The 116910-nt window shown below is 30.2% G+C and overlaps 7 protein-coding genes and 1 pseudogene across 8 annotated transcripts; 6 read left to right on the forward strand and 2 right to left on the reverse strand.

The window, feature by feature from the left end:
* Window positions 1–14614: 14614 nt before the first annotated feature.
* Window positions 14615–27184, forward strand: LOC132799313 (probable RNA-dependent RNA polymerase 3; annotated as a pseudogene).
* A 6795-nt stretch (window positions 27185–33979) lies between these two features.
* LOC132799813 (probable RNA-dependent RNA polymerase 3) lies at window positions 33980–46657 on the forward strand. Its single transcript, XM_060812511.1, has 19 exons — window positions 33980–34439; window positions 34538–34676; window positions 34775–34904; window positions 35836–35910; window positions 36633–36813; window positions 37137–37335; window positions 37423–37510; window positions 37651–37791; window positions 37945–38019; window positions 38136–38207; window positions 39123–39229; window positions 39954–40102; window positions 40342–40567; window positions 42360–42585; window positions 43661–43806; window positions 44290–44452; window positions 45483–45621; window positions 45858–46024; window positions 46141–46657. The coding sequence occupies exons 1-19, from the start codon at window positions 34070–34072 to the stop codon at window positions 46372–46374; spliced, it is 3027 nt and encodes a 1008-aa protein (XP_060668494.1). The 5' UTR covers window positions 33980–34069; the 3' UTR covers window positions 46375–46657.
* A 3986-nt stretch (window positions 46658–50643) lies between these two features.
* On the forward strand, window positions 50644–52057 carry LOC125419533 (desmethylxanthohumol 6'-O-methyltransferase-like). Its single transcript, XM_048465735.2, has 2 exons — window positions 50644–51402; window positions 51469–52057. The coding sequence occupies exons 1-2, from the start codon at window positions 50644–50646 to the stop codon at window positions 51763–51765; spliced, it is 1056 nt and encodes a 351-aa protein (XP_048321692.2). The 3' UTR covers window positions 51766–52057.
* A 6214-nt stretch (window positions 52058–58271) lies between these two features.
* Window positions 58272–70986, forward strand: LOC125419682 (probable RNA-dependent RNA polymerase 3). The gene is made up of 19 exons (XM_048466125.2): window positions 58272–58720; window positions 58820–58958; window positions 59057–59186; window positions 60108–60182; window positions 60905–61085; window positions 61405–61603; window positions 61691–61778; window positions 61898–62038; window positions 62192–62266; window positions 62383–62454; window positions 63417–63523; window positions 64247–64395; window positions 64635–64860; window positions 66660–66885; window positions 67961–68106; window positions 68590–68752; window positions 69775–69913; window positions 70150–70316; window positions 70433–70986. The coding sequence occupies exons 1-19, from the start codon at window positions 58351–58353 to the stop codon at window positions 70664–70666; spliced, it is 3027 nt and encodes a 1008-aa protein (XP_048322082.2). The 5' UTR covers window positions 58272–58350; the 3' UTR covers window positions 70667–70986.
* Window positions 70987–75104: 4118 nt separating this feature from the next.
* Window positions 75105–76500, forward strand: LOC125419630 (desmethylxanthohumol 6'-O-methyltransferase-like). Its single transcript, XM_048465952.2, has 2 exons — window positions 75105–75912; window positions 75979–76500. Exons 1-2 carry the CDS (start codon window positions 75154–75156, stop codon window positions 76273–76275), a joined length of 1056 nt encoding a protein of 351 aa, XP_048321909.2. The 5' UTR covers window positions 75105–75153; the 3' UTR covers window positions 76276–76500.
* Window positions 76501–79274: 2774 nt separating this feature from the next.
* LOC107432838 (NADP-dependent malic enzyme) lies at window positions 79275–84400 on the forward strand. The gene is made up of 19 exons (XM_048465513.2): window positions 79275–79808; window positions 80378–80498; window positions 80637–80711; window positions 80838–80989; window positions 81075–81180; window positions 81309–81374; window positions 81456–81551; window positions 81655–81726; window positions 81825–81908; window positions 82086–82184; window positions 82466–82513; window positions 82633–82686; window positions 82760–82858; window positions 82946–83035; window positions 83183–83260; window positions 83376–83450; window positions 83543–83633; window positions 83901–84029; window positions 84122–84400. Exons 1-19 carry the CDS (start codon window positions 79657–79659, stop codon window positions 84208–84210), a joined length of 1776 nt encoding a protein of 591 aa, XP_048321470.2. The 5' UTR covers window positions 79275–79656; the 3' UTR covers window positions 84211–84400.
* A 1384-nt stretch (window positions 84401–85784) lies between these two features.
* Window positions 85785–90728, reverse strand: LOC107432837 (2-oxoglutarate-Fe(II) type oxidoreductase hxnY). 2 transcript variants are annotated; one of them, XM_016044040.4, is made up of 11 exons: window positions 90465–90728; window positions 90205–90400; window positions 89990–90088; window positions 89778–89829; window positions 89530–89651; window positions 89345–89457; window positions 89193–89251; window positions 88581–88637; window positions 88046–88091; window positions 87116–87195; window positions 85785–86205 (listed from the first exon to the last, which is right to left on the reverse strand). In XM_016044040.4, the coding sequence occupies exons 1-11, from the start codon at window positions 90570–90572 to the stop codon at window positions 86121–86123; spliced, it is 1017 nt and encodes a 338-aa protein (XP_015899526.3). In that variant the 5' UTR covers window positions 90573–90728; the 3' UTR covers window positions 85785–86120. The 2 variants fall into 2 exon arrangements, with proteins under 2 accessions (XP_015899526.3, XP_015899527.3); XM_016044041.4 differs by having other exon boundaries at window positions 89345–89445; window positions 90465–90727.
* A 9433-nt stretch (window positions 90729–100161) lies between these two features.
* LOC107432836 (NEP1-interacting protein 2) lies at window positions 100162–100800 on the reverse strand. Its single transcript, XM_016044039.3, has one exon. It carries the CDS (start codon window positions 100680–100682, stop codon window positions 100323–100325), a length of 360 nt encoding a protein of 119 aa, XP_015899525.3. The 5' UTR covers window positions 100683–100800; the 3' UTR covers window positions 100162–100322.
* Between the last annotated feature and the right edge of the window lie 16110 nt (window positions 100801–116910).

Consider the following 116910-nt stretch of genomic DNA (forward strand, 5'->3'; position numbering starts at 1 on the left):
TGTATTATTTTTCACACGACAAGAAAGAGCACAGAGGTGCAATGGAAGAAGAAGAAGGTTTTTTCTCGTTACAAAATCATCCAACTTCCAACTAAAGAATGAATTATTGAGGCATATCATGTATGATAACATTTGTTATCAAAATATGAAGCCGCTTCTAAATTACTGGTCATGCAGCTTCTATTTTATTGGTCTATGCATGTACACAGGGTATGCCCCCGGCTACTATTGTCTTTGAGTTTATATGTGAGAAACTTAGCAGTTAAAGAGGAAGAAACTTAAGTGCATAATGTCAAGACAGTTGCCCGTTCTGCCTCAGCACAACGGGAACCTCCCTTCCCAGATGCAAAATTTAGGTGGGTCCTCCTCCTAATACATTCAACATGAACCCTGATTTTTCTCAAAGCTGGCACATTTATGCAGGCTAAGATGTAAGATAATGCTTTTGCTCTTTCAATTAAAATTTCCATTTTCCATGGATTTTTGTATGCATGTGCCACTGCAGGCACTAGTTGTTGGTTATTTTCTCTCCAGGCCTAAGGACTTTGTTTAGTGAAAATTCAGTCTATGTTGTGAAGGAATTTTAGAATCTTTTGAATTGATATACCCAAATTGTAACTTGACTACGCAATTAAATAAAACTGTATGCTGGAAGAATGCCAATAAGAGTGAATGGTGGAATGGCATGTTGATGTATAGGTACCCACTTTATTTCTTGGCTATACAGACCAAAACATTACGAGAAAGAAGAACCATTAAAACATGATGATAAGATTAAGATGTGAGGAACCAAGTTGTCTAGCTTTCTCATTTGCGAGCTACAGCTTGCACTAAAACATCAAAGTAGACTAGTTTGAAGAAAGCACATAACCTGTACTTTAAAATATTAATAGAGAAGTATACCCGACTAAGATATGCATGCAACAAATCCAATGTTTAAGTGTACGAGGTTGCTGATATATTGACCACTGTCAAACCCTGTTGAAAGAAGACCAAATAATAATTAAGTTCTCCACCGAATTTAAGCTCCCAAAATACATGAAGATAATAATACTGAGCTAAACTAATACTTACTATTGCCAAACACTAAAATTCTTTAATCATTGCTACAAATGCTAGATAATGGAAACCCTGACTGCGACCCACCAAACAAGATGAAACGAACAAAAAGATGCACCTGCGAATTTTTAAGGACTAATAAAGGAGCAATACCTTTATTCTGTGAAACACTTCCAGCTAAATCAACAACTTATAAACAATATGAGGCTTTGTTAACCTTATTGACTAATATTTCTCCTTCTAAAATGACACGCTTTGTGACGATCAGTATGGATTGGTACAAAAGGTGTTGACAGACTATCCAATGTTCAATCTCACATTATTCAGATGTGGAATAACGGATGGTTAAAATTTAATGATAGTCATTCTAATAACACCAAAGCTTTTTCAAAGTAATTGCTTTTAGGGTTCATAAAAACTTCAAAATTAAATGTGCTCGTGCAAGAATAGTCAAAGGATAGATGATCTTTTGGAAAGCTCGAAACAAAAAATCTTAAATTAGGGACAACATTGGCAAAGAATGACATCTTCATCAGTGGAGGCGAAGTGTTACAAAATTTTATCAAAGTTTGTACTTAGCTAGAAGTGTGCGGGTGAAAATATTAGGCACTAAGAGGTGGATTGTGACGACCAATATGATGCAAAAGGCATTGCAGTGACAATATAGGTAAAGAGTGACACCTTTATCGGTGGAGGCAATGTGTTACAAAATGGTATCAAAGGCTTACTTAGTCGGAAGTATGATAGCAAGAACGTTTAGCCTCAAGAGGTGGATTATGATGACCAATATGGTGCAAGAGGCACAACAAAAAAAAAGGGCAACACTTACGCCGCATTTTTGTCACTGTATGCCCCTTTTTTGTCACAGTTTCATATATAGTAACAAAGATCCGATGTCACATCATTGTCACAAAAAAATGTGATGCTAATGTTTAGCCGTGTAACTAATGTGGTTGTCACTGAAAGTATATGTATTTGTGACAAAAAATACATTGTCAGTGTTTTATATTGCATTAGCTAGATTAAAAAGGTTACTATATGGGCCTTAAGAATTGTCACAGTAAATGGTATGCTGTCACTAATTGCAATTTATGATCTTGTCAAACCTAATAATTTAGTTACATAGTATCGTCACTATTGTTTTTGTGATCATTTTGATATTCGACACAACAAATTTTTCTGTGACAACTAGTGTCTCGACACAATTTATTCCTGTTACATATTGAAATTGACACTGTTGAATTTGTGACATTTTACATGATATGCCACAATTTTCACATTGTTACTTTTATGATTGGCACTGTAAGATTTTCTTTTAAAAATCTGAAATGATGCAATTTACATACAACAAATAATCTATTATTACCACCAAATATGTTTTATATTAAAATTGCACCACTAAGTACACCAAACAAAATGCCTAAGTACAATAAGCTTAAACTAAAATGACCAAAAGAAAAAAAAAAAAAAAAAGGAGATGGTGCTTGGTTAGCCTCTAAACCTTCTTGATGTTGTAATGCTGCAGCATTCTCCTTGAATGCCTTCTATTCTCTGAAAGTACCACATGAGCTTCTTTAAACACACAAAGAGCCCTACATTCCCAAATATGCAGTAGATAAATGCCTAAACGATTAAAATGAATAATTATAATAAACATAAAAGACAATGCGAAATGGTTATGTGAAATTGGGCAACTATCATAAAGTGATATCTTATAGATTTCCAATGGATAGAAAAGGAAATGAGAGTATACATCATAGTCTCAGCCAAAAAGTTTAATCTGAAGTAAGGAAAAAAAAAATGAAAAATGTGCTCCAATAATATTATGTCCTAGAACTCATAAAAGTTGTAGTATTAGTATCACAACAAGCTAAGCTTCACTCTGTTAAGGCTTGCAGGCACCACATAAATATAGTGCTCATGAACGGTGTAGTGTGTCATCTTTAGTGGTTGGACTAGTAGCAAAACTGTCAAGATAACAAAGATACATAAGGACCCCAATAAAGCAATCACTGTAAAGTAAAAGTCATCTAGCAAGTATCAATGAAGTTAGAGACTGACAAGAATAAACAAATATAGAAAATGTTTTATCGTGCTGAAAAGTTATATCACATGTTAAGTGCACATGACCAGCAATCCTTAAAATATCCCCATCAATATAGTAATAGAGTTCCAGATTGTGGTCCACAAAAGGGCATATAGATTTCCATGGAAAGAAGTATTAGAAAGCAAAGTAGTATAGGACCCATTAATCATCAGATGAAGCAAAATAAAAATTTAATTACAATTACATCACAAATGCAAAACTGAAAACTTTCTCATCTCTAATGACTATCATGTCAGGAATGATCTGCAGATTTGCATCACAAATGAGAATGTAAAACATGGAAAGGATGAATATGCAAACAAGAAGTCTTCAAAATAATAGAAAACAGAAAGGAGACAAGTGTTCCCGAATTTATTCTTACCTAACAATATCTATGTTCACCTCTGCAAAGCATGCTGTTAGATAAATCTGCATCATAGAATGATCTAGCATCCACATATGCATACAACGTGTGGTACTTTGAATATTAAAAGTGAAATAAGATAGAAGATAGCAGCATGGTGGGTTGGCCAGCAGCACCACTACTGCCTTGTGTCTTTCATCCTTTGGCCTTCAATGCTCATGCAGTTAACCTCATCACATCCACACCTCACCTACATTATTATATATTTTATGCCTATATACCTTGCCCAATACCACACTTCAATTTCAATTTCCTATTTATATATACATATTGTCAAATAAAACTGCTTCTGCAGCTAGACTATATATATAGATAGATAAATAAAATATATTAAATCAATTCAATCTTGGCTTACTCCCATTATTTCAGGAAGACCAAATGAATAAAAGTTTGAAAAGTGCAAGCTTGACAATGTTCTCCATACGTACACTCACATATATATATGTACATATTTTCCTTGCCAACAATGAAACAGTTCCACAATTCATACAAAAATGAATAAATAACAGAGCAATGCAAATTATATATTTGAAGATTTTGATCCCGCTAGGATGACAAGTAGACTTTTCTTATACTTGAGGTAGGAACTCTATATGAATAAATGCACATCAAACCCAGTAGAAGAGTCCGTCCTCCCCCCCCCAAAAAAAAAAAAAAAAAAACAAAACAAAATCCTCTCTATAGAAGAGAAGAGGAATATAAATCAATTTCATTAATCTAATAAAGCTTATAAGATTTCAGAAACCCAGAAATGGCAACAATATGCAAATCCATTAACAGGTGGAATTTCAATTAGAAAATTTTCATCTACGCGCAATATGCAAACCAGAAAAAATTTGTATAACACACAGAAAATTGCAACTCCATTCAGAGAATAGTAAAAACGTGTGGAATTTCAATCACCCAATACCTCCCAGGTATGGTTAGGCAATTCATCAACTTTCTCGCCCCCGTACATCTTGTGAATTCGCACTACTAGTCAAAGAAACGATTCCATTGACGGGTTCCATCGAAAACCCATTAAAGTCTACTTTTCTATCCTTATTCTCCCCTGAAGAAGGCCCTATCCCAGATCAACGAATTTTTCCTCCACTCCCAATCAAGCAAGCTTCGGGAAGCATTACCCTTCTCTTTTGGTGTTTCACCGAGCTAGCTGGGTACCGAATTCGTATCAGTAAGGTTAGGGTTAGGGTTTGTACTCGCGGTGGTTGTAAAGGCTGAAGAAGAGAAGGAGCGGATACGCGAAAGGGCTCTGGAATGGCGACTTTGAAATCCTTCAGAGAGCTTCGAGGGTTTGGCATAAGCCATCGATGAGGAACGTCTGGCACTCCTCCGTATAGGCCGTGAGAGACCCGATTGAGGGCAGGGGCAAAGTTTTTGAGAGACTTAAAGGAAAAAGATATTCCCTAGTTAGATTGACATTCGATGTCGAAGTGGTAATGCTTAAGAGTTTGGAGATCTTCTTCAAGGTTCTAGGCCTCCAATGTAGTTGCGAAGACGATTCCGCCATTGTTTCTTTTTTGCACATTGGACTGAGGGGGTTAGCTACTTGAGTTGGTGAGTGATTTTGTGGAAGCTGATTTTGATCTCTGGGGTTTCGTACGGAGGCTTTGGGGGAGGGAAATCAGAGAAGGTTTATGTTTGTGTGGGTGGGTGTGTATAAGTGAAGAGGGCAAAAAATTCTTGGATCCTACATTACTCAAAAACACACTATTTTGGACTCAAATGATGTTATGGATGTGAAAATGCTGCGTTTTGGCGTTAATACACATACTGACAATTTTTTTCTTGTAACTAAAGTTGGTTGGACGGTCAACTTTAGCATTTTAAGTGACAAAGTCAAAAATAAAGGAGGGAAACTTGGCACCATAATTTTTTAGGCCTACAGTGACAAAATTATGCGACAAGACTTGGCACCATAAAAAAATAATATTTAAATAAATTTTCAACAAAAATTATAAGTATTTTTAAAAATGTATTAGATATTTATAAAATTTATTTGCAATTATTAATACAATTATATTTAAGTATAAAATATATATATAAAATAAAAATATAAAATATATTTTATTAATAATATATATATATATATTAACGGGCGGGGAATAAAATCTCCATCTCCATTTTGACCCGATTCCGACCTAGATATAAGGTTTTTGTCTCATCCCCATTCTGATTCCCCATTTGCTAGGGATTCCCTACTGGTTAAGGGTGAATCTCCATAAGGATTGGAGAATACAAGGCAAACTACCGTCTCTAACAGAATTTGCCTATTGATTTTTTTTTCACGGTAAATGTTCACTTATGATTCTCATCATCCATTATATATATATATATATATTTGAATCCAAATGTATTCCCTTGTTATTAAATCATCAAAAGGAATGATGGACATCAACCAACCTAAGAGCAAGATGCATTATGGGCACAAAACATTGTCACTATGAATGATTTAAGATAGTAAATCACAAGTATAATCAAATGTTACATAGCTGTTAGTAAGAGCAAGATGCATTATGGCCTCTACCATTGCATCATCGTCATATGGCTGGGGCAAATATCCAGGTATCTCTTTTTCTCATATCTTTTACTGTCTTGACCTCCCTTTTCTTCAGCTTTGACTTTATGCTTCACCTTGCCTAGTGCAGCTGCAGAAGGCAGCAAAACTATTAGACACAGGAGCTGTTAGGGCCCACGAGGTTTCTTTGGCGGTATCCAATAGCTCGGGTTATCTTGCTTTTCTGTCTGGTAAAAAAGAGTTTGAATTGCAAATACCTACTAGCAGAATGATTTAAGCTTAATTAATAACCAAAAGAAATCTTCAACAAGTATTTGTACAATGATTTAAGCTTAATTAATAACCAAAAGAAATCTTCAACAGGTACTTGTACATCTCTTCTTGATGTATCTGTTGCATCGTCTTCAGGTATGATCTCCATAATTTTTTTCAATTGCTATGAGTGAGAAACAGATATACTTCATTCAACAAATATAATTAAAAATATGAAGAAGAGAAGTGTACAAACCCTAGATGATGGAACTAAAACCTTCTGTCTGAGAAAATTTGGGCGAGAGTCATTGTCCACATTGATGATGCATTATATTTAAATTTCTCACAATTAAAAGAATTTTTTTTGAAAGTGTAAGAGTGGAAAGAACTTCACAATCACAGCTCAGTTATATGTGTTTTCTATATATAGGAACAAGTGGATAATATTTCTGCTAGAGAAGTTGCAGAGTCTATGGGACTGGCGACCCTAAACTTATCATGATTGGGTACCATCTGTCATTCAAAAGCTATTGTCACACATAATTTTTAAAAGCAGGGTGCTATCTCCATGGATGAGTTACCCAATCAATCTACATAAGCAAGTTCTCTCTTGACCATTATTTGTAAACCGCTACAACTTTTTGTGGAAGTGGTCATTCCTGAAGAATATGGTTTATGTTTTCAAATGGGTTTGTGGTGAAGGTACGTAGTTGGTCACATCTCATTCTTTGTCTAGAATTTCATGCAAAATGTTGATACATTAATTTGATAAATATAGCTATACATTTTTGATATGATAAAGCACACCTGTGAGATCCCACATCGGTTGAAGAGGGGAACGAAGCATGCTTTATAAGGATGTGGATACCTTTCCTTGTGACACATAGAAAATCATAAGGGGAAGCTTTAGGCTCACCACCTTGCTTCTAAGGCGGACAGTATCTTGAATGGGCCTAGAGGCCAGGGCCAGTGGAACTGGCAGGTGAAGGGATGGGACCTCTAACCCTTAAGACGTGTTTTAAACCCATGCGGATGGGACCCAAACACGACAATATCACATGCAAATTCGAGGAAGAATATACATTCTCGTGATTTGTATCCAAGAGTCACTTAGAAATTGAAAAATTGGATTATGAAATTACGAAACATAATTTTTTTTTTAATTGCATTAATCAATATTTCCATTTGAATGACCTTAAATGACCGCTCAGTGATAAAGGAGGTAGGGATGCAAAGACAGCCAGGAGGTTTGCTTAGAAGCAGCCACCCTTGAAAGAGTGCATAATAGCTCACTAATCGAGCGCTCTTGCACTGAAGATGAATGGGGCTAAGCGATCTGCCGAAGCTGTGGGATGTAAAAATGCATCGGTAGGGGGAGTGTTCCGCCTAGAGGGAAGCACCCCCGCGAGCAGTGGTAAACGAAGCGGAAACAAGAATGTTGGTTTTAAACCCATGCGGGCGGGACCCAAAGCGGACAATATCACATGCGAGTGAACTGGGCTGTTACAGTTGGTATCAGAGTCAGTACCCGGATCGATGTGCCAGCGAGGACGTTGAGCCCCATGGGGGGTGTATTATGAGATCCCACATCGGTTGGAGAGGGGAACGGAGCATGCCTTATATAGGTGTGGATACATTTCCCTTGTGACGCGTAGAAAACCGTGAGGGGAAGGTTTAGGCTCACCACTTTGCTTCCAAAGCGGACAGTATCTTAAGTGGGCCTAGAGGTCCGGGGAAGATTTGGTGTCAGGACCCATCCAAAATTCCTCACCAGAACCCTAGACAAGCCCTGATCCCAGGAAAATCCTACCGGACCCTCCTATGGAAAATCCGGCAGAACCTCCCCTAAGGGATGGACTTACCACAAATTCCTGCACTGAAAACACACTTCTATAAACATCCCCTTATTCCTCCCACGATACTACAAGTTGATTCCACAAATTTCAACATTTCAAAATAAATAACAGTAAGCCAGTGCATAATAAATACATAAGTGTCCCATACAGTATACAGAGCTTCATGAAGTACTACTAAGTATAGAATACAACAAGAGTGAAAGAAGTATTACAACTGCAATAAAAGAAGAACAGGGTACTTCACGAACTAAAACAGCGATGAAGATGAAATCCGCTCCGGATGAACACCGACAACCTGGTACCTAGAGGAACGAAAATTAAAAATATGAGATGCTAATCATCTCAGTGAGTGACCCTATCTACTATACAATTATAATACTACGGTAATAAAGTAGATAACTAATAATTAATTGGAAATAATAATTTCTCTCAAAACCCTTACAATGCTCTTGGTTGGAAAAGTTTCCCTTTTAAAACCTTTTCACAAAACCCTTTGTTCGTATTCTCCAAAAATCAAGATATCAAATAAATACCAGAAACAGTAATAATTATATTTTTAATTCCAATACAATTTCAAAATATTTATTTTAAAATCCCAGCTTTGAAAATCACTTGATGCACCCACTATATACCAGTGGCGCCAACAGTACCCAGCGTCCCAAGGTATCACCAGACAGGAGGTTATAGAGAGAAACCGGCATACGGTCGAGTGGCGTCCCACCGCGCCGCTGCTAACTGGTGTCCCGGCCATGGAGGGGCGGCCTACCCTCATCCGATGGCAACCACAAGACAACCTCATAAAATCACCTGCGCGCTACTCACACCCACCTGCACACTAACCATATCATATATAAACAGAACACCAGTACGTGCACGGTGCATCTAAAAATCATAAAATCCACATATTTATTTTATATCTCAAAATCTCAAATTTTCCTTCAATATACCAGGTTTATTCCATCCAATTAAACCCGAAAATTCCCCATAATTTCTTTATAATCAACGTCATAAATTCCATGAAAATTCAACTCCACCAATTCCCAAATCCACCAATTTAAATATACCAATTTTTCCAATAGCATAAATAATTCTTGAAATATAATAATTAAATCACATAATATTCCATGGGCATACTTTATAAAAATTGAAGTCACCAACATAAACAAATATTTTCCTTGAAATATTTGAAAATCAAATCATGCCCAAATTAATGTTAAAACCACAAGAATTTCGCAATCCTCAATACCATAAAATAATTTTCACATTTGCATAAATTTATATAATGCATATTTTCTTTAATCAAAATAAATTCACCAATAATTCCACAATAAATCAATTAAATATTTGGCACATAGAATTTAAATTCCAAATATTCAAATCACACATAATATTCACCAATTTAATTCCCAAAATTAATTTGAAGGTGGGTCACTCACCTTAAGCATGTATCTCAATCAAGATCCTCCATAGGATCGACTCCGCTACTCGCACGTGCACCTAAAACATCCACAATACACCAAACCACAAATATTAATATTTTAATCGGGTAACTCCCAAATGGGTACCCGGAGAGCGAACACCAAACGACATCTAAAATTTACGAGTTATATACCGAATCGAAGCTCGAGTGATGAGGATCACGGATTCGGTCTTACTTTCCGGTGATCGGATCCGAGGTGGTCGGAATCTCACCGGAAAGCTTTCAGGTTTCGACTCCGCAATTCTCCCAAACCATCATGAATTGGCAGAAAAGGATGCCAGATTTGGATTCAAGAGGTCGAAAACAGTCAGGAGGGATCGGCAGTGCAACTGGGTACTCGCCGAAACAGTGATTTCAGGCGAGCCGCTGCGGTCACCGGCAACCGTCCCAGGCGGCGGCGCGTGCGATGGCTGTTGGCTGAGATTTTTGGGGGTTTTGTAGATCAAGGGGAGAGGATTCCAACGGGACCGGCGGTGAGGCAAACGGAGGCCAGACGGCGGAGAAATCGGGGTTTGAAGATTTTCGGCCCCTCGCCGGAAAACGCTCCGATCCCGGTGCGTCGGAGGTCCGGTGGCCGTGAAATTTTGGGGTTTGGCCGGAAATGAGGAGAGGCTTCCGTCTGGCCGGCGCGTGTAACGAGAATCAGCCGAAAAATTGGTCGGAATCCCGCGGCCGGTCGGTTTCTCTCTCTCTCTCTCTCTTCCCCGAGATTTTTGTCAAATAAAAGCCACCGTGATGACACTGTTCATCCACGTGGACCAATCAGGTGATGACACATGGCGTTACTGTGCACTTAAGCCAGATATAATAAAATATTACGGTATCCAGCGAACTTCAAACGTCCATAACTTTTTAACCAAATGTCCGATTTAAGTGTGCCGCTAGTCTATGAACTCGTATTGACGAGTACTTTGCAACTACATAAAAGTCAAAGCAAAATTATACAATGATAAAAAGTCAACTCCTGGCACCTTCTGGACAGTTTATACCTCGAAATTTTTTGTCCATAACTTTCAAACCGTAGCTCCGTTTTCGACGTGCTACTAGTCTACGAACTCAGGGCATCATGCACTTCGCCACGATACCCTGGTCAACTCGAAATTTCAACTGGAACAAAAAGTCAACTTTTGACCCGCTCGGTCAACAGTCAACCTCAGTCAACGTGCACGAATTCCGATGTGATTTGGGACGGGGTGTTACATTTGGGCTCACCAACTTGCTTCCAAAGCAGACAATATCTTGAGTGGGCCTGGAGGCCTAAGCCAGTGAGACTGACATGTGAAAGGATAGGACCTCTAACCCTTAAGATGCATTTTAAACCCGTGCCAACGGGGCCCAAAGCGGACAATATCACATACGGGTGGACTGGACTGTTACAATACTAACATCTGAAATCTATGTTATGATCAAAAGTTGCTGCCATCCTGCAGAAATGGAAATTTCTTTTTTTGTAATTGGGAAATTTCTTATTCTTATATGATATTCTCATTTTAGATTTGTTTAAATGTTACTGTGATTGATTCTTTCACTGAAGAATGTGTTACAATTGTGTAAATTTACCAATGTAAGTGATGAACACGTAATAAAATTCGAACACATGGAGAGAATTGTAAACAACTTTTTGAATAAAACTATGATTTGTGGTTAAGCCAGAATAAGCATTTTTGCCATTTAGCTCAACATATAGCACCATTTGGTGGAGTTATCTATTTGCTCAAAGAGTTTTGATCTGGGAACCTACTTTCAAATTCATGTTGGAAATTTAGTAACTTATCCAATTACATTTTTAGAATCAAATCTGTTTCTTTTTTCTTTTTTTTCTTTTTTTGATAAATTGGGAAAATGGGTTTAGTTTGAATCCTAGTCGATCTAATCTGTTAGCGTTTTTAGTTTTTGTTATAGGTTTGTATTTTTTTTTTATATATTTTTTTACATTAAATGTATTTTGTTTATTTCAATTATTTGTTAACGTTAATATTAGTTAGAAATTAAAAATAAAAAATAAATGCAATTTGAAATTGTGATGATTTTAAATTTAGTTTTTTATCTTTTATTTCTTCCTTTTATATTTGTAGATATAATCTAATAAATTTTAATTATGATTAATTTACACTAACAAATTATTTAAGTAAATAAATTACACATGGTCATGATCATAGGCGGAGCCAATGTGGGACAACGGGGATAGTTTTCCCACAAGGTTTTTATAATTTCCATAATAGTATCAATAGTTTACATACTTTTAGGAAAAGAATTTGTAATTTTATTATTTTGCCCTCAGCATATAATTTGAGTAAAGGATAATGTAGGTAATATGATTGAGTTCTCTTTAATTCTCTGCCTTAGTCATCTCCTATGATAAAGGAAAAGCAAAGGGTAGATTCATTTTAAGATCAATTATGTTCAATTCTGAAATGCAGTGAGGATAAAAACAAAATCCAATATGACTTTATTAAGGAAAACCTAGCACAAAAGCAGAACATAATGTGTACACTTCTTATCAAAAAGAAGAAAAAAGATACAGAAGTTTTTCTTTACCAGTAAAAAATAATAATTTTGATGTACTATTTCTTATCTTTTGCGCGAAAGAGAATAGACTGGAAGCTACTTCTCCACCGTTCCTGGTTGTGGTTGCTTGGCCCTTTTTTTTTTTTTTTCTCTTTTTTTGTGAATGGGTACTTTTACATTTTTTTTCTTTATAATAAAGTAAAATGTAAAATTTTAAAAGCTCCTTTTTAACAGTCTACAATTTTATTTTTTCTTTAAATGTTTAATGTTATATTTATTTCCCTTTCTATTTTTCATCTATATTCCTTTATAGTTATTAATAATTAAAGAAAGGTGTCTATAAATATAAACAATAAAATTTAATAATTAAAATCTGATGGTAGCTAGAAAACTTGTTCAACATTAAATTAATTTTTTTATAATATTTAATATAAAAAATATTTAACTTTTTATATTTGGAAAATCAAATCAATTTTTTATTTTAAATCAAAATAATAAATAAGTTGGAATGTATTTTATGTTTAAGACTTTTGAAAAAAAAAAAAAAAAGAGATAAATAAAAACTCTTTTGAACGTGCTTTTGATGCTAGTTGTATATTTCCGTTCCCCTATAAAAAGTGGATGTAATTTAGTTTTTTTAATTAAATTTAAAATTTATTATGAACCTCATGTTAAAACATTATAATTGTATATTATATATACACAATGTTTTAAATATCGAAATTTACTTTGAAATTTTCTCGAAATTTTCTTTTTGTTAAGCATTCAAAAAGAAATTTAGGTTACAAATAGAAATAGGTAGAGTTTCCATGATATCTATCTAAATTTTTGAAATTTCACCAAAATTTTCCTGAAAATTTCCGTCAAAATATCCAGATTAAATTCTTAACAATTTGGTTAAAAAATCCATAATATTCATCAAACTTTCATAAATTTCTATTTGAATTTTTGAAATTTCTATAGAAATTTTGAAAATATCTATGAAATTTTAATTTTTTTAATCAAAATTCAAAAATATTATCGATGTTTAATAAATTATTTTATCAAATTAACTTGAGTGATACTTTTTTTACCTTTTGATTGTTTTTCAAATATTTAATAATATAAATGAATCAGTGTAAATTGAATTCAATAACTTTGATAGGTTCTATTTATTGATAATATATATATACTTGCTATACATTTTGTATAAGATGGATTTATTAGAATCTCATAATTATATGTTAATAATTGATTATATAGGAAAATGAAAAATAATAACATAAAATAATAAGATGAAAATATAATATTATGTAGAATTGGTGTTGATATCATTTAAATTAATAACATTAAGTAAATAAAAATAAAAAGATGATGGAATATATTATACTAAATATTAAGGACAACTATATTTAATACAAGATTCTTATGATAGACATATTAATAATTACATGAAAATTTTATGGAGATATATTTTTTAATAATTACTTTTCACCTTTCACATTTCAAAATAAGAACAAAAAAAAGACCAATAATTTTCAATTACCTAAAAGTTTTATGAGTATTGAAATGATATTTATGAAATATGATATAATTGTAATGATTGTTTTATCTTAATTTATAAACAATTTTATCAAATATATAATTTTTTTTACATATTTTTATTAACAATAGTTTATTTATAATCGTTACCATTTACTATAAATTAAATTGATTAAGAGAAAATAATATTTATTCAATATTTTTACAGTTTTTATAATCAATTTAATAATTTATTGTTTAAATAAGCTAATACTAAAGTTTCAATAAAAATTTCTACTTTTTAAAATAATTTTTTATCATTTTTTATAAATTTTTATAGATATTCGATACTTTCTGATATTTTCATAAAAAATTTTATATTTTGAATTTTTGATATTTCTACTGATACCAAAATTTTGAACCTTGTATATACATATATTTATTCAAATGAGATTCGTATCACGGAAAACAACCTGAACTTAAAATACATTTATGATTTTGTTTTTGTTTGATTTACTTTATCTAAATAAATAAGATGGTAGGTAATTAAATTAATAAAAGAATTTTGATATTAAATCAAATTATTTTATTTGGAAGAATTATGATATTTTATTATAGCCTTTGATCATTTTATTTTTAGCCATCCAAAAATAAGTATGCTTTTTATTGATGAAGATGATAACTTCGGTAGTTGAGCATTTATATTTATGACAGGATTTAAGATAATTTGTAATTTTCAAAAAAATATATTTTTTATTTTTAATTTTTAAAAAAAATTATTTTGCAATATAAAAAAATAAAGTTAAAAAAATATTATTTATAATTTAATCAACATTTAAATTTAATTAAATAATAAAAAAAATCAAATCATCAAACCTCTATATATATATATATATATATATGAAATACAATTTCCCTTCACGGTCTCACACCGACCCACAAAACAAAACGAGTGGGAAAGAAATTACATCCGGTTTTGCCCGTTAACACCTTCATTCATTTTTTGAACCTCTCTCTCTCTCTCTCTCTCTCTCTCTCTCTCTCTCTCTATATATATATATATATATATATAGATATATCTGTACGGAAGGAAAACCGCCATGGCCGATCCTTCTTCGGAAGTCCCAGTTCCACCATCAGTGGACCAATTGATTCAGAAAATCTGCATTGAACAGAACCAGACGCCGCCACACGCCGGCCTGAGAAGGAAGCTGACCGACAGAGGCGAAGAGGCATCTCTTCGTCTCCTTGATGAAATCGCCCCCAAAAAAATCAGGAAAAGCCTCTCTGCATACATCAACTACTTGCTCAATGATAATCATCAACAACAACAACAATACCCAAATTCTCCTTCTTCTTCCCCTTTGAAGATCGCTCCCTCTTCTTCCCCTTCGAAGCCTCCATTTGTAGCCCGTCTCTATGGAAACCCACAAGGTTACAATATTTACAACTCTATTTTTTTTTTTTTTTAATTTTTGCTATCACTGTTTGTAATCGTTATCTTTGATTTCTTTTTTATTTATTTATTTTTTTTGGGTTGTAAAATTGAGGCAGATTCTATACCGAGCACAAGAGAGGCAGTCCCTGACTCTATGGTTACAGAGCCTCCCAGGGAAAGCGCACGAGCCGTGTTGGAAGCTTTGGGAGAATTGGAATTCAGAAAGCAATTTCTCATCTTAAGTTACAGTGGCGGGTATGAATTTGTTATTTTTTATTTTTTTTGTTTTTTTAACTTGTAGAGTTGTGGGTTGGATCCCATTTAACTGGGATTTTTTTTTTTCTTTTTAATATTTGAAAGCAATGCTTATTTATTCATTTATAATAATGGTTATTAGTATTTCGTTTTATAGAAAAGAGCTGCAGACTGTAATATCAGCTGAGGAAATTAGGAGGTTGAAAGATTTGCCAATGATACTGTTTGAGCAGAGAGTATGGCAAAGCTTGGGCCAAAGTTATGCTCTTAGAGAAGACAGAAGAATGGTGATTATTATTATCTTATTCTTATTACTCGTAACTTAGTCTATCAAAGTACTAACTGGTTAAGTTAGTTTTCCTCAATCCCTTTGTTCATTTGGTGATGTGATTCTGTCCGAAATTGTACAACCGACAACCCACTGGATTGTTGATCCGATACGGATGAAGACCAGGCCGATCACTAGGGTTCAACTAAGAGATTTAAGGTCAAACTTATTGCCTTTATTTAGAAAGTAATTCATTTTCAAGAGGACTTGTCCATACTCGAAGATCCAAGACATGTTCTGAGCATACAAGTGGTAGAAGTCAGTACGGCCCAGGTAGTGGTGTTGGTACATTTTTGGAGTTCGAGAAGTATGAAATGGTTCCAATGTTTCATGGATTCAGTATATATGTCTAAGAGAACATGGAATCAAGTCAAAGTAGCTTCAAAGTCGTCCAAAAAAGGGTTGTACGGACAGTTAGTAAATTTGGCAGGTTTTTGCTGTATTTTGTGCTGATTTTACTGTATTGTGCTGAGTTGGCTTTTTCTTTTTCTTCCAAGCAAAGGCAACGTGTGGGATTTCATAATAAGCTTATTTGGCATCCTACAAAGCATATAGAAGCTGATTTAGAGCTCAAAGTGGTCAAAAATTGGTCAAAATTAACTTAGTCAAAAAAGCTAGTATTTTAGTTTCCTAATTTGATTCTACTTTTTGTTTTAGCAAATTATCATTATTTTTTTGTTTTTATTTATTTATTTGCTGGAGAAATAATTTTAGGAAAGTTATTATTTTATTATTTTCATTGTAAATTAATTAATTTCCAATTCAAAATAAAAGAATTAATTAATTCAAATTAGATTAGGAAATGAGTGAAAATTTCGGCCGCCATAGGAAACCACTTTGTATGACCAGTTTTTCCTTTGTTTTTTTAGGGTTTATTTTGTGACTTTGTAGCCTATTTAAAGGTTTATTTTTCAATAAGAATTAAGTTTGAATTTTATTCAGAAAACTATTTGTGAGATTGAATTTCTCTTTATTCTTTTGAACACCTAAAACACCGTTAGAGAGGAGTGTTTCAGTTTGACTTATCAATAAGACTTCCATCACCTATTATTGTATCTTCGATATACCAAGGTTTCTAATCATAGGTTGGTTAGGGGTTGAGGTGACCACTAAAACTTGAACATAATTAGATTCGAGCTAATATAATACGGGGTTTAGGAGCAGGTCGTCTTAGATTCGTATCATTTGAGATAAAGATTATTTGCACTTCTTTCATTTTAAATTGGTTCCCTTGTCTTTTCCTCTCTCTCTCTCTCTCTCTCTCTCTGTTTAATGGCTTTATTAACTATTGAAGCTTGAGCACATGGCCCTTTTATTTTAGTTGAGCTAGCCACCATACATACATATATATATATATATATAAATAAAAGGTTTAATTGCTATTTATGTTTAGTTTCAAAGATATATGAATCCAATTTAATATTTGAATTTGTTTGAATTGAATTCTGAAATTTTAAAATTTGTTATAATTCAGTTTAATTATTTTTATCGATTGTGATATTGATGTTATCATTTATTTTTTAAAAAAAAATAAATTTTCTATTTTTCTATTTTAAATTTTAAATTTTATATTTAGAAGATTGTGTCTAATCCTTTTTTTTTTTTAAATAAAACCTCAAAAAAGTTAAATATTTTTAGACTTAAAATTACATTAAAAATAAAATTTAAAATAAAATTGGAATTTTGATCTAATAAAAATATTTTTATTAGACCAAAAATTAAATAAAATTATTTTAATAGATCAAATATTAATAATAATTTTTTTTTGTCCAAACCAAAAAATAAAAATAAATTTTAATTTTTACGATATTTTTATTTTGGTTTTAGAAGAAAAAGATGGTAAATCTACATATGCTCATTTTATATAATTAGATTTTATAAAAAAAGAATAACCATAGAAAAATTATAAATAGAACAAATTATTTTTGTTTAAAAAGATAAAGATCAAAAAATAATAAAAATAAATTATTAGACCAAATAAAAATAAAAATAAAAAAATAAAATCAATAATAATGAATTTATTTTTATTTTTTTATGTTAGATCAAATAAGAAAAGCGTAAAAATTAAATTTTATTTTTATTTATAATTTTGTTTAAATTTATATTTTTTTTGGTCTGTTCGTAAAAAAATTATTATAAATATTTTTTCTAAAATTGTTTTATTTAATTTTTGGTCTAATAAAATTAATGTTACTGGAGCAAAATTTTCAATTTTAGTTTTATTTTTATTTTTCTCTAATTTTAAGTCTAATTTTTATTTTTGTAATTTTGGTTTAACTTTTTTTATGGCTTAGTCGTAAAAAAAAATTATTATTAATTTTTGGTCTAGTAAAATTATTTTATTTGATTTTTGGTTTAATAAAAAAAATTTTATTATACCAAAAATTTCAATTTTAATTTTATTTTTTGGTCTAATTATAGGTACAAAAACATTTAATTTCTTTGGAATTTTAAATTAAATAAAATAGGAATATATATAATTTTAAAAACCATAAATATAAAATAATAAAATAAAAAATTTATTTTTAAAATTTTTTTTTTGTTTTTTTGAAAAAAAAAATTATGATATTAGCATGTCGACGTTATCTAACTGTAAAGTTAACATCATTAATTAATTGAACTGATTTTTAATAAATTTTAAACTTCAAAATTCAATTCAAGCAACTTCAAATTTTAAGATTCAATTTGCATAACTTGAAACTTTAAAGTACTAATCAATAATTAACCCTATGTATTTATATATATTATTTTTTTTTCTAAGTTGTTCTTCTATATGTTTGTTATATTACAAAAATCAGTAAAAAAAATATGTATATATATTATCAAGGCACAATGCAATGTGAGTTAAATAAGATTGTGAACGAAATTATTATCGAGTCTAGGTATTGGCTTACATTGAATATTTTATATTGTTGTAGAATAAATCTAAATTTTAGCTACTATGATTAGAAGTTGGAACCATATTATCCATATTACTGTTCACAACTGAGATCCAAAATGTATCAAATATTTATAGAATTTAATGGATTTTTGCATTTATGTGCTTCCATGTGGTGGGTGTGGTTAAAATGTCAGTTAAATAACTTGTTGCAAAGTTTTGTGTGTTTTTAGAGTTTAGAGATGTAATATACTAATGTGTTTACCATCAGCCTTGGTTTATTTATTACAGGACTATCCTGTTTTAGTATGACTTGCAATGTTTTACACTAATTACTTTGAATTTTGGTTGTTGCAGTATCTAGATTGGGATTGTGGAAAAACACATATCTACCATTGTGATGTTTATCTGGATGGGAATATCAGTTTCAAGGTTTGTTTGTCCACCTTCCATTTTATATATGATGACATTGATGCATGCTCACAGCTGACATATATTTATTTACATACGTACATGATATTGACTTCTATCATGAAAAGAAAACTTCCCGTCTCATTTACTGTAGCAGAAAAAGTTGGCAGGGAAACTGAAGGAGGCTGTATAGAGGGTCATTTTAGCTTAAAATCAAATAGTAGGTGTAGTATCAATCATCAACATGTATACATTCTACTGCCCTTGAGCATTGACTCATATGGGTAAACAGCTTGGATGTGAACGACTTAGTTCTTGAGCTGTTTTAAAATTACGTACACCAAAAGTAAAAATAGTGTTCTATTATAGTTTATTCCATAAGAGGACCTTGAACACTTATGGATGACATCAGAAAAGAGATTTTGCTTAGTACAACCTTTTTATCTTAGGTTTCAAGTGAAAATCATTTGATTATGGTTTTTCTGAGAGCTTAAACTTGAAATCTCTTTTTTGTACTCAACATGTTTGTAACTCATTTTTTATTTTTCTTTAAATAAAAGTTGCCTTTTGAAAAATTCTAGACAAAATTAAAAACATCTAATTGATTCTGTGAATTCATTTCTTTTTTGTGGTAATATTTTTATATTGGTGTTACTATAGTTGGTTTGCTGCTCATATGACATTATATCTCTGGTATTTTTAATGATATCATATTGTTTTCACCCTATCTGGACAAAACAAGAACTCACCTGCAAAAGGTTTTAGGAGATGACAATGTTTTAATTGTTAAATTTGCTGAAGAGGACAAAGATTGTCCACTTGATTATTACTATGGTGCATATAGCAAGATTGCGAAAGAAGGGATTCTCGTTGGCTTACGTCGTTATCGTTTTTTTGGTAAGCTATTTTTATTTCTATATGTATGTGGTGAATTTTGAATATTCAAGTATCATTTGTTCTCTTGTATCATGTATCACATCATTATTTGTCCAGTGATGCTACATAAAAATTTTATTTCGGTTTGGATTTTACATGACCACTGTTGCTTTATTTATGTGGTTATTTATTTATTTTTGCTTCTTTTTTGAAAACAAGTTTACCAATCTTTTGACTGTTATGATTACCTTGATCCAACATGACAATCAGGCACCTGGAGCTATTCACTGTTTAGTTTGCATACTTGTCCGCTTTAATGCTATTCATATGCTGTTTTACCCTTTTCACTTTGGAAAACTATTTACCTGCCTGCAGGTTATTGTATTTATATTATTTTAGGCATACTTCCTTTCCCCTCTTGACATTCTTTCTTTCTTGTACTTGAAACATTTCTTTTTTAGACTGGTTTATTGATAATTGTTCTTTGACTCTTAATTTTTTTTTGGGTCTATCTTGATATGGAAATGGACCAGTGTTTTAAGATGGAGGCAAAGAAGAATGGAAGAAAAATCCTACTTCATCACCAGTGACATGTTATTTCGTTCGCATGGAGACAGAGGCATTTATCGACAAAATGGGATCCTATAAATTGTCAAATAGGACAGTTGCAGAAGCAAGATGCTATTTTATGCATGCACATATGGTGTCTAGTGTGCCCACCTACACGGCAAGGTATGCTTGTCATATGCATAATTTTTTATTTGCATCTGAGAAATATCTTAAATAATTATGTACTATCATCCTTCTTGAGAGTTTCAGGTTTTCATTCATTTTGTCAAAAACAATCAGCCTAGAGACTGACTTATCATCTGTAAATGTTGAAAGAATTAGGGATGAATACTGCAAGGTATGATCCTTGGATTGTTCGTTTGATATAATTCCTATCTTTTAAAATATTTGAAGTTCAATACGATTTTTTTTTTTTCCCCCAAATTCTTTTGATTTTCAGGATGAACATGGTAACCCTATCTTTAGAGATGGGAAACCTCTTATACATATCGATGGCACAGGTTTTATATCTGAGGACTTGGCTTTATTGTGCCCAAAGAATTTACAGAAAGGAGAATATCTTAGTAAAGAAGATAATGAGGTTTTTACTAATTGCACTCATCTTCCCCACTGTTCTTTTCATATATTAATAGTTTTCTCATTTTCGATGTGCATGATTATATCTTTTTCATTTTGCTGTTAGAGAATTTTGAATCATGATGAACACAAGGACGAAGTTTTGGAGACAAAGCAGCCAAAATTTAAAACTCGGGAATCGGTATGTCTTGAAGTTCTGTTTGCTTTTCTACGTTTTAGGTACTCTTGTGGTGTATGTTATTACATTTGGTCGTACAAGTCATTCTCATTTTCCTTTTACACCTCTTTCCTCTTCTTTAGCCTTTGTTGATACAGTTCTGTCTCTTTAACAATGGTTATGCTGTGAAGGGAACATTTCTTGTGAATAAGAAGGTACATTGATTTTCCCTTTTCTTTCATAGCTAATGAAATGGCTTTCTTTCATATATATATATATATATATATATTAATTTATTTATCTTTAGCTTTCATTTTATTTTCTTATTTTTAAGAAGATGGGTTCTTTTTTTTTTCAGCTTCCCCCAAGAACAATGCAGATTCGAGATTCAATGGTTAAAGTTGAGAGCGATGAAAAACTTTCAAATAATCAAACTGCAAACTCGATGGAGATTGTTGGAACGAGGTATATTTATCATCTGCATTTACTTATCTGTAGGAAAAAGAGATTAATTTCAGTTGATATGGAACCCGTTTTCCGTATGTCTCATCTTCGTATATGACTTCATATATTTTATCAAATTACATGACAAATTTGTTTCAAACCGATAGCTCTTTCAACTTTCAAATAAAATAGGGGACCCCAACTCTCAATTTATAAATTAATTAAAAAAAAAAAAGCGGAAAATAATCGTCAAAATTATATTTCATTAATTGTTGAACGATAGTTGTAGGAAAATTTTCTTGTGGTTTGGGAGAGCTATGGTCATGGTGGATTGGAAGCAGAAAAACGATTTGAAGCTTATTGGGAACAATATGATAAAGAGTATATCTTTGATAGAAAAAGAAGGTTTACCTAAATTATTTTTAGTTTTCAATTCAAATGGTGAATATAGGGAGAGAGAGCTGCCCTTGAAATAAATTTAGCTGAACTTATACCAGTCTCTGAAGCTATTAAATTACATATGAAGGCCAGGCAAACCAATTAGGCATTCTTTAGCATCGTTTACAGAAAGAGGTGTTAAAAAGTTTTTCACCTCATAAATTGCATGATATTACTCATTGTTAAAAGCGAAATTTAGATACTTATTCTTGAGATGCAATGTAATTTGTGAAATATTCTCCAGCAATCCTCCGAAGAAAACACATTTGTCGAGGAATTTGATTGCTCTTCTAAGCCGTGGAGGGGTTCCTAACGAGTATTTCATGAACATACTTGAAAAAGCTTTGCAAGAAACTCATGGTGCTTTCAGCAATAAGCGTGCAGCACGCAGAGGTTTTTATTTATTAAACTTTCAGTGCTTGAACTTATCAATTGCCTTAACTGTTTTCTTTTCATTTATTTTATGTTGTTCTTGTGATTATTGCCTTTGTATCTTTGAAGTGTTATTGGCATGAACGTCCTCCTTTCTTAATATCTGAACTTTAATTTCTTGTTCACTTTTCACAATATCTAAGTGATCCGAATAACCTGTATCCATTTACTTACTCCCTTGCAACATCATCTATTTCTTGATGGATTTTTTTTCGTATGCTTCGCTTGTTTTTCATTTCTTTGAACTATGGTGAAATTGACGACAATTTACCGTTGCAAGAATGATTTTATCTGGTATTCCTCTTGAAGAATCATGGTTGCAATATCGTCTTTCAATACTAATGAAAGAGGAAAAAAGGAGTATTAGAGAAAGGAGGCTCTATGTCCCTGAATGTTATTATTTGATGGGGACAGCTGATCCAACTGGCAAACTTGAAAGCGATGAAGTTTGCATTGTGCTGTACGTACCATCTCTACCATGCCTACCATTCCTAATCCTTGACTTCATTCTATTGTTTGCTAAAATATTTAAATTCAGTAATACTATGAGAACCAAGCAAGTTTACCAAACTTAGGATACCAACTAATTTGTCACTGTTTTATTGGCTTGCTTTGTGTCCCATTTATATTTGTAAGTGGAGCTCATTAATTTTTTTTGAAGCTGGCCTCCTGCTGCTACAGCATTTGGTATTCAGAGTCTGGTAAATTAATTTGGTATGAATTTTTAGGATGACAGTTGTATTTAGTTACAGATATATATACTTCAATTTAAACTTTCATTCTGGGGCCCCGCACTAAATTTTCAGTTCAAAGCCCTGCTAGCGGAGTAAAAGACATGAGTGGTTTAATGGAAATGTATAACAAATAAATGTGCTTCTAAGATTTAGTATACTTACTATATACAAGCATGTTTTGTTATATATCACTGTCATCAATTTAGATTCAGCTCCTTTGCATTCTATCCCATTGCAAGTAGCAAAAATTAATGTTTATTTATAGTCATCCAACATTAAAACAATTTCTCAAAAAATGTGCCACTAGAGTGGCAAAACATAGACAAGTTCATGAAAACCATCTGATCATGTTTTAAAGGGTCTAACTTGACGATGATTGCCTCTATTCCATTAGCAATGAAAATAATTTTTTGACTTTATTCATTTGGTTAAGAATCTTTATACCTGGATAACGCTTTCTCTATAATATTTTGAAAACACAATAGTCAATGTATTTCTTGATATAATATTTTACGTTATCAACTAGTCTTGTCCAAGATTTGACTTGTGATTTACTTTTTTTAAATATGGTATTTTGTAATATGCATGTAATGAGTTTTATCCTAATGAAATAAGTTCTCTTATTTTTAATATGGTATTTTGTAATCTGCGTGTGATGAGTTTTATCTTAATGAACTAAGTCCTCTTATTCTTACTCTTTGATCTCTTCTTTTTGTTTCATATTTTGGCGTATTGATATATGCAGTGACAATGAACAAGTTTCAGGGAAGGTACTAGTGTACAGGAATCCTGGTCTACACTTCGGAGATATTCATGTTTTAAAAGCTACCTATGGGGAGGAGTTGGAATCTTTTGTCGGAAATTCTAAATATGCTATATTCTTCTCTTGCAAAGGTCCACGGTCAATAGCTGATGAAATTGCTGGAGATGATTTCGATGGTGACATGTACTGGATATCACGGAACCCATAGGTTAGCATTTACCTTCACTTCTGTTATCAAGCATATTAGATAATGGAGGCTAAAGTTGCTTTTCCAAGTTTTGGATTCTGTTCTACTTCACATGCTCTAAAGGATTTGTTTCTATTCCATTTTTCTTTTTTCAGATTTGTTAATGATAAAGAAAAAAGCTCCTAGACTTTTCTACTTTTGGTTCTAATCCTTATCTTGAGAATAGTGGTTTAAAACTGCTGAGTACACCATTCTTTGAATAGATGATTTATATCATAAAGAACAATCCTGTTTTGATTCTCAATTTCTATTTTTTCCCAAAGGTATTCATTCCTCGTATTACTTTCATTGTTCTTTTTTAAAGTCAACCTTCTTTTCCCGTATCCTTGAGGTTATATTTTGCTTACGAATTGTTGTTTCTTGACGTAAGCATTGAATATTGAACTTATGAAGCATGTTGGATGACCAGACGCTTCCCAAGTGCTCTGCTTTTAGTGTACAGTGTCCTGTTGTACCTTCCATAGCCCCCAATTGGAAGGCATGCATAATATTAGAAATAATTATATCTTTTCATATTGCTTGATATTTATTTTTCGTGATTTTGTTATTAATATCCTTTTATAAATTAGTTTTAGATTCTATGAATGTCACGCTTGCTGAGATCTCTTGTAAAGTTGAGCATCGTTGGTGTAGTTTCTTCTGCTATCCACGTAGTTCATAGTTGATGTTGGACCCCCAATGGGTTAAAGGTCCAATAGGCGAAATATTTGTGAGACTGATTTATTTCATATACCTTAATTTTTGGTCATTGATTTATTTCATATATCATTGGTATTATTAATATCCATTTTATGGATTACTTCTTATTGGAATTGCTTCAGCTATTGGAATATTTCAAGCCGAGTGAACCTTGGAATCCTTCTTCCTCAATGCCTAAGGTTGCTAATAAGGAGCCAAATCAATTTTCGAATGAAGAATTGGATGATGAGCTTTTTAAACTATTCTTGAGAGCTAGGTTTCAGCCAAGGTAGGCTTTCTAGACTTGAAGCACTGAACTTCTAATCTTTTTTGTTTATTATAATGTCCAGATTCTGGTTAAACAGCAAGCACGATAGTCTTGTACAATCTGTGGCTTATTCCCAACAGACCAAAAAAAAAAAAAAGAAATAGAATCAAGGATTTTGATACCGTAAACAAGCATGGATGTCTTTGACCATAAAGTGAAAAAACTAACAATTATGAATATTTCTTAGTCAATCTAACTGTTTATATGCTTTGACACGTTAATGCATTAACTGTTCATCCTTTTAGTCAAGCATCACCACTTTTTCAACTTACTGATGTAATTGTTAGAAAACATCTATTGATGTTGTATCAGAGGCAGTAATCTTGGACATGGTTATTGGTTTGTGTTATGATTTGTCTTTCCATATGATGTCTATATTTGAAACGGTTTATGCTATTTTCAGTTTTGCAATGAGTGAGGCAGCTGATAGCTGGTTGGCATTGATGGATCGTTTTTTAACATTGGACAATGATAATGCCGAAGAAAAAATTGTTGTCAAGCAAAAGATGCTTCAGTTGATTGATATATACTATGATGCTTTGGATGCACCCAAAAATGGCGGAAAGGTTAGCTTCAACTTGTGCTTCTTGACTCTTGCCTCATAGGTTGCTGTATTCAGGAACTTGCAATATTTGTTAATGCCTCATTTGCATTTTTCTGTCCCAAAACTTTGGGACTTTACTGCAGCCTCCTGCAGCATGCAACTCACCCTCTTCATGTATATTAATGAGCATTTTTACTTGCATGATCCTCGATTTCCCTGCATCTTCCTATCGTGGTTGACTCTGTGTACTGAAACTTGGTCCTAATTTGTGTTTTTAACAGGTTGAAGTTCCAAATGAATTGAGGGTGAGACAGTTTCCCCATTATATGAAAAAGAATAAATGCTATACTTCTACTTCCATTTTGGGCTTAATTTATGATGCTGTGAGATCGTATCAAGAAGAAGATCATTCAAACAAAGGTTAGCGTTCTCTCAACTAATATTGTAATTTGCTATCTATGCATGGTATGTCCACCTGAATTAAAATTATTCTAAGAGAGGGATTGTGGTGAATGCAAGGCTTTTTTCTATGTGAATGATGATGCTCAGAAATTCTGATTTGGACATCCTATTGTGATAAAATTCACTTATAAATAGTAAAATGTTACTGAGACAATTATTAACATTTTTCCTTTTCATGCCGTTCAGAAATCTCAAAGCTCCCATGCTTTGATGTTGAAGTCCCTGAAGCTTGCTATACAAAATGGAATGAGCATTATGGCCGGTATCTGGCTGAGATGAGCAATGCCGTACAAGACGAGGATAAAGTTCTCAGAAATGAGGCTGCTGACCAGGTCATAAAGAAGTATAAGGAGGTGATATTCTTATGATTAGATCTTGCTAACCATGAAAAAAAATATGCTTACTAAGACTAGATAAACACACTCAAATTTCTTGTTATATATGCTAACTCTGCTTTATACTGAAGATACTGTATGAAGCTGAGGAATTTGAACAAAGTGAAAGAAACATTGAAGATATATGTAATGAGGCTGTTGCTATATATAATTTGGCTTATAATTATGCTAATAAGAGTAACGCATGTGTTCATAAAATGTGGGTTTGCTTGGAAAGTTTCTGGTCCAGCCCTTTTGAAGTTCTACGCCATGAAGCAGAATGAGAAGCCCTTTATGCGTCTCCCATCTGTAATGCGTGAACTCTTTTAGATAATGGAATTGTAATTGTGTTAAAATTCAACAAAAAGGTTGTATATATATTTATATGTATATATATATATGTATATGTAGGTGTGGTGCGGAGAACATTCTCTCCTTAACAATATATAAGCCACAAGAATTCTTAGTCAGAATGGGATTCCGACTAGCATCTTTTCAGATTTTGGTGCTTCTTAGAGAGAGCACATGATGATAGAAGTTGCTGTTGTGTTTGGGGGAGTTATATAGCCAAATTATAGCTCTATGAAAGTTATCTAGCTTATTAGTCTATTCCAGTCCAACTTGGTACATGAATAGCTTTGATTGATCGCGTACTTAAAACTGATTTTGAATCCTTATTTTAAAGGCTGAGAGCAGAATGTTTCAAAACCACAATCTTATCTAGCCGAGTGGTCTTTACCAAATTTGTAAACATGGTTCCAACTTGGTACATATTGACAGCTTTGATTGATCGTGGACTGGAAACTGATTTTATTTTCAAAAAGGTAAAATTGTTTACATACGCATGTCCTAGTATGTTTGACATTTATTTTATTATTTTTTTTAATTTGTAGCCTTTTCAATTTTTGATAGAAAAGACACCATTTATGTGGTATAATAGTTTTGGAACAAACATTTACTTTATGGCCAAAGTAAATTGCAACCACACGATGTAAAATTTTGTCCAACTACTTTGGAAGCCTATGTGTGCCTGTATTTATTTTTTTATTTGTATCATAGTACTACAGCAATTTTATTAGTTTAGCCAAAAAAAACACAAACAAAAAAAACCACCCATCAACATGGAAAAAAAAATCCCTGGCCAAGCAGGAATTTGGCAGCAAATGTGTGCATTTGTAGACTCAATGCATGGTTTTGAAGTGTGCAGTGGAGCGCCGCATGTGTGTAAGATGGTGGACTCGCGTTTGAGAAGGCCAATGGTTGTGAAAATTGCAAGTTTATGTAAAAAAATCGGGAGTAATTTGATCAACAACGTGTTCAATGATGCAATGGCAATCACAGTTGCAATTCTAATGGATGTGGTCTCACCAGCATATAAAGATGAGCTCGGTAAATGGGATCTTTGGTGGACATTGACAGCTTTGATTGATCGAGAACTGGAAACTGATTTTATTTTCAAAAAGGTATAGTTGTTAACATACGTATGTGCTAGTATGTTTGACATTTATTTTATTATTTTTTTAATTTGTGACCTTTTTAATTTTTGATAGAAAAGACACCGTTTATGTGGTATAATAGTTTTGGAACAAATATTTAATTTATGGCCAAAGTAAATTGCAACCACTCGATGCAAAATTTTGTCCAACTACTTCGGAAGCATATGCGTGCCTATCTTTATTTTTTTATTTTTATCATAGTACTACAGCAATTTTATTAGTTTAGCCAAAAAAAAAAAAAAAAAAACCACCCATCAACATGGAAAAAAATAGTAGAGGCCGATGCATGTTGGCCAAGCAGGGATTTGGCAGCAAATGTGTGCATTTCTAGACTCAATGCATGGTTTTGAAGTGTGCAGTGGAGCTCCGCATATGTGAAAGATGGTGGAGTCGCGTTTAAGAACGCCAATGGTTGTGAAAATTGCGAGTTTATGTCAAAAAAATCCAGAGTAGTTTGATCAACAACGTGTTCAAAGATGCAATGGCAATCACAGTTGCAATTCTTATGCATGAGATTATGAAATCTCATCCACACATCAAATGCATCAACTTGATCTTCCACATGTCATTGCCGCAGCTTCCATCCAAGAAGGGTTCTCTCACATTGGAAGCAAAATTTTTGAGGGTGTTCTAGTGGAGATCTTCTTTTTTTTTTTTTTTTTTTTTTGGCTTAAGGTAATAATTATGGTCTATCATTCTTTTTGGTTGAGAAAAATTATTTTTCAGTATTTTACAATAGTTCCTGTTGATTTGGTAGAAAATTATAATTTTTAGAAATTTTTTTGCGGACCATACTACATTAATTATTGGGGTGATGAGCGTTTGAAAATTTTGAAAACTTGTCTAAAAGCAATGCATAACATATTTATTTAAGAAACTGCAAATCATGATACATGTATTACTCATCACACGACAAGAAAGAGCACTCAGAGGTGCAGTGGAAGAAGAAGGATTTTCCTCGTTACAAAATCATCCAACTTCCAACTAAAGAATGAATTACTGAGGCATATCATGTATGATAACATTTGTTATCAAAATATGAAGCCGCTTCTAAATAACAAGTCATGCAGCTTCTATTTTACTGGTCGATGTTAGGCTAGTTGTGTTTGCTGTGTCACCATGTACACAGGGTATGCCCCCGGCTACTATTGTTTTTGAGTTTATATGTGAGGAACTTAGCAGTTAAAGAGGCAGAAACTTGGTGAAGAATAAAGAAGATGAATGTGCAATCGCATAATGTCAAGACAGTTGCCTGTTCTGCTTCAGCACAATTGGAACAAAACAAAAGTCCAAGCAAAATTGCATTCAAGTAAGGAAAACCAACTACAATGAACACACCTAACCAGCTATCCATGCTCATATTCATCTTTGGTGGAGAGTCTCTCAAAATTTTAAGTAACCATTCTAGTTTATGATGAAAAGCAATCATACTAAGAATAATAATTAACCTTTGATTCATGAAGTAAGTTCAGAAACATCTTTTAGATTTCCAATAAATCATCCAATAAATCATCCACGCCCCTGGTGCCAATTTAAATAATCCATATACCTTTAGTAAAATTAAATTATTTTAATGTTTTATTCTTTTTTTTTTTTTCCTTTTTGCACAGTTTAATTTTTTTAACGATTTTGTAAAGATTAATTTAAAGCTTTGAAATTTTTATCTATCTATATCTGTAATTAATTTTATTTAAACTATGTGATAATTTTTCAGTATAAAAAGAAAGGAACTATTTGATGATTTTAATATATTCTTTTTCGACTAAATGTTAATTTATCAAATATGTTTAACTAAATGTATGATAAAAAAAAAAAAACTAAATGTATTATAATTTGTCGCATATATTTAACTAAATAAATTATATTTTTTCAGATATATTTAACTAAATGTATTTGTAAAATATATAGCTTATCCAAAAAAGTTTATGTAATTAAAATTATCATATAGTTTTTTTTTTATATAGAAAAAGGAAAAAAAATTAAATAGTTTAAATAGATTTTAATTAAAAATATAAAAATATTTTGAAGCTTCAAAATGATCATTGCAAAAAGAAAAAAGAAAAAAGAAAAATAAAGCTTTTAAAGGTAATTTTAATTTACCAAGGGTATAAAAAAAATTAATTGCCATTAGTGATTGTAAATGATTTATTTAAAATCTGAGATATGTTTTTGTATTTATCCCAAATAATTTATTTAAAATCTGAAAGATATTTTTGTATTTATTCCAAACTTAAAGGGTATAAATAAAATATTTTATTTTTTATTATTTTCTATTTACTTGTAAATAGTTTGTTTACTTTAAGGGTTAGTTAATAATAATTTAACTTGTTAGATATTTTAAACAATTATAAATTAGAAAAAAAAAATAAACAAAAGCTAACATAATTCAAAATTATATTTAATTTACTGTTAATATTTTTTTAATCCCTTGGCAATCAGTTATCTCAAAAAAAAAAAAAAAAAAACTTTATAGTTGGTTTAAGTGTTTGATAAACTTTAAATACTATTAATTAACAATTGAATTAAGTACATTATATACATTCAAGTAAAAAAAATTAAAAACTAATCACGTTATTAAAGAAATCTTATTTATTTATTTATTTCTGAAGAATGGTGATAACTACATGTGGCAATGCAAATTTTTCTCCAAAGGTGGTCACTTTTCCAAAAGATTTTTGATTGGTCTCTTCAACTTTTATATAGATATATTGTAATATAATATAAAAGTACCGACGAGTAATAATTTATCTGCATTTTGTGAGACTATTCCCACGTAAAGATGGGATAGATTTATTTTAGATCACTTTTATTTTCTCTAATTGTGAAATGCATTGAGGATAAAGTAAAACCCAACAGGACTTATGGTTATGGAGGAAGGAAAACCTAGTATTAAAGTATAACCTAATTTGTAGACTTCTAATCAAAGAAGATAAAGTCTTGAATTTTTCTTTCCCAGCAAAAAGCAATAAACAAAAAATAGAACCTAATTTGTAGATTTTGTAACCGAATAAGATAAGTCCTTAAATTTTTCTTCCCAATCAAAAGTAAATATTTTGATATACTGTTTTTTATCTTTGGCTTTAAAGAGAATCTCGGAATTGGTATTGGAAGGTACCCTCTTCTGGCTTGCAATTGCATGGCCTAGCAAGGATAGGGCCAGATAATATATACATTTATGAGATGTATCAAAGGTAAAAGGAAAATTGATTTTCTAGATTTAGTTTTCTGAGAATTATTTTTTTTTTTTTTTGATCTGTTTGGTAAGTAATGAAAAAGTTGGGATTGATAAGTAATTAAATTTAATATTGTATAATAAATTAAGGGTAAATATATATTTTAAAAAAAATTAAAACTATTTTCTTTGATATTATTAAAATGACACCTATATAAATTGAACAACTCTCCTATATATTTTCCTACATTTATGGGAATCTAATTCATGGGCCCACACTTTTCCACTTTACAATGAGTATCCAAACAAAAAAAAATTATCACTTTTTCAAAAAAAATAGATTCCCACTAACCCACTAACTTTACCTTTATCCAAACATGCCATTAAAGAAGATCCGGTAATATATTGTATTATGTTATGTCATGTTTGTATTGTATCGTTGTACTAAATTTTTTTTTATTTAAATCCAACTTATTAAGTTTTTGTGTTAAAATATATAAATACAAATTCAATTATTAAATTATCATATAGTTTGGTACTCAATTGATTTATAATAAGTATTAATAATAATAAAAATAATATTATTAATAAAAAATGCAAACAAAAATACAAATTTAATGAAATTATTTATTAATTAAGCTATATAAGATAATGATTACAATTACATTATATTTTATAAATATTACGTTAATACTATGAAGAAGCCTTGGATGATTGAGAATTATTTGTATTTTCTTTCTTTTTATTTTAAAATATAAAATATAAAAAATAATTATTAAAAAATATATCTCTTGATAATTTTATCTGTAATTGTTAATATACATCATATAAATATTTGAGAATTAAATTTGCATGTATTAAATACCATTGATATTGAAATTTTGAATCTTAGTTTGCATAAAATATATTTCCTACATATCTTTCAATTTTTATTTATGTTCTAATTTTTATCTATTTTATAATATTTATACAAATATTTGATTTATTATGGAAAAAAATAATAATAAAGAGGTAAACTTGTAATTTATAATATTAATTTTTTTCTAAAAATATAATTAATAGACTTATCTAATACAATTTTGATATTGTTTGATAAATATGAATTTTTTTATTTTTATTTGCTTGAATATTGAAAAACAATTACAAAATTATCAATAATATTAATTTGATAAAGCATTTCATTAAATATTAATAATATTTATAAAAATTTCAGATAAAAAAATTATAAATATTTTTAATATAAAAATTTTATAAAATTTTCAAAAAATTTCATAAAAATTATAAATTTTTAATCAAATTGTGAAATATTCGATACAGATATTATAATAAAAATATTTATAAAAATTATAAAAAATATTAAAATTTTAATAAATATTATAAAAATTATATCAATTTTTATTTGAGAGTTAATTTTTTATTATATTTAAAATTTCAAAATTAAAAATTTTATAGAAATTTGTGGAAATATTTTCCTATTTTAAACAGTGCTTAATATTTTTATCGTTTTACAAAGTAGAGGTATAACACTAAGATTATTTGAAATAAAATATCATTAAGATTATCAATTCCCTACGATACTAGGGAATAGGGCGTTACACAGTTTTCTTTAAGCCTACAAAATTTTATGATTGACACCGAAAAGACCGGGGCTTCAATCAAAGATTCTCTGCCTTAAAGTCATATCAAAAAAAAAAAAAAAAGTCATATTCTTATCGCAAAATTCAAAAGCTTTCAACTTTATCTATTCGGTGCTATTTCTTTGGACTTTTTTAAATATAGTGTTCCAGAATTTAATTTATACTGTTCCAGAGTTTAGTTTATAATATTAAAAATGAAAACCAGGAAAAGTATGTATGGAGTAGCGAGTTATGTTCCTACAATCGATTAACCGGAGATTTAATTTTTCTTCAAGGTGTAAAAAAAAAAAAAAAAAAAAAAAAATAGAGAGTAAATTTTACATTGCATAAAGATCTATTGCTTTTAGACAAAATTTAAGTCGATAGTTTCATACTAGTTGTATATTTTTCTCATGGCTGTAAAAAATGAATATAATTATATAGTTAAAGTACTATCTTTTTTAATTTAAGAACAAAATATGTTATTAATATCATTTTTTTTTAGTTTAAAAAAATTATAAATTATATTGTTGTGATTTTTAAATTTTAATTTTTAATATTCTAGTTTAATACTCAAATTATTATTATTTTTTTTTTATAAACCACGCTAAAATTATTACATTGATATGATATGAATAGATTTATTTTATTATAATTTTAACATTTTATTTTTGAATTTTACCATTAATTAACATCCATATTAATGTTTTATAGTTCATCCAAATATTTTAAAAAAAGTAATTTTTTTAGAGCAGTTAATTAAATTGCTTAACTATACTTTATTGTTAATGGAAAAAATAAAACTATTTGTTTTAAAAAAATTTTAAACATCCAAAAATAAATGCTTTTTATTAATATTTTTATAATTTTTTACTTTATAACTATAAAAATGAAGTTTAAAAAAAATATATATTATTGATTAATTAACATTAATTTAATTATGTAACCAAAAAAAAAAAAAACATTAATCAAATTGACCACCGTTGCAAAATGAAAAGCACATTTCCTTCCTTTACGGTCTCACACCGACACACAGAGCAAAAGGAGCGGGAAAGAAATTACATCCGGTTTTGCCCGTTAACACCTTCATTCTTTTTTTGAATATCTCTCTCTCTCTCTCTCTCTCTCTCTCTCTCTCTCTATATCTGTACGGAAAACAAAAATCAGCCATGGCCGATCCTTGTAGGTTAGTCCCACTTCCACAATCGGTGGACCAATTGATTGAGAAAATCTGCATAGAACAGAACCAGACGCCGCCAGGCGCCGACGTGAGAAGGAGGCTGGCGGCCGTAGGTGAAGAGTCTTCTCTTCAGCTTCTTAATGAAATCGCACCCAGAAGGATCAGGAAAAACCTCAGTGCCTTCATCTACTACTTGCTCAAAGAGCAATACAACCCGAATTCTTATTCTTCTTCTCCTTCTTCGTCGCCTTCGAAGAAGGATATCTCTCCCATTTCTCATTCTCCGACGGAGATTCCCTCTTATTTTTCCCCTCGGACTCCTCCTCCGGTTGAAGCCCGTCTCCATAGAACCCCACCGGGTCACAATGTTTACTAACTCTATTTTTTTTTTTTTTTTTGGGTAATTAATCGTTGTCTTTGAAAGTTGCTTAACTTTTTTGTTTTTCTAATGGGGCAGATTCTATATCAAGCACAAGCGAGACTGTCCCTAACTCTATGGTTACAGAGCTTCCGAGAGGAAGGGGACGAGCCCTGTTGGAAGCTCTGGGAGAGTTGGAATTCAGAAAGCAATTTCTTATTTTAAGTTACAGTGGTGGGTATGTATCTATGTGAAAGTTTTCCTTTGTTTTTCTACTTGTTGAGTTGTGGGTTGGGTTCTATTTAACTGTGATTTTATTGTTATTATTATTTATAGGAAAGAGCTGCAGACTGTAATAGCAGCTGAGGAAATCAGGACGTTGAGAGATTTACCAATGATAAAGTTTGAGCAGAGAGTATGGGAAGACTTAGGACAAAGATATGTTCTCAGAGGAGACAGAAGAATGGTGATTATTTTTCGCTTTTCCTAAAGTCAAAATATTGACTGGTTAAGTTAGTTTTCCTCAATCCCTCTACTCATTTGGGAAAAAGACTATTTGGACTTCTTTCATTTTAAATTGGGTCCCTTGCCTTTTCCTCTCTCTCTGTTTAATGGCTTTAGTAAAGTGTAGAAACTTGAGCTCGTGGCCTTTTTGGTTTGGTTGAGCTAGCTATAATATATATATATATATATATATATATTCAAGTTGGTTTTTTTTTTTTTTTTTTTTTTTTTTGGCTCTGTTATATATATTCAAGTTGTTGTGTTTGTTTGTTTGTAACATTAGACCAGTCAATCTAGGTAACCCAGCCAAGTAAAAATCTGTTAAAAAAAAAAAATTGAAAAATGAAAAAATCAAGGTACAAAACAATGCGAGCTGGCTATATATATATATATATATATATTCAAATTGTTGTGTATGTTTGTTTGTTACATTAGACTAGTCAATCTAGGTAACCCAGCCAAGTAAAAATCTTAAAAAAAGAAAGAAAAAGGTACAAAACAATGTGAGTTATAAAAGATTACGAATGTCTGGATATTTTCTTAAATTACATTGAAGATTCCATTTTGTTGTAGATTAAATAAATCTAAAGTTTAGCTACTGTGATTAGAAGTTGGAATCGTATTATCCCTATTACTATTTACAGTTCAGATCCAAAATGTATCAAATGTTTGTAGAAGTTAATGGGTTGTTGTATTTATCTGCTTACATGTGGTGCGTGTGGTTGAATGTCAGTTAAGTATCTTGTTGCAAAGTTCCGTGTGTTTTTAGAGTTTAGAGATTTAATACACGACTATGTTTACCATCAGTCTCAGTTTATTTATTATAGGAATTATCCCATCGTAGTGTGATTTGCAATGTTTTATGCTAATTATTTGAATTTCGTTTATTGCAGCATCTAGATTGGGATTCTGGAAAAACCCATATCTACCATTGTCACGTTTCTCGGGATGGGAATATCAGTTTCAAGGTTAGTCTCCCCATTATATATATGATGACATTGATGCATACGCACAGCTCACATATATTTATTTACATACATGCATAATATTGACTTCTATCATGAAAAGAACAATTCCTGTCTCATTTACTGTAGTAGAAAAATTTGGGAAGGAGACTGAAGGAAGCTGCGTAGAGGGTCATTTTAGCTTAAAATCAAATCATAGGTTTGGTATCAATTATCAACATGTTACATTCTACTGAGCATGTGGGTAAAACAACTTGGATGCAAATGTGTTAGTTCTTGAGCTGTCTTAAAATTACATACGCCAAAGTAAAAAAAACTTGTACTGTCATAGTTTGTTCCATAAGAGGGCTTTGAACACTTTAGGCTTGATTTCATGGGTGACATTGACAGAAAATCATGCTGAAGCACATCAAAATGAGTTTTTCATTGGTACTCCCTTTTTGTCTTAGGTTTCGAGTGAAAATCATTTGATTATGGTTTTTCTGAGAGCTTGAACTTGAAATCTTTTTTCTGTGCTCAAGATATTTGCAATTTTTTATTTTTAATGAAAGTTGCTTCCTGAAAACTTCTAAACAAAATGAAAAGTATGAATTTGGTTATGTGAATTCATTTGTTTTTAGTGGTAATATTTTCATATTGGTATTACTGCATCCGGTTTGCCGCTCAGATGACGTTGTATCTCTAGCATTATTAATGGTATCAATTTGTTTTAAAATTTAATTCAGGGACCCTATTTGAGCAAAACAACTACTCACCTGCAAAAGGTTTTAGGAGATGACAATGTTTTGATGGTTAAATTTGATGGAGAGATCAAAGAAACGCATCCACTTGATTATTACTATGATGCATATAGCAAGATTGCGAAAGAAGGGATTCTTGTTGGCTTACGTCGGTATCGTTTTTTTGGTATGCCTTTTTTTATTTCTATATGAATGTGGTGAATTTTGAATAGTCAAATATATCTTGTTCTCATGTATCGTATATCACATCATTATTTGTCCAGTGATACTTTATATAATTTTTTACTTCTATTTGGAATTTACATTTCCACTTTTAATTAATTAATTAATTTATTTATATTTGCTTCTTTTTTCAAACTGGTTTACCTCTCTTTGACTATTATGATTTACTTGATCTAACATGACATTCAGGCATCTGGACTGACTTATTGATATTGTACTATGATTCATAATTTTCTTGGATCTTAACTTAATATGGAAATGTATCAGTCTTTAAAGATGGAGGGAAAGAAAAAAGGAAGAAAAATCCAACTTCATCACCGGTAAAATGTTATTTTGTTCGCATGGAGACAGAGGCATTTATTGACAAAATGGGATCATATAAATTGTCAAATATGACAGTTGCAGAAGCAAGATGCTATTTTATGCATGCACATATGGTGTCTAGTGTCCCCACCTATATGGCAAGGTATGCTTGTCATATGCATTATTTTTTATTTGCATCCGAGAAATATCTTGAATAATTATGTACTATCATCCTTCTTGAGAGTTTCAGGCTTTCACTCATTTTGTCAAAAACAATCAGCCTAGAGACTGAATTATCATCTGTAAATGTTCAAAGAATTAGGGATGAATATTGCAAGGTATGATCCTTGGATTGTTCGTTTGACATAATTCCTATCTTTTAAAATATTTGAATGCTATCTTTTAAAATATTTGAAGTTCAATATGATTCCTTTTTTTTTTTTTTTTTTTTTTTGGTGTACATTCTTTTGGTTTGCAGGATGAACATAAAAACCTTATCTTTAGAGATGAGAAGCCTCTTATACATACCGATGGCACAGGGTTTATATCTGAGGACTTGGCTTTATTGTGCCCAAATAATTTACAGACAGGAGGGTGTCTCGGTAAAGAAGATGCTGAGGTTTTTACTAATTGCACTCTCTTCTGCACTGTTCTTTTCATATATTAATGGTTTTCTCATTTTCTGTGTGCATGAATTTGTTGTTCTTTTCATACATTAATAGTTTTCTCATTTTCTGTGTGCACGAATTTATCTTTTTCCTTGTGAGGTTAGAGAATTCTCAATGTTGACGAACACAAGGACAAAGTTTTGGAGACAAAGCAGCCAAAATTCAAAACTCGGGAACCGGTGTGTCTTGAAGTTCTGTTTGCTTTTCAACATTTTAGGTACTGTTGTGGTGTATGTTACATTTGGTCGTACAACTCATTCTCATTTTTCATTTACTCCTCTTCCCTCTTCTCTAGCCTCTGTTGATACAGTTCCGTCTCTTTAACAATGGTTATGCTGTGAAGGGAACATTTCTAGTAAACAAGAAGGTACATTGATTTTCCATTTTCTTTCATAGCTAATGAAATGACTTTCTTCTCTGAAATTGCATAGTGAGCAAGGTCTTTTATTTGCAAGCTTCTAAATATTGCAAAATTGTTTGTGATGCTCTGGATTTATATAACTTAAGAGGATCTAATGTAAAAAAATAAAAATAAAAAAATAAAAAAATTAATAATAATAATAATAATAAATATAAAAAAAAAAGGTCGCAATAAATAATTGTTAAACCCATCATTTTGTAAATAAAAGAATTATAAAGCTTAAAATAGATGGACCTAGAAAAAAGTTTTCTTGATTTGCTTTCTTTTCTCTGTAAAAACATGTTTTTTACGTTATCCTCATAAATTCTTTGGATATTGAATAATGCATCTAGGTTTATAGTGACATATGGGGCAGATGATTCGTTGGATTAGGTTTTGTCCCTATAAAGGAAAGTTTGACCTGGAGAAGGAAAACATCGCAAACAGAAGAATGAGGGAGTTGACCTGGCTAGTTCACTATTTGGTTGCTAAATATCACACTGTACTTTGGTTATGATCAGTTTGATTTTCTGACTTTGTATAATCATAGGATGTCACCTCTAAGTTGGTGTCTCCAAGAGCCTAATTTAATTGGTAGTATCTTTGTATATAATATTATTTGTTCAGATATTCTTTCCTTATTAGTTCGTGTCAAAGTGATAATTCTCACCTGGTAAATGTAGTTTCAGTTTCACCTATGAAGTGTATGAGAGTAATCCAAACTTATTGACACGTTTTAACGTTGATAGTTCTGCAAAATTAACAGAAGGTTCTTAGTTTGATATATAAATATATATATATATATATAGAAATTAATTTATTTATCTTTAGTTTTCATTTTATTTTCTTATTTTTAAGAAGATGGGTTCTTTTTTTTTTCAGCTTCCCCCGAGAACAATGCAGATTCGAGATTCAATGGTTAAAGTTGAGAGGGATGAAAGACTTTCAAATAATCAAACTGCAAACTCAATGGAAATTGTTGGAACGAGGTATATTCAACATGTGCATTTACTTCACTGTAAGAACACATTAATTGCAGTTGATATGGAACTGGTTTTTCATACATCTAATCTCTGTATATGAGTTCATGTGTTCTCTTCAGTAGCTGTTTGTTGCAAATTTGTTTCAAACCAGTAGCTGTATTCAACTTTCAGTAACATTAAAAAAAAAAGATAATAAAATAAAAAATAAAAAAAGAAAGGAAGAAAAAAAAGTAAAAAAAGGAGAGAATAATTGTCTAAATTATATTTCAATTAGTTGTTGAACAATAGTTGTAGGTAATTTTTCTTGTGGTTTGGGAGAGCTATAGTCATGGTGGATTAGATGCGGAAAAACAATATGACGCATATTGGAAACAATATGATAATGAGTATATATTTGATGGAAAAAAGAAGGTTTACCTGCATTATTTTTAGTTTTCAATTCAAATGGTAATATATACCGAGAGAAAGCTGCCCTTGAAATAAATTTAGTTGAACTTATACCAGTCTCTGAAGTAATTAAATAACATATAAAGCCAGAAGAACTAATTGAGCATCCTCTAGCATCTTTTACAAAAAGAATTGTTAAAAATAATAATAAAGAGCTTTTCACCTCATAACATCTTTGAAGAGAAATTACATGATACAATTTATTGTTAAAGGGAAAATTACATACTTTGCAGTGCTCTGTTTTATTCTTGAGGTGAGATGTAACTTGTAAAATTTTCTCCAGCAATCCTCCTAAGAAAACATATTTATCGAGGAATTTGATTGCTCTTCTGAGCCATGGGGGAGTTCCAAACGAGTATTTCTTGAACGTACTTCAAAATGCTCTGCAAGATACTCATGCTGCTTTCAGCAACAAGCGTGTGGCACTCAAAGGTTTTTATTTATTATTTTTTCTGTGCTTGGGACTTATGAATTGGTTTTCCTGCAATTAGTGCCTTTATATGTTTGAAGTGTTATTGGCATTAAGGTTCTCCTTTCTTAATATTTGAATTTTAATTTCTTGTTCACTTTTCACAATTTCTAAGTGATCTGAATAACCTGTATCCATTTACTTCGTTGCAACACTACATATTTCTTGATGGATTTCTTTGAATTCGTTGCTTGTTCTTCAGTTGCAATCAGGTATGGTGATATTGATGACAATTTTACTGTTGCAAGAATGATTTTATCTGGTATTCCTCTTGAAGAATCATGGTTGCAGTATCGTCTTTCAATACTAATGAAAGAGGAAAAGAAGAGTCTTAAAGAAGGGAGGCTCTATGTCCCTGAATGTTATTATTTGATGGGGACAGTTGATCCAACCGGCAAACTTGAAAGTGATGAAGTTTGCATTGTGCTGTATGTACCATCTCTACCATGCTTACCCTTCCTAATTCTTCACTTCATTCTATCATTTGCTAAAACATATAAATTCAGTAACACTATGAGAACCAAATAAGTTTACCAAAATTAGGATATCAACTAATTTGTCATTGTTTTATTGGCTTACTTTGTGTCCCATTTATATTTGCAAGTGGACCTCATTAATTTTTATTTTTTATTTTTCTCAAAGTTGGCCATCTGCTTCATCGTTTGGTAAAATTATTTGGTTTAAATTTTGAGAAGTTCTAGTTGCACTACCAAATGAACTTTATACCGTCCCATTATGAATTTATATTTTTATCTCCATTTAAAATTATTAAGAATATCTATGAATTAAATATATTTGTATTTAGAAGTATAGGATTGAACATTTCAAATGTGTTAAAAGTATGCGGTCTAACTTTTTTAAATATGAATATCTCAGATGTGTTTAGAAGTATATAACTGAACATCTCAATTTCATTTGATTGAATGTTATCAAAGACAAACATCTCAAATACGTTCAGAAATATGTGACTAAATATCTTAAATGTATTCAGAAATATACGAACAAACATTTTTAAAGACGTTCATAATTTTGAAACTGAATACTCTAACGAATACATCTTTCCATTATCCCAAAGTATTTTAATTGAAAATAAAATTTTGTGGAATTTCCATGACCGTTAGTTTCGTCCAACAGTATTGTGACAAGTTTTTATAGAGTGTTGTTTGATTTGTGGGGGGGAAAAAAAAGTGTTTTTCGTCTTAGTTAAGATTCTATAAATTGTGGGATATTTTAGATATTAGAAATATTGTATAAAGTTATTTTATATTTTTTATATATTCAAATGCTAGTGTGTAAAAAGTGATACTGTATAAAGTTTTTTTAGAATTGTAATAAGAACTTCTTTAAATTCTTAGGATGATAGTTGTATTTAGTTAGAGATAGCCTGCTTCAATTTAAAGTTTTCATTCTATGGCCACGTGCTAGATTCAGTTTAAATTCCTGACAATGGAGTAAAAGACATGATTTCTTGAATTAGAAGTGGTATAACAAATAAATGTGCTTACGAGATTGGGTTAGTATACTTACTATTTGCAGGCATGTTTGTTATATATCACTACAATCAATTTAGATTCAGCTCCTCTCTCTTCCATCCCAGTGCTTGTCACAAGGATTAATGTTTATTAACAGCTGTCCAATGTTAAAACAATATTTTGAAAAATATGCCACTGGAAGGGCAAAACATTGACAAGTCCATGAAAACCATCTGATCAAGATTTAGAGGCTCTAACTTATCAATTGATTGCCTCAATTTCATTATTAATGGAAACAATTTTTTGGCTTTATTAATTTGGTTAAGAATCCTTATACCTAGACAACACCTTTTCTATATATATATATATATATATATATAAAATAATAAAAAAAAATATTCCAGTCATTTAGAAGCATCAGCTGTTACAGGTGAAATTTTACTAATTTAAAAAGAGCATGGGAAAAATTTATGATACATGCTATTAATTTGTTAAGTTTGGTAATGAACATGTAAAGTTCTCTATATTGTTTTACATAGAAGTAATTATATTTCTTGATATAATATTTTACGCTATTAACTAGTCTTGTCCAAGATTGAAATGTGCTTTACCTTTTTGTTATTTTATTTTTAATATGGTATTTTGTAATCTGCGTGTGATGAGTTTTATCTTAATGAACTAAGTCCTCTTATTCTTACTTTTTGATCTCTTCTTTTTGTTTCATATTTTGGCCTATTGATATATGCAGTGACAATGGACATGTTTCGGGGAAGGTACTAGTGTACAGGAATCCTGGTTCACACTTTGGAGATATTCATGTTTTAAAAGCTATCTTTGTGGAGGAGTTGGAATCTTTTGTTGGAAATTCCAAATATGCTATATTCTTCTCTCGCAAAGGTCCACGGTCAATAGCTTATGAAATCGCTAGAGGTGATTTTGATGGTGACATGTACTGGATATCACGCAACCCACAGGTTAGCATTTACCTTCACTTCTGTTGTCAAGCAAATTAGATAATGGAGGCTAAAGTTGCTTTTCCAAGTTTTGGATTCTGTTCTATTCACATGCTCTAAAGAATTTGTTTCTATTCCATTTTTTTCTAAGTTGTTAATGAACCCAAAAAAAAAAAAAAAAAAAAAAGGAAGAAGAAAGAAAGAAAAAGGAAAAAAAGAAGACAACACCTCTTGATCTTTTCTACTTCTGGTTCTTCACCCAATCTTGAGAATAGTGGTTTCAACTGCTGAGTACACCATTCTTTGAATAGATGACTTACATCATAAACAGCAATTTTATTTTGGTTTTCAAATGCTTTTTTCTTCCCCCAACAGGTGTTCATTCGACATGTTACTTTCATCGTACTTTTTTTCTTCAACTCCCCTTTCCCTCTCCTTTCCTTTAGGTTACATTTTATTTATGAATTGTTTTTTCTCGATGTAAGCATTGAATATTGAGCTCATGAGGCATGTTGGATGACTAGACTCTCCACAAGTAGTGTTAGTGGACAATGTCCTGTTATACCTTCCATAGTCTCCAATTGTAAGGCATGCATGAATTAAGAAATAACAGATTCAGAATTCAAAAATATTTTTTCATATTGCCTGATCTTTATTTTTTGTGATTTTGGTTTTAAGATTCTATGAATGTCATGCTTACCTAATCTAATAGATTTGAAAGTTTTTCTAGCTTAGAGTAGTCAATAATTTTAGTTCTGTTGACAGGAGCATGGAGTATTTTTGAAATTAATTGAATGGTCTTTGTTGCGTTCAATTGGTGATTTGATGTTGATATGATCATCTTTGGAACAGCCTTAAGTAGATTAGCTTATGCTTAGATCCCTTAAAAAGTTGAGTGTTGTTGGTGTAGTTTTTTCTGCTATTCAAGTAGTTCTAGTTGATGTTTGATCCACAATGGGTTAAAGGTCCAAAAGGCCAAATATTTGTGCGACTGATTTATTTCATATACCTTTTTTTGTTTATTGATTTATTTCATAAATCACTGGTATTATTATGATTTATTTTATTGATTACTTGTTATTGTAATTGCTTTCAGCTATTGGAATACTTCAAACCGAGTGAACCTTGGATTCCTTCTTCCTCAATGCCTAAGGTTGCCAGTAAGAAGCCAAATCTATTTTCAGATGAAGAATTGGATGATGAGTTTTTTAAACTGTTCCTGAAAACTAGATTTCAGCCAAGGTAGGCTTTTTAGACTGATGCACTGAACTTCTAATCTTTTTCGTTTTATAATGTACAGGTTCTGGTTAAACTGCAAGCACCATAATCTTGTACAATCTGTGGCTATTTCTCAGCAGACCAAAAATAATAGAATCAAAGATCTTGATTTCATAAACAAGCATGGATGTCTTTGACCATAAAGGGAAAAAAACTAACAATTATGAATGTTCTTAGTCAAACTAATTGTTAATGAGCTTTGTCATGTTAATACATTAACTGTTCATCCTTTTAGTCATGCATCACCATTTTTTCCACTTAACGATGCTCAAACCTCTCTTGATGTTGGTACCAGAGGCAGTAGTCTTGGACATGGTTTGTGTTATGATTTACCCTTCAAGTTATTATAAGTCATTATTTATTTTGAAATTTACGCACAATATCTCACATCTTATCCACCGTGAGTGTTGTGATGTCTATATCTGAAATGGTTTATGCTATTTTCAGTTTCGCTATAAGTGAGGCTGCTTATAGCTGGTTGGCATTGATGGATCGGTTTTTGACACTAGGCAGCGATGATGTTGAAGAAAAGAATCTTGTCAAGAAGAACATACTTCGATTGATTGATATATACTATGATGCTGTGGATGCACCCAAAAGTGGTGGAGAGGTTAGTTTCAACTTGAGCATCTTGTTGCACAACATTGCTGTATACTTTGTTGCATCAATTTGGGTGTTGTTAACTGTTATTTCTTCCAGTGTGTTTACATTAAATTGGCCTAATTATTCTTTGATTGATATATTTCTATGAGCAAGCTTGGACAACTCAGACAATGAATTGTTTGAACTTAAAATCTTCTGTTTTACTATAGAATGGATTGGGTTCAATCAGTCCTCCATTAGCTATAGAGGACTGGCTTAATTTGTTATTTCTTCACAACAGTCATTGCAAATTTATTAGCATTACAATAGGGCCTTGATCTCACTAAGTAAACAAGTTCTCTCACTGATGTGTATCAATTGTCTGGGTGGGAGACAATCTGGGTAGAGCAACTTGTGAGGAATGGAAGCTTCCTATCTCATTGAGAGAACATTTTTACCAATCAAGTATAATTCTAATCTAGTTTCCCATGCTGGTTGGGTAAATTGACTTTTTTGTTACTTGTGAATTTACCTTGTAGGTCTGTTTATCCATAATTTTTTGTGGCTACCTAGTGGTGAGTTGGATGAAGCTCAATCATGCCTTTATTTTTTGACCCAAACATTCTGTTCATTTAGCTAATCTTTTGAGCAACACTTTGTAGAATCATTTTAGTTTGTCCTCAACGGCTAGAAATTATAGCTAAAGACATAATGGCCCTTTTAATATACTGATATTAACTTTTTATAGAGATTCTTAATATCTACCACCTTGAGTGGAGGGATCTTTCAGGCTCTTTCTTGCACCAAAGGGTAGAGGCTGCTTCCAGTCTGAAGCCCTAGATGCCATGCTCATGCCAGTTTGGTCGAGCATTTGTTGTCCATGCTCAAGTACACGGAATAACATTCCAGAGACCTAACAGCAATATAGCTCATTCCCCAGCTTCATTCAGGAACATGCAATATTTGTTAATGCCTCATTTGCATGATCCCTTTTTCCTTGCATTGTTGCATCGCAGTTGCCTCTATACTGTAACTTGGTCCTAATTTGTGTTTAACAGGTTGAAGTTCCCGATGAACTGAGAGTGAAAATGTTTCCTCATTTTTTGAAAAAGACGAATTCTTACCGGTCTACTTCCATTTTAGGATTAATTTATGATGTTGTGGATTCGTATCAAGCACAAGATCTTTCGAACGAAGGTTAGGATTCTCTCAACTAATGTTGTAATTTTCTATCTGCGCATGGTATGTCCACCCGAATTAAAATCTTCCTGAGAGAGAGACTGTGGTGACTGTAAGGCTCTTTTCTATGTGAATGATGATGCACTATAGACCTTCACAAATTCTGATTTGAACATCCTATTGTTATAAAATCACTTATAAAAGGAAAACTGTTATTGAGACAACTGTTGCATCCTTCCTTTCATGACATTCAGAGATCTCGAAGCTTCCTTGTTTTGATGTTGAAGTACCTGAAGCCTGCTTCACAAAATGGAAGGAACATTATGGCCGGTATAGGGCCGAGATGAGCATTGCCTTGAAAAACAAGGATAGGGATTGCAAAAATGAGGCTGCTGACCTGGTCATAAAGAAGTATAAGAAGGTGATATTCTCAAGTTTTGTTATTGTTTGTCATGAAAAACAATATGCTTACTAAAATTGGGAGATCAACACACTTGAGCTTCTTGTTATATATGCTAACTGTGCTTCATGCTGCAGATACTGTATGAAGCTGAGGAATTCGAAGAAAGTAAAAGAAACACGGAAGATATAAACAATGAGGCTGTTGCTATATATCATTTGGTATATGATTATGCTAAGAGTACAGCATGTATTCCAAATTGTGGGTTTGCTTGGAAAGTTGCTGGTCCAGCCCTTTTCAAGCTCTGCACCATGAAACAGAGTGAAAGGTCCTTTTTGTGTTCACCATTTGTTTTGCGTGAACTTTTTTAGTTGATGGGATTGTAATTGCGTTTGAATTCAACAAAATGCATTTATATGTGTATATATATATATATATGTACGTAGTTTCAGTCATTGTAATATAAAGCGTAGAGAACAATCTCTCCTATATTATATAAACCACAAGAATCCTTAGTTAAAATGGGATTCCAACTCCGCACTTTTTGAAATTTTGTTGCTTTTAAAAGAGCACAATTCAATGAAAGTTGTAAGCTTTGTTGGGGGGAGTTATGTAGCTAAACCGTAGCTTTTTCAAAGTTATCGAGCTTTATCCTATTCCCGTCCAACTTGGTACGAATTAACAGCTTTGATTCATCGTGGACTGACGACTATTTTTAGTTTCATAAGGCAAAATTGTCGACGTATGTGCTTGTATGTTTTGACATTTATGTTATTATGTGCTTGTAATTTAGGACATTTATGTTTTATATAATTTGTTCAATCAACTGCACGAGTTTACTTTGCACAAGATTTACCACCCCAAAAAAAAAAAAAAAAGGACAGAGAGAGAGAGTGAGTTTACTTTGCCCAAGATCTTTTCAGTTCTTGAAAGAACAGACCATTTGTACATTATAACAGTTTGTACAAAAGGTTTCATGGCTCCAAGATTATGTGGTCTTCACTCACAAGATGAATGAATGGGAACTATATGTGGGATTTATAAATTCCATTCATCTTTGTGAGTGAGGACCATTGGATTTCCTCCTTATACCTCTCGAGTTGCTTTAGCAGTAGTTTGGTTATGAGTATTAGTACAAATCTTTTCAGTAATACTGTGGAATGCATAATTAGTTTTCTAGTTTTTTGACAAAAATAATAATAATAATAATAATTAGTTTTCTAGTTTAGGGAAATTATTATTTTTTTTAACTATTCATCACCAAGATTCTCGATAGAAATTGGGTCTCTCCAACTCCTCTCTTTCGGTGGACATTGTCCTCACCTCAAATGGCTTATTTGTGGCTCAACAGCTTATTCTATTCCTAATTCCAACAATTCCAATAGAATAGAATTCCTCGCGAATTATAGTTTTTTTTTTTTTTCCTTTTGATTCGATCCGATCCAGTCAATTTTGTCTTCTTTTGGACGGATTAGCCTATTAGATTAGAGAAAAATAAAAATAAGTTAGAAACCAGAAAGCCCCATTCCCAACCATATAATATATTTTTTTTTTCCTCCAGTCCTTAATGATTATTCATTTTCATCAATCAAGGTAAAAGTAATTTTGCCTAAAAATAAAATTTTTATTACAAAATCAATTTATTTAAAAAAATTAATAAAATACGTAATTAATTAATGGCAATTTTGAACAATAACATCGGAGAACAATTGTTGAATTGAATATCAATAATATATTAGATATTCCAACTACCCTGTTTATTTCCATATCATAAATTGCAATTCACATTTCTATTAAAAATGCTAATATCTTATTAATTTTAGTCCAACTTGGTACATATTAACAGCTTTGATTGAGTGTGGACTGAAACCTGATTTTATTTTCAAATTGGTAAAGTTGTTAATGTATTTGCTTGTATATTTGGCATTTTTGTTATTAGTTTTTAATTTGTTGAATCAACTAACAAGTTTCCTTTGCCCAATTTCTTTTCAATTTTTGAAAGAAAAGACACCATTTATGCGGTATAATAGTTTTGGGACAAATATTCAATTTACGACCAAAATAAATTACAACCACACGGTATAATAAAACTTGTCTGACTAATATGGTACTAACGTGAAAATAAAAAACTGAAAAATATATATATTATTCCTAATATACCCCTTACTTTATTGGCACTCCAGCATCATTTGTGTAACAAAAGCAACAGAAAGAAAAGCCTCAACATGGAAAGAGTAGAAGCTGATGTTAGGCTCCATGATTTTTTTATTTTTTTTCAAGAAAAAAAATAAAAAATAAAAAAATAACTAGACGCCTTCAACCGTGCATTAGTCCACCTGTTAGATTGAAGGAAAATAGAAAATAATAATAATATTACTAATATAACAATGTGAATAAAAATCTATCAAATGATTCTATTTAATTACAGGAAATAAATAATTAAAAGGTTGCTAATACTTTCAAGATTTAAAGGACCTTAATTGGAATTCAAATAAGACAGAATGGTAGAAAATTAAATAACCTTCTAAGAGAGATTAAATAACTGAAACCAAAAGATAATACAGAAACTAAAAAACAACTAACAAAATCTTTGTAAAAGAAAACATCTAGCAATCTCTTTTTTTTTTTTCTTTTTTTTTTCTTTTTTTTTGTCTGTCGATATTACAATTGGAAGAGGGGATTTTATCCAAATTAAAGTTTATACCCTTAATTCAGAAGTCTATTTTTATCACTAGACCAAAGGTTTAAGAGCCAAGAGGCTTCAAAACAGTGGTGCATAGGAAAAAATATATAGGAACATTATTTTAGATTTTGTTAGAAATTAAATAATCGAAATAAATTAAAAACGAGAAAAAAAAATTATATAAATGCACATAGCGAGCTTAGCCTATTTCAGTCAAACTTGACACGTAAAAAGAGTAAATTAAAAAAACTGCTTTTAGTTTCGAAAAGAATAAATTGTTTGGGAAAATTGCATTTAATTCATAATTTAATTTTATAAAAAACAAATATTATAAAAAAAATTAAAAAATACGATTTTTATTTTTCATTTTATATTTATCGTTTTCTATTTGAAAAATTGTATCCATTCCTTTTTTTTTATTTAAATAAGAACACCCATAAATCAGAATTGAATATTTTGGACTAAAATTAGATAAAAAATAAAAATTAAAATAAAATTAAAATTTTTGATCTATTCAAAACAATTTTATTATATTAATAATAAAATAATTTTTTATACCCAAACCAAAAAAAATTATACCAAAACTTAAGAAATAAAAATAAAAATTTTAAAAAATGCATTTTTTAATTTTAATTTATGGTTTTTTATTTGAAAAGTTATATTCATTTGATCAAAAATTAAAAATAATTTTTATACCCAAACCAAATAAAAAAATTATACCAAAATAGTAAAATGAAAATAAGATAAAAAAAAATTTAAAAATAAAAATAGTAATACAGTTGTTATTTTTCATTTTATACCTTATGGTTTTTTGTTTGAAAAATTGTATGCATTTCTTTTTTTAATTTAAATTATAATACTCACAATCAATAATTAAATATTTTTATACCTAAAATTAAATAAAAATAAAAATAAAAATTTAATTTTATTGCAGTTAAAAGTCAAAATAACTAGACCGAAATGCCAAAATAAAAATAGAGACCAAAAATGGAAAAATTAATTAAAATGGACAGAAATGGAAAAATTTTACAAAAAATGGGAAAATGGCCTCCATTTTATTTTTATGGTCTAATTTGTATTTTTCCATTTTTGAATTTCTTTTTTGGTCTAATTTCCATTTTTCCATTTTTGGACTTCAATTTTGTTCATAAAATGGTCTCATTTTTTTTGAATTTTTTTAAAAGCATTTTTTTTTTAAATTTGGTCTAATGATTTTTAATTTTTGGCCTAGTAAAATTATTTTTATTAGATCAAAAATTCTAATTTTATTTTACTTTCTATTTTTTGAATTATTTTAAATTTAAAAATATTTAATTATGATTGTGGGAATTTTAACTTAAATAAAAAAGGGAATGAGTACAATTTTTCAAATAAAAAACCATAATAGTTTTTAATAAATCATATTTATTTTTCAATTTTTGTCTAATTTTTATTTTTTTGGGGCATAAAAAAAGTTATTTTTAATTTTTGGTCTAGTAAAATTATTTTTATAAAATTCAAATTTCATTTCACTTTTATTTTTATCTAATTTTAAGTCGAAAATATTTAAATATAATTGTAGATATTTTAATATAAATAAAAATAGAATGGATATAATTTTCTAAATAAAAAACTATAAATATAAAATGGAAAAATAACAAATATATTTTTTCAAAAATTTTAATTTTTTAAAAAACATTATTATTTTTGAAAATTAAATTATGACATCAGCATGAGTGAATTTATTTGCACATATCTAAGATGATTTTTTTGGTCATATCTAAGATGATTTTTTTGGTCATATCTAAGATGATTGTAAGTAGGATAAAACTAAAATAAGCAAAAGGTTCCTAACACTACCCCTCGTGGAAATTGTATATATATTGTAATTCACAATAAACTTTTTCACATTACTCCCGTGTCTTGAAATCTTAGCCAAAGCAATAATAAATAAAAACAAAAAAGCCAAAAAAAAAAAATGGAAAGAGTAGAAGTTGATCGATCAATAATAGGCCAAGCAGAAATTTGGCAGCAAATGTGTGCCTTCACAAGCTCCATGCTTTTGAAATGTGCAGTAGAGCTTCGCATTGCTGACATTATACACTCCCATGGTAGTCCAATCACTTTGTCACAAATAGCTTCGGGTATTACCGATTCTTCATCTCCAAATATCTTCTACCTCGAACGTATTATGAGATTTCTAGTCTTCAAAAATATTTTCACGGCGAATCGCCCTTCGGACGGTGGTGAAACATTATATGGTCTCACACATCAATCTAGATCGATATTATGGGACTCAAAACCAAGCCTCGTCCCATTCATATTGTTCCAAAATTATCCAATGATGATTCACTCATGGCATTATCTTAGCCAATGTGTGAAAGATGGTGGACTTGCATTTAAGAGGGCCAACGGTTGTGAAATTTGGGAGTTCATGTCCAAAAATCAAGAGTCCAACAACTTGTTCAATAGTGCAATGGCAACCACAGTTCCAATTCTGGTGGATGTGTTTTTGCCAGCATATGAAGATGAGCTTAGTAAGATAGGATCTTTGGTGGACATTGGAGGTGGAACTGGAGGACTTATGCATGAGATTGTGAAATCCCATCCACAAATCAAAGGCATCAACTTCGATCTTCCACATGTCATTGCCACAGCTCCTGTCCATGAAGGTGTCACTCACATTGGAGGCAATATGTTTGAGAGTGTTCCTAGTGCAGATGCTGTTTTGCTTAAGGTAATAATTAATTTCTATTATTGTTTTTTGGTTGAGAAACAAAAATTAATTATATTTTTATTGCAGACCGTACTACATGATTGGGGTGATGAAGAATGTGTGAGAATTTTGAAAAATTGTCGAAATGCAATACCTGAAAATACTGGAAAAGTTATTATTGTGGATATTGTTCTTGACGAGGAAGATGATAATATATTCAAGGAATCGCAAATCATGATAGATATAACGCTGATGATATTTACAACCGGAAAAGAGAGAACAGAGGTGCAATGGAAGAAGCTGTTGGAGGAAGGAGGTTTTCCTCGTTACAAAATTATTAAACTTCCAGCCAGAGAATGCATTATTGAGGCCTATCCAATATGACAACATTTGTTATCAAATTACATAAATTTTATTCTACTGCTGCAATGTTGCCCATCTTATCTTTAAGCGTAGGCAATATTTCACTGATAAAAAATTGATTATTTCCATATGAATTACATCTAATTAAACACATCAATTGAACAGTATAAGATGTTCAATGTTGCCCACTAAAATATTCGTGCAAAAATAATAAACCTCTAGTATTTAAAAACATCATGTACTTTGGAGCTGTTTTCATGTGTCAATGCACATGTATTTGTTAATTTGTTTGTTTGTTTTTTGTTTTTTCAAATAAAAATCTCTAAAACTATCCGAGCGAATTACTGTACCATTTCTTTGATATTGGACTGCAGATTAGCCATGGTATTGCGTTGGCCTTGCGATCAACAGGTAGCTTTCATTAGTCCAATTTTATCAAAGTAATTATATAACATAAATTTTTCATTAATCCGACTTTACCAAAATAATTATGATTTTAATATTTGATCTATTATAATTCATATGATAGTAAGAACACAATATGTAAGTCTAGAAAATAGTAATTAAGAACTCGGTCACGAGGCGTTGAGCGGTCAGGCAAAGACATATTCCGACACCAAGATATGAGAGTGTTTGAACTTGGTGAAATTGCATGGAGTATGCATATAAGAGTGTGTAAAAATAATTGTCCTCATAGACTTTTCTAATAGAGTTTTTATATTTATATATATACATATTTTAATTTGGCCAAGCTTTTCTAATAGAGTTTGAATATAAATAAAATATCTATGTTTAAGTCCAAAAGTCATATTATTATTATTATTATTTTGGGATTGAACCAAGTCCAAAAAAGTTTTTAACTTTTAAAGTTGGATTCTTATCTTTCTTTTTACTATTTTCGCTTTCTTTTTCCTTTTTCTTTTAAGAAAAGACAAAACGAAAAAGTATTTGTTTTTTTATGGATAATGTATATCTTATGTAATCATTTTCATAAGACTTTGGGTGTAGGAAGGGTCCAATAATTAGCCCCCACCTTGCCCAAACTGTCCACATAATTTATAATATACAAAAAAAATTAAAATTTTAAAGCTTTATCGAAAGTTTGTCGTGGAATTGTTTTGAAAAGCATATGAACGGGATGACATTTATAGAGATATTAGGTATGGCCTAGTGAGATCACGTGGTTTGGATTAAAATTTGAATATTTAATAGTTTTTAAATAATATGGAAAAGTTTGAATTAAAAATTTATTAAATTAGTTTTTTTAATTAATATTTTTCAATTTGTTTAGAAGTATTTAATTTTAAATTATTAACAAACATAAAAAAATTAATCATTTTATCCCAAGTTTTTCATAAATTTAATATCCAAATCGCATCATATAATTTTAAAGTAAGAACACTTCCAACTGATACGAACCTAGGACGATCTGCTCCTAAACCTATATTATATTAGCTCGGATCTTAATTAAGTTCAAGTTCTAATGAAATTGACCTCAACCTTTAACCAACCTGTGGTTAGAAACCTTGGTATAATGTAGACGTCACAATAGGGGATGGAAAACCTATTGATAAGTTAAACTAAAACAACCAATTCTCTAATGGTGTTTTAGGTGTTCTCAAAGAACAAATACATAATTAATCTCACAAGTATTTTCTCAATCAAATCAAAGTTAGTTCTTATTGATAACTAAGCCTTTAAATAGGCTTTGAAATAAATAAAATAAACCCTAAAAACTCTAGGTAAAACCGGCCACACACAAAGAATCCTAGTTGGCTGCAACTATACTTCCTTTCCTAATCTAAGTTTGATTAATTAATTCCTTTATATTAAATTAGGAATTAATTAATTTACAATAAAATAAAAACCTTCTTAAAGTTATTTGTCCAGAAAATAAATAAATATAAACCCAAAAAGAAAGAAAATCAATCGCAAATTAGGTAATGAGTTGACTTTGACATTTAGGTGGAATTATTTCTTCAACCGAGCTAACTTATGTCTGCCTGATGTCCGAGCTAACTTATGGCCTATCCGAGCTAACTAATGTCTGTCTGAGCTAACTTGTGTTTGGCCGAGCTAACTGATGTCTGTCCGAACTAAGTTGTGTCTGGCCGAGCTAACTGATGTCTGACCGAGCTAAGTTGTGTCTGGCCGAGCTAACTGATGTCTGGCCGAGCTAAGTTGTCTTTATCCGAGCTAAGTTGTGTCTGGCCGAGCTAACTGATGTCTGTCCGAGCTAAGTTGTGTTTGGCCGAGCTAACTGATGTCTATCCGAGCTAAGTTGTGTCTGGCCGAGCTAATTGATGTCTGGCCGAGCTAACTGATGTCTGTCCGAGCTAAGTTGTGTCTGGCCGAGCTAAGTTGTGTCTAGCCGAACTAACTGATGTCTGTCCGAGCTAAGTTGTGTCTGTCCGAACTAACTGATGTCTGTCCGAGCTAAGTTGTGTCTAGCCTAGCTAACTGATGTCTGGCCGAGCTAAGTTGTGTCTGGCCGAGCTAACTGATGTCTGGCCGAGCTAAGTTATGTCTGGCCGAGCTAAGTTGTGTCTGGCCGAGCTAACTGACGTCTGTCCGAGCTAAGTTGTGTCTGGCCGAGCTAACTGACATCTATCCGAGCTAAGTTGTGTCTGGCCGAGCTAAGTTGTGTCTGGCCGAGCTAACTGACGTCTGTCCGAGCTAAGTTGTGTCTGGCCGAGCTAACTGATGTCTGGCCAAGCTAAGTTGTGTCTGGCCGAGCTAACTAATGTCTGGCCGAGCTAAGTTGTGTCTGGCCGAGCTAACTGATGTCTGGCCGAGCTAAGTTGTGTTTGACCGAGCTAACTGATGTCTGGCCGAGCTAAGTTGTGTCTGGCCGAGCTAACTGATGTCTGTCCGAGCTAAGTTGTGTCTGGCCGAGCTAACTGATCTATGTCCGAGCTAACTTATGTCTGGCCGAGCTAAGTTGTGTCTGGCCGAGCTAACTGATGTCTGGCCGAGCTAAGTTGTGTCTGGCCGAGCTAAGTTCTATCTGGCCGAGCTAACTTATGTGTGGCCGAGCTAAGTTATGTCTGGCCGTTTTTGGCTTGCGACCACTCGATTCGATCGTCTCTTGAAGAGACACAAGCCAAAGTGATGGAATGGCAGAAACGAGGAACACAAGGAATGGGGCGAGCGAGAAAAGAATGCGTAAAACGATCGGAAAACTTTGAAAGGGCATAACTTTTCTCCAAAGGTGGTCACTTTTCCAAAAGATTTTTGATTGATCTCTTCAACTTTTATATAGATATATTGTAATATAATATAAAAGTACCGAAGAGTAATAATTTATCTACATTTTGTGAGACTATTCCCACGTAAAGATGGGATAGATTTATTTTAGATCACTTTTATTTTCTCTAATTGTGAAATGCATTGAGGATAAAGTAAAACCCAACAGGACTTATGGTTATGGAGGAAGGAAAACCTAGTATTAAAGTATAGCCTAATTTGTAGACTTCTAATCAAAGAAGATAAAGTCTTGAATTTTTCTTTCCCAGCAAAAAGCAATAAACAAAAAATAGGACCTAATTTGTAGATTTTGTAACCGAAGAAGATAAGTCCTGAAATTTTTCTTCCCAATCAAAAGTAATTATTTTGATATATTGTTTTTTATCTTTTGCTTTAAAGAGAATCTCGAATTGGTATTGGAAGGTACTCTCTTCTGGGTCGCAATTGCATGGCCTAGCAAGGATAGGGCCAGATAATGTATATATATATATATATATATATATATATGAGGTGTTTGAGAAGTATCAAAGTTGAGAGGGAAATCGATTTTCTGAATTTAGTTTCTTGATAATTATATTTTTTTTATCTGTTTGGTGAGTAACAGGAAAATTGGGATTGATAAGTAATTAAATTTAATATTGTATAATAAATTAAGGGTAAATATCTATTTAAAAAAAATTAAAATTATTTTCTTTGATATTTTCAAAATAACATATATATTGATGCGAACAACTTTTCCATATATTTTTCCTACATTTGTGGAATCTAATTCTTGGGCCCACACATTTCCACTTCACAGTAAGTATCCAAACAAAAAAAAATTATCACTTTTCCAAGAAAATTAGATTCCTACTAACTTTATCTTTATCCAAACATGCCGTTAAAGAAGATCCGGTAATGTATTGTATTATGTTATGTCATGTTCGTATTCTATCGTTGTACTAAAAAAATTTTTATTTAAATCCAACTTATTAAATTTTTGTGTTAAAATATATAAATACAAATTCAATTATTAAATTATCATATAGATTGTTACCCAATCGATTTATAATAAGTATTAATAATAATAAAATAATATTATTAATAAAAAATGCAAACAGAAATTATTTATAATTAAGCGATACAAGATAATTATTACAATTACATTATATTTTATAAATATTATTTTAATACTATGAAAAAGCTTTGGGTGATTGAGAATTATTTGTATTTTTTGCTTTTTATTTTAAACTATAAAATATAAAAAATAATTATTAAAATATATATTTTTTGATAATTTTGTCTGTAATTGTTAATATACCATCCATATAAATATTTGAAAGTTAAACTTGCATGTATTAAATATCATTGATATTGAAATTTTAAACCTTAATTTGCATAAAATATTGATATTGAAATTTTAAACCTTAATTTGCATAAAATACATTTCCTGCATATCTTTCAATTTTTATTTATGTTCTAATTTTTATCTATTTTGTAATATTTATACAAATATTTGATTTATTATTAAAAAAATAATAATAAATAGGTAAACTTGTAATTTATAATATTAATTTTTTTTCTAAAAATATAATTAGTAGACTTGTCTAATACAATTTTGGATATTGTTTGATAAATATGATTTTTTATTTATTTTTATTTGCTTGAGTATTGAAAAACAATTACAAAATTATCAATAACATTAATTTAATAAAAATATTTTTCTAAATATTAATAATATTTATAAAAATTTTGGATAAAAAAAATTTAACAAAACAATCATAAATATTTCTAAAATTTTTATAAAAATTTTATAAAACTTTCAAAAAATTTCATAAAAATTATAAATTTTTAATCAAATTGTGAAATATTTGATACAAATATTATAATAAAAATATTCATAAAAATTACGAAAAAATATTAAAATTTTAATAAATATTATATGAATTATATCTATTTTTATTTGATAGTTAATTTTTTTATTATATTTAAAAATTAAAAATTTTATAGAAATTTGTGGAAATATTTTTCTATTTTAAATAGTGCTTAACACTAAGATTATTTGAAATAAAATATCAGTAAGATTATCAATTCCCTACGATACTAGGGAATAGGGCGTTACACAGTTTTCTTTAAGCCTACAAAATTTTATGATTAACACCGAAAAGACCGGGGATTCAATCAAAGATTCTCTGCCTTAAAGTCATATCAAAAAAAAAAAAGTCATATTCTTATCGCAAAATTCAAAAGCTTTCAACTTTATCTACTCGGTGCTATTTCTTTTGGACTTTTTTAAATATAGTGTTCCAGAATTTAATTTATACTGTTCCAGAGTTTAGTTTATAATATTAAAAATGAAAACCAGGAAAAGTATGTATGGACTAGCGAGTTATGTTCTTACAATCGATTAACCGGAGATTTAATTTTTCTTCAAGGTAAAAATAAAAAAAAAACTAGAGAGTAAATTTTACATTGCATAAAAATCTATTGCTTTTAGACAATATTTAAGTCGATAGTTACATACTAGTTGTATATTTTTCTCATGGCTGTAAAAAATGAATATAATTATATAGTTAAAGTACTATCTTTTTTAATTTAAGAACAAAATATGTTATTAATATCATTTTTTTTTTGTTTAAAAAAAACTATAAATTAAATTGCTGCGATTTTTAAATTTTAATTTTTAATATTATAATTTAATACTAAAATTGTCAATTTTTTTTTTTTTTATAAACCATGCTAAAATTATTACATCCATATGATATGAATAGATTTATTTTATTATAATTTTAACATTTTATTTTTGAATTTTACCATTAATTAACATCCATATTAATAAAATCTATATCAAGATCATAATGCTGTATGAAAATGATAATTGTAAATCGAATATATTTTATTATATATTAATGTTTTATAGTTCATCCAAATATTTTAAAAAAAGTAATTTTTTTTAGAGCAGTTAATTAAATTGCTTAACTATACTTTATTGTTAATGGAAAAAAATAAAACTATTTTTTTAAAAAAAAATTAAACATCCAAAAATAAATGCTTTTTATTAATATTTTTATAATTTTTTACTTTATAACTATAAAAATGAAGTTTAAAAAAAAATATATTATTGATTAATTAACATTAATTTAATTATGTAACCCAAAAAAAAAAAAAAAAAACAAGATTAATCAAATTGACCACCGTTGCAAAATGAAAAGCACATTTCCTTCCTTTACGGTCTCACACCGACACACAGAGCAAAAGGAGCGGGAAAGAAATTACATCCGGTTTTGCCCGTTAACACTTTCATTCTTTTTTTGAATATCTCTTTCTCTCTCTCTCTCTCTCTATATATATATATATCTGTACGGAAAACAAAAATCAGCCATGGCCGATCCTTGTAGGTTAGTCCCACTTCCACAATCGGTGGACCAATTGATTGAGAAAATCTGCATAGAACAGAACCAGACGCCGCCAGGCGCCGACGTGAGAAGGAGGCTGGCGGCTGTAGGTGAAGAGTCTTCTCTTCAGCTTCTTAATGAAATCGCACCCAGAAGGATCAGGAAAAACCTCAGTGCCTTCATCTACTACTTGCTCAAAGAGCAATACAACCCGAATTCTTATTCTTCTTCTCCTTCTTCGTCGCCTTCGAAGAAGGATATCTCTCCCATTTCTCATTCTCCGACGGAGATTCCCTCTTATTTTTCCCCTCGGACTCCTCCTCCGGTTGAAGCCCGTCTCCATAGAACCCCACCGGGTCACAATTTTTACCAACTCTATTTTTTTTTTTTTTTTTGGGGTAATTAATCGTTGTCTTTGAAAGTTGCTTAACTTTTTTGTTTTTCTAATGGGGCAGATTCTATATCAAGCACAAGCGAGACTGTCCCTAACTCTATGGTTACAGAGCTTCCGAGAGAAAGGGGACGAGCCCTGTTGGAAGCTCTGGGAGAGTTGGAATTCAGAAAGCAATTTCTTATTTTAAGTTACAGTGGTGGGTATGTATCTATGTGAAAGTTTTCCTTTGTTTTTCTACTTGTTGAGTTGTGGGTTGGGTTCTATTTAACTGTGATTTTATTGTTATTATTGTTTATAGGAAAGAGCTGCAGACTGTAATAGCAGCTGAGGAAATCAGGAGGTTGAGAGATTTACCAATGATAAAGTTTGAGCAGAGAGTATGGGAAGACTTAGGACAAAGATATGTTCTCAGAGGAGACAGAAGAATGGTGATTATTTTCGCTTTTCCTTAAGTCAAAATATTGACTGGTTAAGTTAGTTTTCCTCAATCCCTCTACTCATTTGGGAAAAAGACTATTTGGACTTCTTTCATTTTAAATTGGGTCCCTTGCCTTTTCCTCTCTCTCTGTTTAATGGCTTTAGTAAACTGTAGAAACTTGAGCTCGTGGCCTTTTTGGTTTGGTTGAGCTAGCTATAATATATATATATATATATATATATATTCAAGTTGTTTTTTTTTTTTTTGGCTCTGTTACATATATTCAAGTTGTTGTGTTTGTTTGTTTGTAACATTAGACCAGTCAATCTAGGTAACCCAGCCAAGTAAAAATCTGTTAAAAAAAAAAAATTGAAAAATGAAAAAAATCAAGGTACAAAACAATGCGAGCTCGCTATATATATATATATATATAGATATTCAAATTGTTGTGCATGTTTGTTTGTTACATTAGACTAGTCAATCTAGGTAACCCAGCCAAGTAAAAATCTTAAAAAAAGAAAGAAAAAGGTACAAAACAATGTGAGTTATAAAAGATTGCGAATGTCTGGATATTTTCTTAAATTACATTGAAGATTCCATTTTGTTATAGATTAAATAAATCTAAAGTTTAGCTACTGTGATTAGAAGTTGGAATCGTATTATCCCTATTACTATTTACAGTTCAGATCCAAAATGTATCAAATGTTTGTAGAAGTTAATGGGTTGTTGTATTTATCTGCTTACATGTGGTGCGTGTGGTTGAATGTCAGTTTAAGTATCTTGTTGCAAAGTTCCGTGTGTTTTTAGAGTTTAGAGATTTAATACACGACTATGTTTACCATCAGTCTCAGTTTATTTATTATAGGAATTATCCCATCGTAGTGTGATTTGCAATGTTTTATGCTAATTATTTGAATTTCGTTTATTGCAGCATCTAGATTGGGATTCTGGAAAAACCCATATCTACCATTGTCACGTTTCTCGGGATGGGAATATCAGTTTCAAGGTTAGTCTCCCCATTATATATATGATGACATTGATGCATACGCACAGCTCACATATATTTATTTATATACATGCATAATATTGACTTCTATCATGAAAAGAGCAATTCCTGTCTCATTTACTGTAGCAGAAAAATTTGGGAAGGAGACTGAAGGAAGCTGCGTAGAGGGTCATTTTAGCTTAAAATCAAATCATAGGTTTGGTATCAATTATCAACATGTTACATTCTACTGAGCATGTGGGTAAAACAACTTGGATGCAAATGGGTTAGTTCTTGAGCTGTCTTAAAATTACATACGCCAAAGTAAAAAAAACTTGTACTGTCATAGTTTGTTCCATAAGAGGACTTTGAACACTTTAGGCTTGATTTCATGGGTGACATTGACAGAAAATCATGCTGAAGCACATCAAAATGAGTTTTTCATTGGTACTTCCTTTTTGTCTTAGGTTTCGAGTGAAAATCATTTGATTATGGTTTTTCTGAGAGCTTGAACTTGAAACCTTTTTTCTGTGCTCAAGATATTTGCAATTTTTTATTTTTAATGAAAGTTGCTTCTTGAAAGCTTCTAAACAAAATGAAAAGTATGAATTTGGTTATGTGAATTCATTTGTTTTTAGTGGTAATATTTTCATATTGGTATTACTGCATCCGGTTTGCCGCTCAGATGACGTTGTATCTCTAGCATTATTAATGGTATCAATTTGTTTTAAAATGTAATTCAGGGACCCTATTTGAGCAAAACAACTACTCACCTGCAAAAGGTTTTAGGAGATGACAATGTTTTGATGGTTAAATTTGATGGAGAGATCAAAGAAACGCATCCGCTTGACTATTACTATGATGCATATAGCAAGATTGCGAAAGAAGGGATTCTTGTTGGCTTACGTCGGTATCGTTTTTTTGGTATGCCTTTTTTTATTTCTATATGAATGTGGTGAATTTTGAATAGTCAAATATATCTTGTTCTCATGTATCGTATATCACATCATTATTTGTCCAGTGATACTTCATATAATTTTTTACTTCTATTTGGAATTTACATTTCCACTTTTAATTTATTTATTTATTTATATTTGCTTCTTTTTTCAAACTGGTTTACCTCTCTTTGACTATTATGATTTACTTGATCTAACATGACATTCAGGCATCTGGACTGACTTGTTGATATTGTACTATGATTCATAATTTTCTTGGATCTTAACTTAATATGGAAATGTATCAGTCTTTAAAGATGGAGGCAAAGAAAAAAGGAAGAAAAATCCAACTTCATCACCGGTAAAATGTTATTTTGTTCGCATGGAGACAGAGGCATTTATTGACAAAATGGGATCATATAAATTGTCAAATATGACAGTTGCAGAAGCAAGATGCTATTTTATGCATGCACATATGGTGTCTAGTGTCCCCACCTATATGGCAAGGTATGCTTGTCATATGCATAATTTTTTATTTGCATCCGAGAAATATCTTGAATAATTATGTACTATCATCCTTCTTGAGAGTTTCAGGCTTTCACTCATTTTGTCAAAAACAATCAGCCTAGAGACTGAATTATCATCTGTAAATGTTCAAAGAATTAGGGATGAATATTGCAAGGTATGATCCTTGGATTGTTCGTTTGACATAATTCCTATCTTTTAAAATATTTGAAGTTCAATATGATTCCTTTTTTTTTTTTTTTTTTTTTTTTGGGTGTACATTCTTTTGGTTTGCAGGATGAACATAAAAACCTTATCTTTAGAGATGAGAAACCTCTTATACATACCGATGGCACAGGGTTTATATCTGAGGACTTGGCTTTATTGTGCCCAAATAATTTACAGACAGGAGAGTGTCTCGGTAAAGAAGATGCTGAGGTTTTTACTAATTGCACTCTCTTCTGCACTGTTCTTTTCATATATTAATGGTTTTCTTATTTTCTGTGTGCATGAATTTATTGTTCTTTTCATACATTAATAGTTTTCTCATTTTCTGTGTGCACGAATTTATCTTTTTCCTTGTGATGTTAGAGAATTCTCAATGTTGATGAACACAAGGACAAAGTTTTGGAGACAAAGCAGCCAAAATTCAAAACTCGGGAACCGGTATGTCTTGAAGTTCTGTTTGCTTTTCAACATTTTAGGTACTGTTGTGGTGTATGTTACATTTGGTCGTACAACTCATTCTCATTTTTCATTTACTCCTCTTCCCTCTTCTCTAGCCTCTGTTGATACAGTTCCGTCTCTTTAACAATGGTTATGCTGTGAAGGGAACATTTCTAGTAAACAAGAAGGTACATTGATTTTCCATTTTCTTTCATAGCTAATGAAATGACTTTCCTCTCTGAAATTGCATCTTTAAGTGAGCAAGGTCTTTTATTTGCAAGCTTCTAAATATTGCAAATTTGTTTGTGATGCTCTGGATTTATATAACTTAAGAGGATCCAATGTTAAAAAAAAAAAATAATAATAATAATAATAGTAATAATAAATATAAAAAAAAAGGTCGCAATAAATAATTATTAAACCCATCATTTTGTAAATAAAAGAATAATAAAGCTTAAAATAGATGGACCTAGAAAAAAGTTTTCTTGATTTGCTTTATTTTCTCTGTAAAAACATGTGTTTTACGTTATCCTCATAAATTCTTTGGATATTGAATAATGCATCTAGGTTTATAGTGACATATGGGGCAGATGTCGACCTCTAAGTTCAGTGTGATCCGAAGACACTGGGAATGGGTAACTTCTTTATTTAGATTCGTTGGTTTAGGTTTTGTCCCTATAAAGGAAAGTTTGACATGGAGAAGGAAAACATCGCAAACAGAAGAATGAGGGAGTTGACCTGGCTTGTTCGCTATTTGGTTGCTAAATATCACACTGTACTTTGGTTATGATCAGTTTGATTTTCTGACTTTGTATAATCATAGGATGTCACCTCTAAGTTGGTGTCTCCAAGAGCCTAATTTAATTGATAGGATCTTTGTATATAATATTATTTGTTCAGATATTCTTTCCTTATTAGTTCATGTTAAAGTGATAATTCTCACCTGGTAAATGTAGTTTCAGTTTCACCTATGAAGTGTATGAGAGTAATCCAGACTTATTGACACGTTTTAATGTTGATAGTTCTGCAAAATTAACAGAAGGTTCTTAGTTTGATATATAAATATATATATATATATATATTAATTTATTTATCTTTAGTTTTCATTTTATTTTCTTATTTTTAAGAAGATGGGTTCTGTTTTTTTCAGCTTCCCCCAAGAACAATGCAGATTCGAGATTTAATGGTTAAAGTTGAGAGGGATGAAAGACTTTCAAATAATCAAACTGCAAACTCAATGGAAATTGTTGGGACGAGGTATATTCAACATGTGCGTTTACTTCACTGTAAGAACACATTAATTGCAGTTGATATGGAACCGGTTTTTCATACATCTAATCTCTGTATATGAGTTCATGTGTTCTCTTCAGTAGCTGTTTGTTGCTAATTTGTTTCAAACCAGTACCTGTATTCAACTTTCAGTAACATTAAAAAAATAATAAAAAAAAAAAATAAAAAAGAAAGAAAGAAAAAAAATTAAAAAAAAAAAAGGAGAGAATAATTGTCTAAATTATATTTCAATTAGTTGTTGAACAATTGTTGTAGGTAATTTTTCTTGTGGTTTGGGAGAGCTATAGTCATGGTGGATTAGATGCGGAAAAACAATATGAAGCATATTGGAAACAATATGATAATGAGTATATATTTGATGGAAAAAAGAAGGTTTACCTGCATTATTTTTAGTTTTCAATTCAAATGGTAAATATACCGAGAGAAACCTGCCCTTGAAATAAATTTAGTTGAACTTATACCAGTCTCTGAAGTAATTAAATAACATATAAAGCCAGAAGAACTAATTGAGCATCCTCTAGCATCTTTTACAAAAAGAATTGTTAAAAATAATAATAAAGAGCTTTTCACCTCATGACATCTTTGAAGAGAAATTACATGATACAATTTATTGTTAAAGAGAAAATTACATACTTTGCGGTGCTCTGTTTTATTCTTGAGGTGAGATGTAACTTGTAAAATTTTCTCCAGCAATCCTCCTAAGAAAACATATTTATCGAGGAACTTGATTGCTCTTCTGAGCCATGGGGGAGTTCCAAACGAGTATTTCTTGAACGTACTTCAAAATGCTCTGCAAGATACTCATGCTGCTTTCAGCAACAAGCGTGTGGCACTCAAAGGTTTTTATTTATTATTTTTTCTGTGCTTGGGACTTATGAATTGGTTTTCCTGCAATTAGTGCCTTTATATGTTTGAAGTGTTATTGGCATTAAGGTTCTCCATTCTTAATATTTGAATTTTAATTTCTTGTTCACTTTTCACAATTTCTAAGTGATCTGAATAACCTGTATCCATTTACTTCGTTGCAACACTACCTATTTCTTGATGGATTTCTTTGAATTCGTTGCTTGTTCTTCAGTTGCAATCAGGTATGGTGATATTGATGACAATTTTACTGTTGCAAGAATGATTTTATCTGGTATTCCTCTTGAAGAATCATGGTTGCAGTATCGTCTTTCAATACTAATGAAAGAGGAAAAGAAGAGTCTTAAAGAAGGGAGGCTCTATGTCCCTGAATGTTATTATTTGATGGGGACAGTTGATCCAACCGGAAAACTTGAAAGCAATGAAGTTTGCATTGTGCTGTATGTACCATCTCTACCATGCTTACCCTTCCTACTTCTTGACTTCATACTATCATTTGCTAAAACATATAAATTCAGTAACACTATGAGAACCAAATAAGTTTACCAAAATTAGGATATCAACTAATTTGTCATTGTTTTATTGGCTTACTTTGTGTCCCATTTATATTTGCAAGTGGACCTCATTAATTTTTATTTTTTATTTTTCTCAAAGTTGGCCATCTGCTTCATCGTTTGGTAAAATTATTTGGTTTAAATTTTGAGAAGTTCTAGTTGCACTACCAAATGAACTTTATACCGTCCCATTATGAATTTATATTTTTATCTCCATTTAAAATTATTAAGAATATCTATGAATTAAATATATTTGTATTTAGAAGTATAGGATTGAACATTTCAAATGTGTTAAAAGTATGCGGTCTAACTTTTTTAAATATGAATATCTCAGTGTGTTTAGAAGTATATAACTGAACATCTCAATTTCATTTGATTGAATGTTTTCAAAGACAAACATCTCAAATACGTTCAGAAGTATGTGATTAAATATCTCAAATGTATTCAGAAATATACGAACGAACATTTTTAAAGATGTTCATAATTTTGAAACTGAATACTCTAACGAATACATCTTTCCATTATCCCAAAGTATTTTAATTGAAAATAAAATTTTGTGGAATTTCCATGACCGTTAGTTTCGTCCAACAGTATTGTGACAAGTTTTTATAGAGTGTTGTTTGATTTGTGGGGGGAAAAAAAAAGTGTTTTTTGTCTTAGTTAAGATTCTATAAATTGTGGGATATTTTAGATATTAGAAATACTGTTAAAGTTATTTTATATTTTTTATATATTCAAATGCTAGTGTGTAAAAAGTGATACTGTATAAAGTTTTTTTAGAATTGTAATAAGAACTTCTTTAAATTCTTAGGATGATAGTTGTATTTAGTTAGAGATAGCCTGCTTCAATTTAAAGTTTTCATTCTATGGCCACGTGCTAGATTCAGTTTAAATTCCTGCCAATGGAGTAAAAGACATGATTTCTTGAATTAGAAGTGGTATAACAAATAAATGTGCTTATGAGATTGGGTTAGTATACTTACTATTTGCAGGCATGTTTGTTATATATCACTACAATCAATTTAGATTCAGCTCCTCTCTCTTCTATCCCAGTGCTTCTCACAAGGATTAATGTTTATTAACAGCTGTCCAATGTTAAAACAATATTTTGAAAAATATGCCACTGGAAGGGCAAAACATTGACAAGTCCATGAAAACCATCTGATCAAGATTTAGAGGCTCTAACTTATCAATTGATTGCCTCAATTTCATTAGTAATGGAAACAATTTTTTGGCTTTATTAATTTGGTTAAGAATCCTTATACCTAGACAACACCTTTTCTATATATATATATATATATATATATAAAATAATAAAAAATAATAAAAAAAAGATTCCAGTCATTTAGAAGCATCAGCTGTTACAGGTGAAATTATACTAATTTAAAAAGAGCATGGGAAAAATTTATGATACATGCTATTAATTTGATAAGTTTGGTAATGAACATGTAAAGTTCTCTATATTGTTTTACATAGAAGTAATTATATTTCTTGATATAATATTTTACGCTATTAACTAGTCTTGTCCAAGATTGAAATGTGCTTTACCTTTTTGTTATTTTATTTTTAATATGGTATTTTGTAATCTGCGTGTGATGAGTTTTATCTTAATGAACTAAGTCCTCTTATTCTTACTCTTTGATCTCTTCTTTTTGTTTCATATTTTGGCCTATTGATATATGCAGTGACAATGGACATGTTTCGGGGAAGGTACTAGTGTACAGGAATCCTGGTTCACACTTTGGAGATATTCATGTTTTAAAAGCTATCTTTGTGGAGGAGTTGGAATCTTTTGTTGGAAATTCCAAATATGCTATATTCTTCTCTCGCAAAGGTCCACGGTCAATAGCTTATGAAATCGCTAGAGGTGATTTTGATGGTGACATGTACTGGATATCACGCAACCCACAGGTTAGCATTTACCTTCACTTCTGTTGTCAAGCAAATTAGATAATGGAGGCTAAAGTTGCTTTTCCAAGTTTTGGATTCTGTTCTATTCACATGCTCTAAAGAATTTGTTTCTATTCCATTTTTTTCTAAGTTGTTAATGAACCAAAAAAAAAAAAAAAAAAAAATGGAAGAAGAAAGAAAGAAAAAGGAAAAAAAGAAGACAAAACCTCTTGATCTTTTCTACTTCTGGTTCTTCACCCAATCTTGAGAATAGTGGTTTCAACTGCTGAGTACACCATTCTTTGAATAGATGACTTACATCATAAACAGCAATTTTATTTTGGTTTTCAAATGCTTTTTTCTTCCCCCCACAGGTGTTCATTCGACATGTTACTTTCATCGTACTGTTTTTTCTTCAACTCCCCTTTCCCTCTCCTTTCCTTTAGGTTACATTTTATTTATGAATTGTTTTTTCTCGATGTAAGCATTGAATATTGAGCTCATGAGGCATGTTGGATGACTAGACTCTCCACAAGTAGTGTTAGTGGACAATGTCCTGTTATACCTTCCATAGTCTCCAATTGTAAGGCATGCATGAAATAAGAAATAACAGATTCAGAATTCAAAAATATTTTTTCATATTGCCTGATCTTTATTTTTTGTGATTTTGGTTTTAAGATTCTATGAATGTCATGCTTACCTAATCTAATAGATTTGAAAGTTTTTCTAGCTTAGAGTAGTCAATAATTTTAGTTCTGTTGACAGGAGCATGGAGTATTTTTGAAATTAATTGAATGGTCTTTGTTGCGTTCAATTGGTGATTTGATGTTGATGTGATCGTCTTTGGAACAGCCTTAAGTAGATTAGCTTATGCTTAGATCCCTTAAAAAGTTGAGTGTTGTTGGTGTAGTTTTTTCTGCTATTCAAGTAGTTCTAGTTGATGTTGGATCCACAATGGGTTAAAGGTCCAAAAGGCCAAATATTTGTGCGACTGATTTATTTCATATACCTTTTTTTGTTTATTGATTTATTTCATAAATCACTGGTATTATTATGATTTATTTTATTGATTACTTGTTATTGTAATTGCTTTCAGCTATTGGAATACTTCAAACCGAGTGAACCTTGGATTCCTTCTTCCTCAATGCCTAAGGTTGCCAGTAAGAAGCCAAATCTATTTTCAGATGAAGAATTGGATGATGAGTTTTTTAAACTGTTCCTCAAAACTAGATTTCAGCCAAGGTAGGCTTTTTAGACTGACGCACTGAACTTCTAATCTTTTTCGTTTTATAATGTACAGGTTCTGGTTAAACTGCAAGCACCATAGTCTTGTACAATCTGTGGCTATTTCTCAGCAGAACAAAAATAATAGAATCAAAGATCTTGATTTCATAAACAAGCATGGATGTCTTTGACCATAAAGGGAAAAAAACTAACAATTATGAATGTTCTTAGTCAATCTAATTGTTAATGAGCTTTGTCATGTTAATACATTAACTGTTCATCCTTTTAGTCATGCATCACCATTTTTTCCACTTAACGATGTTCAAACCTCTCTTGATGTTGGTACTAGAGGCAGTAGTCTTGGACATGGTTTGTGTTATGATTTACCCTTCAAGTTATTATAAGTTATTATTTATTTTGAAATTTACGCACAATATCTCACATCTTATCCACCGTGAGTGTTGTGATGTCTATATCTGAAATGGTTTATGCTATTTTCAGTTTCGCTATAAGTGAGGCTGCTTATAGCTGGTTGGCATTGATGGATCGGTTTTTGACACTAGGCAGTGATGATGTTGAAGAAAAGAATCTTGTCAAGAAGAACATACTTCGATTGATTGATATATACTATGATGCTGTGGATGCACCCAAAAGTGGTGGAGAGGTTAGTTTCAACTTGAGCATCTTGTTGCACAACATTGGTGTATACTTTGTTGCGTCAATTTGGGTGTTGTTAACTGTTATTTCTTCCAGTGTGTTTACATTAAATTGGCCTAATTATTCTTTGATTGATATATTTCTATGAGCAAGCCTGGACAACCCAGACAATGAATTGTTTGAACTTAAAATCTTCTGTTTTACTATAGAATGGATTGGGTTCAATCAGTCCTCCATTAGCTATAGAGGACTGGCTTAATTTGTTATTTCTTCACAACAGTCATTGCAAATTTATTAGCATTACAATAGGGCCTTGATCTCGCTAAGCAAACAAGTTCTCTCACTGATGTGTATCAATTGTCTGGGTGGGAGACAATCTGGGTACAGCAACTTGTGAGAAATGGAAGCTTCCTATCTCATTGAGAGAACATTTTTACCAATCAAGTATAATTCTAATCTAGTTTCCCATGCTAGTTGGGTAAATTAACTTTTTTGTTACTTGTGAATTTAGGTCTGTTTATCCATAATTTTTTGTGGCTACCTAGTGGTGAGTTGGATGAAGCTCAATCATGCCTTTATTTTTTGCCCCACCCATTCTGTTCATTTAGCTAATCTTTTGAGCAACACTTTGTAGAATCATTTTAGTTTGTCCTCAACGGCTAGAAATTATAGCTAAAGACATAATGGCCCTTTTAATATACTGATATTAACTTTTTATAGAGATTCTTAATATCTACCATCTTGACTGGAGGGATCTTTCAGGCTCTTTCTTGCACCAAGGGGTAGAGGCTGCTTCCAGTCTGAAGCCCTAGATGCCATGCTCATGCCAGTTTGGTCGAGCATTTGTTGTCCATGCTCAAGTACATGGAATAACATTCCAGAGACTTAACAGCAATATAGCTCATTCCCCGGCTTCATTCAGGAACATGCAATATTTGTTAATGCCTCATTGCATGATCCCTTTTTCCTTGCATTGTTGCATCGCAGTTGCCTCTATACTGTAACTTGGTCCTAATTTGTGTTTAACAGGTTGAAGTTCCCGATGAACTGAGAGTGAAAATGTTTCCTCATTTTTTGAAAAAGACGAATTCTTACCGGTCTACTTCCATTTTAGGATTAATTTATGATGTTGTGGATTCGTATCAAGCACAAGATCTTTCGAACGAAGGTTAGGATTCTCTCAACTAATGTTGTAATTTTCTATCTGCGCATGGTATGTCCACCCGAATTAAAATCTTCCTGAGAGAGAGATTGTGGTGACTGTAAGGCTCTTTTCTATGTGAATGATGATGCACTATAGACCTTCACAAATTCTGATTTGAACATCCTATTGTTATAAAATCACTTATAAAAGGAAAACTGTTATTGAGACAACTGTTGCATCCTTCCTTTCATGACATTCAGAGATCTCGAAGCTTCCTTGTTTTGATGTTGAAGTACCTGAAGCCTGCTTCACAAAATGGAAGGAACATTATGACCGGTATAGGGCCGAGATGAGCATTGCCTTGAAAAACAAGGATAGGGATTGCAAAAATGAGGCTGCTGACCTGGTCATAAAGAATTATAAGAAGGTGATATTCTCAAGTTTTGTTATTGTTTATCATGAAAAACAATATGCTTACTAAGATTGGGAGATCAACACACTTGAGTTTCTTGTTATATATGCTAACTGTGCTTCATGCTGCAGATACTGTATGAAGCTGAGGAATTCGAAGAAAGTAAAAGAAACACAGAAGATATAAACAATGAGGCTGTTGCTATATATCATTTGGTATATGATTATGCTAAGAGTGAAACATGTATTCCAAATTGTGGGTTTGCTTGGAAAGTTGCTGGTCCAGCCCTTTTCAAGCTCTGCACCATGAAACAGAGTGAGAGGTCCTTTTTGTGTTCACCATTTGTTTTGCGTGAACTTTTTTAGTTGATGGGATTGTAATTGCGTTTGAATTCAACAAAATGCATTTATATGTGTATATATATATATGTACGTAGTTTCAGTCATTGTAATATAAAGCGTAGAGAACAATCTCTCCTATATTATATAAACCACAAGAATCCTTAGTTAAAATGGGATTCCAACTCCGCACTTTTTGAAATTTTGTTGCTTTTAAAAGAGCACAATTCAATGAAAGTTGTAAGCTTTGTTGGGGGGAGTTATGTAGCTAAACCGTAGCTTTTTCAAAGTTATCGAGCTTTATCCTATTCCCGTCCAACTTGGTACGAATTAACAGCTTTGATTCATCGTGGACTGACGACTATTTTTAGTTTCATAAGGCAAAATTGTCGACGTATGTGCTTGTATGTTTTGACATTTATGTTATTATGTGCTTGTAATTTAGGACATTTATGTTTTATATAATTTGTTCAATCAACTGCACGAGTTTACTTTGCACAAGATTTACCCCCAAAAAAAAGACACAGAGAGAAAGAGAGAGAGATAGTGAGTTTACTTTGCCCAAGCTCTTTCCAGTTCTTGAAAGAACAGACCATTTGTACATTATAACAGTTTGTACAAAAGGTTTCATGGCTCCAAGATTATGTGGTCTTCACTCACAAGATGAATGAATGGGGAACTATATGTGGGATTTATAATTTCCATTCATCTTTGTGAGTGAGGACCATTGGATTTCCTCCTTATACCTCTCGAGTTGCTTTAGTAGTGGTTTGGTTATGAGTATTAGTACAAATCTTTTCAGTAATACTGTGGAATGCATAATTAGTTTTCTAGTTTTTTGACAAAAATAATAATAATAATAATAATTAGTTTTCTAGTTTAGGGAAATTATTATTTTTTAACTATTCATCACCAAAATTCTCGATAGAAATTGGGTCTCTCCAACTCCTCTCTTTCGGTGGACATTGTCCTCACCTCAAATGGCTTATTTGTGGCTCAACAGCTTATCCTATTCCTAATTCCAACAATTCCAATTGAATAGAATTCCTCACGAATTATAGTTTTCAACTTCTTCTGTGACAATCCAAAAATGTTATGGTTCCTCATATATGCGTTCCTTTGAGTTGGTGCATACTTTGACCTTCTTTTTTTTTCCTCCTTTTTTTTTTCTTTTGATTCGATCCGATCCAGTCAATTTTGTCTTCTTTTGGACGGATTAGCCTATTAGATTAGAGAAAAATAAAAATAAGTTAGAAACCAGAAAGCCCCATTCCCAACCATATAATATATATTTTTTTTTCCTCCAATCCTTAATGATTATTCATTTTCATCAATCAAGGTAAAAGTAATTTTACCTAAAAATAAAATTTTTATTACAAAATCAATTTATTTAATAAAATTAATAAAATACGTAATTAATTAATGGCAATTTTGAACAATAACATCGGAGAACAATTGTTGAATTGAGTATCAATAATATATTAGATATTCCAACTACCCTGTTTATTTACATATCATAAATTGCAATTCACATTTCTATTAAAAATGCTAATATCTTATTAATTTTAGTCCAACTTGGTACATATTAACAGCTTTGATTGAGTGTGGATTGAAACCTGATTTTATTTTCAAATTGGTAAAGTTGTTAATGTATTTGCTTGTATATTTGGCATTTTTGTTATTAGTTTTTAATTTGTTGAATCAACTAACAAGTTTCCTTTGCACAATGTCTTTTCAATTTTTGAAAGAAAAGACACCATTCATGCGGTATAATAGTTTTGGGACAACAAATATTCAATTTACGACCAAAATAAATTACAACCACACGGTATAATAAAACTTGTCTGACTAATATGGTACTAACGTGAAAATAAAAAACTGAAAAATATATATATTATTCCTAATATAACCCTTACTTTATTGGAACGCCAGCATCATTGGTGTAACAAAAGCAACGGAAAAAAAAGCCTCAACATGGAAAGAGTATAGAAGCCGATGTTAGGCTCCATGATTTTTTTTTTTTAATTCAGAAAAAAAATAAAAAATAAAAAAATAAACTAGACGCCTTTAACCGTGCATTAGTCCACCTGTTAGATTGAAGGAAAATAGAAAATAATAATAATAATAAAACATATGTGAATAAAAATCTATCAAATGATTCTATTTAATTACAGAAAATAAATAATTAAAAGGTTGCTAATACTTTCAAGATTTAAAGGACCTTAATTGGAATTCAAATAAGACAGAATGGTAGAAAATTAAATAACCTTCTAAAAGAGATTAAATAACTAAAACCAAAAGATATTACAGAAACTAAAAAACAACTAACAAAATCTTTGTAAAAGAAAACATCTAGCAATCTCTTTTTTTTTTTTTTTTTTTGTCTGTGGATGTTACAATTGGAAGAGGGGATTTTATCCAAATTAAAGTTTATACCCTTAATCCAGAAGTCTATTTTTATCACTAGACCAAAGGTTTAAGAGCCAAGAGGCTTCAAAACAGTGGTGCATAGGAAAAAATATATAGGAACATTATTTTAGATTTTGTTAGAAATTAAATAATCGAAATAAATTAAAAACTAGAAAAAAAAATTATATAAATGCACATAGCGAGCTTAGCCTATTTCAGTCAAACTTGACACGTAAAAGGAGTAAATTAAAAAAACTGCTTTTAGTTTCGAAAAGAATAAATTGTTTGGGAAAATTGCATTTAATTTTGGCCATGAAATTTTAGTTTTAGCAATCTCGACTATGAGATTTCAAAATTAATACAAATAGATCTAATTCTTAACAGTAACGATTAAGTTTAACAGCTAACATTACCATGATATTATGTGAGATCATAATTTAATTTTATAAAAAAAAATATTTTAAAAAAAATTAAAAAATACAATTTTTATTTTTCATTTTATATTTATCGTTTTCTATTTGAAAAATTGTATCCATTCTTTTTTTTTTATTTAAATAAGAACACCCATAAATCAGAATTGAATATTTTGGACTAAAATTAGATAAAAAATAAAAATTTAAATAAAATTAAAATTTTTTATCTATTCAAAACAATTTTATTATATTAATAATAAAATAATTTTTTATACCTAAACCAAAAAAATATTATACCAAAACTTAAGAAATAAAAAAAATGCATTTTTTTAATTTTAATTTATGGTTTTTTATTTGAAAAGTTATATTCATTTGATCAAAAATTAAAAATAATTTTTATACCCAAACCAAATAAAAAAATTATACCAAAATAGTAAAATGAAAATAAGATAAAAAAAATTTAAAAATAAAAATAGTAATACAGTTGTTATTTTTTCATTTTATACCTTATGGTTTTTTGTTTGAAAAATTGTATGCATTTCTTTTATTAATTTAAATTATAATACTCACAATCAATAATTAAATATTTTTATACCTAAAATTAAATAAAAATAAAAATAAAAATTTATTTTTATTGCAGTTAAAAGTCAAAATAACTAGACCGAAATGCCAAAATAAAAATAGAGACCAAAAATGGAAAAATTAATTAAAATGGACAGAAATGGAAAAATTAATTAAAATGGACAGAAATGGAAAAATTTTACAAAAAATGGTAAAATGGCCTCCATTTTATTTTTACGGTCTAATTTGTATTTTTCCATTTTTGAATTTCTTTTTTGGTCTAATTTCCATTTTTCCATTTTTGGACTTCAATTTTGTTCATAAAATGGTCTCATTTTTTTTGAATTTTTTTAAAAGCATTTTTTTAAAAAATTTGGTCTAATGATTTTTAATTTTTGGCCTAGTAAAATTATTTTTATTAGATCAAAAATTCTAATATTATTTTACTTTCTATTTTTTGAATTATTTTAAATCCAAAAATATTTAATTATGATTGTGGGAATTTTAATTTAAATAAAAAAGGGAATGAGTACAATTTTTCAAATAAAAAACCATAATATTTTTTAATAAATCATATTTATTTTTCAATTTTTGTCTAATTTTTATTTTTTGGGGGCATAAAAAAAGTTATTTTTAATTTTTGGTCTAGTAAAATTATTTTTATAAAATTCAAATTTCATTTCACTTTTATTTTTATATAATTTTAAGTCGAAAATATTTAATTATAATTGTAGATATTTTAATTTAAATAAAAATAGAATGGATATAATTTTCTAAATAAAAAACTATAAATATAAAATGGAAAAATAACAAATATATTTTTTCAAAAATTTTAATTTTTTAAAAAACATTATTATTTTTGAAAATTAAATTATGACATCAGCATGAGTGAATTTATTTGCACATATCTAAGATGATTTTTTTGGTCATATCTAAGATGATTTTTTTGGTCATATCTAAGATGATTGTAAGTAGGATAAAACTAAAATAAGCAAAAGGTTCCTAACACTACCCCTCGTGGAAATTGTATATATACTGTAATTCACAATAAACTTTTTCACATTACTCCCGTGTCTTGAAATCTTAGCCAAAGCAATAATAAATAAAAACAAAAAAGCCAAAAAAAAAAAAATGGAAAGAGTAGAAGTTGATCGATCAATAATAGGCCAAGCAGAAATTTGGCAGCAAATGTGTGCCTTCACAAGCTCCATGCTTTTGAAATGTGCAGTAGAGCTTCGCATTGCTGACATTATACACTCCCATGGTAGTCCAATCACTTTGTCACAAATAGCTTCGGGTATTACCGATTCTTCATCTCCAAATATCTTCTACCTCGAACGTATTATGAGATTTCTAGTCTTCAAAAATATTTTCACGGCGAATCGCCCTTCGGACGGTGGTGAAACATTATATGGTCTCACACATCAATCTAGATCGATATTATGGGACTCAAAACCAAGCCTCGTCCCATTCATATTGTTCCAAAATTATCCAATGATGATTCACTCATGGCATTATCTTAGCCAATGTGTGAAAGATGGTGGACTTGCATTTAAGAGGGCCAACGGTTGTGAAATTTGGGAGTTCATGTCCAAAAATCAAGAGTTCAACAACTTGTTCAATAGTGCAATGGCAGCCACAGTTCCAATTCTGGTGGATGTGTTTTTGCCAGCATATGAAGATGAGCTTAGTAAGATAGGATCTTTGGTGGACATTGGAGGTGGAACTGGAGGACTTATGCATGAGATTGTGAAATCCCATCCACAAATCAAAGGCATCAACTTCGATCTTCCACATGTCATTGCCACAGCTCCTGTCCATGAAGGTGTCACTCACATTGGAGGCAATATGTTTGAGATTGTTCCTAGTGCAGATGCTGTTTTGCTTAAGGTAATAATTAATTTCTATTATTGTTTTTTGGTTGAGAAACAAAAATTAATTATATTTTTATTGCAGACCGTACTACATGATTGGGGTGATGAAGAATGTGTGAGAATTTTGAAAAATTGTCGAAATGCAATACCTGAAAATACTGGAAAAGTTATTATTGTGGATATTGTTCTTGACGAGGAAGATGATAATATATTCAAGGAATCGCAAATCATGATAGATATAACGCTGATGATATTTACAACCGGAAAAGAGAGAACAGAGGTGCAATGGAAGAAGCTGTTGGAGGAAGGAGGTTTTCCTCGTTACAAAATTATTAAACTTCCAGCCAGAGAATGCATTATTGAGGCCTATCCAATATGACAACATTTGTTATCAAATTACATAAATTTTATTCTACTGCTGCAATGTTGCCCATCTTATCTTTAAGCGTAGGCAATATTTCACTGATAAAAAATTGATTATTTCCATATGAATTACATCTAATTAAACACATCAATTGAACAGTATAAGATGTTCAATGTTGCCCACTAAAATATTCGTGCAAAAATAATAAACCTCTAGTATTTAAAAACATCATGTACTTTGGAGCTGTTTTCATGTGTCAATGCACATGTATTTGTTAATTTGTTTGTTTGTTTTTTGTTTTTTCAAATAAAAATCTCTAAAAAGCGAATTACTGTACCATTTCTTTGATATTGGACTGCAGATTAGCCATGGTATTGCGTTGGCCTTGCGATCAACAGGTAGCTTTCATTAGTCCAATTTTATCAAAGTAATTATATGACATAAATTTTTCATTAATCCGACTTTACCAAAATAATTATAATTTTAATATTTGATCTATTATAATTCATAAGATAGTAAGAACACAATATGTAAGTCTAGAAAATAGTAATTAAGAACTCGGTCACGAGGCGTTGAGCGGTCAGGCAAAGACATATTCCGACACCAAGATATGAGAGTGTTTGAACTTGGTGAAATTGCATGCAGTATGCATATAAGAGTGTGTAAAAATAATTGTCCTCATAGACTTTTCTAATGGAGTTTTTATATTTATATATATACATATTTTAATTTGGCCAAGCTTTTCTAATAGAGTTTGAATATAAATAAAATATCTATGTTTAAGTCCAAAAGTCATATTATTATTATTATTATTATTATTTTGGGATTGAACCAAGTCCAAAAAAGTTTTTAACTTTTAAAGTTGGATTCTTATCTTTCTTTTTACTATTTTCGCTTTCTTTTTCCTTTTTCTTTTAAGAAAAGACAAAACGAAAAAGTATTTGTTTTTTTATGGGTAATGTATATCTTATGTAATCATTTTCATAAGACTTTGCGTGTAGGAAGGGTCCAATAATTAGCCCCCACCTTGCCCAAACTGTCCACATAATTTATAATATACAAAAAAAATTAAAAATTTAAAGCTTTATCGAAAGTTTGTCGTGGAATTGTTTTGAAAAGCATCTGAACAGGATGACATTTATAGAGATATTTTGTAGTGCAAATTTTCTTTTTTTCTTTTTTTTTTTGTTGTGTATATGTTTGTAAAAATGATAGTTTTAAAAAAAAAAATTATCCTTTATGTAATAATATTAACAAAAACTTTTATCATAGAACAATTCAATATTTATATACGCGGGAGGCGTAAGCATCCAAATGTCCGTATTATAATTCTCAAAATGCCCAACATTGTCGATATTTTATAAATAACTGATTTTTTTTCTTTTTCATTTTGGTTATAAATTAATTAATATTCAAGTTGGACCAAGGAAATGAAGCTTGGTGGTTTTATAGTCTTTTTCTTTTTTCTTTTTTCTTTTTTGGGTCTGAGTTCAAAAGAACTTAAAGAACTATTCTTGTAACTATGGAAATCCTAATTAAATTGAAAGCTCTAAATTCCTATTATCTTCCATATTATATATATATATATATGTTTAATTCAACAAAATTAAAAAAAGAAAAAATGTAGCTTTAAATCTCATGATTATTATGCAAATGTTTCTATAAAATTTTGATAATGTTAGTCCAATTTTAATAAATTTGAAATAGTTAATAATACATGTTTAGAAAATATATTAAAAAACAATAAAAAAAAATGAACATGAGAGGGACAACTGAATTAGAACTGAACTAAAAAACATATAAAAATATGAAGACCGCGTGGCTGGTGGTGGTGGACCGTGGATATTCCAAAATTTATGCTCTAAAATATTTGGAGCAGCCTCTGTTGGGTGGAAGTGGGGACCACCACAGTCAATGAGAATTTTTTTTTTTTTTTCCTTTTTTGAGATAATGAAAAGAGACATTCAAGATTAACATTGTAGCTTTTTTTTTTTTTTTTTTTTTTTCTTTAGCTAGAAGAAAATAATGAAATAGCTAATTAAGAGGCCAAAAAAAAAAAAATTGATGAATATCTGAAAAACCATGTATTACAAAATTACAACATAACAAAGTCCATCATTTCTTAGATAACCATACATAACAACTTTCAGATTTGGATTTCCATCATACCTAATGAATGTCTAAAATTCTAATCTCCACCCATCTAAAAGAAATTAGTTATAAAAAGTTACAATATATATATATATATATATATATATATAAATTCACCTAATGGTTAAAATTAATTATCATAAATATTTTTTTTTTACTTTCAAGGGTAAAATTAGGTGGTAAAACCACTATAAATAATTTAGAGTTGAGGTAAAATCTTCTCCCAAGATTATAATTTTTTTTTTTTAAAAAAAAATTCAATTGTCAACTGTACTATTTTCATGCATGAGTGGCAGGTGTGAAGCTGCAGACATAGAAACGTGGAAGCTGGTTTAGTTTAACCACAGTAAGCCAAAGGAGACAGCCTCCACCTCATTCTGTGTCGGAGAATACACGTCCATTATCCATATATGAATATGAATTGTATGAATGCATAATACTATAATATACTCACCAAAAACAAAAAAAAATGAATATTATAATATAATCCAATGTACCTAAAAACCCAACAATTTTTTTTTCCCGCAATCATCTCTCCTCAATAGCCGCCACACACATGTTAAATATTTTAATGTTTATTTTTTATACAGTTGTCTTATAAATAGTGCATATTCTTTTCTATAATGTGCGCCTTTAACGTGAAACAGTATGTTTGCGGGTATTCTCAGATCACACCGAGAGCGACAAACACTGTTTTATCGGAAAATTAGTATTTTATATATATATATATATGTATAAATGTGTAATACCATGAATTATGAAACAGGATGATTAATAAACACAACTAGTGCATTCCATGTGCAACCATTACTTTAAAAAAAAAAAGAAAAAAAAAAGGGACGAAATGAAAAGAAAAAAAAATAAAAATAAAAAAAACCAAAAAGGCAAGGTGTGTGAGTCGAGAATGAATTGGTTAGAATTCAATATCTATCTGTAAAATAAAAATATAAAAAATATCCATGTCGATAATGTGGTGAGTTGGTCAAGTTGATGTATTACAAGTCTCAATTTACAAATGGACAGTGACACCGACTCTAATTTCCGATTTGATTTATTTCGTATTATATGAACTAAACTTAATTTTTCTCTTACTCTGTCCACACCAAGACACACGGAGATATTCTGTGTTTCTTCTTCTTCTTCTTCTTCTTCTTCTTCTTCTTCTACAGCTTTGTGTTTTCATTAGTAGTAGTGGTAGTACAGCAGTAGTAGTGGTTCAGAGTTGAGACTCTGGTTGATCAGGATATGGAGAGCACGTTGAAAGACATAAGGGATGGCGCTTCAGTACTCGACATGGACCCCACATCCACCATCGATGGCGGTGTTGAGGACGTCTACGGTGAGGATCGTGCCACCGAGGACCAGCTCGTCACCCCCTGGACTTTCTCTGTTGCTAGGTCGATCTTCAAAACACCCCCCAACACACCTCTCTGCTTTCTCTCTTTGCTTACTATTGTCTCTCTGATGATTCTTCTTCTTTTTTATTTTCTTTATTTTAAATTCTTTTGTGGGTCACTGCCAAAAAAAAAAAAAGTACATATTCTGATTATTAATGCAGGTGAAGTGTCCGGATTCCCAATATAGTCACTATGCATGGACTGTTTTTCGTTTCTGTTCTTGATTCTGATTCTGAATAAAGGGACTGGAAAAGTACATGTTTTGAGGGAGTTGACTAATGCTTTAGTCAAAGATTTATTGTTTTTCTTTAATTGATTCATGATCTCCATGTTTCTACTTAATCTGTTTTTTTTTTTTTTTTTTTTAATGCTTACTTCTTGATTTAATGCATTTCTGATCTGGGTTACCTTCAGATTCTTGAACCCATTTCAGTTTGACCCCAATTAACTAACTAGTACTTACTGTACCAACAAAATAAGTGAAATATAGATTCATTGTTCAAGATGGTAGATGATGATCTCAGATTGCTGGTTATATTTTTCCAATTTGGGTAAATTTTGTGGTACAGTGGATATTCATTGCTGAGAGATCCACAATACAACAAAGGGCTTGCTTTCACTCTTAAGGAGAGAGACACCCATTACTTGAGGGGTCTTCTGCCACCAGCTGTTGTGACTCAAGATCTTCAGGTTGCATTTATGATAAATACCTAAAAAAGTTCATTTTCTTCTTTTTAATTAGAATGTTAATAAAATTTACAAGTTAGAACAACTATAAAAGGTGACTTAATATTGTTGGCCTTGTTTCTTCTGAATGCTACTAAATAGGTGAGGAAGTTGATGAACAGTATCCGACAATATGAGGTTCCGCTGCAAAAATATATTGCCATGATGGAACTTCAGGTAGATTCTCAACTTGTTGCATTGATTTGTTTAAAAGACAAATGTACTTTTGTTAGTCTTTATGTACTGCTAGCTGAATTGAAGAGGTGGTGGATTATATTTGATTTTTTATGTTTCTGTTTACAGGAGAGAAATGAAAGGCTATTCTACAAAGTTCTTATTGATAATGTTGAGGAGTTGCTACCGGTTGTCTATACTCCTACTGTCGGCGAGGCTTGCCAGAAATATGGGAGCATTTTCAAGCGACCTCAGGGTCTTTATATAAGTTTGAATGAGAAGTGTGTATATTTCTTTTGCACTGTGAATTTGCACAATTTTAAGAGTTTAGTTCTTGATGACACAAGAAATTCTTGGCTTTGGCAGGGGAAAAATTCTGGAGGTATTGAAGAATTGGCCAGAAAGGAGCATTCAAGTTATTGTTGTGACTGACGGTGAGCGAATTTTGGGACTTGGTGACCTTGGTTGTCAGGTAATTCTTGTGGGAATTATTTACTTTGATTTTTTTTTTTCACTTTTTTTAACTGACAGTTAGAAATTATATTAATGAAACTAGAAATGTGAACGGGCCCTCACATGACAGTTTTGAAAATGTTTTAGGGAATGGGGATTCCTGTGGGGAAATTGTCTTTGTACACAGCACTTGGAGGGGTTCGTCCATCAGCTGTAAGCACTTGGAGACTAATTCTAGCTTTATTGCTTCCTTTATCCAGTCGTGACAATAATTTATTGGATTTTGTTTTGTAGTGTTTGCCTATAACCATTGATGTGGGAACAAACAATGAGCAGTTGTTGAAGGATGAGTTCTACATTGGTCTTAGACAAAGGAGGGCAACTGGGCAGGTTTCATAATTTCTGTTGCATCTTACTCAAGTTTTAGGTGCACAAATTTGACATAAAATATAATTTTACTTCAATTTTTAAGACTATTTGGGAATATTTCCAGGAATATGCTGAACTTCTACACGAATTCATGACTGCTGTCAAGCAAAATTACGGGGAAAAAGTTCTTGTTCAGGTTACATATGAGTTCAATTCCATCCTCGATTCAGAAGTTTTCTACAGTATGCCATGTATTTCTAATATTTTGAAATTGCTTTTTTGGTAAACTTGCAGTTCGAAGATTTTGCAAACCACAATGCCTTTGAGTTGCTAGCAAAATATGGGACTACACATCTTGTCTTGAACGATGACATACAGGTATGGACTAGACTGCTATTGGAGTTTGTATTTGTTAATTATTGACTTGATATAACTAGCTGAATGAATCAACAGTTTAAGTTTTTGGGATTGTTGGTATCATAAGAGAAGTTGTAAGGACCTTTTAAGATTGGTTTTCACTCCTAAATTTTAGAATAATGTATCCTTTTGTTGCAGGGGACAGCAGCTGTTGTTCTTGCAGGAGTTGTTGCAGCGTTAAAGTTGATTGGTGGTAGCCTTGCTGACCACAAATTCTTATTCCTTGGTGCTGGGGAAGTAAGGCTGATCCCTCTCCTTGTTCTCTTTCTTTCTTTATTGCTGCTTGTTTTATGAACCAGAGAAAATCATAAGTTGAATAAATTTGGTTAATGATTATGAAAATATGAACTTGAACTAAAAGTTCTTGAATGTTGCTTTTTAAAGCATGTGTCCTTGATTCCATATATGCTTTTGAGTATCTGCTTGACCTTTATTTCTTTTTCTTTTCTAGATGTCGTGAGTTAAAAGTCTCAGGTGATAATTTACTTGTATCTAACTTGTATGTTTTGTCATTATAGGCTGGGACTGGTATAGCAGAGCTAATAGCTCTTGAAATTTCGAAACGGGTATAAACATTTTGTTTCCATATTTATATGATCTATGGCTTTTGTTCTTATTGTCCTATATATGGAGTTCTTCTTAGCTTCATATTAGATTATTCATCAAGTTCATTTGTCTCTTGTAGACAAAAACTCCTGTGGAAGAGACGCGTAAGAAGATCTGGCTTGTGGATTCAAAGGTACTAAACCAAAAAACTTCTATTTTGATTTGTCTCCTGTTCATACTTCATAATGCATGTTATTATCTTTCAGGGATTGATTGTTAACTCTCGCAAAGATTCACTTCAACACTTCAAGAAGCCTTGGGCTCATGAACATGAACCTGTCAAGGACCTCCTAGGTGCTGTCAAGGTATGATCTATGAATCTTCAGTTGAGTTCAAATGCATAAATTTTATATAGTTTTTTGTTTTCATATTGAGATACCATATTTTTCCAGGCAATTAAACCAACAGTTCTGATTGGATCATCTGGGGTTGGTAGGACATTTACGAAGGAAGTGGTCGAGGCCATGGCCTCCTACAATGAGGTACTGCTTCCCCATTATTCTTTCCTCTGTTTTTCCCTCTGTTTCTCAATCTCTTCACGTTGAGTGAACAAATGTTCCTAATATTTGTGAGTGAACAAATATTTCTCATATTTGTTGTTGAAATTTTTGTAAATGAATGACATGCAGAAACCTCTCATTTTAGCACTCTCCAACCCGACCTCACAGTCTGAATGTACCGCTGAAGAAGCATACACTTGGACTAAGGTTTGTAGCATTTACATAATCTATCTGCCTAATTAAGGATTTTCTGTTAGAACACATATATATTCCTGTAAATCAAACTTTCATTTACTTTTGTGGTTTTGTTTTCCGTTTGAAGGGTCGTGCAATTTTCGCAAGCGGAAGTCCATTCGATCCAGTTGAATACAATGGGAAAGTCTATGTACCAGGACAGGTTATACAAATATGTTGCTTTAGCATGAAATCCTACTTAAATATATAGGTTGAATATCAAAGTAACCTGTATGCTTTTTCTATTCAATTCAGTCCAACAATGCTTACATTTTCCCTGGAATTGGTCTGGGTTTGGTCATCTCTGGAGCAATCCGAGTGCATGATGATATGCTGCTGGCAGCCTGTAAGTGTGCAACTTATATAATATATTATACATATATATAATTACAATTATAATAATCCTAAACTCTTCTCCATGCTGAACTACTCATTTATACCATCTCTTTTCTTATAAAAGAATGAGTTCCACAACTGGATAGCCTCCTTTGAATCTTGTGAATTGACTGGGATTTCAACTTCATTACGAAACACCAACTGATATAGAGAGTTTCCGTGGTTGCAAAGAACTAACTTTTCTTTTCTTTTTGTTGGGGGCATCTCCGATAAATAGCGGAAGCCTTGGCTACACAGGTCACACAGGAGAATTATGACAAGGGTCTGATTTACCCACCATTTTCTAACATCAGAAAAATTTCTGCTCATATAGCTGCTAATGTTGCTGCTAAAGCATATGAGCTTGGTAAGTGTTTCTTTTCCAAGAATCCCGGCAAAAATGATATTCTAATTATCGTAATATGTTCAGAATTAATATAATCTTTACGTATTTTGTAGGTGTGGCTACTCGCCTCCCTCGTCCGAAGAACCTTGTAAAGTGTGCTGAGAGTAGCATGTACACTCCTACCTACCGAGGCTACCGGTAAACAGTCCAGTGGTTCCTGCCTTTGTTGTGGAGCTTTGTATCAATCTACATCTTTTTAAGCATAAGAATAAGAAGTATAACTGTAATGTTTTATAAGTTGTGTGTTCTATCTAATATCCAAGCGAGCATAATGCTTAGAATTTGAGTTTGTCAATTCAAATCAATGCCAATAAATATAATGTTGTGCAGTATCTTAATTCTATTACTCTGCTGCCCTGCCTCCTCCTAGATGCATCCAATGGGTTTTGCATCGAGTTAAAACAGAAGCATTTCATATTTTAAGTCCATCAATTCTAAATTTATTTATTTTTTTGAAGTTTACTCTGAATTATATAGATATATATCAAGCCAAACACATTTTAAAAAACCAGGGCAATAACATTTTGTTAAATTATTATGAATCCCAAAAGTTTGAAATCGATAAAAAATGGTTCTGATGACATTCATTATAAAACATTGTTTAGCTAGCTTAGTCAAAGAATGGATGACCATAATCCATAATAATAGTTTCCACTAGTAACTAGGAACGAGTTCATGTACTGTTTCTCAAGTTTTTATTTATTAATTTTTCTTAAATAGTTAAATAAATAAGCATGATTCCTTGCTTCTTCTTCTTCTTTTTTTTTTTCCCCCCCCTGGTCCACCCAAAAAGTGTCATTGATAAGGACTAATAATGGCAGCAGAGAAAGGACTCACCAAAACATAGTGTAACATTCTTAAATGCAAGGGTCTAAAAAAATCATTCATCATTTATCTTTGCGTGATTGAATTGCTCAATTATTCAAAAAGCACTTTTTATTCGAAAACACTTTTTGAAAAAACGCCGTTAGTTTACCTTTCCTTTTTTCTATTTTTTTCTTTTTTTTTCATGATTAGAAGTTATGTCTACTTGTTTTTACCAAAACGTTTTTGTTTGCTTGAACATTCTCGGTGGAAAGTCATTAAAGATGAAGATGACTTAGCAAAAGTTAAGACCCTTTCCTTGTACCATCCAACATACTTTGGAAATTTACAAAGAAAAAACAAAAAGAAAAAAAGGAAAAAAGTAGAATAAAAAGTGAATTTCACTTTCTATAATATAATGATAATAATATTTACCTTTACAGGAATAATTATTATTACTTTGCTTTAATATTACAACATTCAAAAAAATTACATAAACTAAGTAGAAAAGAAATCAATAGAACAAATAGGAAAAAGTTATACATAAAAAAGAAAATTATAATGATTTATGGAAAAATAAAATCTATTGGAGTTTGTCTAATGTTTACTTCTTTTTTTTTTTTTAAATTTTTGTTGAAATGTTATCTATTTTACCAAAAAGAAATATTCTTCTATTTTAAAGAGCATGGTGAAGAGGCTAGAGTCTTCAAAAACTATCGACCAAAAATGATCCCTTTTTTTTTTTTTTTTTTTTTTTTTTTTTGGTGGTGAAAAAGAAAAATGACTCATTTTACTGTCTCCATACAACTAGAAAATTAAGGTAATGCAGTTTTGACAGGTACAAAGTTAAAACTACAAGCAATTTTAGGAAGAGCCACCTGTTTATAAAACCAGATTACAGTAAGCAAAGGATTTGTAAAATATGTTCTTCAACAAAATTTATTAAAATTGCCAAGTTGTTACACATCTACACTTTTGCAGAGCCACAAACTCTATATTACTATAAAAAGGAACAGTACAACTTTTGTTTCAACGTGCTAGTGAATGAAGTTGAAACTTCTGAAAACTTTCTAAACATATGAAATATGTAATACACCCTATACCTGAAAACTTGTACAATTACAACTACCTGTTGTTATATTTTTATCAGCTATCTTTGTCTGAACATGGTAGAGCTTCTTTTATTGGTTCCTGCTCTCTTCGAAGTGTATTCATCTCCAAATGCAAATTTGAGATGAGCCATTTATGTTAATGTTTGCTGTACGTATTCAGATCAGCATGTGTATCCATGTAGCGTTGACTCAGGTAATCCCGACATAAGATAGGAGGAAACCTAGCAAAACAGAGAAAAAAGGCAGAAGTGTAATGACAAAATTAGCATATCATTTGAAACACATTAGGAGTTCTTCGCTAAAAGTTAAAACTGCAGTCCATCTATACTCAGATATGTCGATGTTTATTACAGGACTCGTAGACAAAATACTTTGTGAGGTGGACAAAGATTTCTTGGAGCTGAAAGATTCCAGAGGAAGAATGAATCAAGCCTCCAGAAACTTGTATTCAATTTTGTAAAATTCATCAGCAATAGCCTTGAGGAAGAATGACAACCTGATTGAGTGGCTATTTTCAAACTGAACTCGTTTCAAACAACAGACTTCTCTAACAGTACAAATAAATATAATGATATAAAAAAGTAACATGATATCGCATCTAAATGAAACAACATTAGCTGGCTGTGAAACGACAAAACAGCGTCTCATCTGTATCAATCTAATTTGCCATAATTCCAACTTTTGAGGTCAATCTTTATCATAAAGTACATAAAAATTGTGAATATCCATATGAGCTCTAAAAATGTTTGCTCTTTCTAGTCTCTCCAACTGGTTTAAACAGCCCTCAGGACATGAGTTCTTCACCTCTTCTATCGCTATGGTCACCTAGTGTTTATACCACATTCCGCTAGGCCAACCGGGTCATTATTGATGAGTGCATACTTAGTGCTTAATAAAAAGATGTGAAAAATAGAAAGCAATTCTACATAAGTTGGAAAAAGGAATTTATAGCTGCTCAATCAAGAAGAGTAACCATAAATATCTTGAAAATTATCCTGGCGAATACCATATTCTATTTATCTCACAACAAAATGGGATTTGCTTTTGGCTGTCCACTTTTACTACTTAACCATGCTGATATAGAAACATATAGAAACATTCTTTTTTATTTTTTTAACAGAAATAACTTACTTGGGAGGATTTTTTTCTGATTTGCAGGTAGGCAAGCACTCAACGAGACATTCATGACTAGGTTCCACAAAGTAAGCAATCTGCTCCAGAAATAGGCAGAGGTAGAAAATTGATGAAAACATACAACTAGTTTCATATATAAAGGCAACACGTTTGAACCACATTGATGCCAAAGAGAGGGAAGGAAAAAAAAAATAAAAAATAAAAAACAACAACAACAACAACAAAGCAAACAGATATAAAAACAGAGATCAAAGGATTGATGCGATATCCTAAATCCAAATGTAGAATTCACATAGAGATAAATATAAATGGGATTGAAGGTATAAGAAGTCACGATTTAATTTAGCTTTCTAAGCCATCAATGAATTCAAACTGGTTTCAAGAACTCAAAGGAATAAAAACCAAAAAAAAAAAAAAGCCTTCTTTGCCATCTTTTTACTTGGAATTGAGTACGTTGTTTTAAACATTTTCTGCTGTTATAGTGATGGCGCTCAATTATGAGTACTTGTCAGGTACTCAGAAACCATTATAGAGTGTGACTAAGAAGGTTTGTTGCACAACAGAAACATCCACAAATTCAATATTGGAACAAGGAGGGAAGAAATTAATTATTCGCAAATTTCCAGTCCTAGAAACCAAAAAGGAGGTTATGATCACTGAATCTACAATTCTATTGTTAAAGAAACCAAATAAGGTTCAGCTGACAAAAGTAAAATGTCTAGTATGATCTGCGGCCTAGCTCACTGTTGGACAAGTATAATAATTAGAATACAGAATGAATAAGATTGAAGTATTATATAAATACGCAGCAGAACCTTTTGACATTGAAAACTAAATACCATCTAAAAGATACCAAAAGGCCATATAGCATTACACAGAGAGAGAGAGAGAGAGAGAGAGAGAGATGCAGAAGAGAAAGTGTCTTACAGAATATCTCTCTTGACCATTCCCCAAAACTCTGTGCAATGTGGACCTGAAAGGAAAAATAAACAGAAAATATGAGATATGCAGGAGTTAGAAAAACAAAAAACACAATCCATCGGAGATGGAATAATAGGCAGAACTAAGTAGAAATAAATAAATAAATAAATAAAAATAAATAAATAGATAAATAACTGACAACATGAGTCATGAAAGAGTTGGAAAAAAAAAATCCACAGGAGACAGAATGATAGGCTGAGAATGCAGATTGTATTTAACAAATATTATAAAAATTGCACTAGTATGTTCAAGAAAGTGGCTGGAAAAACTATAATGTACTTTAAAAAAAAAAAAAGACAATCTGAGCCATATAAATTTGCTTAGTCAGCATAACTGAAACTACAAGAAAAGATGGAACACCCTAGTATGATTTCGCCTCATAGACCATTGTGATAAATTTTAGTCAGATATTCTGAACAGAAGGAATATCATGTATGGATGAAGGACTGCAAATGAATTGTGAAGCTCAAGAAAGACGTACTTGAAAATACAGTTGCTCCAACGCTCCAGCATATCACCGAGATTCACAATAAATGCTCTGTTAAAAAATAAACAAAAAGAAGAGAACATCAACTCACAGAAAATTTTTTTAACGGACTTTGAATTAAACTTGTTAGGTTGCTTTTATTCTTTAATTCTTCAGTCTTCATATTTCAAGGTAACTTCACATGTAAACAGATGTTTTAGCTAAATAATGAACAGGTTAAGAAATGTCACTTTCTTAAGTGATTAAATGTTGCATACGTGTTCAATATTATTCTTTATCACTAGACACTGGAAGTATGTCTTTTTGATCAAGTTTCTTGCTTTTTACTCAAAAAGTTTTCTAAAACATGGTAGGGCTCCTAGAAAATCGTTATGTGAATCATTCATTTGGAAACGAGATCAAACTAAAAAACTGGATCGTAAAATTTCCAAAATACATTACAAATTAAAGGATTGCAGAAGCAAGCAAAAAGAGAATAGTCAACAAAGTGGGACAATATCCTGAAACGACCAGTATAACTATGAAACATACGAGTCAAACAGAATATATATTCCAAATCCAATACTACAATAAGTCTCATAGTCCAGATGTGGTACGATTACTGACCCTTTTAATGGTGATACATATTCCCACTTTTGAGGTTTGGCATCCTTATCTTTGCATATCTGCAACAAACGTATAGGTATTGCAATAAGTAAGTGAACAAATTACGCGGTAATGTGCATAACATATAGTTACATCTGGAGCAGTCTCCTTACTTGGAGACCTAACACCTCATCTGTTGCCAATAGAGTTATCAAACCATAGTCAGAATGAGCTCCAGCTCCAAATAATCCTTTTGAAGGATCAGAAGTGTGACCTATACCAGAAACTGCACTATTATCAGCTTATATCAGTGGTAGGGTCTCTAGTTAACTGGTGAAACTTTTAAATGTAAGTTAACCTCCATAGTGAAGCAATCGTAACGTTGCAATAGGCTCGCCTAGCATTTCAGGTTTATCAAAGAAATCAATGTCCAAATCAAGAGCAAGAGCTATGATCCTTGCAACAGCTCTAGCTACCTGCCTGAATACAGAAAAGGAATAAATCTAAAAATAAATTAATTAGTTAATACAATACACATACAAAAATTTGATACTATTTCCTTCATAATCCTATGTCAATTAATCAATCCAGAGGATGTGAACTTACAATGCCTCTTGATGAAATTTCTCCATCGTCTCCCTCCACCCAGGCAATGTATCTAAAATGAAAGCACAAAAAAATGTTTTAAAATCAATGACATGTTTTATTTTCTCAAAGACCCAAGCATTAAATAATCATAAAATACCAATCCAAGAAACAAAATTACTATTTCATTCCTAGAAAACTGCCACAAAAGCATCAGCTATAGTCGGGTTTACCTGGCTCAGGCCAAACATTTGGTCCATAGAATGGCTTTTCTGCTTCTATCTCATCTTTAGGAACCTCAACGCCTATGTAATACCCCTCCTTGTAATCTCCTATTTCACAAATTAAGAAATAAGAAAAAAAAACAAAAAAAAAACAAAAAACCCAGAAACAGAAATGGTTATAAAACTTAAATGAAAAGAAAGAAAAACTAAAAAAAACAACAAACCGTGAACTTGGTTTTCAGGATCCAGATGCTCATCAAGAACAGGGGTGTAACCCCTGTGCTTCTCGTTCCTCAAAATCTTCATTTTTTCGCTTTCTGGCAGATTGAAAAACCTCTTGCTCTGTGCAAACACATTGTCCATGAATTCCTGGCTTATTCCATGGTTCACCACGTAGAAAAACCCGCAATCCAAACACGCCTGAACCCCAGAAAACCGTTAATCCAAAAGCTTAATATGAATTTGTAAATTCACATTAAATTACCTGTTTGAGCAGAGAGACAGAGTGGTGGATATCTGGGGATGAAAGATCGATGCAGTTGAGAGCAGAGAATTTGGCAGTCTGAGCACTATCAATCATTTGGTTTTCCATTTCCAAAGGAACGGAGGAGTTAATGAATTTTTCCGAGTATGAATTGAATAGAAGCTTTTTTTTTCTCTTCTTAACAAACACGACCTTGCAAACAAAGTTTGGCGTCGCTTTCTCTCTTCTCTTTCACTCTGTTTCTTGGCTGCCATTGATTTGCATTTATATTTTTATTTATATATATATATATATTTATATATTTTTTCCTTGCTATTCATTTTTAGACCTTCCTTTTTCTTTATTTTTCTCAATATTTGCCTTCATCATGTGGATTCTTTTCGATTAGACTTCTGTTTGTCCTTACTTACATATAAATTTACCATTTTATCCCTCATTATTGTTATATGTAAATGTATATATATAATTGTTATCACGGCAAGTCGCTCTATTGTTAATATTATTCACTTTATAATATGTTGCAGAATATATTTCATCTATTATTTAATAGATGACATTTCTAATAATAACATATATATATATATATAAATAATATAAAAGTGAAATAAAATAAGTCTTTCTATTAAAGTCGGAAAAAATAATTATAATTATAAAATTAAAATTATGAGTTAAATATTTTTATTTATGCTTATAAAAACATGAGTTCGAATCATAAAAGATAAAAATTTTTTGAATAATTTGTAAAATAGATAATTTATTTAAAAAAAAAACTATAGAACCAAAATAATTAAAAAAATTCTTTCTTTCTTTTTTTCATATTTTTGATATTAGAAGTAGATGCTTTGAATTTTTGCCTTAAGAATGAGTGTCTCTGTTACTAGACCTACCTTCGGACAAAATAAGATTTTGTTATGTACATTAAATATCATATGTGGTTTAATATCCGAATTTTTCTGGGTTTTGAATTTTTTTTTTATATATATAAAGTATGGATAAGATATATATATATATATATATACACATATATATTTATTGACAATTAACCAAATTTTTGCATGGTCAAAAAAAAAATTATGCTTCAAATAGATTGTTGAATTTATTCATCTTACCTCCAAAACAAAAATGAATAAAAGTACGACATTTAAAATTCTAAAATTATAGCATTATAACTTTGTCCTAAAGTTAAATATTTTTTATTATAAATAAAATAGATTTTGATAGAATAAGGAATTTACTTACAGAAATCCAGTTCTATTAATTGAGAAAGAGTTAGGTGGTGTAGTGATCGGTAATATATGTAAAATACAAAAGATTAATGGAGAAAAAGTTTAGAGCATTTCCACTGACTATATTAATTCTGAAAATTTATTTATCACAAAAGAAAAAATATTTAGTCATTCATAAGAATTATCCAATAAATTTATCCAAAAGTTCTGTTAGATTGATATGGTTAAAAATATATATATAATAATAATAAATGCTTTCAAATATTTACTTGTCAACAATTTATTACAATTTGTTAAATAGAGCAAACTTTAAGAACGTATTTATTAAAAAAAAAAGCCACTATAAACAGTCTTCTTCTTCTTTAAAAAATAAAATATATTTTTAAATAAATTTTTTTAATATTATGATAAGTAAATAATATTGGAGATAAATAACTTTTTTGTTTAAATGAAAAGGATAGAAGGACGGTTATGTAATTTTGTCTATAGACACGTCATTAGACATTTGACTTCTACTCCAATGAATACGCTACATTGACATGTGGAAAGCAAATTCATAGAAAGTGCAAATCTCGATGCTCGAGGTTGTTTTGAGACTTTTTTATTTTCTTTTTCGATGGAACTTCTTAATGACGTGGATGATCTTTACACTTCAAAATATGCATTTAAAATTAAAAACAATATTTATATATAGATATAGACACTTGTTTGGTAAAGGAAATAAAGGTATAGCCATATAGATGTATAGCCACCAAACGAAGTGTAAATTTATTCTTTTGAAGCGGGAAAAAAAATAAAAAAACGTGAAAATTGGTAGCCACAGCAAGAAACTTAATTAATTGTTTTGGCAACTACTGAAGAAAGGATTTTGCCAAAAAATACCTACCGGTAGAAAACAAAGCCAACCCAGCATTAAGTTGACATATCTTGCTTTTTGGGTCGAGTTGCATGAACTGAAATGTTTGGCAACTTTACAAATTTCTCTTCTAGTTAACATATAAATATATACACACATTTTCTATTACCAAAAAAAAAAAATGCATATATATATATATATTGAAACATAAAAAAAAAAAAAATATATATATATATATATATATATACACACACACATATGAATTCTACATTGGACAAAACAGGACACCACTCAATGAGTGATAGCCTATTCATTACCCTCCCATGCGCATAACTATAAAATATATATCTATATATATATATATAATAATTCAACATTACATAAGGTCAATTTGATAATTTTAGTGTCACAATCTTCTTAATTAGTCATTTAATCATTTCAAACATTGCAATCTAAAAATGCATTAATAACTTATTATAAATTTAATAAAATATTAAAATTCTATTTGAATAAAATGAATAAGAAACTGCTAATAAATTTATAAATCTCAGCTATTAAAATGTTTAAAAAGCTGTTGAAAGAAGTTAATTATATGACAAAACCATGTGGTTGAACTAACGAGAAATTGCATTGTCTAATATATATACACTTCAATTTTTTACTATTGTAATAATTATTTAGTATTATTGATATTTTACAAACAATAACCTTACACATTAATGTTATCTAACTGCATCAAATTTCACTAATGAAATGACGTTAATATCTTTTGAACGGTGAAATGGCAAGTCTTGAAACTGTAAAATTTTCAAAATCGAGTGTAAAGAATTTCTTTTTCCTTTCTCTATAATCTGTAGAATATTGCTTTACAAAATCTTCTTAATTTTATATTTTTTGTCCCTTAATATTTTGCACTTTTTTTGTTATTAAAAAAATTAATCTTCGTTTACTATTAGTTTTTGCTATTTGCCAGATGGAAGATTATTTTTTTCCCCCAAAATATTTTATTAGATGCTCTTTTTTGAAAATATTAGATGCTTTTTTAAAGAATATTAGATGCTTTATATATATATATATATATATAAGATGCTCCTTTAAAAAAAAAGAATATTAGTTGCTCTTTTCAAATAATTAATGTATCATTATTTTTAAAGAAAAGAGTTACAACCACCACACGAACTTTAATCTTTTTCTTTTTTTTCCCGAAAATATTTCAACCACCATTGAATCAAAAGTAAACATGCCATATATTTATTTTTGGAATCATATAATATCTGCTAAACACGTTTTATAAATATTATTTTAATAGTTGGATAGATAAATCAAGTGGTGGTGGGTAAACCATTTCCTTAGCTGCTTAGACTCTCTCTCTCTCTTGTTAGATTTTTTTACCATACTAAAAAAATAAATTGTTATTAAAAATAAATTTTTAATAAATTTGTTTAAACACTTTATCAAACTGATATGTCAAAATATATATATATATATATATAGATATGTATACTGTCAATATAATTCTCTATTTATAAAAGTAAATAATAGTTATATAAAATTTTTATATACATTATCATTAGAGAATAATTTTAAAACTAATCGTATATATATCCCATATAAATTTAAATAATTTCAATTTTTATGTCATATAAATAAAAATTTATATTTATCATTAAAGATACTTTTATAATTTTTATTATTGATGCATTGTTGAATGTTTATTTTCAACAAAAAAATGTTTCCACTTAAGGCTAAGGTTAGATTTGTCAAATACATATATATAGAGAAATTATATGATATGGACGGTCCGCATGTGAGCCACATCCAAAACCGATGCTTTTTGAATGAAAGAGTTAACTTTAATATGTATAGTGTACAGTGTACAGCAAAGCCGATGATTTTATTCAATAAGTATTAACTTTGAATGAATCTGCATACGGATCGTTCGCACCGTAAAACCCTTTTATACATGTATATCCAACAATTATATTTTGATTTTTAACTCTTATAATTTTCGCTACTCGTGCATTGCACTTATTGTCTGAAATATCCTCCAACGAGAAGACGACTTTGGACTTTCATACATAATAATAATAATAATAATAATAATGTTGATGATGATGATAATAAAATTTATCATTCCTTGCATTACAATTTAGAACTTTTATATACGCTTTTAATTATAATTTTAGTAGGAATTAAATAAATAAAATAAATTTTATTTAGAAATAAAAATATAATCTAATTGGGATCCCAATTATATTTTGTTTGGATCACAAAATCCCAATTGTAGTAATTTAAATATATCTTTCTTATTTGATATAGTATTTAAGGAGAGACAAAATTTAGGACAATTACACTAACTTACCTTGTAAATTGAATATTTTTCATAATTATCCTTGTGTTTTGATTTTTTCTAGATACTTCCCTCCTATTTTAACTTTCCTTTTAAATTATTTAATTTTAATATAAAATATGAAACATGATCTAAAATTAATAATCCAAAAGACCCAACATCCTTCCGTACTTGTTACCATGTAAAACCTAAATTTTCCAAATAAATGTAGTTAATGAAACATTCTACAATCTATGGTCTCTTTATGTTCTACCTCTAATTCGAGATCATATTATACAACTCTTTCAGACAATCTCGAAATCTTCTTTTAATTATTGTTTTGGGTTTAAAGTTTCAAAAATGTACTAGAAAACTTGAGACATCATTCCAAATATGATAAAAACCATCAGAGTTTTTCTTAGCCAAAAAATATATATATTAAGAAAGTTTAGAAGATAAATATATGACAAAGATGGGTGTTTGGCAACAGGTCTTTAATAATTAAAAATCAGAAATTAAATTATAATTATTAATAATAAAATAAAAAATTACTTATTTAATGAGCAAGTACATAATTACTAATTTATATTTTTCTATTCAACATCATGGTGTCGTAATATAAAATAATGAAATAGTTATAACAGAAATAATATTTTTAATGATATATATATATATATATGTATTTTACATCTAATAAACTCAAAAACTATGTAGAAATTGATTTTTTTCTTTTTCTTTTTTTTGTATAAAAAACATTTTTTTTTTACAAGATATAAAAAACTTGTTTGAATGGTGAAAGATATTCATAAAAAAAATGGCTAAAGAAATTTTTAGTTACTTTTTTTCAAAGAAATACATTTATAGGCTTACATGTAAATCCTAAAAGTACTTTTACAATGATTAATTAGAGTTGGATTAGACAAATTCATGAAGTCAAAAAGGAAAAACCAATTCAAACAAGAAAATATACGAATACAAGATAGGAAACCATAAATTAAGGGGGACACTAGCCTAAAATTTAAGTGATAATTGACCAATTACAGAAAATAATTAGTAAAAGTGTTTAAAAAAATAATTAATTGAGGGGGGGCTGTTGCCCCGGCCCCCTCCGCCCCTGTGGTCAACTTTGCTTAGTCCACCAAATGCGAACCTAGACCCAATAATGCATGCCTTTTTATTTTATTTATTTTATCAATTTTATAATTTTTTTAATGTCAAATAAACCCATAAAATTAAAAATAGACATTACTATTTTTTAAGGTTCAATAAACCAATGAAATTGTAGTAAATATGATTTTAAGATTTATTTTTTGATAGAAACTTTAAAAATATAAATTTTTTATAAATCTATTATGATGATTGATTGTTTGCTAACTTATTTTAATTGTATAGACTAACTAGGTGATATAAACTAACCTAGTTTATAACTTTCAAATTATGTATTATTTTATTAATTTAATAGTTTTTAGAATAATTAAAATAACAATAATAACATTGAAACACCTTATTCTGATAGAGAATTTTTCCATTTTATTGCCAAAATCATCATCATTTTTATTTTTATGTTGGTAAAATCATCATTTTTATTTTGAAAAGTATTATTTATCATTATTAATCTATTATTAACCATTATAGGTGAAATTTATATATGCGCAACAATTTATATAATTTAGAAATACTTCCTATAATATTTGGTAAAAATATGCAATCAGTTTTCAATGGTTTTGTTTTTGAAAAATTATCTAAATAGTCACTAATTAAATGATTTTTTTTTTTTAAATTACTTCTTAAAAATGGAAGTTATTCTAAAGAATCAATCCCAGAACTAAATCCAAACCAATTTTTAATTGGTAATCCAAAAAAAAAAAAATTATTTTTTAATATTTCATATTTTTATTATAAAAACCTAAAATAAAATTAAAAACATTCAAATAATAATATTTCATGGAACGATCTTTTGTTTTTTCTTTAACCTTTTGTAGGCCTAGAGTCTTCATTTTTTTTTTTTTTTGGTTCAAAAGTAAAACTTGTATTTTTGTTTACTATTTTACAACTTTATATTTATTTCTTTACAGGTATCAAGACAAAAAAGAAGAGAGAGAACTCTTTAGCAAGCAAACAAAAAAAAAAAAAAAAAAAAAAAAAGAGAGAGAACTCAGCATCTTTCCATTGGGTCTTTGTCACAGTAGCGATGCAAATGAGTTAGCAGCTTTGGATAATTAATTTGCAGCAGTTTTTCAGACTTTGAAGCTGATTGAAATGAGATTATTAGTTTAGCACGGAAAGTCGTACATAATTTTCCACGATAAATGTTTTTAGAAATGCGGTTTCTAAGACAAACATCGATGAGATAGTGGCCTTTTATTTTATTTTATTGTTAAAAAATATCTAAATGAGATGTTTGCCAACGTCATTTTGAAATATAGAATTTTGAAAAAATATAGGTAATATTTAACATTTTCTTATACAAATATATATCATATTTTACATTTATTATATTTGATTTTATTATTTTTATTCTCGTACAATATTTTTAAATATATCATTTGACATGTTTTAAAATTCCAAAAATATGAAATCATATTCATCATTTTTATTTTATATAATTGATTTATAAAAATTATTTTAGAAAACTTTGCCCAATAGACCGCAATATATCAAGTTTATTTAACCATTTTATACTACATAATATTTATATATATATATATATATATATAATGTTTATAATTAATCCAATAATTTTATTTAAAAAGAAACAATTCTCATAAATTTCAATAACCTTAAATAATCTTTTTAAGAAAAAGTACTAAACAGTAATACAATCAAGTTTATTCTTAAATCAAATATTGTTATAACTAATTTATAAATACTAGCTATTAAATTTTTAAAAAAAAATATGAATTCCGAATGAAACGGTTTATGATTTATCAACACGCAATAATTCAAAAAATAAGTAATTTATTTTTTCAAAAATATCATAATAAAAATATTTTAATTTATAGTTTTAATGTCTTAGTTTAAGAATATTTGAAATTTATCCATGTAAATGTTCTTTTAAATTTAGATATATGTAACAAAAATTATTTTGTATTTTGTATTCTTTAGAGAATATTTGCAATCCAAAGCCTAAAAAAAAGTCATAGATTTCAAAGAAATGTCAACCATATCAATTATTTTTTAAAAATATTATTTGTTGTCAATGATAATTGATAAGACTTATATATCATATGACAATTTAAATTGTTACTATTAAATATTTACTTTTAAAATTTTAATATAAAAATAATAAAATTAAATGTCCTAATATTATTATTAATGATGACAAGTAAGACTTCTTATTTCCTAAAACAATTCAAATTATTAATGATTATGTCTTATTGGCATGGATAGGAATGGCCAGAAAAGTTGGATTCTTTGATGATTAGCCAAACAGCAGTACCGTCTTTCGTTGGCCTGAAACTTGGCAACCAAGGTCACCATGAGATGGATAACGATGTTGGCTAATGTGTGTAAATAGTGGTGGCCAAAAAATACATCAAATAGGCATGACCCGGTTGGGGTGGAAATAGCTCGGGTTGGATTTCACGGGATCTACAAGGGTTTTTAAGGACTTTTTGATTTTCTAAATTGTTTAATAAATGCATGGTTCTGCATGTATTTATAATTCTTGTATCACTAATAAATAAAAAAATCAAAACAAGTTTGGATACTTGATATAATACTAATATTTAAAAACTTTTCAAAATCATAATTTTTTAACCATAATTTGAAATTAAATGTGCTGCCAGTTTACTAAACTAACTTATATGGATGAGTCTTATGTAATTCAAAGTAAAAATTCATTTAAAAAAAAAATCAAACTTGATCTCATTTAAAAATCCAATTTTATCAAACTTGGTTAAAATGTCATAAATTTCAAATTTAAATGTTTTCTTTGGATGGATCATTATAGAAAAGGGTCATGTTGCTCAATTGGACATTAGGTATATGATATGTAGAGTTTTAAAACATGACATCTAATTGATGTGTGTACCACATTATTTTTCCAGTACAAACCTAATTTCTTATAGTACTATATATTATTTACTTATGGAAAATCCTACGTCCCAACTCATAAGTTAAAAACTTTTTTATATAATCAATATATATATGATGTTGTTACACAATTTACAAGCATTCATAATCGAACACTTACTAATTATTTTTTAGAATCTGTCTATTTTATTTTGATGATAAATAGATTATTTGGTTTACATTTTCACATGATAATTGAAAATTATAAAAGATTGCATGGCTATGTTGATATATATGTATTGATTACATGTAAGAATACTTCATACTCATGAGTATATATAAATCTTTCAAGTGTCTAGTGCTTATGAGTTGTATAGATCACTCAAGCGCTTAGGAGTTGGGAGTACCTATTGGAGTGATAAAGATTTTCATCTATTTATTCAGCGTTAACTAATGAGTCTCATCGCTTTACGCAATAACTAATGCCAAGATGGAGAATTTCATCCAAAAAAAAAAAAAGTGCTAAGATGGAGAACAAATTTGTCAAATCATGGCAAGAAACTCATTCACCGTTCTAATCTAATGTCACCATCTATGGTCACAGATGGGGTGATAAGAATCTATAGCTGACTCCTAAATATAAATATTAAGTTAGCTTAATTAAATTTCAGTACCTATAGTTTGTAAAAATTGCAATTTCCGCATTTAAATTTAAAAAGTTTCAATTTTGATCTCCAAATTTTAATTTGTTAAATTTTGATCCAATAGATTTTTTTTTTTTTAACTAAGATAAATTTTAGGCCCTTTAGTTTTAATTTGCTGCAGTTTGGACCTCTATTTATTTTTTAAAAAAAATTCAAACCATTAATTGTCTTTTGCCAAAAAAATAATTGGAACAAAACAAAACAAATTGAAACTTACACAAAGATTAACTTGGAAAGATTAAAGTGTAAATTTCTCAAATTACAAAATACTAAAATGCAATTCACCTAAATATTAATTTTTGGCGAACGGCTCTTAAGCTAGACGTGTATCATATAATTGTATTGGTAAGAATGGACATCAAACAATGACTCGATTAACCAATATAAAAGAGTACTTTTGACAATATGCTTTTGCCAGTATGCTATTCATAGTATTGAAGTCCTCTCCTATCATTTTCTTTTGTTTTAAAAACAGAAATTAAAAGGAAAATAGAAAAAGGAAAGTAACAATATAATTAATGGCAAAAAGTTAGAATATGCTCGTGGGGTTAAACCTTTGAAGCTCATATAATATTAATGACTCTATAAAGAAAGAAAAACAATACATAAATTCTATAAAATTAATTTAAAAAAACAATATATTTCATATATGGAGCTCAAAAAAAATAAATACAATTAATTAATCAGATTAAAAAATGAAAAAAAGAAAAGAAAAGAAAAGGAATTAATTTAGTATTTGAAGCGGCAGAGTGGACAGGAGTTAGAGAGGGAAAGCCAGGTGGAGATGCAAGCGGCATGAAAAACATGACCGCAGCATGGCACTTGTTTGCCGCCTTCGGAGGACTGGAAGCCTTCCATGCACACCGTACATCCATCATGCTCCGTCGTTATTACCGTCGGCATGTTGGCCATCTCCACAGAACATCTATTTGATTCCGATAATTCTCCGGCGATGACGACAACGTCGTCGACAGCCGACATGTTCAGGACCTCATCGAGGTCGAACTGAACGCCGATCGGCCCACCGACTCCGACTTCTCTGCACGCCGCTGTGTTGAATTCTGAAAATTGAAGAGCTTGAGTGGCCATCGCAACAGAGGAAGAAGGGGTTGGTTAATGGAGGGCCTAGCTTGCTAGATATGATGAAATAAATGGCCAGGTTGCTGTTTGGGTTTAAAGGTTGCGGTGAGATTTAGAAGGAGATAAGAGTAAGGAATTCTATATGATATATATAGAAAAATTTTATGACAAAGACCTTGAAAAAGATATGGAAAAAAGTACTTGTATTTTTATTATTATTTTTTATTTCATTTTTAAACGTGTAGAATGGATGAGGAAATTGACTTCTCTTTCAACCGGGCAATTTTGGGTTCTATACGTTTGTATTGCTAATAATAAGTGGAAAATCCGCGTTTTTAACTAATTATTTCTTTTCAAATAAAAAAGAACCCAAAAAAAAAAAAAAAGAGTAGCGTGTACTGTTTCTCTGCTAAATTTGGGACCTAACCCATATTTAAAATGCAGCAATAGAAATAAAAAGTCTAGAAGTTATATATACAAATATGCCCTACTGAAAATGTGCTGATACCTTAAATGCTGTAAAAAACAGCTCAATTAATAATTTAATATTAGAATTCTAATTAAAAATTATAATTATTAACTAAATAAATATTAATTTTAATAATTTAAAAATTATTTTTTAGTCAATATTGATGGGACATAAATGAAGAATTTGGAAAGATGCATGTCACCCACTATATATGATGGCAGACTTCGCCTGGTGATTACTGTCACAAAATTATATGTCTATATATATATATATATATATATATATATTGGTGAATAGACAACATTATATGTTAAAAAAAATGAAATAAAATAGAATCTTCACCAATATGACCGATGAAAAAAAAAAAAAAAAAAGAAAAAGAAAAATTTTTTAGATGAAAGACGTTATATCTAAAATTTGGTAAAGTACAATTTTGTTGACGTTGAAATTTTTAGGATGCTGTTGAATGACTTGCTTCATCAGAGAAAAAATGGATGTGGTATTAAGCCACAACTTATTAATTAATTGATTGCTTAATCAAGGATAGACCAATTAATTGATTGCTTAAACAAGGATAGACCACACCACCATAAATTAAATAGTGTGGTTTTCAAACTAAATTAATTAAGTATATATCTCAATCAAAGAAATGGCTTTGTTAATTTAAAGGATTGTTTAGATTACATATTAGGATATGGTCACTTACTCGCATTACCGTAGAATTTTGTATAACTTTAATTGAAGAAATAACATAATATACATGATAACCATACTCTAAAATAATAATAATAACAACAACAATAATAATAATAAATATAATAACCACTCCCATATATATGTATGATTATTTTTCTCATTCGGAAATTCCTAAAGACAAGAGAACAATTATATATATATATATATATATAATTAACAAGGGTAAATTGTATTCATAGACTTTTAGTCCAGTGGTAAATTACATTCATAACCTAAATCTTTTATGTTAGAATATATTGTAATTTCTCTTTTCAAAATAATAATAATAATAATAATAATAATGAAAGCGTAAATTACATCAATTAAACCCTAGAACTGTCAGCTACTAATTAGCAATAATTCTTAGCCTTACATTGAATCCCTAAATTATATAAATTAATATAATCTATTAGTGCATAAAACAAAATAAGATTATGTGGGTATGCATTCAAAAAGAAAAAAAAGAAAAAAAAGAAAAAAAGAAGATTATAAGTGTGTATGCATGTAGAATAGCAAATATTGTAATGTGGTTTTTTGGTAAATAAATATTGTAATGTGGTTAGAACCACTTTAAAGTTTTTATTAATAAAATTTTGAAATAACCATATTACCCTTAAAAAAATCAAATATTTTTTGAAATTAAAAAGTTAAATACAACTTGATATGATTTTTATAAAAATTGTAAAAATAAAACAATTCCAACAAAAAAAATATATATTAGATAAATGTTTTACATTTCATTAATTTTCATCAATTGTTTTAGTTTTATAATTTTTTTAATTCATACTAAATATTTTTCTCAAAATAGTTGGATAATATAATGTTGTAGACAATTTTTTTTTTAATTTTATTTATACTGCCAATCAAACTATAAACTAGTTTATAGTTTTTATTAAGAAATTGATCATGTCATTTTTTAATCAATTTTGGTTAAATTATTTAAGTGGTTGTCTGATAAAAATAAATAAATAAATAAATAAAATGAGTAGTTTGGCAGAAAAATTTTGCTGTGGTATTTTTTTTATTACAAAATTACCACTTGGGCAGAATATGTAATATTTTTATAATGCAAGGATATTTATTCTTTTATTTATATAATAAAAAGGATTATGTCCAACTATTTAGGCCAGCCCTTATGATCTATTTAATTTAAAGAATATATTTTTTAAATTATAGAGCATTTTTTTTTTAAAAAAAGTAAAATTGTAACAGATGATCTAATAAAACTCTTCACCGTACTTTTTATTTTGATATTTTTTATAAGCATTAATTATTATATATCATGAAATAAAAAAAATAAATATGTTTTTGTCTATAAATTAAAAATTGTGTTAGTAGTATTATAATTTGTACAGCACCAAATAAAAAATTATATAAAATACAAATAGAAAATGATTTTGGCTTTCTTGAAGAGCCATACTAACTTTTAAAAGTCAAATAAAAAATGTATTGAAGATCTTTTTTAAGAATTGATTTTCTAAAATAAGGAGTAATGGATAAATAAATAAAAAATCCTCAACAGATGTGAAAAAATAGGGCCATGTTATTATCAAGATTGACCTGGTGCTACAACATCCGGTTCAAAAATGTGAAAAAAAGTGTGGCTTTTAAAAGAAAATGGATGGTTCAGATTACACCCTTCCTCTTCTACTCCCAAAGCTCTCTCACGTGCCTTCCGTTCCTCTTCTCCTCTGCTTCCACCCTTCCACCAACCGCTTTCTCACATGCCTTCCCTTCCTCTTCTCCTCTGCTTCCACCCCTCCCGCTCGCATGCAAGCCACCACCATTCCAGCCCACTGTTCGACAATCCCAAATCCAGCCCAACCAACCACCATTCTGAAACAAGAAAGAGTCGTCGCCATGAATGCTAAACCAACCTCCAAATTGAGAACAATCACTTTTTCTCTGCCTAATAACAGGGGATCGAGGATTCGAAGATCTCTAGCATGAATATGAACACGGCGCATAACAGCGTACTTGTCAACATCCAATATGGTTTCCTGACCGTTGCGGTCGAGCAAAATCCAACTTGTTGCAACCCCTGTTTTCTTCTTCATCTCCAGAGGAACTAAAATCCCATCTCGACCCATTTTCCAAATAGTAATTACTATTACATCTCCATAAGAAAAGGAATACTACTCCAATCCTAAAAACCAATGCGCAAGAAATTGAAGTGGGTAGTAATTTTTTGAACAATCTTGCTGCCGCTGGTGGGTTTGGACATTTCAAATCAATAGGAACAGAGATTGTTGGGATAGAAAGTTAAACTGGGTTAATATTTGGAACTGGGCAGCGGGAGAGGAGGGGATTTTGGGGGTTTCGAAGAGGCAGAGAGAGTGGTGAAAAATTGGAGGTGTCTTTGAGAGAGACAAAGTGAGAGAAAGAGATGTGCACGGTTGAGTGGCAGATAGTGGGCGTGAAGGAGAGTCAAGTTAAAAATTGGAGGGGAAAAGTTTTGAAACAAATGTGTGGAAGCAAAGGAGAAGAGGAAGGCCGGAACGGAGGAGAAAAGTAAGGGAAGGCATGTGAGAGAGCGGTTGCTGAAGGGTGGAAGCAGAGAGGAAGGAAAGACACGTGAGAGAGCTTTGGGAGGAGAAGAGGAAGGGTGTAACCTGAACCATCCGTTTTCATCTAAGGGCCACACTTTTTTTTTTTTTTTTTTTTTCACGTTTTTGGACAAGATGCTATAGTATGGCCTTATATATATATATATATATATATATATATATATATATATAAACTATTTAATAATTTATGGAAAATTTGAGAATTTATGTATTTTCTTTTCCCTATTCATAAACCAGAAATTAAAATTAATAAATAAAAATTCCATTAAAGAAGTCATGTGTCAATAAAGTTCCTTGTGTGTCACCATCAACCATTGAATTTAATTTCCTTCTAACTTCCAATTCCCAAGTTCCAAGTCATGATAACAACTTTTTCAAGTCTTAATTAATTAGTTTTGGCAAAAATGCATTTATTGTGTGTTTCAGCTAGTTTGGTCTACTCTGCGGGCCAAACAAATAAATTAATCAATTAAATGACTTTTAATTGGTACGGTGATATTAGACTATGATCGTAGAGTAGTCTTGTATCATTGACAAATTACGTCGCAAACTTGTATAAAATACGTAGATTTAGGATTTCAAAAGCATTTAATAGGCATTTTTGAGATAGATCCAATAAAGCAGTGGAAAGAAATGTTAACTCCTTAATTGCACGTGAAGCCTAAACAACAAAGCAGTCATAGTCACGTATTGCTTGGGGTGGCTTAAATATTATATATTAATTCATATTTGTACTTTAATTATGTATTAATTGACAACCATTCATGTTTAATATTTATTGTAATTTGTATTTTCAGAATTTTGGTTCTTTATTTTGAACTTGTTAGTTGATTCTTCTTTTGCTTTTAATATTTAACTTTGTAGATATGTTTCATTTTTCGAACTTCAGCCAATTCTTTTTTTTTTTTTTTTAAAAAGAAGAAGTTAATTATATTTTTATAACAATCAAAATGGGAAGTCTTTCATTTAACAATTACTCAAAATTGTTTTAAAACTCAATTAACAATTCTTATTAACTTTAGTTAAATAATATTTTATAAGGTGCAAATGATAGTTTAAAACTAGTAATTTTAACTTGCCATTATGATCAATAGTGAGACAATAATTCATGGTACCAACTCAATATTTGTCCTTTTGTTTCCACAGCTGGAAAGAACAATTATTTTCATAGTCAAATTCAAAAAATTTAAAGCTCAAATTAAAAAAAAAAAAGAAAAAGAAAAAAGATCCACCGTGATAGTTTTCTTATTATGAAATTACATGATAATATTTTTGAATTATTTTGCAAAGCGGAAAGATAATCAAGCACGAAAAAGTGATGGTCCTATAATAGGCTTTTTTGGACGAACAAAGTCATATTGTCTATTAATTTTCGCAGAATAGGCATGGATTGTGCGTATTGATCAAGCATAGCTAGTTAAACAGGGAATCGTAATAATATGTAAATGATACATATATGTATAAGTTGATTTATTTATTTAAAAATACATAGAAAATTTCGATCTAAAAATATGTAAATGGAAAATCTATAAAATAAATATGTACGTGTATAATATGTAACAAATTAATAAATATGGTATGAAAAATACGAGTATTATGAAAAATAGGAGTATTAAATATATATTATAATTAGCTATTTCTAATATTTACAATAAAAATATAAATATTAGTAAGATATTAACAGTTAACTATATGAAAAAATAAAAAGTAAATCATTACAAGAATAAAATAAAAAATAAAAAAAATTTGTACACCATTTTTTATGTTATCGTAAAAGAGAAAAAATAATTAAAATTACTTACATTTGAAAAAATATGAGTTCTTTTTCACTTGTATAATATGAAAGTATGTTTTATATGAGTTTTAAAGTTTATTTTTAAAAGATCATATATTTTTTTTTGGTACATTTGAAATGAATATGAAATTCAAGAGTTTTTTTCAAAATATGTACGTACGTATATTATACGCATTATTCATTATTCATGAATTTACTGATGAGGTGATCAAAAACAATTATGAAATTTGTAACCGACCATATTCACACGTGATAAACGTTTTGAGAAAAATCTTTATTACATAGTGGTGTATGCATATCTATATAGATACTGCAGCCTATGAAGACTACTGACTTATAAATTTATAAATCACAGAGAGAGATATAGATATTGCAATTCAAAATGTACCCAAATACTGAAAATGGATGTTTTCCTAGAAGCTTCAATCTCAAACATACACTTTTTTGCAGTCCACAAACATTGAATCATAATTAACCACTTACAAGACCAGGAGGCAAACCATCGGGCTATTCCCCCAGTTTTTCCTTTATTTTGTGTGTGTGTGTGTTTTTTTTTTAAACCTCCTACCAACCTTTCAATAATTATAAGAAGTGGCTTTTTGCTTTGATATTATATATACTAAACAAAAAGGTATTTTTATCATTTGCCAAATTTTGTAAACCATCAATGGGTGAACTTTACATTTGACAATGTAATTGGCTAATTCACTGTAGGCATAATTAATTATGATCATGTCAGTTGCTGTCCCATCGTAATAATCACAATAATTCAAACTATTTGATACAGTTCACAAAAGAGGATAAAAGGAGTATTATTTGGGTTTGCAAGTTGAAAAAGAAAGAAAACAAACCCATATTGGAAAGAGAATAAAATGTTCTTTGCATATCCGAAGACTTCAAAAGCAGTGGCCAAGTCAGAAAGGAATATAGAATATACATAATAATGTAATAATATTATTATAATTTATAGACTACAGTAGTCTTGGCTTGCTGGCTGGCTGGCGGCCATGTGTCATAGACTTTTCTAAAAAAAGTCTATCCAAATATAATACTAGCAAGTGGCAGCAATTATGTAATTAGAGCGAGTCTTCTTTAAATTTCTTTATCCTATAAATTAAATCTTTCTTTTCTTTTTTTTTATTTGAATAATTAACTCTCTCTTCTTTCATACAATATTTATTATTTGTATTCTTTAGGATAACGACAACCATGTGAATCAGAACTTGTAGTACGTACAGCAGCGGAATTTGAAAGTTGACTTTTAATTTGGTTTTCTGGCTTTATACATGGGATTGTGAAATCCAGCTCTGAAGTATCAAAAAATTTCTTTGAGATTCTTGTGGAATTTTTAACCCAAAAAAATTAACTGTAACTATCCTACATATTTGTGACCGATTAAACATAATTTTAAATTCACATACCCTATTTCAGATTAAAATAAGTCAGATTGTCATTGCACAAGCAGACACATCTCTCTTAACTATGCTCATGGCAAACTTGTAGGAGAGTGCATAATTTATATGTTAATTAATTCAATACTATAATGGATAGCAATTTATTTATCCATTTTTTTATTGTAGGCTAAATTCATATCCATATAATTAATTAATTTTTATTAGCGTAAAATGCCGGATACATTGAAAAGTTTACCGAGATAATACGACAAGGTAATGTATTATTGTTCTATTAGTTAAAAAATGAATATAATCTGAAATTAAGCAAATGAACATTTGAAGGTATAAACGTAATCGATTTAAATTAATTATTTTAATGGTATTTATCACTGGTAAAAGTCTTGATACTCTCTAGTATTATTCGTATTATAAAGCAAGAACTTTTCCACTTGCCAAATGTACAAAATTAACCTTGAAAATGTAGGTTTTTCATTCCTTTTGTGTGATTTTATAATATCTCCTTGCTTTTACCTACTTAATTTGTAAAGTTTATGCCTTAGCGTTCTTGTAAGTTGAGTTTAAGTGCTAGATTGGGGAAAAAAAAAAAAAAAAAAAAAAGGAAAGAAGAAGAGAGCTAATACAATGGAAGATGGATTCATAACTAATTTACTTCACGTATTACTTGAAATGTGGTAAAATAAAATAAAATACCAGAAAAAAGCAGAGAAAGACAATTTATAGAAGCTAATTAAAAATACAAATTGTTGTCAAGTAAACAAATCTAAAGAGAATAAAAAAACTATATAAGAGAGGGAATTTTAATTTCCCTGAGAGATTTTGCAGCGACAGAGAGGACAAGAATTATGGAGGAAGAACCAGGTGGAGATGCAAGATTGATGGTAGACATGGCCACAAGCCACTTGTTTACAGCTCTCCCCTGCTTTGAAGCTCTCCATGCAAACAGAACACACATGGCGATCATCATTTGTGACCCCATTTGTAGTAATGTCAATTGCTGCCAAAGTTTCTGATGTTGATATCTTCTGATTCTGATGATGGCTTAGATCTTGAGGCAGAGTGAGAGCTTCGTCCAAATCAAAGCTCATATCAATGGAAAAGTTTGATAAATTAGCCATTTCTATATATATATATATATATGTTTATATGTGTGTGTGTGTGTGTGTGTGTGTGTATGGAAGAAACAGAGAAAACAGAGAGAGCAAAAGGGATATGTGGAGGTGGTATGAAATGGATCTGTTTGGAGAATTTTCCAACACACACACACACACACATATATATATATATATATGTTTATATGTGAGTGTGTGTGTGGAAGAAACAGAGAAAACAGAGAGAGCAAAAGAGATATGTGGAGGTGGTATGAAATGGATCTGTTTGGAGAATTTTCCAATATATATATATATATATATGTATAGAGTTGTAAGTTGCTTCACGTTAGGTTGCGTAGACCCAATGACAGAATAGTTTGGTTTTTCTCGTTTGACAATTATATAATGTATAATGTAATATAATTCGATTTCAAACCGTATCCAGACAATTTTTCACTAATAAGTGAATAACTAATATATGTTTAAATATATATGCATACATATATGACCGCTACGAAGCGGTTCATCTTTTTCTCCCTAATTTTTTTTTAATCATATTATATATATAAATATCTATAACCTTGCTTCCAAACATTTGCATGCGTTCATTATCGACGATGTGCATGCCCAATTACTATATTACATGTAATTCAAGTAATATATTTAATGTTTAATGTTTACAATGAATTATATAACATGATCAGCATCAAATATATGTACATATTTTATAGCAAAATTGTATATCTATATAGATCTAGTTTAAAGTTTCACTGTCTCTATCTATATGCAGGATTCTTCAGATTGATCAAATGTAATTTTATTATATATTCGTCATTTTTCAGATTGATTACATTTATTATATATACATATATATATATATTCGCCGGTCATACATTGTTGTTATTTAATTGATGGTATTTTAATAATACAAGTTTTCAAATTAGAAGTGTATTGTACATATAGCTAAAAATAAATAAATAGTTTTTCTTGAATAAATAAATAGTTGATTAAAAGTCGCCGTTTTAAAATAAATAAGAGAAATTCACTAGCACCATGTTATTTGTCTAATCATATTATATATATATATATATACACTATATGAACAGTTCATATAAGAACAATCTAATACTTTTAATATTAAATTTTTCTTTATTAGCTATTAAATTATATCCACAATTATATTGGATAGGATTTAAAATTTAAAAGTAATTAGATTTGAATTTAATAATATATTAAAATTTTATTAAGAAAATATGAAAAAAAAAATAGTTAATAAATATAATTTTAAATCTTAATTTTTGATGTAATTTAAAAATCAAAAAAGAAAATTTTGATATTAGTTATGATATTAAGGATTTGTTTTGAGCTTGCTTGTATATATAATCATTCTATACAATAATATTAGAGGCTACTAAAATATTTATTAAATTTATTTATCAAATAATATGAAGATAATATGGTAACATTTAATTGATTTATGTTTAAATTCACATATTTATTTAAGAATCACTTTTCTATATTTAAATTGTACAAATATATTAATTAATAATATTTTAACATATATTATTTCATAAATAAATTTAATAAATATTTTAATACCTGTAACATTATTGCAAGCTATATTATGGATATCTATATTTTGTTAAAATGCAAATACCATATAGTTTGATGAGATTTTATGTAGTCAAAACTTCTAATCATATGTAATTTAGGTAGTTAGTATTTGCAGTTGAACAAGTAGAATTTTCCAATAATACATATATGAAGCATTTAATTAAGGTATCATATGTAACAGCTAGATTGGTTGCAATTTTATATGTATATAACGCTTCTGTTCTTATGATCATGATGATACAATTAATTTGAGTCAATTGGGAAGGATTGTAAAGTGTACTTCACCAACTGCTAATTAATTCTTAGAAAATTTAAAACATGAATTCATGGAAAAAAACGTTGATTAATTGCAGGTTGGGGTTGATTTATTTGGTAATGATTGGAAAAAATAAAAAGGGAATTGTTGGGGATAAATATGTAAACTAAATATACAATAGCCACCAGTCCAGAGGCAAAGAAATTGCATGTCAAATAAAAAACAATTAAACGTGGATTCTCCACGTAATAACAAACCCACGACAAGTGGATACAAATAAGTCCCAACCAACCATCTCAACTTAAAAGAGTAAACTTGTGAAAGGTGGACAAAGGTAGGTTCCAACTACTCGGCTCAACATAAAATGAGAACACAAAACATAGAGATAGTGGGTAGTTAAGGAAAATAAAAAAGATATGTATCCAAAAACAAAAAGATGAGGGCTGAACGACATTGATAGAAAGAAGCAAGGAAACAATAAAACGGTATATAAAGGAGATGCTGGAGATGAAAGTTTTTAGCGTCAACAGGAATAATTGAACTAGATTAGTAAACCATTAGTTATGAGTAGAATTAGTTTGTTCCTTAATCGTGCATCTTTAAAATTAATTTCCACATATAAAAATCACATAGATATACATATATTAAAGCATCTTAAATGACTCTTTATATCTATATTTTGAAGAGTCAATATGTAAAACAGTTTCCAATTTACTTTGCATTTTAACTTTTTAAAATACAGAGTGAGTTTGACTCTCCAAATTTAAAGAGCCAAAAACACTCTTCATTATTAATGATTATCAAATTCCAAAACCATTATGGTAATATATTTAATGATTTGGTTGAATCTATAAAAAAATGGAAGGAAATAACAAAATAATTAAGAGAAAATTCTGGTGTAAAAAATAAAATAAAAAAGAGAGAAAGAAACATAACAATAAATGTTTATTGAAAAATAAAAATAAAAAATATGATATAAGGAGTGTTATTGAAGGAAATTTTAAAGTTTAACTTTTTAAATATAAAAATACTCTTTATTATACAAAAGATTCTTTTTATTTTTAAATAATCCTTTAAAGATGCTCTTATATACTAGAATTCTCATATTAGGGCAAGTTGCTAATTGCTTGCGCAAATTCATATCCATTAGTTTTCACAAATTTCACTGATTACTTTAAATAATGTACAGAAATTAATGAGAAGTAATTTCAGATTCTATAGGGTACTCTCACAACCTTCTTCCTTGAAGCTTTTTTTTTTTGTTTTATTTTTTTTTATTTTAAAGAAATATACTTGAAGCTGTTCCTTAGTCACAAATTGAGAAATAAAGAGAACAATAAATTAAGATCCAAGGTAATATAGTAAAATTATAATAAAAAAAATGTTGTAAATATGGAGACAGAGGAGGGTGAGGAGTCTGAGTGATGATCCAAGGCGATATAAAGTAAAATTTTATTAAAAAAAAAAAGTGTAATATAATAAAATTCTACATAAAGAAAGAAAAATTGTGTAAATATTGAGGGTATAAGAGCTGAGGAGTTTGAGTGACACAACCCCTCTTAATTATGTCTTGCGAAGCATTACTTGAGGACAGCATATAAATTTCCAAAAATATGTTCTCTCTCTAGACAAAAAATTAATGCATTTTTCTCTCTTCCCTTCAGTCTTAACCTTTATATATTATTGTCCTTTTTTTTTTTTTTTTGATAAATCATGTATTATTGTCCTTCGCTGTTGAGAAATTCCACATTTAAAATAAAGACATCGAGCTGCTCATAAAATATAATTAAAGCTGAAGCACTTCTACATTTTCCTATCTTTGGGAGGGAACCATAATAATTTTTGGGTTTTTTTGAAAAGTAACCACCCCGTAATATGATTTATGAAGAATAGAAATTAAAAAAAAGAAAAAACAAAACTAGCCACGTTGGGACAAAAATTATCCTTGATAAAATTGAAAATTACACAATAGGTTTTTTTTACCCTTTCCTTCTTCCTCTACACAGCCGTTCATGCAGGGGTTTCTCTAACAGGCCACTTTTTGCATCTCATCTCCTCTCACTCTCATTTTTTTGTATTTTCTCATATCTAAAACTAAACTCAGGTAAAATTTGTGTCTTTTTTCTTATTAGATGAAACTAAGGAAATATGTATTTTTTTCTCTTTTTTCTTGTATTTTTTGTTAGTTTTGGAATTTTCAAGCTTTTTATTTAATATGGGTATGCAAGAAATTAATTTATGAGCTGTTATATGTGAGTTTAAAGATAATTAGGTAGTATATGGTTTGAAAATGGGGGAAAATTTGTGTAAAACTGAAAAATTGCGAAAAACAATAAAAACGGAGGAAATTTGGCAAAAAAGATGAACTTCCCCCATTTTCCTCCACTTTGTCAGTTTTTGCAAGTTTTCCACTAATTTTTCGCCAGTTTTCTGCCAGTAGAGAAAAGCTATATTTGGTGGGAAAAAAAAACAGAATCAACTTTTTAATACAGTTAATATGTTTGTTCAGCATTATTCAAATTTTTATATATTTATTGATTTAGTTTAATATTATTCATTTAATTTTGTAATACAATGGAAGATGATGATATTGTAATTGCGGTTTTATACAATGGAACATCGGTACAAAATGATGGTGGTAATTGGGAATATCAAAATGGTAAAAATATAATGGTTTTCGACACGGTTTTCCAGAAGTTCGATCTACAATTAACCTTTGCCCTCGATATCTCCGAGTCCCAAAACCTTCGTTGGTAATCTGAATCCATTTATCTGCAAATCAAATATTTTACTCCAGGCAGAAAATTTTCCAGAACCTAAATGACATACACCTAATGGGATTTGTGCAAAAATATAATGAAAATGGCTAAAGAATCTTTTCGAACCAGTGCATTTGTGGATTTGAAAGCTACAATATCTTCTATATATTAGTGTACATTGTACATTAGGAAACAAACCAACCATGGGCATGTGACATTGCTTCCTAAGAATAATTATGGTTTCACATTCAAACCTCCCATTAAATTCAAACAAAAACACAACTTCATAATAGTTTTAATTTCACACTTCACATTCTAACCATGCAACACAAATATTTCCGTCATACCAAATAATACAATATTACAAGCATAGCTCATGATGACAAAGGTTCAAAATTGAGCAATTTATAAAGATATGACTTATCATCTCTAAAATAATCCATCATGGAAATTATTAACAATTCTGAAAAACCATTCAATACAGCACAAATAAAAGTTTTTAGATTAGTTTATTACATTAAAACGAAATTAGTTTACAACATTTTTCTGTTTTGTTCAGAGAAGCAACTTACATTAATGGGAGACAAACCGCCAACAATACTTCTCTATCTATTTATATATATCTCTCTCTCTCTTTCTCTATCTCCGTAAGTGTGTGTGTAATTTTCTCAGCAAACACTTGTAACTCTAACGATGGCAACTTTTGTGCTTTAATTTTCTGCTCATTCCATCACTTGCTTTTCCAATACTGAAAAATATAAAAAATCAATATTAGTAAAGATCCCAACAAATCTTTCCTTCGACAACTGCTAAAGATGAAAGGAAAATTCCAGCACCTAAAGACAAATTATAACAACCTCTATATAAGATCAACAGGGGTAGAAAAATAAATGTAATACACAATTCATACATATTTCCAGTTGAAAAAATGCATATGTGAAAATGAAATCCAACAAGTTATATGTTTTTCAACGTATGCTCAATGAATCCCAGAAAAGTACAGAAGGAAATGTTTAGGCTAGAACCCAGAGGTATTTACCACAACAATGACAAGCAATTTCAATGTTATAATACACCTACAATTCACGAATTGAATTAGAACACGTTACTAATTTAGAAAAACCAATTAGAATTACAGGATCAACAATCCCATATACAAATAGTTTTCTAAGAGCAAAAACCATATTTGCAACTTATGTAACCTCTTTTTTCTATACATGTATTTTTAAACTACATGTGAATTTAAGCCATAGAAACATAAAGAGGTTAATTTCTAAATGACATCCTGTTTGCATAGCCTCTTAAGTTTATAAAAGATATGCATATTATAATTGCAGATATACAGCAAGAGGCTATTCAAAAAATCAGTAAACAACTAGATCTTCCTTGCATTGTTAAACCAGAAAGTTTACATGCTTAAACAAGCAGAAATAATTTTCTATAAGATACTCTTATGGTGATTTTAGCAATCAAAATCTTCTCACTCTCAAGAAAATATCTCATTAATAGCTACAGGTGTTTGCTTTATCTCCCACAAAAATCAAGAAAAGGTTTCCTGGAACTAAAAATAAAGAAATCCATGGACCAAGAATAATATTATGCATATCAAGCTTTTAAAATCAAGTTATGGTATTCGCTAAGGGCCTGTAGAGAGTAAAAGAATGATTTCTTCACCTATATGCTTCAACTATAAATGATGAGTTGCACATCTAAAAACTTATTCAGGTACTTGGAGAAGAACGTGCCAAATGCATATAGAACACCCTAACTATTTCAATTTCACACTACTTCCCATATATATATGCGTAGCACTGATGAATTCCCTTCCTCAAATCATCACCATGTGGGCTAGACTAGAGAGAGTAGTTGGCACCAACTTACACAATAAAATGAAACAATCAACATCAAATATTTAGGCATGTTATCCAAAACAAAATGTCCTCATAACCATATCAGACACAAACACAACCACTCTCATCGTCATCTTCATCACCATCATCACCTCCACACCCACCACCACCTTCACCACCACCACCACTAATGCCAACGCTGGAGATCTCCTTATCAGACATAGACATCAACGTCTATTTATCTATTATATGTAGAAAACTTTTTTCCTTATCAAACCTAAAAAACCCCAAAAAAAAAATCGACCAAAACAAAAAAAAAACCACTTTTTTGGTACATAATGTATAAAAATGAAAAAGGAATAATAAGGAAAGCAAAAACCCATTTGAGAAGCGGAATCAAATTGAAAGTTTTTACAGGGAATAGGTGGAGATGTTAAAGTGAAGGTAAAAAAAAAAATAATAATAATAAGAGAGCGAAACTAACCTTTGAAGAAGTTGGACTGTACAGCATAAACAACGGGAAAGGAGGAAGATTTCTGGGTCCTGAGCTTCCTAGTTTGGAATTGTGAAAGCAGAGGTTGCTTCTTCAACCTCAATAACAAATCGGAAGAAAGGAACTGTGAGTAGAGTCGAATGGTGTGTTTCGAAAGGGAAAGGCTAAAAGAAAAAGGGAGCGAAACTAACCTTTGAAGAAGTTGGACTGTGCAGCATCAACAATGGAAAAGGAGGAAGATTTTTGGGTCCTCAGCTTCTTAGTTTGGACTTGTGAAAGCGGATGTTGCTTCTTGAACCTCAATAATGGATAGGAGGAAACGAATTGTGAGTAGAGTCAAATGGTCTATTTCAAAAGGGAAAGGAAAGCCCTAGCTGTGTTTGAATGATGTGTTTCGAACGGGAAAGGTAAAGCCCTAGTGTGTTCGAAAGCCTTGCTGTGTTTCACAAAGGAAAGGGAAAGGGAAAGCAGAAAAAATAAGTGTTTTGGTAGGGAAAAAAGATTAAAAAAAAAAAATAGTAATAAAGGGTATTTTAGTCCGGATGTCCTACAAGGTGGCTAGTTTTTTTTTTTAAAAAATTTTTTTCTATTCTTCAAAAAACTATTTACGGGATGGCTACTTTTCGAAAAAATCCATGATTTTTTTGGGTTAAATGCGCTTCACTGCCTTTTAATTTGAGCAAAACATTTGATATATATATATATATATATTAAGTTCTAAAAGTTACCTGTGACAAAATTGTTAAATGCTAAAATAACCCTAAATGTATCATCCATTTTTAACCCTAAATTCTATTCTTTACATTTTTTTTTCAATAAATTATGAGTTTTTGGATGATTTTGAGATGTTTCAATAATCATAAATAAAAAAAATGAAAAAATGATTTAAAAATGGCTGAACTGATTGAGTTATGTTAGGATTTAATGATTTTGTCACCAAAACCAACTTTTTGAAACTTGACAGTATTAAATGCAGAATAAAATTTTACAAGCCTCAAAATGAAATTTATCCAAACTAAAAGGTAATAAAGTGCTTGCAAATCTTCATTAGAAAAAAAAATATATATATATATATATAGATATATATATGAGAAAATCATCTAAGGCTTGACTTTGCTCGACTAGCATCGGTCAAACAATTTCAAATTTGTTCCGTGTCTTATGACCGAACAATTTAGAGATTTTCCATCATGGAA

This window comes from Ziziphus jujuba, chromosome 11 (genome assembly GCF_031755915.1).
Source record: "Ziziphus jujuba cultivar Dongzao chromosome 11, ASM3175591v1".
In the NCBI taxonomy this organism is placed as follows: Eukaryota; Viridiplantae; Streptophyta; class Magnoliopsida; order Rosales; family Rhamnaceae; genus Ziziphus; species Ziziphus jujuba.

What these genes read in the sequence shown, in the direction of transcription:
- LOC132799813 (XM_060812511.1), top strand. Translation starts at nt 34,070, where the DNA reads ATGGCCGATCCTTGTAGGTTAGTCCCACTTCCACAATCGGTGGACCAA. An exon ending in TCGGTAAAGAAGATGCTGAG is followed by an intron (nt 37,792 to 37,944) that starts GTTTTTACTAAT and finishes TTGTGAGGTTAG; the next exon opens with AGAATTCTCAATGTTGACGA. An exon ending in AATTCAAAACTCGGGAACCG is followed by an intron (nt 38,020 to 38,135) that starts GTGTGTCTTGAA and finishes CCTCTTCTCTAG; the next exon opens with CCTCTGTTGATACAGTTCCG.
- LOC125419533 (XM_048465735.2), top strand. Translation starts at nt 50,644, where the DNA reads ATGGAAAGAGTAGAAGTTGATCGATCAATAATAGGCCAAGCAGAAATT. An exon ending in CAGATGCTGTTTTGCTTAAG is followed by an intron (nt 51,403 to 51,468) that starts GTAATAATTAAT and finishes TTTTTATTGCAG; the next exon opens with ACCGTACTACATGATTGGGG.
- LOC125419682 (XM_048466125.2), top strand. Translation starts at nt 58,351, where the DNA reads ATGGCCGATCCTTGTAGGTTAGTCCCACTTCCACAATCGGTGGACCAA. An exon ending in TCAGAGGAGACAGAAGAATG is followed by an intron (nt 59,187 to 60,107) that starts GTGATTATTTTC and finishes CGTTTATTGCAG; the next exon opens with CATCTAGATTGGGATTCTGG. An exon ending in AATTCAAAACTCGGGAACCG is followed by an intron (nt 62,267 to 62,382) that starts GTATGTCTTGAA and finishes CCTCTTCTCTAG; the next exon opens with CCTCTGTTGATACAGTTCCG.
- LOC125419630 (XM_048465952.2), top strand. Translation starts at nt 75,154, where the DNA reads ATGGAAAGAGTAGAAGTTGATCGATCAATAATAGGCCAAGCAGAAATT. An exon ending in CAGATGCTGTTTTGCTTAAG is followed by an intron (nt 75,913 to 75,978) that starts GTAATAATTAAT and finishes TTTTTATTGCAG; the next exon opens with ACCGTACTACATGATTGGGG.
- LOC107432838 (XM_048465513.2), top strand. Translation starts at nt 79,657, where the DNA reads ATGGAGAGCACGTTGAAAGACATAAGGGATGGCGCTTCAGTACTCGAC. An exon ending in TTGCCATGATGGAACTTCAG is followed by an intron (nt 80,712 to 80,837) that starts GTAGATTCTCAA and finishes TTCTGTTTACAG; the next exon opens with GAGAGAAATGAAAGGCTATT. An exon ending in TTGGTGACCTTGGTTGTCAG is followed by an intron (nt 81,181 to 81,308) that starts GTAATTCTTGTG and finishes AAAATGTTTTAG; the next exon opens with GGAATGGGGATTCCTGTGGG.
- LOC107432837 (XM_016044040.4), bottom strand. Translation starts at nt 90,572, where the DNA reads ATGGAAAACCAAATGATTGATAGTGCTCAGACTGCCAAATTCTCTGCT. An exon ending in AAATGTTTGGCCTGAGCCAG is followed by an intron (nt 89,830 to 89,989) that starts GTAAACCCGACT and finishes CTTTCATTTTAG; the next exon opens with ATACATTGCCTGGGTGGAGG. An exon ending in TATGTATCACCATTAAAAGG is followed by an intron (nt 88,638 to 89,192) that starts GTCAGTAATCGT and finishes ATTTTTTAACAG; the next exon opens with AGCATTTATTGTGAATCTCG.
- LOC107432836 (XM_016044039.3), bottom strand. Translation starts at nt 100,682, where the DNA reads ATGGCCACTCAAGCTCTTCAATTTTCAGAATTCAACACAGCGGCGTGC.